Genomic DNA, 144,179 nt, shown 5'->3' with positions numbered 1-144,179 from the left:
ATGTCTACACTGTGGAGTTATTTCGGAATAACTCCCTTTATTTCGAAATAACAAGTCTGTTATTTTGAAGTAATGGGCTTGTTATTTTGAAACTAGCCAATTAGCCCGTCATAAGACCGGATTTTCAGGTCTCTCCTCCATAGAATCATAGAATCATAGAATAATAGGACTGGAAGGGACCTCGAGAGGTCATCGAGTCCAGCCCCCCCACCCTCAAGGCAGGATCAAGCTCCGTCTACACCATCCCTGACAGATGTCTATCTAACCTGTTCTTAAATATCTTCCACCACCTCCCTTGGCAATTTATTCCAATATTTGACCACCCTGACAGTTAGGAATTTTTTCCTAATGTCCAATCTAAACCTCCCCTGCTGCACTTTAAGCCCATTACTCCTTGTCCTGTCCTCAGAAACCAAGAGGAACAAATTTTCGCCTTCCTCCTTGTGACACCCTTTTAGATATTTGAAAACCGCTATCATGTCTCCCCTTAATCTTCTTTTTTCCAAACTAAACAAGCCCATGTTGGTCTTCTCTCCTGAGCCTCCCGTCTCTCACTCCGTCTCTCTCTCTATCTCTATCTCTCTCGCCTCCTCCTATTACCTCACCCGCTTTCTCTCTCAGCTCTCCTCTGCCTCCTGCCTCTCTCTCTGTCTCTCTCTTTCTCTACTCCTCCCCCACCTGCCTCTCACTCGGGGGACCGTGGAGCCCAAATGGCCGTTTGGGCTGCATGGGGAGTGTGGGAGCCCAAACAGTCACTTGTGCCACTTGCTCCCACACAGCTGCCTGGCTGAGCGGTGCAGAAGTCAGCTGAGCACCACGGTGGGAGGCTTAGGGGGGCAGGGTGGTGACGTTCACAGGGAGGGAGCGGGGCCTGGAGCCGCTGTCACACCGCTCATCGCCACCCCGCCCCCCTTCGCCTCCCGCCGTGGCACTCAGCTGGGCCACCACGGAGGAGCAAGTGGAGCAAGCAGCCATTTGGGCTCCCCCGCGGCGGCCCAGCTGAGCGGCGCAAAATTCAGCCGAGCACCGTGGCAGGAGGCGAAGAGGGCGGGGTGCTGATGTACACAGTCAGGCCCCACCCCCTGGCCATGTACGTCACCGCCCCGCCTCCCTTTCCCTCCTCCATGGCACTTGGCTGACTTCTGTGCTGCTCAGCCGGGCTGCCGCGGGAGAGTAAGCAGCAAAAGCAGCTGTTTCTGCCCCGCACTCCCGATGCAGCATGGGCCACCCAGAGGGAGCAGCCAGCATTTCAGGCAACAGCGCTGCCCAGAGGGAACAGCCAACATTGCAGGCAACAGTGCCGCCCAGAGGGAACAGTCAGCATTTCAGCATTACAGAGTCTCAGACATTGGGCTACTATATTTTTGAAATAATAATTCTTGCATGTGAAGAGGAATAAGCTTATTTTGAAATAGTTATTTCTGGAGTTTAGGAGCTGAACACTTACAGCTACATCTGAAGTCAATGGGACATAAAGTCCTGCATAATACTGAGAACTCGGAATAATCAAGTTCTAGGTACACTCATATTGGCCAGCCACAATGGAGCACACTTAATTTCTCTGTGCCTCAGTGATCTGTTAAATAGGGATTAATACCAACTTCTTGCCACTGAGAGACTTTGTGACAATGGATTAATATTCGTGAAGTACAAAGATACTATAGCGATGAGCGCCATACAAAAGACCATTAGGAAATTAAGGCTTTTGTTGCTAGAGCCAGGTCTGATTACTGTCAAATAATTAAAGCCTACAGCCACACATTGAACAATGAGCATAATAAATGTTGTGTATCATTTCATTCCATGAGCACTATCCATTCTGTGCTCTGAATGAGATAGAGGTTCTTTGGGAAAAATAGTATATGATCACATAATTTAAAACTATATCATAATGCACAACACAATTTTTAATGCATAGGTATCAAATTAAGGTCTCCTGGGTGGCCATGATTCTGGAATCTCCTTACTTTTGAATGCTTGATGTAATGCAACTTCAGTGTATATTTTCTGTGTGAATTTTTATACAAGTCAATTATATTAGTAGCAGCTGCTCCCTGGCTGCCTTTATGCTTGAATATTCTCCATACAGTGAGTGACTCAAAGTACTGACAGAGTAAAGGTTCCTGTCTGGCTCCATATAAGACTTTTATAATCCTCCAAAAAGCCAGTGTCATAAAACAACTGCTAGTGTTTAGTTACTTTCTGCACCAGTGGTTTTATCTTTTAGTAATTGAAATTGATTTCCGTCTTCTTGGCATCTCTCATGCCATTTCCTAAGCTGTGCAGAACTTCCAGCAGCAAAGGGTGTGTAGGCAGGTGATTGTAGGGTATCCAAAGTGACAGCATCAAGAGAGTAAACATAAGGAAATTATGCTGAAGAAGTCTTTGTGCATTATACTAAGAGATCGAACTTGATAATTATATGGGGTGCTAAGGACTAAATATGTCCTGGGGTCCAATATAAATGTTCTAGGGCTTTCGACATTGTATGTGGCTGCCTGTCCAGAGTTGCGTTCCTTTCTCTCCAAACAATATTATCACTGAGGCTTTGTCCCAATCTTGGAATGGGTCAGTTGTCAGGTATAGTGTGTACTACAACATGCACAATTTGGAGATGAGGCTGATAGGGTTTGCTGTTGGTCAAAATAATGTGAGACACAACAAAACAGAAAACTGTTCCCTTCCTTGCAAACTATTATAGTATGGACTAAACATGGAACATGGTTCAATGTTCATGGATCCCAGATATTGTCTGGAAGAAAAGAGTTATGAACCTATTTAATGTGGATTTTTAATTAAAATTATGTAGAATGTTCACCACTAAAGTCAGTTAAATTGCATAGAAGTATCAATTGGCAGAATTTGGCCTGTTGTTTTTTTAAATATTCTACTTTATGTCTATGGACATGGATATATTCTCATCTCTGCAGTCTATAGTCTGTATTATTATAGTGAGCTACACTTTTGTAAAAAGGAAGATTTGCAAATTTAATACATGGGTACCAAGTAATTTGACATCAGACAGACACACTATGGCAATAAGCCATCCACAATCCCCAATGGCGGCGAAAGTAAAAACACTTATTGATTATTGCTTTTACAGACCTCTTTTACATTTTGGATTTCCCAAGAGCTCCAGTGAATAGGCTCATTCCCTTTGACATTCTTTTAAAGATGTATTCAAAAAATTCTGGTTTTATATCATTTTTTGCTGCTATGGTCCAGTAAAACATGAAATCATAAACTAAAGTGAACAGCTTTTAAAATACAAGGGATCCGAAATTTCTTCTGACACCAGTATGAAAGATGGATAGTATTTCTTCCTACCTGCCTGATCAGACTCACATTTGAAAGAAGGTTGAAGAAAAGCTTAAAAATAGCTTTTTAAACTAAAATTGTCACTGAAAATTTAAGGATACCATATTGTTTATTTATTCCCTTGAAGCACCATGTAGATCTCTGATAATACTTAATAAGAGCTGAATAACAATTTTACAGTTAAGTGACCAGGGTGTGTGGCACTAGAATCAATGTGTGTTATAATATTATTAGCTGGAAGAGAAGAGAAGAGAAGAGAAGAGAAGAGAAGAGAAGAGAAGAGAAGAGAAGAGAAGAGAAGAGAAGAGATGTTTGGTCACTGATTAAGTGCACAAAGCTATCTTTGCTGAGATTAAGCAAATTGTCACCAGATGTGACAAGATTGCACGGACTATTCAAGAAACCTTACCAGATTAGGTCTAAAGTCAGATAATCATCCCATTTCCTGGCTAGAAATAAGATGCAATGCAAGTTACAAGCTATCTATAAAGACAAAGTAGACTAGAGAGCTACAAAATGAGGACTGGTAACACAATAAATGTTGTGAATTTACACGTCCTCCAATTCTTTGAAATCCTCAAGAAGCATTATTTACACTTGATACAATGTCATTTCTTTCCTATTTCCTTCAAGTTAAGCTGTAGAAGATGAGATGGAACAAGTCTATGAAGATACATCTGTGGAGAAAGATTCCTCCCTCTAATTATTATATGAAATATTAGGTTTTGCTAGTTGGCTTTCCAAAGCAGTAAGTAGGAACTATCAGTACTTTGGAACTTCTGCTATAAATCCAAGTTGTTGAATAGTTTACCACAGCATGCTGACAATATTGAGTTTTCATTAGGTTTTACAGTAGGTAATTTAGAATTAAATGAAGTAAAGATAGACTGACCTCCTACTGTTCACGTTTGCCTCCAGTTTTGTTCATGAACAGTAGGAAAAAATCCTTAGGTTCACATTTGTTTTTGTGATGGTTTGCTATATTATTTCAGCTGTGAAACTGCTATAAGAACAGAGAGGGGTTTCACTGACACAAATACTATGATAGCACTTAACGCTGGCTGTGGGAAGCCAAAATCAAATTTGCAAATGTAAGTTGGTCACATCAACTTTTCATGTTTACACAACTCAAGAAGTGCTGAGCTCAAACTTCTAAGCTTTGTGCACTGAATACATGCCCAGAAGAATATTTATACAATTCATCTTCTGTCCAAAGATAGGCTAACAGCAATTTGCGTGTACCATATAAATACAATTATCATCATCATCATCATCATCATATTGGTACTTTCACCCTAAGTACTTCCAAAGATATTTAAGCACTGAGCTCCTATTGATTGCAGATTATTTCAATGGAAATTAGTTGCCTAAATACATTTGAGGATCTTGCCCTTTATTTTTTAAATACTGCTTTTTAATCAGATGCCTCAATGTTGTTTAAAGAGGTCTGCTAACCCCTCTGACGTATAATTACCCCTATTCTCGGATGAGTAAACCAAGGCATGGAAAACTTATGTGACTCACTAAAGATTGTGTTGTGAATCAGCATCAGAGGTGATAACAGAATTAAAGAGTCTCCTCAACGTAAATATAAATGTATATGTGTGAATGTTATATTTGTGCAAAGAGTTGGCAGAAAGCAGACTGAATCTCCTTACTAAAGAAATGCAAATCTACTCTAGATATTGTAATAGCATTTAAATAAACAGTATTTTATTGTATTATTCTGAACAATATCTACTATACTTTTTCTACTTCTATAATAGCCTATTTTTGTCAGATGACAGGGGAGTTTGCCCAGTTCTTCAAAATCTAGCCACTCTTTTATTTTTTGTCTTTTACCAAACAATTCTAGAATAAGTTTCTATGTTCTTTTGATCCTATAAATTTTTAAAGAAAATGATAAAGTTATCTATATCAATTTTGTGAATGTTATTTATGTATAACCTATAGGCTTGGCACATATTCTGTTGCTGTCTAGCAGTAACTAAGGAATTAAATCAATCTGACTAAGCTTGGAGGACTAAAAGAACCATAGCTACTGACTGTAGACAGCTTCAATGCCTGGCACTTAGAGACACAATAGAGAGATGATAATTCTTTTGAAAGTAATTTCCATGAATCTCTTAATAGCTCAGTCAGCTGGCTTTATAGTTCACACTGTAGAGGCTCCTGCACAGAGGTCTGAGGTTCAAGTCTGCCTGCAGGCAATTACAATAGGGGAGATATTCAATAGGACAAACTTCTGTTAATTCACATTGAGCATTAACTTGGCTGGGATATAGTTGTTGCCAATACCTCCATCATCTTGGCTTCAGTAAAGCATTTGATATGGTCTCGCATACATTTTTATCAATAAACTAGGGAAATATAACATAGATGGGGCTATTGTAAGGTGGGTGCATAACTGGCTGGATAACCATTCTCAGAGAATAGTTATTAATTGTCCAGAGTAATGCTGAAGGAACATAACAAGCCGGATTCCTCAGGGATCTTTTTGGGACTGGTTCTTTTCAATATCTTCATCAACAATTTAGATATTGGCATAGAGCCGTGGTCACCAACCGGTCAATTGCGAGGCCTCGACTAGTCGATCACAAGGCATTCGGTCCCCCCCCTTCAATTTTCCCCCTCCCCTGAGAAGCCCCATTACCTACCTCCAGCGACAATGGAGGTAGTGCTGGCCTCCTGCAGAGTGGACAGAAGTCCTGCAGCTTCACGCCACTTCCGGGGGTTCTAGAAGTGTGCTGGCTGCTCCCTTCCCACAGGTGCACTGCAGGACGGGGCATTGTCCCCAGAGGAGGAGTGCAGCAGCTTCCTGTGCCGCAGAGGGGGGTGAGTCATCCCCAGGGGAGGTGCACATGGGGGTTTTCCTGTGCCATGGGATGGGGGGTCGGCCCCTGGGAAGGCATGCACAGGGGTTTCCCTGTACCACAGGAGGGGGGATTCAGCCCCGGAGGAGGTGCACGCCAGCTTCCCTCTGGGGAATACTGGGAGGAGGCAGGTGCAGGAGACTCCCTGCTCCCACTGACACCCCTACCCCCTCAGCCCTCTGCCCCCTGTTCCATGCACCCCCTGTTCCCTCTTCCCTCCCTGCCCCTGTTCCCTCTTCTCTGCCCCCTGTTTCCTATCCCCTGCCCCCTCTTCCCACTCCTCAGCTACAGAACTCTGTCCCCACTCTCGTCCCCAGCCACAGAACTCTGTCCCCACTCCTCTGTTTCCAGCCACAGAACTCTATCCCCAGTGGCACCCTGTCCCCAGCTGCAGAAATCTGTCCCCACTAGCACTCTGTCCCCTGCTGCTGACCCCTGTCCTCTCCCTTCCCAGCACCCTGTTCCCTCTCCCCTGCCCCCAGCCACAGAACTCTGTCCCCTGCCCCAGCACCCACTAGCACCTTTCCCCAGTACTATGTCCCCCGCTGCTGCACTCCTCCTCTGGGGACAGTTGGGGCCACATTAGTGAAGCTTGGAGGGGAGGCGTTGGAGGAGGGTTTTTTTGCATCTCACTTGTGTGGTCCCAACTGACTTTTCTTGGGTCAGTGATCCCTGACTCAAAACAGGTTCCTGCCCTTCTCAGAAATAAAGACAACACAGAAACTTTTTGTGTTTGACATAGTATTTTATTTAAAAATGAAGCCTGGCCAACAAACCCCCAATTGGGGCCAAGCCCCCATCTGGCCAGAGCATCATAACACTCCTGCACTCCCCTTGCCCTCAGACCCTACATCCGAGCCTGGAACTCCCTGCCCTGAGCCCCTCACATACCCCAACCCAAATTCTTGAACCCTCACATCCAGAAGTCTGTGGCTTGCTTAGTACCCTAATCCTACATCTGACCCCAACATTGCCCAGCCTGGAGCTCCCTCCCCGAGACAGCGTCCCCTTATCCACCTCCTCCTGCATCCAGATTTCCTCCCAGAGCTTGCACCTCTCACCTCTTCCCACACCCAAATTCCTCATTCCCACCCCAGAGCCTACACATCCTGTCTCAACCCAGAGAGGGTACGGCTAGAATGCAGGAGTTTTTCAGGATTCCGGAGATATCCCAGAAAAATTCTTCTACATCCAGGGATGCATTTGTTCTTCTGCTTCTTTTAGTGGAAGAGCAAACATGATCTTTCGGTCACTCCGATAATCCTCTTTCCATGAGGAATAAGGGGGTTTCCAAAAGAAGGGGTTTTTCTGACATTTGGTCCTGTCTAGACAGGCCAAATGTTGGAAAAACCTCTTCCTACAGAAGAATTGGGGGGAAAGTATAAGGGTTGGGGATAGCAAGTGATGGAGAAGAGGAGAATAGAGAGGGTGGGGCTTCAAGGAAGGGAAGAGGATTCAAGGAAGGGGCGGGGCAATAGATCTTGGCTTGTTCTGTCATTTAAAAAGTGATCTTGGGTGTAAAAAGGTTGAAGACCACTGGCACAGAGAGTACATTTATTAAGTTTGCAGATGTTACGAAGCTGGGAGGGGTTGCAAGTGCTTTGTAGGATAGGGTCATAATTCAAAATGGTCTAACTGGATAAATGGTTTGAGATAAATAGGATGAAGTTTAATAAGGACAAATGCAAAGGAATGATCGGTTTCATGCATATAGAAAGGAAAGTGACTGTCTAGGAGGGAGTACTGCAGAAAGGGATCTAGGGGTCATAAAAATATGCTTTAATTCAACAGCAATTAAGATAGATGTAGGACTTTTTACTTGCTGAGTTAAAGTCCATGCCTGCATTATGCATGACATCAAACCAAGGCTACAAAAGGGTAGCCGAGTTGTCTGTAACAGGAAAAACTTTAAAAACAACAAATAGACTAGTAGCACCTTAAAGACTAACAATACATATAGATGGTATCATTCCAAGGGATCATAACCGTCATCACCAGATTTAAAGTCTGTGTATCTATAAGATGGCATCTGAAAGGAAAACCAACCTTGTGGCTCAGAAAGGGAAACTTTATTGTACATCTTATTTTTTTTTTCAAATGACCACTATTTTGAATATAACGTATAAAATGACTCAAACTCCTTGTCTACCACTTCTCTCCAAATAGACAGCCAAATAGTTCCATATATTGGAGTGGGATTATTCCTAATTAATGTTTGGTATCAAGGAAGAATCAGGCGTACAACGTTTATATACAATTTAAAATAGTCCTCTCTTTTTTTAAAAAAAGTGTAAAGAATGAAGAGCTTATACATATCACCAGAGAGCCCTGAGAAGCAGACAGAAGAAAATTAATGTAATAGAGATCTAATGGATTAAATGTATTACATTTCTTCTGATGGCCAATATAATTTTGTCTTTACTGATGATCTTAAGTTAAATATAAAAGTTATTCACATGCAAAGCATAAAGAGATTGGTATTAATTGCTTGAACGTTGATCCTAATTTATTCCTGGAATAATAATGAAAAAAGCATGCTATGTTAAATATTTTGAGTGACATCCTTTAAGATATGATTGTATTGGAAGGCTTACCAAAAAAACCCCTCTCTTGATTTAGCTATTTTTGAAAATTCAGTAAAAATGACAGCTTATTTGGCCTCAATGGCTATAGCAAATGAGGTAGATGTAGTATAGTGAGAGTTCACTATCGACTTTGATTTAGCACCTCACAAAACCTTTGGTAATGTATTTAAAATTTCAGTCCAAGCTTCCAAACTGTCACACTAATATCTTTTACTTGTACAAGATGTCAAGGAGACTACTTGTGTGAGTGAGGGTAACTCACGTGAGTAAAGATGTGTGGAACTCTGCTTTTAGTTGTATATGGACAGTTCCCCATGTACTCAAACCTAGATTCCAAAGGGATTGTTGCTATGCCTGCTTTTACTAAATAGATTCATTTATATTCTTGAAATGAAGTAAACAACACCTTAGCAAGTGAGTAGATGAAACTAAACACTATGATATGCAGAGAGATAATAAACAAGGGGATCTAAAGAGAAGAGAAAAAGCATTGCAGCAGATAAAATGAAATTCATCCTGGACAAATGCTGCAGTGTAACCTATCTGAGACAAAAGTATACCAAACCACTTGTATTTTGAATGAGATACTTGAAAAACAAGTAAACTAAAAATGAGTGATAGCCAACAGGTTAGATATTACTGAATACAATATGGTGGTAAAACTGCTTTTGGCAAACAATGCATAGAGGTAAAAACAACTAGAAGTCCTGTGGCACCTTAGGGTGCATCTATACAGCAGGACTTTAACATGAAATAAGCTACGTAAATTAAACTACATCAATTGTGTAGCTTATTTCAAAATAGTTTATTTTGAAATTGGGATCATCTACACAACACTTATTTCAAAATGAAGCACTCTTCCTCTGACGTCCCTTTCTTCTCATACAATGAGGGTTACAGAGTCAGAGTAAGAAGTCCTCCAGCTTGACAGTATTTTGACATTATTTTGAAATAACTTCCTGCTGTGTAGATGCAGACTAAATTATTTTGAAATAACAGTAGTTATTTCAAAATTATGTTGCTGTGTAGACTTACCTTTAGAGGCTAACATGTATATTAGATCATGAGCTTTCATGGGTAAAACCCATTTCATTAGAATGGAGAGGAAATTACAGAATCTAGGAGACAGATAGATAGAGAGACAGACAGATAGACAGATAGATAGATATAACAGCGAAAGCAATTACCTGTCAAATGTAGGACCAGTGCTAATTAAGCTTAGTAAGTCAAGTTGGATGTGTCCCAGTCATAGCATTTGATGTGGAATTGTGAATATCACAGGTGGGAAAAATTGACTTTCTAGTGCATTAGACAGTTAAGATCTTTAAACGGATTCAATCAAACCCAAATTGATAGTGTCAAACTTGTAAATGAACTCCAGTTCAACAGTCTCCCTCTGTAATAAAATCATAGAATCATAGAATGCTAGAACTGGAAGGGACCTTGAGAGATCATGTAGTCCAGTTCCCTGCCCTCATGGCCGGACCAAACACTGTCTAGATCATCCCTGATAGTTGTCTGTCTAACTTGCTCTTAAATATCTCCAGTGATGGAGATTCCACAACCTCCCTAGGCAATTTATTCCAGTATTTAACCACCCTGACAGTTAGGAAGTTCTTCCTAATGTCCAACCTAAACCTCCCTTGCCACAATTTAAGTCCATTGCTTCTTGACGTAGGGTAAAAGAGTGATAAAATTCCTTTGTAGAAGAATGGCTACCTTTATATTCATTATTGAATGTTCAGAGAGGTTAAAGTGTTCCCCTAAGGTTTACGTGTGTTACCATTCCTGATGTCTGATTCGTATCTGTTTAATCCTTTGTCACAGAGACTGTTTGGTTTGGCCAATGGCAGAGGGGCATTGCTGGCACTTGATGGCATAGATTACATTAGTGGATGCACAGTTGTATGAACCCCTGATGTTGTGGCTTATGTGGTTAGATCCTGGGATGGTGCTATTGTATAGATATAATACATTAGGAAGATGTTTCTACTATGTTATGCACCACAAGTGAGGCTGCACCTATAATGTTGCATAGAGTTCTATGTACTTTCATACCATAAATGTTGAGAAAGTGGAGGTCCCATAAAAAAGTGACATAAAAAAAGAAGAAAACTTCTAAATATGTACAGTATGTATGATAGCATTCCAGTCAGTTCTGCCCAATGCTGAAGTTAATGGGAGAAATTTTGCATGTGATTTGAGTCCATACTACACCTGGATATAGTAAAATCAAATTGAAAAGAACTGGGTGCATTGCTTCTTAATATAGCTAACCTTCAAAAGGGCAAATCACCATCTTTCCGCAATCGAGCAAAAGATGGGCCCAAGCTCAGGTAGCTGTCTTTTGACATTGACACTGTATCATTTACCATGTGCCTGACTCTTTCCGTGTTAGCAGATACCACTATAGTACCATATATCAATGCAAAGTGCCTTGAAGACACAATCTCTTGATCCCAAAGGATGTCAGTCTTTACCCGTTTGTCATTAGATTGACTAAGCTGTTGCAATGGTACAGTGGTGTCAGCTAGAAGCCTCAGATTCCTTTGTTCTCTTGTTGAATAGCAATATAATATAGAGAGTCCATTCATTGCACTACAGATGATCTCTAAGACAAAATTGTGAAGACTTTCTCTGACTGGTGAGAAGTTATTCACCTGCATAGTCCTACTGAAGTAAAGAATAAAAGGGGACATGACAAAGATATACAATATAAAGAACAACACAAAGAAAGTGAAGTGCATACCCCTGTAGATCTCCTCACATTCAAGAACAAGGGAATATTCACTGGATTTCAAAGGCAATAAATGTGAAGGTAATAAAAAATTATCTTTTTATGCAGCACATAATTATCTTGTGAAAGTCATTGGCACAAGACATCATTGAGGTTCAGAACTTTGCAGCATATAATCATGGAGTAGACATCATTATGGATAATGAGAACATTCACAGATAGATTTGATAGGTTAAAAATGGTTTCCCTCTGTATTAAGATTACATTCATAAATAATTTATAAATGGCTAATAAATGATTAACAGATGTTTTAATAAATGGTTATAATCAATTGTTAAGAGTCAATAGGTTTCTCATAACCCATCTGGGATATGTGATACTGAATTCTATAGCATATGTGTAAGATCTATATACTAACAAAAGTAATGGATGTTTCTGCTTCGACACATAAGACAATCATTTACTGATTGGGAGGAGCGGGATCTAGAAATGTCCCCAAGATTTCCTATTGTGGGTTTTGACCTGGGCAAGTCAAACAAAAAGACAAGATACAAAGGAACCTTGTTAACAGAAGAGTAAATGTTTTATTAATCATAAGCTGGTTAGAACTGAGGGGAACTGAAAGGAACTCTTTTCACCTCCACCTCATTCCCTGCCTCTTCCCAATATCTGCCAAGGCAAGCTCAAGAAGCTTGCTCCTAACCTACTGTTTCTAAATTAATCCTGCATTATATTCCACTTTACCTTTTCCTCATATGAGGGATGAGAGGTAGTGTAAAGTTGTCTCTTTCTGGACCAGACTTTGAAGATTTCCTCATCTTTCAGTGCATAGGCATCAGTTTTCTCTCTACCTGGGGGATGTTCGATGCCCTCTCCACCTGATGCCTGCTCCCCTCCACTCCTTTCTCCAACCACCCACTCACTCCTCCTCTTCCGGGTCCCAGAACAGAAATGGTGAAGTTCCATAATTTGAATCAATTCAAAACTAGACTGGACAAAATGCACAAGAATATTCTGTAGAGAATGATCCCCTGTTGGCAGAAGGAAATGGATAAGATGACCAAATAGGCCATTGTAATTTCTATGATTGTATATAGCACATTTAGTTCATTAATTCATTAGAGGGCAACCTGCAACCTATGAGCCACAGAAGGCCCATCTGGGTTCTATACATATCCCACAAGACATCTTGTTCACCTTTGCCCATGTGCAGGTTTGCCAGCTTTTGCTAATTTCTGTTTATGTTTTTCCCAGTGGTGTTACTAAAATGACATCCATGTAAAGCATGGACACATGAAGTGAGGTGTGTGCTGATTATACACGACACTGATTGTGATAGACATGGGCTCCCTCTGCATCCAATCAAAGAACTGCAATGGTTCAGTTGATATCACCCCATAAATTATAGGTAGACAAACATCTAGTTAGCAAAACTACTCTATCCCAGGAGACTGTCTTGGTTATGACAATCTAGCAGCTTGTTGAGATGAAGCAGAGCCACTCATGTGCCCACTCACTAGTCTGGTTTGCCCATCACTGCTTTAAATTGTGAACTGTGCATTTTTTCTTGGGATTAAAAGTAAGATCCTGAATTCTCCAGTATAACCAATTGATAGTTGGCTACATGATGCCACACAGATAAATTAAGGGTGTTCTTAAATTAAGGAAAACTATTTGTAGTGAAGTCCATTAGTAACATTTTCAATCTTATGCCACAAAAAGTTGCCTTTTAAAAAGAATATATGAACAGGGTTGTCTCATACTGTTTAACTTACTGAAAGCTGTGCAAGTTATTTTATGTAACCTTCTTTAAAGTATTGTTGATTGAGTTAAAATTGGATTTTTGCTCAGATTGATTATCTAATGTGATAGAAAAATATACAGTTCAGGAAGAGTTTTACATTTCTGTAGGAAATTAAACTGTTATATGGAGCTAACCACTGAAGCATTAAATGTATACCATATATAATTGCATCTGTAGATGACAGCTGCGATATCACTGTCACTTCAGCTGCTTTCCTGGGAGGACTTACAACAAACACGTACACAAATCACTGATATTTCCTTTGAAAGCATTCAGATAGAATTGGGGAGGCTAATTGATTTCCACTATGTCCTTTTCATTAAAAACTGTTTTGAGCAGGATTTCTGAACAAATATTTTCAATCTGAAAGTCCATAGCACTGAATCAGAGAAACACAGAATCAAATTAATCCCCTGTATAACTGCATTTTTAGAAAATGACCAAACAGCCCATTTAGCTGAACAAAAAGGGGAGGAGGGCACTGAATGGCCTGTTAGAGAAAAACATGCACACTTTTTAAGATGTTAAGAGAAGCATGGAATTACTTTTAGGGCAGCTCAGATCAGTGTAGGGATGCTGACCTCCACTCCTGCCAGGTGACCAGAAGGGAGAGAGTACACTACAGGTCCATGTTGTGCAAGAAAAGCCCTGTTTTACCTGGACCAGGCAGAGGAAGTGGTGAAATACTAGCTTGTCAGGATCTGCTTTCTCAGGGGTTGGAATGTAATTTTTCTCTGATTGCCAGATCTTCCAAGGTAAAGTTGGGGGCTTTGTGCCTTCCACACAGCGGGTTGAGGGGCTTAATTAGGGCAAGCAAGGAAAGGGAGATTTGCTAGGTCAAAACTCATTATCTAAACGTGGGACAGATCGGGGGGGGGGTACTCTGTGGGGACAGAATACAGTGATGATAAGTCATCAGTTAAAATGGATTGGTGAGACTTTAAAGGAGGTATCCATCAAAAGAGAGGAAAAGGGGAGTTGAGGGTGCCTATGTTTGGCATGGCAAGAAGCCAGAGCTACACCACTTTAGAACTTCCCCAGACCAAAGGGCAGAAAGAGGTCCCAGCAGCAGGTTGGCTGGGATTCAAGATGATTAGGGGAGAGGGCTCACAGAAACTCTGCCAGGAATATATTAAAATGATCGTGAAAATATCTGCACTGTACAATTTTATCTGCCGGTCACTTAAGAATAAAGTCACAGTCTCATTAAATCACATTCAGGCCCCCTCTCTTTCATCTGGCATACCTGGTTAAGGAGAAGTTTACCAAACTGTCAGGAATGATTTTTTGTTGTTTTAAAATGTAAACCTGATAACAAACAAATGCTTTTAAAGGGATTAATTAAACTCTCAGTTTTGCTTTCACTCCAATACTTTCTATTGACAGCCAAATGTTTATCTTAATTATATGAGAAATAGATATTTTTAAGCAGAATGAATATTGCAACTTAACTATTGGAACATTAGTTTGGATTGTTCATGCAAAAGATTGGGTATATTTTATTAGATAAAATAAGTTGTTAGACATTTTCTGTGAAAATTTGATTCTCTTTTGGTAAAAAATAAGTTCATGAAAAATTAGACCTCATTTTCCATAATTTTTTAAATACCAAATCTACTCTGAAGGCCAAGAATCAGTTGCCTCAGCTCATTGTTGCAAGAGTTACCATTTTGAATTTCTATCTTCACAAACCTGCTGATGAGGCTTAGGTCTAGAATAAGTCTCCTCCTTCCATTCTCTTTTGGAACCTGAAAGAACCTGGGGAATAAAATCATTTCTTTCTGTTATTCCCTGAGAAAGGAATTGACATACTTATGAAATCACTTTACATATCATCTTGCTAAAATTCAAGTGTTACCCTAGGTCTACACTGAAAAGATAAATCAGGAAAAGAAACACAATTTGCGGTACACAAATTGCATGATCTTTTTCTACTTTACTGTCGAAAGAGGCTTTTCCAAAATTTGGCAAGTCTACATATTGCCAAACTTCAGGGAAAACTGCTCTTTTGATACATCCCTTTTTCCTCATAAAATGAGGTTTACTGGAATGGCGAAAGAGCGCATCCATTTTTTTGATTTTTTTTCCGAAAAAGCAGACGCGTTCCTTGGAAGCGGCATTACTTTTCCAGGATACCTCCAGTATCCCAGAAAAGCACTGCAGTCTATACATAGCCTTATTGTATGCCATTGTTTGAGGCAAATAAATGTAGATCATATCAGACAATATGTCATGTAAGGAAGAGTAAGATCATCCTTACTGTGCTTCAAAACAGTGATTGGTTGAGAAGCAGTCAACTAGATGAGGATTTGACTATGTCAGAATCACCATAATAGCTTTGGCCTTGTGTTTCCTTAGCTTTATCAACACCTTGCATATTTGAAGAACTGGAGGAAATGCATGCAACAGAGATGATGTCCAGTGAAGGAGAAAGGCATCTCCCAAAGAGTGATGGCCTTGTCTCCCTCAAGCAGAACTGGAAGTATTTCCTGATTCTGGCCATGATGAACAAATATATCTGCAGAATGCCCCAGCAGTGAAATACAACTTTTTCGTCTTCTGGACATCAATTTGTTGAACATCAATTCCTTTGTTGGACATCAATTTCTAAGCAAAGACTTTCCAGATGGAGCTCAGTCTGCATTGCCTTTTGTTATCAGTAAAAATTCCATCTAGCATTCTAACTTATTCAATGAGATTTCTTTTTACTACTGGGCTATGTCTACACTGGCCCCTTCTTTGGTAGGGGCATGCTAATTTTGAAAGTGGGAATAGGGAAATCTGCGGGGGATTTCAATATCCCCCACGGGATTTAAATAAACATGTCCGCCGCTTTGAAGTAGGAATAAGAGATCCTCCGGAATAGGGCTTTATTCCGGAGGATTGGGCCAGTCTAGACGCTTTTTTCCGGCTTTTCCCCAAGCCGGAAAAAAAGCGGCGGACATGTTTATTTAAATCCCACGGGGGATATTTAAATCCCCCGCGGATTTCCCTATTCCCACTTTCAAAATTAGCATGCCCCTTCCGAAGAAGGGGCCAGTGTAGACGTAGCCCTGTAGTCTTTCTTAAAAATGTTTCCATTGTGAGATATATCCCAGTGCCTGCTGCAGAGTTTTGGTCGCAGCGAGCACCAGGAGCATAGCCATGAATGCATAGCTATCCACAGTGCATCGCTCTCCAAATCAATTGTAGGCTCCCTAATGGGGATGTACTACTTCGGACAATATCTGAATCTTTCCCACAGTGAGGACACAAATCTTTGACTTTGCAAAACTGGGTGCCCAGAAATCAATTATATTAGATTCAACCATACTTTGTAGTGCAGACATGGCCTAAGAAGATCTCTGTGTTGGACAGTCAAGGTTGGGGGGAGGGTTTGAGAATGCCTATCCCCATCCCTCTTTGTCTCTCTCCTTCCCAGTAGTCCATTTTGGATCTTTAATGATTCGCAGACGTGTTGGTTACTGTTTGCTGTCAGTGAAAAAGGTCAAACCAGAAAATTTACCTATATGGTTATTGAGAAGGAATAATACCAGCAGTAAAAAAGTTTGTATCAAGTACATAGCTCCTATGTTATACATAGCAGTAAGCTACAAACTATAACTACAAACCCTACGTTCCCTTCACAAACATACATAGACAGTTCCTGTGGTGGCCCCGCACAGTGAGGAAACAGGAAAGGTGGTTACTAACCTATATATGGCTCCTCCTCTCCGCAACTGTTCCTCTCTTGTTTGGTCTGTTCCTCGTGAAAGCCCTGGGTGTCTTGAAAGCCCTCTGGTTGACAGTTCCATAATACACAAAATAAAGCATCATTGGCTTCTTCAGGTCCTAGAATTAATCTCCACCACCAAGTAAGCTAAATTGTTTGATTCTTCATTCTTACACTACCTTTTCCCAAAGGAGTCACATGTCTCAAAAACCTTCCTAGTGAGTGTTGTTATTAATCTTTACCTAACTGGTATTTTTGGAAGTGACTAGGAGAAGTGGTATCCAAAATCATCCCACATCCATGCATATATCCATGATTCACTCTGGCTTTTGTGTTACATGTCTGCTATTAGGTTATGGTGACTGGTTGAGAGGGTTCCAGGCTGGAAATTTCTGTATATGATATTTACTTTTGCATGAGCCCATATTAATTGTCCAATAGGTCCAGTATTGATTGTACACATGGTCCAGTTCACAATCTTTGCCACTTTGACTCATCAAGTTTACTTGAGTTCATCTCTGCTTAGAGAGCTCCTTGCTTCCAGAGTCCTCTGTTATTCAGCCATGTTTAAGTCATGTCAAGTCACATTTACAGCTTGTGACAGGACGTTTGCCCTGCACCACCATGGATGTGGAAGCTCTATATACCAACATCCCACATGAAGACGGATTACAAGCAATTAGAAACACTATCCCAGAGGACACTACTGCCAACCTGATAGCAGACCTATGTAACTTTGTTCTCACCCACAATTATTTCCAGTTTGAGAACAACTTATACCTCCAGATCAGCGGCACAGCCATGGGTACACGCATGGCCCCACAGTATGCTAACATCTTTATGGCTGACCTAGAACAATGTTTCCTCAACTCCCGTCCCCTTTCACCCCTCCTCTACCTACGGTACATCGATGACATCTTTATGATCTGGACACATGGCCAAGAAACACTGGAGATATTCCACAGAGATTTCAACAACCTACACCCCACCATCAACCTCAGCCTGGACCATTCCACACGAGAGATCCACTTCCTGGACACCACCGTACAAATCAACAATGGAAAATTAGACACCACTCTCTACAGAAAACCCACCGACTCATACAGTTACCTACATGCATCCAGCTCCCATCCAGAACACACCACACGATCCATCGTCTATAGCCAAGCCCTTCGATACAACCGCATCTGCTCTAACCCCACTGACAGAGACCAGAAGCTTCAGGATCTCTACCAAGCATTTATAAATCTCAACTACCCACCCAGAGAAATAAAAAAGCAAATTGAAAGAGCCAGACGAATACCTAGAAACCATCTACTTCAAGACAGACCCAAGAAAACCAACAATAGAACACCACTTGTCATCACCTACAACCCCCAACTTAAACCTGTCCAACACATTATCAATAAACTACAGCCTATATTGGAACAGGATACCATACTCAAAGAGGCTCTGAGAGACAGACCCATAGTCTCCTATAGACAACCACCTAACCTCAAGATGATTCTTACCAACCACCACAGGACATACCACACTAATACCAACCCTGGTACCTTCCCTTGCAACAAACCCCGTTGCCAGCTTTGTCCACATATTCATTCTGCTGATACCATTATTGGACCTAACCAAGTGAGTTATAAGATCAAGAACACATATTCCTGCGCATCCAGAAATATAATCTATGCTATCATGTGCCGAAAGTGTCCGTCTGCTATGTACATTGGACAAACATCTCAGACACTTCGCCAAAGGATTAATGCCCACAAAACAGATATCAGACAAGATCACAAAGAGAAAACAGTTTCCTGCCACTTTAACCAGAAAGGACACTCTCTAAATGACTTAGCCACCTGCATTCTGCTACAAAGACCTTTTACATCTGCACTTGAAAGGGAATCCTCTGAACTGTCATTCATGTTAAAATTCGACACTTGCCAACAAGGACTTAACAAGTCTTTGAACTTTCTCACCCATTACCAAGACAGTTTCCCCAATTATCACCTGTAATACCATTAACTCACAAACATCCCACTCTCCCTACCTTTAATATCAGCAATTCACAGACACTTACCTTCCTTCCTCCCCCTTCCCACCCCTCCCTCCCCCCCGCATTCCCCTTCTGTTCTGCAATGTGATTTGTCCTTTTCATATTTGTTCATTTTTTTAATTGTATCCTTTGGAATATATATTGTTGTGACTACTTTCTTCCACTATTTGATCTGAGGAAGTGGGTCTGGCCCACGAAAGCTCATCATCTAATAAACCATCTTGTTAGTCTTTAAAGTGCTACATTGTCCTGCATTTTGCTTCAACTACCCCAGACTAACACGGCTACATTTCTATCACTGCCCTGCACTGGCCCTTTAAGGGCAAAATCCCAGCCCTGAGTGAGGACTGAGAGCGAAGCCCCAGCTGAGGCAGTTCTTGCTAATGAGGGCCCCTGGGGGTCTATATAAAGAAGGACTCCGGGAGGAAGAGGGAGAACTGATTCTTGTTCTGGCTAGAGAGCAGGAGAGACCTGGCTGCTGGGGAACCAGGAGGCTTCCTGGAAGTAGAGCAGTGCTGGGGAAGCTCTGACCAAGCAAGCCCCCAGGCTGCAAGGCCTGAAGCTACTGGGGCTGCAAGAGGCAACCATGGTAGGCAAAGGCAGCAGGTTCACACCCCTTTGCCAGTAATAAGTGGTCATTACAGACTGCAGTTCTGCACCCAGGTTTCAGAGAAACCAAATTGAATTGGAACCCCAAATGAATTATTTAGTAAAGTCCCCTCTAACAACGAAAGGAGGATGTACACACTGATTACTCCCCCAGGTAACAATTATTTATACTGGTCTGGATAGTAAATAAAAGTGATAGTAAATACAACTCAGGTAGCTAGAAAAGGGGTTGGCTTGGAGAACCAATCAGATAGAGGGTTGAAATTTGAATTGGGTATAAAGTCCTTGTCTGCTTTCATTGTGTGGGAGAGAAAAACCAGCAGTAGAGAGACACAGAATGATTTAAACTCTGGCAGGATTACCATGTCTCTAAGGGTATGTCTACACTACAAAGTTAGTTCGAACTAACGGACGTTTGTTCGAACTAACTTTCATAGGTGCTACACTAGCGCTCCGTTAGTTCGAACTTAATTCGAACTAACGGAGCGCTTAGTTCGAACTAGGTAATCCTCATTCCACGAGGATTAAACCTAGTTCGAATTTACTAGTTCGAATTAAGGGCTGTGTAGACCCTTAATTCGAACTAGTGGGAGGCTAGCCCTCCCCAGCTTTCCCTGGTGGCCACTCTGGCCAAAACCAGGGAAACTCGTCTGCCCCCCTCCCAGCCCTGGAGCCCTTAAAGGGGCACGGGCTGCCTACAGTGCCCGTGCCAGGTGCAACCCTGCCAGCACCCAGCCAGCAGACCCTGCACCTGGCATGGATCGAGCCACCCACCCGATGCCCCCCAGCCCTCCCCCTCTTCCCGGGACCAGGCTGGGGTTAGGGTTAGAGGCGGGCACCCACCTGGGCTAGTGTGGACATCGTGGCCCTCTTCCACGATCTCCGCACTAGGCACAGGAAAGTGGCCAGCTAGGGCAGGAGAGCTGCCAGCCTGGCCACCCAGGAGCAGGTGTGCAAGAGAATCAAGGGGGTCCACTGAGACCCCCGACCCTGAGCCCTGAGCTTACAATGGCCATCCTGGGTCAGACCAAAGGTGCATCTAGCCCAGTAGCCTGTCTGCCGACAGCGGCCAACCCCAGGGACCCTGGAGGGGATGGACTGAAGACAGTGACCAAGCCATTTGTCTCGTGCCATCCCTCTCCAGCCTTCCACAAACCTTGGGCAGGGACACCACTCCTACCCCCTGGCTAATAGCACTCCATGGACCCAACCTCCATGACTTGATCTCACATCCCTTTAAACTCTGTTCTAGTTCTAGCCTTCACAGCCTCCTGCAGCAAGGAGTTCCACAGGCTGACTTTTTGCTTTGTGAATAACAACATTCTGTTACTAGTTTGAAGCCTGCTACCCATTCCTTTCCTTCCCTTTGGTGTCCTCTAGTCCTTCTTTATGGGAACTAATGAAGAACTTTTCTGTATGCACCCTCTCCACCCAACTCCTGCTTTTAGAGACCTCTATCCTGTCCCCCCTCCGTCTCCTCTTTTCTAAGCTGAAAAGTCCCGGTCTCTTTAGACTTTCTTCATATGGGACCTGTTCCCAACCCCTGATCATTGTAGTTGCCCTCCCCTCTCCCAGCCTCTCTCTTCCCCTCTCCCACCTCCTTTTCCCAGTCTCCCCCAGTTTTGTTCAATAAAGACAGATTCCATTTTTGAACACAATTGTCCTTTATTTTGTACATCAAGAAAAGGGGCTAGGGAAGGGTAAGTGGAAGGAGGTGAGGGAGGAATGGGGTACGAGCCCCCGATGGGGAGGACTGGGCTGGCTCTGCAGGCTTCTGGGGGTGGAAGCTCTCCTGCAGCCCCCCAATTGTGCCCTCTCCCCAGATGGCAGCCTGCGGCAAGTGCAGCCAGGCTGATGGCCGAGTGGTGTGATGTGCCCAGTGTGGGTAGTCCGGGCACTCCAAGCCAGGACTGCTTTGCAAGTGGGGCACCCCTGAGAACTGTCTGTCCAGGGTGGGGGTCAGGACCCTTTAAGCGCAGCCCTCGGCTAGTCTGAGACAGCATCTCCATGCTCTAAGTCCTCCTCTGATGCCTGCCAGCACTGCTTCCGGCCATCCTTAAGCCTGGTTCAGGGTCCACTTAATGTGGACATGCTAGTTCGAATTAGCAAAACGCTAATTCGAACTAGTTTTTAGTTCTAGACGCGTTAGTTCGAATTAGCTTAGTTCGAATTAACTAATTCGAACTAAGTTAGATCGAATTAGCGCTGTAGTGTAGACGTACCCTAAGGAATTTGGGGCATGGGAGTGGACTGAACAAAGAGAAAATTAGAAGCAAGTAAAAGGAAAAGTGGACCCAGTCACAATCATATTTGCATCCGTGAGTCTATTTCATAAAGCGTGGGGGACATCACAATTATATTGAGTCACATTATGTGAAACAATATGAAGGAATTGCTTGGAAAGCTTTAGGTAGGAACATAGTTTGCTCAAAACAACCATGAAAAAAACAATCACGTGAATGTGAAGCTTAGATGAAAGGAAGTAGCTGAGGCTAATATGATATTGAGATATTAAGAGCATAAATAGGGAACAGAGAGCTTGCTAATATATTCGCTATCCAGCCTGTCTCTTATCTGAGCATGAAACAGCAGATGTGTAATAACACGTGTAGAAGCTAATAGTGACAAGGAGAATGCAAATCAAATCATCACCCCAAGCAAGATGTAAATTAGACTGTGACAGCAGGGAGATCAGCAGGCCTATACACTTTGACCTATGCCCTCTCAAGACACCACATTTGCAAATGAGAGATCTTCTGTAGAGGTTCTAACTAGCCAGAGGTGGGAGGTCATCTAGTAACACTGTAAATAGCTCTTTTGATAAATAAAAACATTAGCCAGAATTTTGGGTCTGAAGTTGATTCTAAGGCAGGATTTTCATGGTTTTTGTTTTAACCTTTAAAATTAGTATTGTGAAGTAAGTAAAAGAGTATGATGAATGTTTTGTTTCAATTGTAATTTGGTGTCCCATACCATAAAATGGGATGACAACAGAAGCGTTATAAGGACTTCCTGAAGGATAACTTAAAGAAGTGTAACATTGACACTTGGGAGACGCCCACCCAGGATAACTCAAAATGGAGAAAAGTACTACAATATGACCCCCTGAATTTTGAATTTGCCTGCCAAAGAGCTGAGGATGAGTAGAGGTGCAGGAATAAGGGGAGACTGGCTTCTAGTCATGGTGTTGTCTGTGTAACCAAGAAATCAATTCTTCTTTGTGTGTGTGAATGAGGAATGTGTATTAGAAGATAAGTGTGAGGGCAATTACCAAACCAGATGCTCTAGGTAGAAGCTGAGGATAGATGTAAAAGCACCAGTAGATTGCTGAATATCCCAGTCAAGATGTGGATGAAGGGCAGATTGACAACTCTAAAAGATAAGGCAAGCAGCTATCAATTGGGACAAGATAGCTGTGATACGAAAAAAAAACAACTTAAGAAAATAAGCACTCATCAAACAGTGATACCTTGTGGTGATACCTCACAAGGACTTTCAAGTAATTGATGATGGGTGATCACTCATTGCTGAGTATGATCATCTTCCAAGGGAGGTGTGGATGCTCAGATGGCTGATAAGGCCAGTCCTTGAACCACAATTTCTATTACAATGAGGACAGATGTTTCCAGTTACAAAAAGAAGCTGTTGACCATGACTAGAAGCCAGTCTCCCCTTACTCCTGCACCTCTACTCGTCCTCAGCTCTTTGGCAGGCAAATTCAAAATTCAGGGGGTCATTATGTAGGACTTTTCTCCATTTTGAGTAATCCTGGGTGGGCGTCTCCCAAGTGTCAATGTTACACTTCTTTAAGTTATCCTTCAGGAAGTCCTTATAACGCTTCTGTTGTCTTCCCATTTTATGGTATTTTTTTTCAGTTGAGAAAACAGGACGTTTTGGGAGGCAATGGTCTGCAATCCAAACAATGTGACCTGTCCAGCAAAGTTGCTGACAGATTATCATCATCTCAGTTCTGGTGGTCTTTGCCTCTTTCAGAACACCGATGTTAGTGTTTCTGTCTTCCCATTTGATCTTCAAGATCTTGTGGATGCAGTGTTGGTGATACCTCACAAGGACTTTCAAGTAATGTCTGTAGGTTGTCCAGATTTCAGACACATACAATAGTGTTGGGAATATGACAACTTGATAGACAAGAAGCTTGGTGTCTATTCAAATATCATGATCTTCAAAAACCCTGTGCTATAAATGAGTAAAGGCTGCACTGACACAGCTCAGACAATGTTGGATTTCTACATCAATATCTGCCTTGGATGAAAGTCAACTTCCAAGGTAGAGAGAATGAGTGACATTCTCCAGTGCCTCTCCATTTATTTTAATATTTGTGCATATTGTACCTCATTTGGAGAGGGCTGATGGAGCACTTTGGTCTTCTTGGTGTTGAGGATGAGACCAAGACATGTGCAAGTATCAGCAAACATGGTCAAGATAGTTTGAAGATCTTTTTCAGAATGGGCAAAAACTTCATTGTCATCAGCTTACTAAAGTTCCACGATAGATGGGGTGGAAATCTTACTCTTAGCTTTCAGCCTGCTAAGCCTAAATACCTTTCCTTCCATTCTGTTGATGATTTCAATGCCAGCTAGGAGCTTCCTAGCAATTAGGTAAAAAATTACCGCAATAAAGACCGTGAACATTGTGGACTGATGATACAGCCCTGTTTAACTGCTGTTACAGTATGAAGGAATGAAGAAAAACTGTTACAAAAAGTAGCCACTTTGCCATAATTTTGGGGTATGTCCTGCCAAGATTGGAGCATCCATACCGACAAATATAGCCCTACTCCTTCCTATCCATGATCAATCTGGTTGGGCACTAGAGAGATATGGATCATGGACTGCTAAATATAACATCGATAGATTGGACTGTGTGTGTGTGTGTGTTTATGTAAGCAAATGCTAGCTCCTATATTATTATATTCTTAATAAACGTGGTGTATTGCCTTTAAAGATCCCGTGTGCTTCTTATAAGCATAACATCGTCCCATTTTTTGCCATATCAAAGAATGCAATAGAAAGCAAGTCCTTGCACATATTAATATTAACCTTGTGATAGAAGTCATAAAGGAATCAGATAACACTAAGTAACTAAGGGCCAATATTTAGTCTCTTTACAGGTTTTCAAGGACACAATCTGTGTTGAAGTGACACAATGTCTATGAAAGATTATAGGTGAAATCCCAGCTTCAATTAAGTCAATGGGAGTTAGTAACAAAATTTGACCCTGTGAATTCATAACAGCAGGGGTTATTTGACTGTACAGCTTCCAGTATATAGATTGTGTTGTCATTATATAAACTTTTCTATATATTTTTAAAAGTTTTTCCTGTGGAATGACAGAGTGATGTTATACGTCACTGTACGTCACCACTCTCCCAACTCCAAGCCCAGAACATGTCTCCCCCGACCCAGAAATGATCTCTTACCACGCTACCAGCTCTGCTGGCTTTCCTGTTGACCAGCCTCTTCACCTGCAGCTCAACCATATTCAGACCCTCCAGGCTTGTATGCAGAGTGGAAGGAGTGTGAATACCTCCCAAGTAAGTGGGAGGCTAGGGCAGCACTTTGCCCCAGCCTCCCTCCCCAGTGCTCTAGCTGGGCAGGTGGAAGACACAAGCCATGTGGCCCCGGCAGATGCAGCCACTCCTCAGGGCAGGGCAGGGAAGACAGAAGCTGGGATCCACATGGCCCTGGGAGCATCAAAGCCACTCCTCTGCCCCATACCCGGTGTTCCAGAAGAGCAGGGTGGAAGCCCTGAGCCCCCCCAGTTCCCTTCACACACCTCCTAGGTTGGGGGAGAGTGGTGGCTGGGGGGGCAAGAAAGAGCTGGAACAGGCTTGTGGGGGGAGAAGGGGCAAGAATGGGCTGGGAAGGCAGAAGGAGCCAGAGATGGGGGGGGACAGAAAGATCTGGGTGGCCATGGTGTGTCAGAGGGGCCAGAAAGAGCCAGCGGGACTGGGGCAGAGCTGGGGGGCAGAAAAAACATGGGTCAGGACTTTCCCAGCAACCGGAGAGGAGGGGCGGGCAAAGCAGCATGGCCTTTCATTTCCCCTCTCCCTAGTGTTTGAGGTGTTGGAGCTGCATGGCTTCCTCCTTCCCTGGTGCTCAAGAGCAGTGCGGTCTCCCCACTCTCTGGTGCTGCTTGGGGGTGGAGCCACGTGGCCTTCCCCTTCCCCGGTGCTTTAGGGGGAAGAATGGGAGCTGCGCGGCCTCCCCCCTTTCCAGTGCTCTGGGGAGGTGGGATGGAGGTTGGTGAGCGTAGTGAGCAGGGGGTAAAGCCCCCTAGTAATATATGAATAATAATTTTCCATGTGTTACTAGCCTACTACTAATTTTTAGTTATTAATCAGAGGAGTATAAATTGTTCAGTTTGTCTAAGAGATCTATGCTAAGAAAAGGCAAAGAAGCAAGGCTGAATGAAGCTTAAAGCCTTTGAAGCATCTTGATATGCCAAGTACTTTCCAGGACATCACTGCTGTAGCCCGATGTATTTAGGGCATCATGACATTCCATTTAGAACTGCTACCAAGACCTATGACAGCTGTGAATTGAATAAAAACCAAAGGCTATAATGGCAAGCACAAAACTGGTCATTTCAGGCTGAAATTTAACAGGGAATAAAAATTGTAGCTTATTTTGCAGCAATAAATGAGATAAAGTTGATAGCTCATGGAACTTTAATATAATGGCCCAGAATTTCAACTGGTATAAATTGGCATAGCTTCATTGAAATCAAATGGAGCTAGGTCAATTTATACCAGCTGAGGATGCCTTACCATCAAATGCTTTACAAGATTAAGTAACACAAACCAACAGAAAGGGCAGTATATAATATGCAATGCAGGAAATGGTAACATAAAGACATAGAATGATGAACGAACAGAGGAGTTCAATCATAGAGACACAAATAAAGAGTCATAAGCATGTCAGTAACAGAATTATGCATTAATGATTTGAAAAGAAGTGAAAAGTCAGGAAGGCATCTCAAGTCACATCTAAGAGGGAGGAATTGGGGAAGAATATGATGTAAGGAAATTTATTTCTGGATTATCATGATTGTACATATGAATGAAATAAGCGAATTATCTTATATTTGCCATGGAAATAAGGCTAGAATGGGCAGGGGCGGTACAGTGAAGAGATGTAGGGACTGATTCTGCTCCCTCTTGAATCAACTAGAATTGTCTTTTGATTTCAAGAGAGCAGAATCAGGAATGTTCTTTTGAAGACACTGTAATAGTCTGTGCCTTTAAAAAAACTAGCAAACTAGAATCAATAGGATTTTCATCATGGAAAGATTTCCATCATGGTTACTCCAATAGAGAATGAAATCCTGACCTCATTGAAGTCAATAGGAGTTATGTCTTTGACTTCAATTGGATCAGCATTTCAACAAGAGACTATCATCACTCCTGGTTTTGGGTTTTTTTGGTCTGCAGTGTTGTTTCCCAATTTCAATTATGTGAATAAGCCTTATCAGTCTTGCCATACCACTTGCCAGTCACTGATCTTTTATTGACTTTATTATATCATTTGTAAGCGTTTCTGTAAGCGCTTCATTTAGACAAGATTTTCTTAAATAATTATCTAAATTCTGCCCCTATGTAAGTAGTCACAGTTCCTTTTGACTTAAGTTCAGTTGCAGTTGTATCATTTGAGGGGGGAAACTGACCTTGTATTTGCAGAAGAAATGTGGAAAGAATAAATTATTCTATTGCTTTGTTTTTAGATGAATAGAAAATAGCTTCATGTCCTATATATATGCAAACAATCCTTGTTATTGGCATAAGAATGACCATTGGAATCACTTGGCTTCATTGACTGTGATTATTTAGTTGCCCTGTAGCATTAATCTATTTTAGTACTCTTAACTGATATTAAAATCCAACCATTTAAAGCATAATGTGTTACACCAGAGCAGAATGGCTTAAGGAAGAAAACCCAGTGCTATTCATGGTTGCTCTGTGCTTATTTTGATGAAAACATGTCACTGGCAGGCAAGAATAACCTTTCTGAATTGCATCCTAGTGGTTTATCCACTTCCCATGAAAGAGAAGATTACTTTAGGTAATCGCAGAGTAGCAAACTGTTCTAACTATTCAATTCACCATAAATGCCCATATTCTATCCTTATGAGAGAAATACCTCACAGTATTAATTGTAATTTTCTTTCATTACATTTTAACCAACAGCATATATGTTTGATATGCTGCTATTGTCTTGTTTTTCATGCCTGGCCTTGAGTATGTGTCTTATGCTAGTTTTAACCTATTATTTCAAGCATCTGCTGAGTGTCTTAAGTACTCTGCAAAATCCTGCAAAGTGCCCAGGTAACTAAATGCTGTACAATGCCTTTGGAATAGATATAAAATGCAGGACAATGTAGCACTTTAAAGACTAACAAGATGGTTTATTAGATGATGAGCTTTCGTGGGCCAGACCCACTTCCTCAGATCATTGGAATAGATATGTCTGTATGTAATAGAGGTTCTGAAAGCCATTTAACTGAACTGTAAACCATGTGTATGATGAAAACTGCTGTATGCCAGGGAGTGCTGGTTCCAGAATCTATGCACTAATGTCAAGTAGAGCTGTGCCATTGACTTCAGAGAATGTTGGACTGAACGAGTTTGAAGATGAGTTATGTACTATCAGGGTTTAGGGCAGAGGCATAACAGTCTAAAGGGTTGTTGGGAAAGTTCTAAGGACCTAGTGGTAAACTTTTTTTATAAGAGCCGTGATCCTGTGCAGTCATATTGAAAGCAAGGGTATAAGTCAGGACAGAACCCTTGGTTCCAAAAAAGTAACAGAAGCTGCTGTAATGTGCTAGATCTATATGTCTTCTAAGGCTAACCCAGATGAAGGCCTGAGGAGTTCTTGCTTATGTTTAGAAATATTTATTTCTAAATATAAGCAAGAACTTCTCAGGCCTTCGTCTGGGTTAGCCTTAAAGGACATACAGATGTCCCTCAGCATTCAAGCAGCACAGAAATAACCCTTTCTTCTTAGCAAGGATTTTTATTCCCTTTCCCCGGGGTTCAAGCTGATGGATTAGTCCTTGTGCAAGTCTCCTCTTTTTGGATGTAGAGGAAGCAATCAAAAAAGCATTTTTCTTTTGCTATTTCACAATGGTTTGTTTGGTTTCAATGGGTGTTCTAGTATGCAGGACCTAACACCTTGTTTGGGAAGCCAGCCTTTTCATTACTTAATGTTTCTTACACTGACCAAAAAATGAAACATGGTGGGACTCATTGCTGTGGCACCTCATGCTAGTCACTTGGGAAATAGTTCTTCAGCCTGGAATTCCCTCTTTTAGCTGCTGTCACAACTGCTGTTACCTTTTATTCTCAACTGCTGTGTATTAGGACCCACATCCCTCCCAGACTGTGGCCTCCTCCTCTGGGATCCTTCCCTTCAGGGAACCCCCTGCACACACCTTGCCTCAGTGACACACTGCCAGTCATTATCTACCCCTTTACTCAGGGGTAAACTGCAGTCTGAAATGACCACTCATCATTGGCAAGGGGGGTATGGACCTGCAGCTTTTTGCTATTCTGGCTGTGTCCCCCAATACCCTAAGGCCTTGCTTCATGTAAGGGGACTGTTAGCGCCTTACTAAAACTCTGTGGGAGTTTTTGATTCACCAGCTACCAGTATCAAAAGGGAGATACTGAGAAATCAGGGCCCTGAGACTGACAGACCCCAGAGACAATGGAAAGCAGCCAACACTCCAGCTCGGCCTGATTGACAGGTTGGACAGGCCAGCGAGGAAAGTGAGAGGCCAGGCCCTGTCCTCCCTGTGAGCTGGGATTTTTCTGGGTCTCTCTGAGCAAGGAGAGAGCTGAGAGACAGCTAAGAGGAGCAAGCTGTGTGGAGAAGCAGTCCTGCAGCAACAGAGCCAGGCACATACAGCCCAAGGAGTGCAAGCTGTGCTGAGGGTCAGTTTTGCAGCAACAGAGCCAGGCACACACAGTCCAAGGAGCGCAGACCCTGTGTTGAGCAGCAGACTGGCAGTGCTCAGAAAGCCAAAAGGGGCAGAGAAGCAAAGCAAGGAGCTGGAGACTGGCAAAGCAACTCAGCCTGCAGCTGGGTGTGGTGAGCAGCTGGGACCAGCAAAGTGTGGGGAGAGGCTCTGGGCAGGGAGATATCACCAGCCAAGAGGCCCAGCAGGCCAGACTGGGAGAGGGGTCTGGCCACTTAGAGCTTGAGGCTGTGTGGTCACTGCCAGAGCAAGCGTGTCCAGCCTGCAGCCCCCTGCAGCACATCCAGGGCCTCTAAGAGGCCTATAAGGAAAAGACTGTGAACTGTTCTTACACTCTGCAGACTGCTGTTTTGATGTCCCCGTGCTACAGAGCAGGACTGTGTGTTCTCATTTAACCATTCTCATTTTTTTCTTATTCTTTTCTCTTTAATCAGTTGATGTTTAATAAATTGTATTTGCTTTGAACCTTATGAAATGATCACTGGGCCAAGAAAGCCTGCAGTGTGAAGAGAGCACCTCGGAGTGGGTCAGGGATTAAGCCCCAGGAAACCTAGGCCCAGCCTTGTTGGGGTTTTGAGGACTCTGCTACTCAGGTGAGTGGAGGGGGAGCCCTCAGGATCAGGGAAGCCGTGGGGTAAAGGAAGTGAGAGCGGGGACTCAGATCCTTTTGCTGGTCCATTTCACTGGGATGGTATAGAAGACAGGAAAGTTCCCCACAATAGTGTTTCCGCAAGAACCACTGATTTCTTACATGAGATCATCAGTGTTCTTGCGGAAATTCAAGCAGCCAGTGTAGACAGCTGGCAAGTTTTTCCGCAAAAGCACTTGCTTTTGCGGAAAAACTTGCCAGTCTAGACACAGCCTTAATGTAACATGGGATACAAATATTTAGTACATGCAGCATCCTACAAGCATTTAATAAAATCTAAAACTTGAAACATTTTTATAAACCGAAGAATTAACAATACTAACACACGGGTGAGTCAGATTAGTTTCCAGCTATGCATTCATCAGTTTTCAGTGGGGGACTAGAGTCTTTGATATGAGCTAGGGTTTGCCAGTGTCACAGATATAATTTAGATTAAGCAGCAGACAGCTAGTTTGACTTCTGCATTCCAGAGCTGCCATGGTAAAACTACAACAAACTGTATTTGCTTTGCAGTTTCTGTCTTCTATGCTCTCCAGTTACGTGTGACATAAGGGAAAGATCCATTTCTAAGTTTGCTACCCAGTACTCTATTTCACTTTTAACGCCCCCACCCCACCCCCCAGACCTACAAACTACTCCTTTCTTTTGGATTTAAAGAGTTTTTAATAAGTTGTGGGGTGTACATTCTGTGAATTTAAACCAGGTTGTTGCTTTGTGAGCAATTCATTTGTCAGGCCCCTCAGAAGTTGTGCTCAGCTCTGTTACACGTTTTTGAATGCTAATAATCCAGCTTCATTGTCTCAAACTTTTGGTGCCATCTTGAAGGCTTACCACTTTAATTTTCATGGTTCGACAAATGTTTAAATGTGGTATCCTTTTTCTATCTGTAGAATAATTTCTATTTGCTCCTCGTCATTTGGTGTAGACTGTCCAAACACAAGACTCATTCTTCATTGATTTTGAAAACCTTTTTGTTTCTGGATGGCCAGCTAATATCAGATGACATGATTTCATTGTTCTCTCATAAATACTATGTAGCACACGGAAGAAAAGTTAATTTAATGCTTTAGCTCTTTTCCTATTTTTTTACTCCATTTCTTATTCTATTTTAAAATTTTAACTTCATCCTTCAGTGATCTTTTATTTTGCAGTGTCCAAAATCTTTTTGGAAATGTGGTTAGCATCTTTTGATACATATATCTGTTTCAATTTTCTTTTTCCATTCTAATATCCCTTTTAGCTGTTATACTAGTTTTCATCATTCTTCTCAGCTATCTATTTCATCTCTTTCTGAATTTTTAATATCCTTTTTGTCTTTTTAGCATTTCTATATATTCTTCTCAGAGGTCTTTAATTCACAGTTTTCTTTTTACTGTGAGAGCTCTGAAAGCTGAATCTAATTTTGGTGAATGTTTATTCTTGTTATCTTGATATTTAGATGACATTAACTTATTCAGTAAATTCATCTACTGTAAAATATTTTGAATACTTATCACTTCTTGTTAGCTAATTTACAAAATGCCTTCCAATAGTTCATTCCATTATTCCTAATTCAGTCCTTCAAACTTGACCTACGTGAAATCAAACTTTCATTTTGGTACTTACTGATGCTTGACTTTAAGTGATCTGGTTAAATGTGAATTCAGTGACCACAATGCAATTTAGTGATTCAGCTATTTTCAGTTTTTCCATTACATTCAGAGTTAGAAATGCAACCTGTGGGTATAGCTCTTCTTTTCTGACCTCAAGAGCATATTGTCTCAAAAAAAAATCTCATGTTTTCCATGTCTATCCCAGTAAATGCTGAAGGTTCTAAAATTAGTCAAGACCAAAAGTTAATGTCTCTTCAGACAATCAGTTCTTATCTCATAGTTTCCTTATTTTATATAGTTCTATTCAATAGTCATCTCCATTAATAATTTTTTAATTTATCTCTGGTTTCTGTACCTTCTTTAATATAATTTTTCCCTTTATTTTATACATTTGTATTATTTTTTGTTCTCTAATAGTATGGCATAAAACTTCACAATTATCAACTCATTTTCTTTCCTTTAATTCCAGATTAAAAACTTGAATTGAGAAACCATAAGGGGTTATACCATAATAGCTCTTTTTACAGTCCACATGCAAAAGTTCGTACTCTGAGGTATGAATACCCAACTATGCTTCTTTGCAGCTGTGCTGGCATTATTCTTACCTACCCTTGCATTAAGGAAGTAGGCGCAATTTCCCCCTCTCTACTGAGGTATTACAAGATTGAATGCTTTTCTAAAAGCTAGATTTTAGGAATTAGTTTGGGGAAACACAAGGAAAGATTAGTTAACTACAGTATACAGTATGAAGATAAAATGTATTCTTACAGAAATTATTGATATTATGAGTTAACTGCCATAACTAGTTCATTAGAGGATATTAGCAAATGGTATTGCTCTCAATGTATAATAGAAACTGTGGTAAATTGGCAAGATGTTAACCTCTGTAGACAAATCCCCTTTCCTACTATTCAACACTTGGGGTCAGTGACTTCTTATTCTCATCAAAGCTTATTATTTAAACAATCTTTCTGCCATGTATATTTAATTTATGGTATCAGTATCACTACTGAATCCTAACACAGCAATAATTGATAAATTAGCTACTCTCCATTCAGTAGGTTTCCAGGAAGATAACATCTATAAGGAATGATTGGACAGAAATAATTGTTAAATTAGCTATTATCCATTCAAGAAGGACATATCTACACTGCATATTTATTCCGGAATAAGCTAATTTGGAAGAAAAATTCTGAAATAGCAAATAGCGTGTCTACACAGCAAATGCACATCGAAATAGCACTGAGCTATTTCAGAATAGAGCATCCATACTCGTTGAATACTGTATCTCATTTAAGGCCACTTGGAAGCACTTCAGGCAGGACATCAAGACAGCAGTCACTTTCTGGTGGCTATCTGAGACTCATGCTTAAAGGAGGCCCCCTGTACAGTCGTACCTCAGTCTCTTCTCCTTTGCCTACCTCCTTGAGGGACAGTCTACCTGCTGTGGTTACCCCAGCACTCCTGAGACTCCCATCTGACCATGCTCCTCACCTCTGGGGCTGTGTTGTTCAGCAACATCCATGATCCATCCTTCTGGACTACGGATGTTGCCAGACCAGAGAGTACTGGATTTGGGAAGTTCAACCTGTACAGAGTGGGGCCCTGAGCCACTATTTTATTTATATTAGAATAAAAGGTCTTCAGGTAGACTGAATCTGTCTCTTGTTGTTGAAGTTGACCTATGACAGAAGGAGGTTACATGATATCTGAGAATATAATGTGACCCATCCTGACAATGCTCCTGTGACATCGGTCAATACTATCTTAATGTCTTGGTTAGGGAAACTGAGACAGGGAAGTCAATCATTTGCCAAGGCCATGGATGGAGTGACTATGGGTATGTCTACACTACCCTGCTAGTTCGAACTAGCGGGGTAATGTAGGCATACCGCACTTGCAAATGAAGCCCGGGATTTGAATTTCCTGGGCTTCATTTGCATAAGCGGGGAGCCACCATTTTTAAATCCACGAGGAGTAACGGTAGTTCGAACTAGGAAGCCTAGTTTGAACTACCTAGTTCGTGCCCCGTGTAGCCGCGCTGCATGGGGTTCGAACCAGCGGGGATTTAAAAATGGCGGCTCCCCGCTTATGCAAATGAAGCCTGGGAAATTCAAATCCCGGGCTTCATTTGCAAGTGCGGTATGCCTACATTACCCTCCTAATTCGAATTAGGAGGGTAGTGTAGACATACCCAATGAGAGCAAGAATATGTCCTGAGAAAGGACTAATTTGTCCATTCTGGGGGAAAACATCAGATTAAGTAGCACAAATTGGATGGGCACCTGGCCTATGAATCATACAGGGAAAACAAAGTTCCCCCTGCAGAATGCAAAGTTGGCCAAATCCTGCAGTGATCTGTTCTATTGTTTGTTTGTTTGTAAACACTTCATAATTTTCTAGGCTAGTAATCTGAAACACAATGGTATCCCATCTATATTTAATGTTCAGAACATTATTGTGGTACTTTTTACTGTATATGTTTCTTAAGGAAAGCTCTCAGCTAACAAATCTTAAGACTCCTTTTAATTGATTCCAGTTAATTATGCTGATGTGTTTCATAAATGCAAGCAAGAGTCTTTGCAAAACTGCCCCCTCCCTATGTGCGGCCATCACGGTAGAGATCAAATGTGCCCATAAGGCTTGAATCACTGAGACTACTCAGATGTATAAAGTTAAGTATGTGCCTCAATGATTTGCTGGTCAGGTCAACAGTGCCCAGCCACCCCATCATGGATCAAGCCAGTACTTGCAATCTCTGGGTCTGAGAGCCTGGAAACTAGGCTGTGACATTTTCTCTGGAGGGATTTGCATCTGGGGGAATACTCCATAGCACAGTAATGGCTGAAGCAGATATATTAGAAATGAATATATGTGACCTGTAAAAAATAAGCCCAGAGTAAGTCTGTTTGATTTCTGCTTGATGTGCCTGATGATGCAGGAAGGTTGAGCAAGGTTCCCTCTAAGCTGAGCAGTAACACGGCTCCGCAGCTGCTTAATGAACTCTGCCGAGGGGTTCGGGGGCTGCCACTCACAGAGCTGCCTGGTTGGGGGAGGGTCACTTCTCCTTCAGCTACAGCTGGTATTTACTTGCTCCATTTTTCAGTCAGAGCTCAAATCTGATCTTTGGGGAATGGTATAAAGGCCATTTATTTCATCAGGGTCTTTTGAGAGTGGGTGGTGATAGGCAAGATTTTTGCTTACAATTTGGGGACTGAGACTGTTTATACGGTAATTATTTCACAGTTGCACACAAGAATTGTGATGGGCACATTTTAAAAAATGATATTAGTACCAGAATTTGTATTCAGAAAGTCATGCTAGTGCATCTTTCTAAGCTGGCTGGCAAGCCCTTAGTGGCCTTTCCACTATAAATTGTGTAAATAAATTTCCCTAACACAGTTGCTAGAAAAGAGCTTCCATCTGCACACATCTTCCTAGTGCCTTCCTGAGAAGAATTAAACTCAGATCATTCAAGGAGGAAAGAATAATCACAGCTAATGATGGGATCCATTAAGGAGCCAAAATGAATTATTGTGTGTCAGGAAGTGTTCATGTACTGGCTAGAAAATAAACTGTTCATAGTGTTCATTGTTAATTTCCTCCCATGCACTGCACTATCAAGACAAAACAAAAGAAAAACCTAAATCCAGAATATAACTGAAGTTAACTTATTATTAGATTAGTGTCAAAAATTTCATCTTAAGGATAAAATAGAATAATAGTGGTGCAATAAAATACTCCTGTGTTCACAGGATCTAGTTATTACAGCAGCAGTGTTTGTGTCACTGTAGTGTATGTACATTCTAACCTTGCAGAGCACAGTGCATAGATAATATTGAACGGATCCTGTGGAATAAAATGGGAGATTTCCTGGGCAATTCAATACTGAACCCTTGGTCTTTCTAAAAAACTCTATATATTGATTGCACGGAGGCTTTCTGAAAGAAGAGTGGCTCTGACAAAGCGCAGGTGTCAGTGGACATGTCAGTCTCCCACAAAAGACAAACGGAGGATGTGAGAAGTCCCACAAACATTGTATTTTCCCATGAGTTTGTTTCTGTTTCTCAGTGGGAACACAATTCATTAAACGATCTGTTCTTTTTGTGGGGGGACCTGTTTTTTTTTCCTGGTAGCGGTCTTATGTGTTGGGTTTTTTTTTGTTTTGTTTCGTTTTTGTATTCTATGGATAATTAACCATTACCACTTACGGAACAAATAATAATGAGTATATGTATGTTTTCTATTGTGTTAAGGCTGTTCAGCTAGAGCCTATTTATTGGCAATTATTTTTATTTAAGTTCATGAGGTGGGATAACACAGGACTAGCACCTAGATTCATAGTTTTTAAAAATGTAAATAAATAAATACTCAAAGGTCCATAAGTACACAAAAGACAATCAATTTTCCTATTCGTGCCCTGGTGAAACCATGTTCTTTTAAATCAAAATTATCTATAAAGGTTCTGCTGAAGCTTCAAAAAATGTGAAAATGGAAATTAAAGCTGAAATTAGGGAAGACAAAGTAGGTTCAAAATCTGTTATCAGGCATGCTGGTTTAAAATTGTTGTACCTCTGTTAGTTTCAGCAGAGTTATTCTGCATTTGAACCACTGTAACTGAGAATATAGTCATGCCAAGAGTATTAAGATTTGTGTTTCAGTCAAAAACCCTATGATTTATTTCATTGAAAATCTTTAATTTGCTATATAATAGCCAATTTTGAAAGTAGGTTCCCCAAATACTGAGATCCCTTGGGAACAAAAATGAATGACATATCCAGTCATTTTTAAAAGAGGATTTCCGCCTCAAATCTATCCAGTGCCTTGACTAATTATCCTCACTATTTTCATCAAATGCCTTTGGCATCTGAAGATAAAATGCAAAGTTTGTTCCTAGATGCAAATAGATTTAAATTATAGGAGAATCTGTACCAAGCACTTTCCTGAAATGAAGCCTATTTGATCAGAGTGAACCAGGCCAGGAGCAATTTATAAAGTTGGGTAGTGGATCATAGCCCATTTTCCAAGTTAATAGTGCTTCAGGGATTCAGCAGTCTGAAGTGCACAGCCTAGCATCCTGAGGGGCCTTGCTGTTGTTTTTTTAGAAGTACTCTAAAAGTGAGTATATTTGATGACTCAGAGGTCAGACTTTCCAAAATGAAGCATTAAGCATTTCAGGAAGACAGACTAATCAGGTGTTTATTAACCTCTGCTCTGAGACCATCAGAGCCAAGTGCCTTCCCAGATTTAAGACTAAGACTAAGTGTATTAATCTATTGCACAGACAGAGATTAATTACACTTTTCTGCTGAATTTTCTTGGAAAGAAATAGAAATTGACCATGTCTATAAATGTATCTGTATATTGTAAATGACATAGTCTACTTACAATAAGCTTATACCAGAAGAGGGGAAATATTTTTTCAGTGTCTGAACTCACATATTTTTCATTAATCTGTTTACATGACGCTTTCATCAAAAGCTAATGCTGGATAATTGATGGAAATATAGACCAATAATGCACTGTTTTTCAAAAATCAATTTACAATAAAAACAACTTAATATTCACCCATTTATTCTGTTTTTCACTAACTAATAATAGTGCCCGATCTGGTAAAGTGAAGTGAGCAATCAAGTAGCAGAATTTACAGAGCACAGTATTATTTATATTAGTAAAAACCATGGAGTACTGTCAGCAATTTCAGAGCAACTTAACAATGGTATTTGAATGGGTAACATGATGACAGATAAAATTCAGTATTCGCAAATGTAAGATTATATATATTGGGAAAAATGAATTACTCTCATAGGCGATGTGTATACTATGGGGAAGATTTGAAAGAGGATATGCAAATTACATGAGAATTTGCATATCTTCTTCCAATCTCACTTTCAAAAGTGAAAGTAGTTTAGACGCGGCTTTTTCAGCAAACCTTTTCCTTTGTTGAAAAGCCATGTAAACCTCATTTTTTGAGGAAGAAGATATGCTCCGCTTTCGAAAGTGAGATCAGATGAAGATATGCAAATTCCCACTGAATTTGCCTATCCTCTTTTGAATCTTCCCCGTAGTCTAGACTAGAACCTATATTGCTGGGTTGAAACCATACAAGAAAATGTCATGGGCTTCATATATAGCTCAATCTAAACCTTTCTCTATTGTGACAGTGACTAGAACAAGCAAATTAAAATATAGGATAGATAAGGAATATGCTAAAAATATTATGATGCCATTACATAAATCAGTTCTACACTCATAACTTGAATAATGTATTCATTTCTACCCACTTTATCTCAAAAAGAATAGGGAACTAATAGTGGAACAGTTTAGTTGAGAGAGGCAGTGAATAAGAAGAGACAAAACAATGAAACACAGAGTAATGAATGCTATAGAGAAAGTAAATTAGGAATGTTCATCCTTTTTCTTAACATCAAAAGGACATTCACTGAAAATGAAAGGCAATGAATTTAAAAATTACAGAAAGAAAATACTTCACATAACGCACAATTAGCCTCTGTCAATGTCACAAGTCACCAGAGCAAGATTTGAATATTATGGGTAAAATCCTGGCCCCAAATGAAGTCAATGTCAAAACTCCCTTTGACGTCACTGAACACAATTTCACCCATACCGAATTATAAATTAAAATAATGGAGATTGCCTATCTCCTATAACTGGAAGGGACCTTGAAAGGTTATCAAGTCCAGTCCCCTGCCTTCACAGTAGGACCAAGTACCCTTGCAAACAAATTTTTGCCCCAAATGGCCTCCATAAGGATTGAACTCACAACCCTAGATTTAGCAGGCCAATGCGCAAACCACTGAGCTATCTTTCCTTGGTCACAAAAATGCTACAATAATAGAGATTTTGTTTTTATTTTGGTTTGATTTTTAAAGACAAACCAGAAGGGGTTTAAGAGTCATATAACCTTAGGTCTGATTATATTATATTATATTATATTATATTATATTATATTATATTATATTATATTATATTATATTATATTATGCTTCTCATAAATAATAATCCCAAACTGAAAAATGTCTCTCATAGAAAAAAAGTAGTTTTCTGACATTTCTAATACAACCTCACAGTCTATGTGACATGTTAACTTCTACATGATGTGGGTTAGTGAAAAATTTTCCTGGGCAAGTATTTCCATCATAACTGACCACCTCAAGGTTTTTTTGCACCTACCTTTGAATAACCTGATAACAGCCACTATCAGACAGAGGTTTCTGATTTGGTGGGTCATTGTTCTGGTCTGATACAGTATGGTAGTTCTTAGGATTTAATGTATGGGACATTAAGCATACATTCCAGCCATAAAGTGCTTGCAGGATCCTATATTCATTTTTTCAACAAAAATTATAATATACATCAAGCTTAATTTGGATCGGGTGACCAGGCATCCTTTTTTAAAGGGACAGGCCTGTGTTTAAGATCTCCTGCAGATGTCCTAACTTTTTCTTAAAAATGGGCAAATTGTTCCATAATTTCTGGCAGACCCTTCTGCTGGCTGGAATCCTGCTTGTCAACTGCCTGCCCACCAGAAGTGAGTTGGAGGGTTCAAGTGGTAAGCAATGTGGGTAGGTGTGCAAGGCTGGTGGAGGGATAAAGCTTAAGCACACAGGACTGCCTACTTCCCTTGTTGATCTGTCAGCAAAACCCTTTCTACGTGCTGGCTCTTGGTCATCAAGGTTCCCATCCCCATCCTGTTTCTGTCTGGTGCTGGCTCTGTGCTGCAAGCCATGGTGGGCAGGCACCAGGCAGCAGCCATTATATGTCATCTGTACCACCCATCCATCAGCCCTTTATGTACTCCCCCTTTCACTGTACTTTCCCTGCTTTGTCCCTTAACCTCCCTCCCCGAGCTCCACTGCTTCTCCCTATCCCCCCCAATTTGGAGCGTGTCCTGCTCCCAGTTCTGAGGAGAATCAGCCCCTGGTTGGAGTGTTCATCTCCCAGCACCCTGTCTATCAGGATACTTCCTTCCCTCACAGCCTCTGGCTGAGCTGGCACACTGGGAAAGCCCAAGACCCTTCAGCCCCGGATACTGGCCAGAAGGAGCTAAACCCTGCATGTGCAAATGCCCCACACAGTGCTGGCACAGGGAAGCCTATATGTCTCTTATCTAAGCTGTGGACTTGGAGAAGGGGGCATCACATCCTGCCCCTCTAGGCTCCATGTTGGTTTTACACCCCATTCACCAGAGGTGAAAGTAATTTAAATTTCTTACAGGAGTGTCTTATTGCAACCCATCCCCTCCCCACTTTGAGAGAGGTGTGTATATTCTTAGGAGTCATTTTTAAAATTACTTCCTATTGTAAACTGTGAACCTGGCATGATAAACTAATCTAATAAAGGTGGGGGAAGTTGTTCCAATCTCTGTTTATACACTGAATATAAAATTGCTTTACTTCAGCAAGAGGATCCACATTTACCATCCATGATTGAGGCCCAGACAGTACAGTTACATCACAATGGACCAGAAGTGAATCCATTCCACCTGACAAGAAGTAGAAACTGAAACCTGAAGAGGATTTGTGATGTGACATATTGTGAATGTGAAATATCTGCAATTAAAAGGTTACGGTTAGGGCAAGGTTTACGGTGAGCATGTGCAAAGAACAAGCCAACAAGGGCTGAAAGCCAGCTTTATTCTGAGCAAGTGTGTGGCTCTACGGAAGCAGTTCTCAACCTGCAGATCACAGACCACTTTCAGCCTGGTCTGCACACAACTGCAGAGCATGTAACATCCTCAGTGCCACATGAGTAGTGTGTAGATAGATAGATAGTGCGGGTGTGGCCCACAAAACAGGCAAGAAGGGACAAGCTGCTTCCAGCCACCTGAGTACTAGGGGGACAGGAGAGGGCAGGGAGAAGAGATGAGCTCTTCAAAGATACAAACCAGGTCATCCCTGCTCCCCTCTCCCTTTCACAGCTGCAAGCAGCTCCAGTCCCATTCCTTCCCTCCCACACACTGCCAAAAGGCTGCTACTAGTCACAGTCTATTCTGTTTTAAAAAATTTGTAAGCCACCTTGAATACTTTAAATAGAGAGGTTGGGTAAAAATATTTTTAAATAAATAAAATAAATAAATTCTGATCTGACTCTTCAGGGAAATCAGGGGAGGCGACTTGTGACCATGTGTGTCCCCACATGTGTTGCCTTAGGAAGATACAGGGGAAAGAACCAGAAGGGCTTGTCCAACTGAGAGATCCAGCCAGACTAGGAGGGCAGAGAACACTGGGCACAGAATGTGTGGTTGGTCAGTCACACACACTGAATACAAGTAATTTCACCAGGAGTCCTGCATTCAGAATAGGGAAATATGGTCATTCTAAATACAGAGGACATATATTGATAGAAATATTTGCACAAGGAGAAGTGATTTTATCTGGCTCAAAGTCCACTGTCAACTAAGACATGAGGTTTAGCTTTGAAGCTGAATCACAGTTAGGACCCATATAGAATTTAGCACATCATAGGATTGGGGCTACAGAGACTCAGCATCATATAAACAAATAGAAAAAGATATCTACTGTTATTAAAATGCTGTGGTGCACAGAAGTTCCATTTCACATTGGATTTTGAGAGTTTGCTCCAACAAACCCCAATATTTCAAAATTCTCAAAGTGATTTTTAAATAAATTACTTAGTAAAACACAAAATTAAAAAATCAAAACAAAATCATTTCAACATAAAAAAATCAAGCTGTTTAATTCCAGCAGTGTCTAAATGGATTTTTCAATTCTACAGCATGTTTTTCCAGGTTTTTTTAAGTGAAATTCCAGCATTATCAACTCACTTTTTTAGATTCACATATTCTGAAGCAGAATGGTTTCATCAACATTTCTCAGCTCTAATCATTATGACTTTGTAAATAGCTATAAAGTTGTGGTCTACCAGGAAATCTAGTGTTGTAGCCTGCACAGTAAATGATAAACATCTTTCATTGCTCATTTCAATTAGTAAATTAACAGATCCTGTAATTACTACTCACTTGATGCTCTAATGGATATCAATGGAATTACTGCATATTTTACTATAATAGAACAGATCAGTCGCTGATTTGAACGTAGTATTCTGAGCATCAGACTACAGGACATAGAGAAAATTAAAAATTATATTCCCAATTGAAAAAGAATCTTTTGTTCTTAGATAGTTGCTTAGGGTCTTTTTTTCCCCAGTTGCTGATCTTTCCTATAGATAGCCTTTCTATATCCACATGCATCCAAAGTATTTTGTACATGTTCACAAAGTGCTTCTCCATCCAATTACTGCATGCTAAAGTATCTATAAAATAAAGCAGAAAATAGTTTTCCATCATTACCTATCAAGGTTTTTACATTGGTACATGTCATTGTTGTCATAGGAAAACGAATGACAATAGTTGTATCTTTATATTCCATCAAAGGGTAGACTTTGAAGCTATGTCTAGACTGCAAGCTTCTTTCAGAAGAAACTTTTCCGGAAGAGATTTTCTAGAAAAACTTTTTTTGAAAGAAAGCATCTACATAGCAAAAGCACACTGAAGCACACTTGTTATGCTTAAAAGAAGCACATGGGATCTTTTTCAGGGGGATAAGGCAACATACCGCATTTATTGACAATATAACAAAGTAACATGCATTTACACACACACCCCGCAGATGAAATAGTTACCAGTCTGTTGCTCAGCCCAACCTATTGGCCAGTTAAGTCAGGTGCGACGTAGAAGCCAGGTTCATATCAGTCCAGACTGATGCCCCTCCTGGTCTTGATCTTAGCAGACAGAAAATTGGCATGACCATACATACCATATTCCAATTTTCTTCCACAATTTGATCTGAGAAAGTGGGTCTGGCCCACAAAAGCTCATCACTTAATAAACCATCTTGTTAGTCTTTAAAGTGCTGCATAGTCCTGTCTTTTGTTTAAGCAAGACCAGCCTAACAAGGCTACATCTCTATTACTGAAATAGTGATATTTACCATTACCACTGAATATGTTGAAATTAGTAACCTGACTTACATTTTTTTCTCAATGACTTTTCTCATTTTCATCATTTTCTCCATTGCCAGAAACAGATGTAATGGTAGATTATTTTACAACATACGGCACATCATCTGATCAATCTAAGTTTTAAAAAGTTCAAGTGTATTTCAATGAGTGTTTTGTTTCTGTGACTCACTGGAGCAACATGATTTTATTATAAAAAAAAGTATAATACAGTGTAATTATCCAAGGCTAATATAAGAATTGACTAGTGGTTAGAAGATGACACAACTAATGTAAATATAATGTAAAGAGCAGTATTTTTTTATTCCTTACTTTATATTTGTAAACTATCATTTTTTAAATGTCACTTTAAAAATCAAACTGCTGGCTGGACTCATATTTAAATAGCTTCTCATGCTCAGTTGTGCCACCTCTTAACTTTTGCTTTATCTTTTAGGTTGTTTAAATAGCTTTCTCAATGGAAAGTGACATTTAAAAGCCACATGTAAGCATTATTTGGAGATGCAGCTGAGTAGTTGTTTCATCTTTCAAACCAGTAGCTGGTGAGCAGAGGTGAGCACTAGAGAGCAACTTCAGAAGAGGTCCTGGAAACCATTAAAAAGAATGAACTTATCTGAATTTCTTGCAGAGAATGGAGTTATTACAGTTTATTTAAAAGCTAGAAGCTGTGGTGTAGAATTTACCTATGGCTAATAAAGGTGTGAATCAATCCCTACAAAATTATTCTGAGAAAATGACAAAAGTGAGGGACTTAAAAAACAGCAAATAGTCTGATAGCACTTTAAAGACTAACAAAATATGTAGATGGTATCATGAGCTTTCATGGGTTACATATTTTGTTATTCTTTAAAGTGCTACCAGACTATTTGTTGTTTCTTAAGTTTTTCATGTTACAGACTGCGGGTATGTCTACACTTGCAACCTAATTCAAGTTAGGGCTGCAAATGTAAAAATGCTCAGTGAGGAGGGAGAAGCAGTAACAGGAAACTTGGAAATGGCGGAGATGCTCAATGACTTCTTTGTTTCGGTCTTCACCGAGAAGTCTGGAGGTGTGCCTAACGTAGTGAATACAAGCAGAGAGAGGGTAAGTTTAGAAGATAGGATACACAAAGAACAAGTTAAAAATCACTTAGGAAAGTTAGATGTCAGCAAGTCACCAGGTCCTGATAAAATGCATCCCAGGATACCCAAGGAGCTGATAGAGGAGGCATCTGAGCCTTTAGCTATGATCTTTGAAAAATCATGGAAGACAGGGGAGATTCCAGAAGACTGAAAAAGGGCAAATATTGTGCCCATCTATAAAAAGGGAAATAAGAACAACCCAGGAAACTACAGACCAGTCAGTTTAACGTCTGTCCCAGGGAAGATAATGGAGTAGGTAATTAAGGAAATCATATGCAAACACTTGGAAGGTAATAAAGTGATAGGGAATAGCCAGCATGGGTTTGTGAAGAACAAGACATGGCAAACTAATCTGATAGCTTTCTTTGATAGCATAACGAGCCTTGTGGATAAGGGAGAAGCGGTGGATGTCATATACCTAGACTTTAGTAAGGTATTTGATACGGTCTCGCATGATATTCTTATTGATAAACTAGGCAAATATAACTTAGATAGGGCCACGATAAGGTGGGTGCATAATTTGCTGGATAACAGTAGTCAGAGAGGAGTTGTTAACGGTGCTAAATCCTGCTGGAAAGGGATAACAAGTGGAATTCTGCAAGGGTCTGTTTTGGGACCCGTACTGTTCGATATCTTCATCAATGATGTAGATATTGGGATAGAGAGTACGCTTATTAAGTTTGCAGATGATACCAAACTGGGTGGGGTTGCAACTTCTTTGGAGGATAGGGACATAATTCAAAATGACCTTAGCAAGTTAGAGAAATGTTCAGAGGTAAACAGGATGAAGTTTAATAAAGAGAAATGTAAAGTGCTCCACTTAGGAAGGAACAATCAGTTCCATACATACAAGATGGGAAGCGACTGTCTAGGAAGGAGCATAGTGGAAAGGGATCTAGGGGTCGTAGTGGACCACAAGTTGAATATGAGTCAACAGTGTGATGCTGTTGCAAAAAAAGCAAATATGATTCTAGGTTGTATCAACAGGTGTTTTGTAAGCAAAACTCGTGAAGTCATTCTGCCGCTCTACTCTGTACTAGTTAGGCCTCAGCTGGAGTACTGTGTCCAGTTCTGGGCACCACATTTCAAGAAAGATGTGGAGAAATTGGAAAGGGTACAGAGAAGAGCGACAAGAATGATTAAAGGTCTAGAGAACATGACCTATGAAGCCAGGCTTCATGAACTGGGCTTGTTTAGTTTGGAAAAAAGAAGATTAAGGGGGGACATGATAGTGGTTTTCAAATATCTAAAAGGGTGTCACAAGGAGGAAGGAGAAAATTTGTTCCTCTTGGTTTCTGAGGACAGGACAAGGAGTAATGGGCTTAAAGTGCTGCAAGGGAGGTTTAGATTGGACATTAGGAAAAAATTCCTAACTGTCAGGGTGGTCAAATATTAGAATAAATTGCCAAGGGAGGTGGTGGAATCTCTCTCTCTGGAGATATTTAAGAACAGGTTGGATAGACATCTGTCAGAGATGGTGTAGGTGGAGCTTGGTCCTGCCTTGAGGGCGGGGGGCTGGACTCTATGACCTCTCGAGGTCCCTTCCAGTCCTATGATTCTAGGATTCTAGCATTCTATGATTCTATGTAGGCATTTGGAATTGCAAATCAAGCCCGGGATTTAAATATTCCAAGCTTGATTTGCATGTTCCCGGCCAGACACCATTTTTTGAAATTTACAAGCCCAAACTAACTGCCCACGTCTACACACAGCAGGAAACGGGCATTCAAAATAAAGACCTATTTTGAACTACCTGTTATTCCTCCTGCAATGAGGTTTAACAGGTAGTTCAAAATAGGGCGTTATTTCAAACACCTGTTTCCCTGCCACGTGTAGACACGGGCAGTTAGTCCGAGCTTGTAAATTTCAAAAATGGTACCCATCCGGGAACATACAAATCAAGCACGGGATATTTAAATCCCAGGCTTGATTTGCAATTCCAAATGCCTACATTTGTAGCCCTAGTTTGAATTAGGCTGCAAGTGTAGACATACCCTAACTCCGCTACCCCTCTGTAAAAAGTAAGGGAGACATTTGTAGTCCAAATTCTCATGTCCTATAAACTGATGTAACTCCATAATATAACTTCAAAACAGTTATATTAATTTACTGCAACAAACTCTTTGACCTATTTGTCTAATACTAGTTCAGAATTTATTAGTTAACTATATTCCACTTGTGACCGTCATATGGATAATCTGGATTTAAAAAATATGTATGTTAAATGGATTCTATTTTCCTTCACCTGGAATGAGGTGTAACAGGTAATTCAAACTAAGGACTTAGTGGGACTGCAGGAAACTTGGCCACACCTATGAAAAGTGGACATCGGACTAACTAAAATCATTCAGGACGACAGATGTTTCTAGCAGAGAGAGTTTTGGATTACAGAGGTTCAACCTGTAGTAATAAATATTATTAGAAAATAGCTTACTTTTCCTGCACTGATCTGAAATCGTTTTCACCCACTTAAATAATGCAGCATTTTATTTTCAATTGAAATAAACTATAGAGAGCATCATAACACAAATGTAAATGCAATAACTCATTTGTTAGAGGGCTTTCCCATCACCTTCTACTCTGGTTCTTATCATGTAGACAGAAAGTAGAAGATTAGAAGTCCAAACTATAGGCAATGCAATATGTATTGGGATTTAGTTCAAAGCAAGGAATATTCCAAGTTTCTTCACACCAGTCAGGCTTAACTCTATATACTGACAGGCTGTATCTACATTGGCAAGATTTTGCGCAAAAGCAGTTGCTTTTGCACAAAAACTTGCCGCCTGTCTACACTGGCCGCGAGTTCTGCGCAAGAACACTGACGTTCTGATGTGAGAAATCAGTGCTTCTTGCGCAAGAACTATGACGCTCCCACTCAGGAATAAGCCCTCTTGCGCAAGTGTTCTTGCGCAAGAGGCCAGTGTAGACAGGCAGCCAAGACATTTTGAGCAAAAGCACTCTCAACGGAAAAAAGCCCTAGTGGCCGCTTGGACACTCCGTACCTGCAGGCAGCTCCCGAACTTCCTGGTAACCCGAGCCCCCTTAAAGGCAGACGCAGCCTGCAGAGGCCACGAGGCAGAAGCCTTTCTGCTGCCTCTGCATTGAGCTCTGCCACGAGGCTGTGCTGCCTTCCCCAACAGCCACCAGAGCAGGATGGCCGCTCCAGGGGGGGAACAGCCACCCGCACCCCCAGCGCAGGAGGCCCCAAGGGGCAGAAAGCGAAGAGCCCCATCCTGGTCCCCAAGGGAGCTCGAGGCCCTCCTGGACCTGTTGGAGGAGGAGGAGGAGGCCCTCCACGACACCCGGGGCACCCGTCGCCGCAATGCGGAGATCTTCTGCCGCATAGCCCGGGCGCTCTCGCACCAGGGACATCCAGCCCGGACCCTTGAGCAGGTCCAGGCTAAGGTGAAAGAGCTGCACCTGGGCTATGTCTGGGCCAGTGAGGGCCAGGGGGTAGGAGCTGACAGCTGCCCCCACTACCAGCAGCTCCACCAGATCCTGGGCCAGGCAGCACCGCATGGCCCGTCAGTCCCTGTGGACACGAGCAGGCGCCCCCCCATCACCAGGCCCAGCAAGGCAAGGGAGAAAGATGAGCCAGCCAGCGGGTCAGAGGATGAGGGCAGCACTGTCACCCTGCAAATGGAGGTCCTCTCTGGCAGCCTCGACTTCTCCCGTGCGTCCTTGGATGCCAGGGAAGGATCCAGTGGTGAGTGTTGCACTTTGTCCTCACAAGGGCGAGGGGTAGCCAGGTGCCCGGGAGGGCTGGAGGGGGGGGAAGGAGAGGGAGTGTCACTTAGGCAGCGTGAGCTGCACACTGTGTAGCATTAGAAGTATGCAGCACATGCAGCCACATGCAGCCTGGTGACCAAGTGGCACATGGCCGCGGCAGACAGCTCCAGGGCATGCCTGGGACCATGCTGCTCACTCACGTCCAGACCAGGGGGGAAGGGTGGATGCCGGCTGGAACCAGCCAGGGCCCCAGAGGCTCAGGCCAGAGCCCACAGCTCCGCAAGAGTGCAGCACACAGAACAGCACACTGTTCCATGCCTGGCTGTGAGGCACAGCCAGCTGTTGCTGGGAAAACCGCAGCATCACAGCCCTGTGAACATGGCCCCCACTGAGCCCCTCGCCTGCTCCCGGTGCCTTGGCTGGCCCCATGAGGGAAGTCCCCACTGCAGCCACACAGTCCCTGGGCTACCGTATTGTGAGGGCTAGCGGGAGGGGAAGGGGGGAAACACTCAGGCCGGCCCTAGGGCCACCTGAGTTTCGCTGCAAGGATGGTACACCCCAGTCACCCCTGGTTCCATCCAGGAGACAGCCACATGATGGGGAATCTGAGAGCCCAGACCACGTCTGCCATATGTGCTTCCAGGGCACTGTGTGGGGATTCATTTTGCTCCCTGTCAAACACCATTGATTAGTCCAAAGCCTCACAACCTCCCCCGGCAGGGTTCCACAGCTTAACCCAACACACGTGTCCTCCTACCCACCAAGGGGCCAGGACACAGACCGGTGGTTACAATACATGGAGGAGTACTCTTCTCGGGGGGCAGTGCTGTATGCAAACATACAACATGGGGGGGGGGGAGATGAGTGGGCCCAAGCCACAGTACCGTGTTGTCAGCTGGCCTCAGGGGTGGAGGGCATGGGGTGCGGGGACGGTGGCTGGGCTGCCTGACTGACCCATCCTTTTCTGTTCTCTGCAGTGGGACCAAGCAGGACCGGGGAACTCTCCAGCCCTGCAGCAGTGGCAGCACCCCCAACCACCCAGGCCCCAAGCTGGCGGGTCCGGCAGCGGGACCACCTGCTTCGGTGGCATGTGCAAGCCATTGAGCGAATAGAAGCAGCCATCACCCGGCGGATGGAGGCGAAAGTTGAGTGGTGCCAGCAGGCCTGGGGCCACTTCCAGGCCCGGGGCCACTTCCAGGCCCACTGTGATCGAGTGGCAGATGCAATCACTGCCCTCACAGCTCACATTGGCCATGCTGTACACTATGGCATGGCAATGCCCCATCTACCCGCCATCCCTCCCTTCCAAATGCCCATCTCCCCTCCTCCTCCTGCCCCTCCTGCCAACCTCCCCGTGCTGCCTGCCCCAACGCGGCCTGACCCCCATGTCCAGTTCAGCCCCCACAGAGGCAGTTGCAGGGATCACTCCTCCCAGCAGTAGCTCCCCCCTCCCAGTTGAGAGCCTCCTCCCCCTCCCACCCTACATCCCCCCCATCCATTGTAAATATAATAAAGTTCAAAACGTTGTGTTCCAAAAAAACCTGTGTTGGTTGTTTATTGGGAGGTAAGGAGAGGGGAGGAGGGAAGGGTAGGGGATGTGAGGGAGATGTCATGGGAGACAGAGGCGACCCTACTATAGGGCCTGGGAGAACATCTCCATCAGGGCCTCCCGGATGCACACCCCATCGTGGTGCACCTGGCGGTGGCAGCAGTGCGGGGCTGTTCGAAGGCCTAGCCCTTGCCTGCCATCCATGCCGGGAGGAAAGCCTCCCCCCTCCGCTCCATGAGATTGTGGAGAACACAGCATGTAGCCACTACCTCCGAGACATTCCGCTCACCCATCTCCAGACGGTGAGCAAACAACAGAACCGGGCTTTCAGACGCCCAAAGGTGCACTCCACTTGGTTGTGGGCCCGGTTGAGGTGGTCATTGAACCGGGCCCAGTTGTGGTCCGGCTGCCCCATGTAAGGCTGCATTAGCCAGGGCAGCAGGGGGTAGGCCGTATCTCCCACAATATGTGTGGGCATTGGCACATCCCCGACAGTAAATCTCCACTGGGGGAAGAAAGTTGCCCGCCTCCAGCCCCCATCTCTCCAGGAGTGAGATTATGCTCTGGCCAAGGCCAGGCTATATTCTGGCTTTTTGGGTTGCTTATCCCCACCTCCCCATACCGTTTGCACCTCCTAGTTGGTTGCTTGACCTTGGCTTGAGAGAGAGAAGTCAATCAGCTGTTCAGTATATACTCATTATATTCCCACCATTCCCTGTAGCACTTCAGCTTTATCTCTTATTTCGTCCCACAATACTAACAAATCCACCTGGCCAGGCACAAGCACACACAATATCCATATGCCCACACATAATTAAGGACAATGTCAGGCCAGCAAACAGGACTGTCCACTTACATTTGTTCACTACTTACAAGAAATTGATATAATCCTCCACCCATTAAATCAGTGGGAGTATTGCTATTAGTTTAAATGAAATCAAGATCAAGCCTCAGTACCTTTCTGAATCATTATTTTAATTGAAATTGTTGCCATGACACATGGTCATTTAGACTTTTCCACTGATAATGGTTTGATAGCCTATGTAAAATGAGTCATTGGCCTCAGACTAAAGTAGAAAAATGCTCATGTGACAAAAACATCCACCACAATTGGACCTGTTTCAATCAGTTTCAGCAAGAAGCATCAAGCATTTGATGGTGTGTAAGATTGCACTTCATCAAGAGGGCTGTGTCTAGACTGGCCAGTTTTTCCAGAAAATCAGCAGCTTTTCTGGAAAAACTTGCCAGCTATCTACACTGGCCGCTTGAATTTCCGCAAAAGCACTGACTTCCTACTGTATGAAATCTGTGCTTTTTGCGGAAATACTATGCTGCTCCCGTTCGGGCAAAAGTCTTTTTCCGAAAGACTTTTGCGCAAAAGGGCCAGTGTAGACAGCAGAGATTTCTTTTCCGCAAAAAAGCCCCGATCGCTTTTTTTGCGGAAAAGCGCGTCTAGATTGGCCACAGACTCTTTTCCGCAAAAAGTGCAACATCATAAGGGAGAAAGCAGAGCAACAAAGCAGAGCAACATCATAAGGGAGAAATTATAACACAAATGTGACATTTTGCATTGTCATAAAATACCCTCAGACACTCATACAGAAATAAGCCTGACATTACTAATATGCAGGAAAACATAATATCCAAGCATTGAACAGGTCACCTACGTTTCCATGGAGGAAGTGGGATGGGAAGATGACTTGCTCAAAGCACATCTTGTGGCACATTCCATGCTTGGATATGCTATTATTTTTTTAGTGAATCTATCACATCACCTTTTTTCCACTGAAGCCTACTACATAACATAATCCTTAAGCATGTGATCCTGTTAAACTGAAAAAAAAAAAGGCAACTTTGGTACCTTATATTGACATTTACTAGACTGGAGCTGAATACAGGCAGTCCCCGGATTATGTACAAGATAGGGACTGTAGGTTTGTTCTTAAGTTGAATTTGTACGTAAGTCGGAACTGGCGTCCAGATTCAGCCGCTGCTGAAACTGATCAGCGGCTGACTACAGGAAGCCCGAGGTAGAGTTTCTCTGCCCTGGGCTTCCTGGAATCAGCCGCTGATCAGTTTCAGCAGCGGCTGAATCTGGACGCCTGAGACAGAGCAGCTGGGGCGCTGCTGGGTAGCAACCCGGCAGCGCCCCAGCTGCTCTGCCCCAGGTTTCCCCAAGTCAGCTGCTGCTGAAACTGATCATCGGCTGATTCCAGGAACCCCGGGGCAGAGCAACTCTGCCTCGGGCTTCCTGTAGTCAGCCGCTGGTCAGTTTCAGCAGCGGCTGACTTGGGGACGCCTGGGGCAGAGCAGCTGGGATGCTGCTGGGTTGGTCCAGTAGCGCTGCTCCTCGGCGCTACTGGACCAACCCAGCAGCACCCCAGCTGCTCTGCCCCAGGCGTCCTGATTCAGCCGCTGCTGAAACTGACCAGCAGCGGCTGAATCAGGACTCCTGGGGCAGAGCAGCTGGGGTGCTGCCGGGTTGGTCCAGTAGCACCCAGGAGCGGCGCTGCAGGACCAACCAGGCAGTGCCGCAGCTGCTCTACCACAGGCGTTGGCGAGAAAAGCCTGGTCTGTGCCCTCCCCACTAGCTGCGCTTCCCCCAGCAGACCAGGGAGACGCGGAGCAAAGCTGCGGAGGACATGGGCGGCGGGACCATGGCGCGTCTGGGCGGTCCCGCCGCCCGCGTCCTCCGTGGCTTTGCTCCACGTCTCCCTAGTCTGCTGAGGGGTCCCCCCAAGCAGACCAGGGAGACGCGGAGCAGCATTTCTCGCCCCGGAGGATGCAGGCGGCAGGACGTGGCACGTCTGGGCGGTCCCACCACCCGCGTCCTCCGGGGCGAGAAAAGCCCCGTTTGTAAGTAGGGATCCAACATAAGTCAGAAAAGCCATAACCCGGGGACTGCCTATATATAAAATACCATTTTTATGCTAGTATCTGTAAATGTGTCAACAATATATATAAAAATAATTACAAATCTCTGGAACGATATTGTTTAAGTACTCCAGTCTGTCACAAAGTGTTCACAATCAATAATTGGTGCACAAATTTTAATCTGAATTCATATGTTGCATTCTCAGCAATTTTGTTTAAATGCCTTTTGGCCGAATTGGTCTTCCAAAATATATTGGCTCCCATTACAAACGTGTCAGAGTACTGCATTATCAAGAGAAAAGTCATAATAAAAATAGCTTTTTCCTCAGTCACACAAAAATAAATGAAATAAAATAAATCTCAAAAGTCAATACACAACTTAAGTTTGACATTATACATAACAGAGAAATTAATTAACTGGCCATCTTACAGGGTGTCCAGTTCAAAGTGGTGAATGTGTGAAACTTTACAACAATTATAAGACAATACCGGTAGTAATTAGTCAAAATTGAAAATATCTGTTATTGGGTTGGAAATTCTAGACCATTGCCCTGCATCCATGCAGTCATTTATACCAATGCCAAGTGTGTGTAAAGTGCAGCCATTCTGATCTGACAATGTCTTACAGGCATTTTCCATTCACTTTCTTCTTGTGAAAATGTGTACAAAAGGTGTACAGCAATGAAGACTGTGGTCCACTGACTTTTAATGGTAACCACCACAGATAGCTCTGCCTTTGGTTAGTCATCCTTAGCTTTGACAGCTTTGGACAGATGCTTCAGCTTGCTTCCCTATAAAAACCCAGTGGAGCTGGAAAAAAGGACCATGACTAAGTCTGTGGGCTAAGAAAATAAAAATTGTTTGTACATCAGAAATTTCTTTCCCTCACATACCCTGGCTTTCCCCTCACATACCCTGGCTCCCCCTTCATTACGCCAGCCCATTACATATATTGCATCCCTCTTCTTCATAAGAACATAAGAATGGCCATACTGGGTCAGACCAATGGTCCATCAAGCCCAGTATCCGGTCTGCCAACTATGGCCGATATCAGATGCCCCAGAGGGAGGGAACACAACAGGTAATCCTCACATGATTCCTCCCCTATCACCCAGTCACCCAAAGCATTAGGATTATATTTCCTAATCTTTCAAAAACAGTCCATTAAAACAACCCTGTCAGATATGGCCCCAACTATTCAATCATAGCAAACATCAGTATAAACTATAAAACATCAGTAGAGGTTGAACCTCTCTAAATTTGGCACCCTCAGGCCCTGACCTATGCAGGACTAGAGAAGTTTCTAGACCAGGAGAGGTCAATGCTTAGTGTCAGTAGGGCTCCATAGGTGTGGGCAGAAAAGGTGCCCATCTTTTTGTCCAGCATGTCCCAGCAACCAGGGTTCCCACTGCCACTCAGAGTCACCACAGCCAGTCCCCACCTGGAGTCCTAACTGTCAACTGCAGCTCCTCGCTGCTGGCCCTCTATTGCCATCTGGGATCCTAGAAGCTAGCCCCAGCTCCCAGCTGCCGGCCCCTCTTCTGCAACTTGGGGTCCCAACTACTAGTGTCAGGTCCCAGCCTTCAGTTTCTTTGCAATTGGGTTCCTGGCCACTGGCTGCAGATCCCAGCCACTGGCCCCACTTCTGCCACCTGAGATCTCAGCCCTTGCCCCATCAATGTCTCTCAGGGTATGTCTACACTACAGCACTAATTCGAACTAACTTAGTTCGAATTAGTTAATTTGAACTAAGCTAATTCGAACTTGTGCATCTAGACTAAAAACTAGAACTAGCATGTCCACACTGAGTGGACCCTGAACTGAGGTTACGGATGGCTGGAAGCAGTGCCAGCAGGGCATCAGATTAGGACTTAGAGCGTGGAGCTGCTGCCTCAGGCTAGCTGAGGGCTGTGCTTAAAGGGACCCGACCCCCACCCTGGACAGACAGTTCTCAGGGGTTCCCCGCTTGCAAAGTAGTCCTGGCTTGGAGTGCCCTGAGTGCCCACACTCGGCACATCACAGCACTCGGCCATCAGCCTGGCTGCACTTGCCGCAGGCTGCCATCCGGAGGGCAGGTCAATCAAGGGGCTTCAGGAGAGCTTCAACCCCGAGAAGCCCGCAGAGCCAGCCCAGTCCTCCCCATCGGGGGCTCGTACCCCATTCCTCCCTCACCTCCTTCCACTTACCCCTCTCTAGCCCCCCTTCCTGATGTACAAAATAAAGGACACGTGTGTTCAAAAATAGAAACTCTCTTTATTGAACAAAACTCGGGGAGACTGGGAAAAGGAGGTCGGAGAGGGGAAGAGAGAGGGGTTTGGAACAGGTCCCATATGAAGAGAGGCTAAAGAGACTGGGACTTTTCAGTTTAGAAAAGAGGAGACTGAGGGGGGATATGATAGAGGTCTATAAAAGCATGAATGGTGTGGAGAGGGTGCATAAAGAAAAGTTCTTCATTAGTTCCCATAATAGAAGGACTAGAGGACACCAAATGAAATGAATGGGTAGCAGGCTTCAAACTAATAACAGAAAGTTCTTCTTCACAAAGCAAATAGTCAACCTGTGGAACTCCTTGCCACAGGAGGCTGTGAAGGCTAGAACTATAACAGAGTTTAAAGAGAAGTTAGATAAAGTCATGGAGGTTGGGTCCATGGAGTGCTATTAGCCAGGGGGTAGAAATGGTGTCCCTGGCCTCTGTTTGTGGAAGGCTGGAGATGGATGGCACGAGACAAATGGCTTGGTCATTGTCTTTGGTCCATCCCCTCCAGGGTCCCTAGTGTTGGCCACTGTTGACAGACAGGCTACTGGGCTAGATGGACCTTTGGTCTGACCCAGTATGGCCATTCTAAGCTCAGGGCTCATGGTCGGGGGTCTTAGTAGACCACCTTGATTTTCATGCAAACCTGCTCCCGGGTGGCTAGGCTGGCAGTTATCCTCCCCTAAACGGTCACTTTCCTGTGCCTACTGTGGAGGTTGTGGATGAGGTCCCTGATCTCTGCACTAGACCAGGCGGGTGCCCGCCTCTTGCAGACCTGGGCAGGCTCCCGGGAGCCGCCTGCCTGGTCCCGGGAAGAGGCGGAGGGCTGGGTGGCAGCGGGTGGTTGGCTCGAGCCGTGCCAGGTACAGGGTATGCTGGCTGGGTGCTGGCAGGCTTGCACCTGGCACGGGCACCGTTGCCAGCCCGTGCCCCTTTAAGGGCTCCGGGGCCGGGAGGGGGGCAGACGAGTTTCCCTGGTGGTGCCCAGAGTGGCCACCAGGGAAAGCTGGGGAGGGCTAGCCTCCCACTAGTTCGAATTAAGTGGCTACACAGCCTTTAATTCAAACTAGCTAATTCGAACTAGGCGTTAGTCCTCATAAAATGAGGTTTACCTAGTTCGAATTAAGCGCTCCGCTAGTTCGAATTAAGTTCGAACTAGCGGAGCGCTAGTGTAGCGCCTATCAAAGTTAATTTGAACTAACGTCTGTTAGTTCGAATTAACTTTGTAGTGTAGACATACCCTCCCTGCCCGACTCTGGGAATAGGACTCAGGGTGGCTGTGAAGCCCTAACTGGGGCCAGGAGCAGAACCCCATGACCACAGGTGAGAGCTGGCAACTGGGGTTGGTGGCTGGGACCCTGGCTGCAGGGGAACTGTGGCTGGGACTACCTGTCAGTGGTGATTGGAATCCCAGGCATCAGCAGAAGGACTGGCAGCTGGGATCCTGGACACAAAGCGTAGGGCAGCTACATCACGTGTTAGTTCTGATGCCTGTGTGTCTCTTGTTATTTTTATCTCAGCATAGGCAAAAGAAACTGGACAACCCTTGAAATGCAAAGTGCTAGTGTTGTTGCAGAGTTTTATTATATTGACACAAGGAAATAAGTAGACAAAGCATGAAAACAGAAAATAATATGAAAAATTAAATAGATAATAATATAGTACAGGAAAATCTATAATTCACGTACATAAATGATGCCTGAATTAGACTTCCTAAGTGATGTGTCAATAACTGATAAGTCATGTTACACTGGCGTCTCTGCTGTAGGAGTAGATGAAATGGAGGCACAATTTCTGACTGTAGATTGCTGCTCACTACTCTTTTTACTACTTTTAACCAATCTTCCAGGTTGGCTTTGTCCAATATAGTTTGTTTTTTCTTTAATGAGTTTATTCTACTGTCACATAGAGAGACATAATCTCTTGCTCTGAGACGAAATGTCATTTCTCCAGTCCTTCTGTTAAGTTTGTTGCCAACTGAATGCATTCATTGATAGACATTTTTTCTACTACAGCCTCCTCATTTTCTTCATCATCACTGGCTTCTTCACTATATATTTGTGTTTTCTCTGCTTTATTGTTTGCACAATTTCTTCTTCCATTATTTGATTAGCAATTGGTGCATCTTTGTCAATTTCTATCCAGTCTAGCAAATTTTCTCTCCAAGATCCTTTCACAGCTCAAGCCATTCAGGGTGAGACATACCACTGGTATACTCCATTACCTCATTAGCAATTTTTTGGTTTTCAGACATTTCAAATATAGTGAACTTGAAATCATCATTGATGTCAGGTCTGTCCTTAAACTTTAGAGCTGTCCACTATTTGTGCCATCCATTCTTTGGAGCAGATGAAGTTAGTATGTCCTAGGCTCTGGCTAGTGTCCAGTTTGTACCCGTGAGGTTAAATTCTTTCCTACATGTTGTCAAACTCTTCCCATCATTGAGCAATACTCATAATTGGTGCATAAACTCTGAACTGTACAAACATTTCAGAGATCATAAAATACCCTGATCACAAGCCAGAATAAGGGTATGTCTACACTACAGCACTAATTCGAACTAACTTAATTCGAATTAGTTAATTCAAACTAAGCTAATTCGAACTAGTGCATCTAGACCTAACAACTAATTCGAATTAGCATTTTGCTAATTCAAACTAGTATGTCCACATTGAGTGGACCCTGAACCAAAGTGAAGGCTGGCCAGAACAGGTGACGGCAGGGCATCAGGTTAGGACTTAGAGCATGAAGCTGCTGTCTCAGGCTAGCCGAGGGCTGTGCTTAAAGGGACCCAACCGCCACCCCGGACAGACAGTTCTCAGGGGTTCCCCGCTTGCTTGTCTAACTCGATGAGGAACAGCAAAGCAGTCCTGGCTTGGAGTGCCCTGAATGCCCACACTCTGCACATCACAGCACTTGGCCATCAGCCCGGCTGCACTTGCGGCAGGCTGCCATCCGGGGAGGGGTCAATCAGGGGGCTGTTAGGATCCTGGAGACCCTGCAGGAGAGCTTCCACCCCAAGGAGCCCACAGAGCCACCCCAGTCCTCCCCACTGGGGGCTCGTACCCCATTCCTCCCTCACCTCCTGCTACTTATCCCTCTCTAGCCCCCCTTCCTGATGTAAAAAATAAAGGACACGTGTGGTCAAAAATAGAAACTCTTTATTTAGCAAAACTCCGGGGTGGGGATTAACCTCTGGGGAGACTGAGAAAAGCAGGTGGGAGAGGGGAAGAGAGAGGGTGGGAGAGGGGAGGGAGAAACCTGTGAGGTGGGAGCTGGAAGGGGAAAGCCAGGGGAAGAAGGAGGAGGAGAAGTATCAAACTATGGTACGCCATATCTTCAGTACTGTGTACAGATGTGGTCTCCTCACCTCAAAAGAGATATTTTGGCCTTGGAAAGGGTTCAGAAAAGGGCAATTAAAATGATTAGGGGTTTGAAACAGGTCCCATATGAAGAGAGGCTAAAAAGACTGGGACTTTTCAGCTTAGAAAAGAGGAGACTGAGGGGGGATATGATAGAGGTCTATAAAATCATGAGTGGTGTGGAGAGGGTGCATAAAGAAAAGTTCTTCATTAGTTCCCATAATAGAAGGACTAGAGGACATGAAATGAAATGAATGGGTAACTGGCTTCAAACTAATAACAGAAAGTTCTTCTTCACAAAGCAAATAGTCAACCTGTGGAACTCCTTGCCACAGGAGGCTGTGAAGGCTAGAACTATAACAGAGTTTAAAGAGAAGTTAGATAAAGTCATGGAGGTTGGGTCCATGGAGTGCTATTAGCCAGGGGGTGGGAACGGTATCCCTGGCCTCTATTTGTGGAAGGCTGGAGATGGATGGCACGAGACAAATGGCTTGGTCATTGTCTTCGGTCCATCTCCTCAGGGGTAGCTGGTGTTGGCCGCTGTCGGGAGACAGGCTACTGGACTAGATGGACCTTTGGTCTGACCCAGTACGGCCGTTCTTATGTTCTTATGTTCTTATGTTCTAAGTTCAGGGCTCAGGGTCAGGGGTCTCACTGGACCACCTTGATTTTCATGCAAACCTGGTCCTGGGTTTGCATGTGGCCTTTGGTGGCCAGGCTGGCAGCTATCCTGCCCTAGACAGCCACTTTCCTGTGCCTAGTGCAGAGGTCGTGGACGTTCGAGACCTCCCCCCAAACCTCGATGAGGTCCGTGATCTCCGCACTAGACCAGGTGGGCACCTGCTTCTTGCGGCCCCGGGCAGGCTCCTGGAAGCTGCTAGCTTGGTCCCGAGAAGAGGGGGAGGGCTGGGTGGCAGCGGGTAGCTGGCTCATGCTGTGCCAGATACAGGGTCTGCTGGCTGGGTGCTGGCAGGCTTGCACCTGGCACAAGCACCGTAGGCAGACCGTAGCCCTTTAAGGGCTCTGGGGCCAGCAGGGGGGCAGAAGAGTTTCCCTGGTTTGGCCCAGAGTGGCCACCAGGGCAAGCTGGGAAGAGCTAGCCTCCCACTAGTTCGAATTAAGTGGCTACACAGTCCTTAATTCGAACTACTTAATTCGAATTAGGCATTAGTCCTCATAGAATGAGGTTTACCTAGTTCGAATTAAGCACTCCGCTAGTTCGAATTAAGTTCAAACTAGCGGTTTGTATGTGTAGCGCCTATGAAAGTTAATTCGAACTAACGGCTGTTAGTTCAAATTAACTTTGTGGTGTAGACATACCCTCAGGGTATGTCTACACTATCCTCCTAGTTCGAACTAGGAGAGTAATGTAGGCATACCGCACTTGCAAATGAAGCCCGGGATTTGAATTTCCCAGGCTTCATTTGCATAAGCGGGGAGCCGCCATTTTTAAAACCCCGCTCGTTCGAACCCCGTGCAGCGTGGCTACACGGGGCTCGAACTAGGTAGTTCGGACTTGGCTTCCTATTCCGAACTACCGGTACACCTCGTGGAATAGGAAGCCTAGTCCGAACTACCTAGTTTAAGGCCCGGTTAGCTGCGCTGCACGGGGTTCAAACGAGTGGGGTTTTAAAAATGGCGGCTCCCCACTTATGCAAATGAAGCCCGGGAAATTCAAATCCTGGGCTTCATTTGCAAGTGCGGTATGCCTACATTACCCTCCTAGTTCGAACTAGGAGGGTAGTGTAGACATACCCTCAGTGAGTTACCGTTTGGGGTTAAATAGAGTCCCACTGCTTTATCTCTGACCAGCAGCTCTGTTTTAGGTTGAGTAGAACACTTGTTGAGGATCAGCACAATTTTGCACTTTGGATCCATACATACCAAGTGTAACTGCGTGTTGGGGTTCCCCCTGATCCTGCACCTCCATAGCAGCCAGAACAGACTCCGCCAACCAGTAGAATAGAGAGGATTTATTGCTTCTCCAGGATACAGCACAGCATAGATGTGATGTGATTACAGGAGTCAGGGCCAGGGTGCCTCAGACCCCTTAGGTTAGGGGATCCATCACTCCTTCAACCCTCAGGACTCAGCTTAGTCTCTTCCTTTCATGTTTCCCAGCCACAAACTGCCTCCCTCCCAGATCCTGCTCCTCAGCAAGGTGGCCGTCTCCGCCTCCCTTCCTTTGTCTCTCCCTCTGGGAAGAGACTTGTTATCTGCTCAAGCTGGCACTAGGTGTCTGGGCCAATACACATGTAGGTGAATCAGTGGGAACCACACATCACAGAGCAGGGGAACCCCAGGTTACAGAGCAGACGGCACCCCTACTACGTCACGCCAAGGTACAGTGGGCTCTTGCCTCTGGTACAAAATATTTTTCAAACCACTCAAAACCATAGATTCGTCATTATCCAAAGTTTTTTGTTGCCACAATATATCACTGGCAACGTTTTCACCCTTTTGCATACTCTTGGGTGTCATGTACATTGTGTGCCTGCTTTGGGGATAACTTCCCATTTTAAAATAATTGTGCACATTCATCAACATACATAGTGGCAGCTTTTGTATCTGCATTTCTTTTTTCACTGTACATGCACTGTAGATTTATGCTATGCCTGTTTTAAAATTTCTGAAGCCATCCTTGTGAATAGCCATACTCATGCCTCAAGTTCAGTTCTTTATAGAATACTTTATAGAATACTTTATAGAATACCTTAGAATCTAAGGAGTAAACAGAAAGAACATGGTGGGAAGGAGAGCAGATGTACAAAGAAGTCATTAGTCTAAAGTCACACAGCTAGTAAAATCACCACTTGAAAAATATTTGCAAATAGCTGTTTTTCCCTTCCTTTGGTGTCAGATGAACACTCACACATTTTTTACTCTCACTTTGGGCTAAAAACTTAAGAATTTGATTATTTTGCTTCTTCAAATCATATACTATACATGACCCTACACTGTAATACTTGTACAAGGCATGAACTGATGTGCCCTTTTCCAATTTCTGCAACAATGCCACCATTTGATATTGACACATGCTTACAATTAGCAGCAACTAGTGATGTTAAATTCTTGGGAATAAACTTTCGGAGAATATTCTTGAGAATGTTCTTGAGAATATTCTCTTATGCGAGAATTTTTTAGAACTTTTTCTTAAATACTTGTTAAATAGTTTTTAAAGAATTTTACTATTTATAATAATGTCTTTCTTTAATAAAACTTCAAGCAGGGGCAGATGACTGTTTTGCAGGGCCCCAGGCAGCATAACTCCGCGGGGCCCCCTTTGCCACGGCGCATGCGCGGGGCTTTTTTAAGCGTGGGGCCCAGGGCGGCCGCCCCGTTCGCCCTGCCCTATATCCGCCCCTGACTTCAAGAATCATGAAAGTTTACAATTGTTAAAATGAAAATTCAGGAAAGTAAAGAAAAAAAGACACAGGTTTAAATTACTAGAACTTTTATTACAAATCTTCTGTTGCAGGATACAAATATTTTTAACTTTCTGGATTGAATACAAGTCTAATCAGAATCTGCACTTTCTGAATATGACCCATATATTTCTATCTCTTCTTCTTCCTCATACATATCCTCTTCTTCAACTTGTTCTTCTTTCTCTTCAGCATCATCAGTTTCTTCTTCCTCATTTCTCTGGTTCTGTTTCCTTTTTTCTCTTGGGGATTTCAATGGAGCATTATTTGGGTTTTTAAGAAACTTTATATTATGGGCTATGAATGTCAGCTTGCCTGCCCTTTCTTGTATTAACTTGTTTCTTTTTGCATTATGAATGATACTGTAAATACTGAAACTTCTTTCAGTTGCTGCCATTGTTGGTGGCATATTCAATATGCTGATCGCTGCTTTCCCTAATTTTGATCCATAGCAAATACCTTTCCACCATGTTACTGCTGAGCCAGCTGATTATGTTACATATGATTTTTTCCTAGTATTTGTTCATTTCTAATAAGGCACTCACCATTGAATTTTGGATCTAGAATATTTACAGCCAAGAGTGACCCGAGGCCGGCTATGGCAGATGACGCCCCAAGCGGGAGGCACAATCGGTGCCCCCCGCTTGCACGGCCATCAATGGCCGTGACATCATCATTGGGCACCCAGGCCAGCAGGGCTCTAGGAAACTGCCTAGTTCGCGTAGGCTCATGGGCCGCCCCTGTTTGCAGCATAGTGAATATCTTTTAGAGCCATATCTTTTCTTTTTTCAAAACTTTTCATCATATTCTGTTTTTCTTGTTTGGTAAGTGGACTTTCAGGAAGTAGCCTATCAAAATGATTGCTTAATTCCCTGAAACATTCAGGAACTTTGCTCATTTTTTGCTGGTCAGATTCAAGCAGCGTAATCCATTTAACAACAGGACTTATCAGTGCATGCAGTTTTTGGACCCATACCCAAAATACATCTTCATCCAGGATTGAATTCCTGGTACGTTTGCTCAGTGTAGTCTGTAAATCTTCAGGGACAGCAAGGCATTTTAAGACTTTTTTTTATTTCAATAAGCTTTTCAAACAATATAAAATGAAACCCTACCTAGTTTTAACTGACAATTTAAGTGCACAAGTTTGATTTTTCTCTTTTTGAAATGCAGTAAAATGAGCTCATAAAACTTACGATTTGTTAATTTCCTTCACAATAGTTTACAGGTAGCTTCAGTTTCTTGAAAAGATTTTAAGTTACTGACGTCACCAATTAACAAATTTAGTGTATGAGCAGCACAAGTGTACATAGCAATGTGATTGTATTTTTCATTAAGCATTGATAAGGATTTCACCATTGCTGCAGCATTATTAGTGACAATGGTACCAAATTTTCAGTGCCTATTTCTGTCAGTATTTCTTCCATACAGAGTGCCATATACTCAGCAATATGGCATTCAACATCTGTTTCCACTGTCTTGTAAAACACTGGTTGGGGTGTTGATATAATAAAATTTATGACAGATTTATTTCTTTGGTTGCTCCACGCATCACACTGCAGTGCAAAAGAAGAGGCTTCAGCAATGTTTGTTTTTATGAGAGCATCAACACATTGATATTCAGCTTCCAAAAGTTTGTTAGAAAGTATGTACCTGGATGGCATCTTGTAAGATGGTCTTAATTTTTGCATGAAAGTAATCCAATCTTTGTTTATAACCAGTGAAAGAGGCGATCCTGATGAGAATATAGCTCGTGCAAAAAATTCATCCAAAACTTTGTTTTCAGTTTCATTCATAGAATCAAAGTAACGACTTATAGAGTGACACACCTTGGATGAACTAGATGTGGAAGGTGGTGATGTAAATTCACTAGCACTATCACAGTGTTCTATAGATGTTGATGGTTGAGGTGATCTGCTTCTGGACTCTGAGAATTTTGTTGCCTTTTTCTTGATGTAAGCAGGAGTCTTCAAACAATTGGAAATATGCTTTCTCATCCTTGTCGCATTTCTGATGTATTCAGCCATGCAGTACTTACATTCATATAACCCTTTGTCTTTAACTATTTTATGAAGGAAATAAACCCACGCATCACTTTTAGGCTTAGTTCTTCTTTTCATACTGATGAAATCACAATTACACCTTTCACAAAAGGGAATAAATGTGTAATTGTCTCTTTATATACTTTTTGTGATGCTTCCAGAAAGTTCCATAACAGTCAGAATTCCTGACTCATGAATGTTCTAGAAAGTTCCATAACATTCTGGAACGTTCTATAATGTTCTCAAACTATCTTGAATGATCAAGAAAGCTCTTTAAAATTCAGGGTGTTCTAAAAGTTGAATACAATAGAGCATGGATGCTCTCTCGAAAGAAAGCCCTGTTTGCTATTCACAGAATGGCCACCAGGGCACCTGTGCTTTTTTCGATTACCTCTTCTTTCAAAAAATGTCCCTGTTCTGCATCCACACGAGCTCTTTTGAAAAAGGTGTTTTTCCTCATAATGTGATGTTTACCAATGTTGAAAAAATCCCTGCATTCTTTTGATTTAATGTCAAAAGACCATGATTGCAGTGCAGATGCAGGTGAAGTTTTTTTGAAAAAAAGGGAAGTTTTTTCAAAAAACCAATGTAATCCAGACATACCCTTAGAAACATACTTGGGGGGTAAATCACAGCTAAATACAGCACAGAACTCTGAGATCCAGTACTAGTGGGACTTTGCCTGACCACAGAAAACTTGGCCCTACTCACAACTGCTTATCTTCGGTGAAGCCCTCTCCATTCTAGGCCCTACTCTCATTCCACTCCTTCCTCCATGTCTCCATCTCTACCCCACCTCTTCAACGCCTCTTCCTGCAAGTGCTTCCTCTTTCCACTCCTTCCCCTCACTCCATGAACTTGAATGTTGAAAACCAACTGATTTGCAATACTCTGGAAGCTCTAGAACCATGGTGTCCAACACACTAGCCACTAACCACATGTGGCTATTTGGCTGGTTGAGTGTGGCTGATTAGCTTGAACAATTTGGCTATTTGGCCAATAGAATGTGGGTAGTTTGCTATAGCAGTAACCACTACAGTGGCTACTGCTTCAGAACTGGTTGGACACGATGGCCTAGAAATGTTGGGAAGGAATTGGTGTGGGGCTTCTTGTTCATGGTGGAGAGAAGGCAGAGATGGGAGCTTGGTGCCAATTTTCCCTAGAATTGCCACAGATGCAGCACCACAGATTTTACTGGATGATGGAATCCTGGATTTCTACAGCTTCCCTGACTTGTGAAATAGAGTGAATGAAGAAATATTTATAAGGCGAAGCACGCTAAGTATGACTGTAAAATACAGCTTTCAAAATTTCCTAGAAAAAGCTCCTTGTTCAGAGCAGTGTTTGGTAACAATGAGCTTTGTCATATCAAACCATGATCCCAAGACATATATCTGTGTTTAAAAGGACTCTTACAGCATTTATTTAGTCAGATTATGTGCAGGTATCTGTCAGGAGGAAGATTTATTGAATTTTTAACTGTCATGTAAAAAGATATATTGAACTTTCTATTTCTGTATCCTATTCTTCCAAGGTCAATCCTGTTTTATTTTAATCAGTCAATGAAGTCTGGAAGTGTCTTTCACTTGTCAGCATCAGCTGATACTCATAATCCAAACAATTCTTGCCAGGCAACAGAATAGAAGAAATAAGTCACCTCTGATTCCCTGATAAAAAATGAGACTCTTCACTGGAAAAGAAATTACCATAGAAAATGCAGCATCCACTAAGATTAAAAACAGTATAAATGGGTACTTACTGTGTAATGAAATAAGCAATGGTTTTGATTTAGGGTTATGTTAACATAATATTTCATATGTTTTTTCTGGAAAAAGTTTCCATTTAATTACAGTTAGATAAGGATTAATTAAAATGCTTTTTTTATTTGCTTGAGCTTCCAGAGAAAGCAGGTCATTGTTACAAAACACTAAAATATGGAACAGTTAGATCCATCCCCTGAACACTACCATAAGTGCTTCATTCAGTTAGGAAAAGTGCAAATGATTTCACAAAGTACAAAATATGGCCCGGGGTTGGAGACAGCCCACCAAATATTTGGCTCTGGCCCACCACGAATCTCCGGTTCACTAATGGCCCATGGCCCAGAGGGTGCTCAAGCAGGTTGCCTACCATGGCCCCACACATCGTCAAGCAAGCAGGGGGCAAGCATCTCTCTGCATGCCCATTGGGGGAGAAGAAAAGCGAGTTTCTCCCTAGCACCATCCTCACATCTCCCATTGACTAGAAACCAGCCAATTGGAGCTCGTAGGCATGGGCAATATACAGAAGTCCTCTCTCCCCCTCCTCCCTGGGATTTACAGAGACATGCTTGCCTGCTTTCCTAAGAAAGGACAAACTGAGAATAGTAGCTTCAGAGGGGTAGCCGAGTTAGTCTGTAACAGGAAAAACTTAAAAAACAACTACAGGCAGTCCCCGGGTTACGTACAATATAGGGACTGTAGGTTTGTTCTTAAGTTGAATCTGTATGTAAGTCGGAACTGGCGTCCAGATTCAGCCGCTGTTGAAACTGACCGCCAGTTCTGACTTACATACAGATTCAACATAAGAACCCCAAGTTCCCCAAGTCAGCTGCTGCTGAAACTGATCAGCGGCTGATTCCAGGAAGCCTGGGGCAGAGCAACTCTGTCTTGGGCTTCCTGTAGTCAGCGCTGGTCAGTTTCAGCAGCGGCTGACTTGGGGACGCCTGGGGAAGAGCAGCTGGGGTGCTGCTGGGTTGCTCCAGTAGCACTGCTCCTCATTCCTTGGCGCTACTGGACCAACCCAGCAGCACCCCAGCTGCTCTGCCCCAGGCGTCCTGATTCAGCCACTGCTGAAACTGACCAGCAACGGCTGAATCAGGACCTGGGGCAGAGCAGCTGGGGTGCTGCAAGGTTGGTCCAGTAGTGCCCAGAGCGGCGCTGCAGGACCAATCGGCAGCGCCCCAGCTGCTCTGCCCCAGGGTCCACAAAAGCCTGGTCTGCTGGGGGGGGGCACACTAGCTGCGCCCCCCCCCCCCAGCAGACCAGGGACATGGGGAGCAGAGCCACAGCGGCAGCGGGGTGCCGCGCCTCTGAGGCTTTGCTCTGGCAAAGCCTCAGAAGCCCGGGAACCCGCTGCTGCTGCGGCTTCAGTCCCGGTGCCCCTGGTCTGCTGGAGACGGTCTCCAGCAGACCAGGGGCACCGGGAGCAGCTTATGAATGGGGCTTTCTCGCCCCGGAGCTCGCAGGCAGCAATCCGCCACCTCGACCTCCGGGGCGAGAAAGCCCCGTTCGTAAGTGCGGATCTGACATAAGTTGAATCCGTGTAAGTCGGGGACTGCCTGTAATAGTCTAGTAGCGCCTTAAAGACTAAATAGTTACAAGAGGCTGATAAGAACCATTAGTTTGCACTTGGAAAGGAAGATGATCAGCACCAGATTCTACAGATACATCAAGAACCATTAGGACCTTCATTGTTTGGTTGGTTGGCTAAGTCATTAAGATGTGGAAGATAATGTGCGAGCCATCCTATATCCCGATTCATATAATTTGCATAAGATTTAAATTTGTGAATGAAGTTAAGTTCCAACCCTTCTCTGTGTATTTGGCTTATAGATTTGGTCTGAAAGAAAACGGCGACTTGGAGATCCATTAATGAGTGTCTAGGAAGATTAAAGTGTTCTCCAACAGGTTTTTGTGTGTTGCCTTTTTGGATATCTGATTTGTGTCCATTAATTCTTTCGCGTAAAGATTGTCCAGTTTGTTTTTAAGGTTTTTCCTGAAAATAGTAGGACAATGGAAAACAAACTGCCTAGAGAAACTGTGGAAGCTCCTTCACTGGGGGTTTCAGAAATAGCCTAGATAATAATCTGTCTTGCAACCCCCACTAGCTCTGTGTTATCGCATATTTGATCAGCATGTCATCTATTCTTATACCCAAGTCATTACTATAGATGTTGAATAACACCAGACCCAGAACAGGTCCCTATGGAATCTCACTTGAGATCTCCTTCTAATCTGCCATCAGTCCATACATAGTTACACTTTGAGTTTGTTTAACCAATAATGGATGCTTAATGGAAGTTCTACCAAGCCTGCATTTCTTCAGCTTCCTTATGAGAAACTCATGTGGGACTGTGTCCAAAACCTTGTTAAAGTCCAGGTATATTATATTCCCTGCATTCTCCTTATCCCCCAAACCAGTTACCATGTCAAAGAAGAAATCAAGCTGTTTGACATGTTCTTAGTAACTCTGTACCGGCTGCAAGTGATGGCCTCCTTCATCTTCAGGGTATTGGCAAATGAAATGTTTTGGACATTGTTCTAGTGATTTCCAAATTATTTAGGACAGGCTGAATGGTCCATGGTTTTCTGGCTCCTTCTTTTCCCCTTTTAAAGATGTTAGCCCTCCTTTTGTCTGTGTGATGGGACGCCGGGCTCCGGGCGCGCGGAGTCCCCAGCTCCCTGCACTCCTGGGCCAACTGTGGACGCGTTGGGTGGCGACGGGGCTGCCGAGAGCCCGATAGAGGAGACAGGAGGCACAGGGCACTGGAGACCTCAGGTTGTCCACACGGACCCGCGGCGTTCCTGTCCGGGCTGCTCAGGAGGGGCCCGGCACCGAGCAAAGGCTGGCAGAGGAGAGACGTCAGCTGATGCCAGGAGGAATGGGGCAGGGCCATGGGCGGTGGGCGGTTTAAACGGTGCCCCGCCTTGGAGGAGGGGAGATGGTTGGAACCCGACTAGTGGGGCTGACGAAACAGAGCTGACAGGACCGGAGAGGCAGACGAGGGCAGGAGGAAGAAGCCCAGGATGGGGACAAGCGACAGAGTTTCTTCCTATCCCATGGATTGGTGAGTTACGGGCAATCCCCACCAACCAGACAGCATCCTCACCCTGCTGCCATTAGGATCCTGGGTCAGGACCCAGAGAGGGGGCGGGCCTGAGTCCTCCTCTTACCTCGCAGCGGATTGAGCCACACTGGCCTGCCCGGCCGGAACAAGATCATTTAAATCCAAAAACCGGACAACTGGTGGGCTGGGACCAAAGAGCACGGGTGGTGGGAGGTGATATCGGGCAAGCGACCCCGATGATGACAGAGCTGTAAGCCTGAGGGGTAGTCAGCCCTAAAACAGTCTGCTGGGACCTCTCTTGTTATCCAGGAGTTAGCAAATTTTATTGCCAGAGGCTCTGATATTTCTTCACCTAACTCCTTCAGGATCTTTCAGTGAACAAAATCTTACTGACTTGAATTCATTGAAATTAATCAGAAGATCCCTAAAGTGTTCTGTATTTATCCTGATCTGCGTTCCTTCCTTGTATTATCTATGATAACTGTGTTCGTTTTCCAGGCACATTATTTTTCTAGGAAGACTGAAGCAAAGTATGTGTTGAGCGGCTCTGCCTTCTTATCATCATTCATTACCACTTCACCTTCTAGTAGCAGACCCACATCATTCCTTATGTTTCTTTTGTGTCTGACATATTTGTAGAATACTTCTTTGTTGTTGCTAACATTTCTTGCCAGTTATAACTCACTGCTTGTCCAGGCTTTCCTGATTTTGTCACTATACGTTTGTACTATTCCCCTGTATGTCCCTTGTGGTGGAGAAGACCCCACTTTCTGTGTCCTGCATGTATCCCTTTTGGTTTTTAGAAAGCTAAAAAGCAACTTGTGCATCTATATTGCTCTCCTTCTTATCTTCTTATTTTTCCTCTGCATCAAAAAAGCTTGATGTTGAACTTCTAGACATGTATCTAATGTATTTCAATTGGTATTCTATTGTTCAACAATGCAATTAAAACAGTAATTAATCTCGATTAATATTTTTAGTTAATTGCATTAATTAACTATGATTAATTAACAGCCCTAATTTAAAATAAAGCTTCATTTAACATTTTAGCATAGAAATGCTATAATAGGAGACATGTTGCCATTAAATCCACAGCTTCAAGAATACAAATTAAGAAGTTCCAAGTGCATTCATTTCTATCAGTTCTCAAGTAGAACTAAATAGAATATGGTTATGTGTTTAAACATGGAGATTAAAATAACAAACATTAGGAGGTCAGAATTATATTGCTAGCTTTGATATCAATTCATTATTTGAGTTTAGTCAGGGATTTCTCCCCAGTTTCCCAATCTGTAAAGTGGGGATAATAAGATCCCCCTCTGTCACACAGTTCTGTGAGGCTAAATCTTCTTACCTCTATTGTAAATACATTCTTGAGTACAAATAATAGATACACCATGGTTTACATCTTCACAAGTGAGTAGAGGAAACCCCTCACCATTTGTAGTGGTCTTCCCATGGGTCCCAAACTCACAGAAGGGGCAGAGAGTGGTGGAGAACTCACCACAGTTGCCAGTAGTTACAGGGAACTCAATGTGTTCCTGGCATCTGCAGGGAACTCACTGCAGCTTCAGGGAGATGCAGGGAACTCACTATGGCTCCCGGAAGCTGTGCTGAATCACAAGGGTCTACTGTAGTATGACCTAGGGGATAGAATTCTGTCCGTACACTTGGGCAACAAGAGTTCTCTTACCTCTTCCTCTTTTAGCCTTCTGGGTGATCTTGGATGAGTCACATGCCTTTGCTGTGCTGCAGTTTCCCCATCTGTACAATGGGGTTAATGACATGTACCTGCTTTTACACCACTTGTGGAAAAGTGTTGTATAAGAGCCAGTTATTATTAGTGGTGATTTTTGATGCCTCCATTTTTGAATGCAAAAATGGAAGGAGCTGATTTTAAGAAAATGGCAGCTCAGAACTCTCTGAAGAGCTCACCCCTTCAGCAGGAGCCTCCAAAACTGCTAAGTACTTTCAAAACCATAGGCCTATATGTTTCGTAATTAACTTTAGTATGATAATAATGCATATACTAAGCAAGTAATAAAGGTCGTAAAAACAGCAACATAGTGTGCAAAGGCAATCACCTTAAAGACAGACTATCCATCAATACTATCCAGAATTTAAATACAACCAGTTACACTAATATTAAAAAATAAGAATGTCTAATAAGAACACTAATGCACTTGCAAAAATACATGTAGCAAAGGAATCCCTGTATTGAGAATCCAGGTGTTATTCTGCAATTCAGGAGTTCATTGTTTTTTCATTCCATTCATGTAAACATTTTACTAAATCTAAGAAAAAATGTAAAATTCATTACTAAATCTACCACTTCTACCATCAGTATCAGAGCCAGCAATAAGCATTGTGATTCATATAATCATCTATAGTATATATATATATATATATATATATATATATATATATATATATATATATATATATATATAATTTATTTTTGTCCAAATGCTGTGTCATCCTGCAAGTGAGATTAGGATTGTTGCTGCCCATCTTTGCTAAATGGAAATGTGGCTGTCAAAAAAATCACATTCTTTAAACTTATAGACAATAACACTGATGCTCTTGACCATGTACCCTTTTTCAGATAGATATGTTGGAATAGCCCGTGTTACATTTACTGTCTGTGACTCAGTTCTGGAACAACTTAAAACCATGTGTACATTGAACTTGAAAACAATTGCCATTTTCTGTACCAGTCAGCTTAGCAACGCTGTGTGCGAGCCACCATATAAAAGGATTTTCAGAAAAATTACTATCTAGCAAAAAGTTGCTTGTATTATCAAACTAAAATGGTTTGTAATTCAACAGAGGAAGATGAAACATAGAATAAGAATCAGTTATATAAGTCTAAATTCCTAGTTCTTCTGCACATGAAACTATAGATTTATCCTCAGAGGGGTAGCTGAGTTAGTCTGTACTGTATCTGCAAAAACAATGAGAAGCCCTATGGCACCATAGATATTTAACAGGTTTATTAAGGCATAAGCTTTTGTGGGTACAACCCACTTCATCAGAGGAATTAAAGTGGAAGTTACAGAAGCAGAAGTATATACAGTAAAACTCTGATAGTCCGACATCCAACTGTTCAGCACTCCTGATACTCTGGCAACAAAATGCCAAGCGCTCCTGACCAGCTGATTAAAAAGCCTGCCACTCAGCACACATGCTGGCTGTAACCAGATGGAGCATAAGGCTGGGGGGAGAGGGGGAGTGTGATAGTGTTACAGTATGGAGAAGAGCATTTTGCTTCAGCAAAGGGGAAAGGGGAGGGGAGGGGACGGGGAGGAGGATCTGGTTACAGCACGGAGGAGATGAGAAGAGGAAGCAGGAGGGTAGAGGGAGGGAGGGACATTGTTTCCTGGCCAGCTGTTAAGCCATTCAGCTATATCGGACCTCCTGATTCTCCAGCAAATCTGATAATCCGGCACTTAGGTCCAAAAGGTGCCGGATTATCGGAAGTCTACTGTATAGAGAAGAAGTTGCTTGTGTTAATTAAGCTAATCAAGTTAGGGTGGAAGTGGGTCATTCATAGCATTTGGACATCTCCATGGATGTTTGAGGGAAACATATGGAGCAGAGCTATTGGCTGAGGTAACACCCTCTTGTTTGGTGCCATGTACAACCAAAGGTGAGCAAACACCTCTCTGCTAAGGGGAATTAAATTAGTGTGGTGGTTTTGGTGTAGACTGCACCATTATATCAGGAATTCAGAAACTTTCAGGTTCTCTGACTGATGTGCACTAAATGAAAAGATAGAGTTCTTGATTAGTGGGAGAAAGTTTCCTTTCAATATATCCAATGCAACTATATCTTTTGTCCCTGCCTCAGTCTGGACATATGAAGTACAGTCATAATATGCTGTTCACCCCATCATACTCGAGTGACTCTCTATTACTCAGTAGTTAATATTTGTCACTGAATTAATGTATATGCTATGTAAAACAATACTGTTATCTTCATACATCAGATCATGCCTAAGGCCTTATGTATCAAGAGTTGTTCAAACATAATTTTCCAGTCATTTATTTATAAAAATTATGAAGAACGTCTCTTCCTTGAAAAATTACACATATATTATTGGACTGCTATGTTTCCTCAGCCAGTAGTGGAAAACTTCTCTCATATGTAAAGTGGGGGAATTAGTATCTCTGGAAAGTAGCAAATGTATTTTCATCCATTAGATGCACAAAGAGGGGATTCCACATCTCATCTGAAAGGCAGATTCAGATGCATACACAGCATGAACCACTGATAGGTCCTCATGGAGGTTACTCTGATGATTTAGCTAGGGAGTTGGACCCTCTCCAATACGTCCACATCCTTTTTGTAGTGGGGGGCTCAGAACTGGACACAATACTCCAGATGTGGTCTCACCAGAGCCGAATAAAGGGGAATAATCACATCTCTGGATCTGCTGACAATGCTCCTCTTAATGCAACCTAATATGCCATTACCCTTCTTGGCTACAAGGGCACACTGTTGACTCATATCCAGCTTCTCATCCACTGTAACTCCCCAGGTCCTTTTCTGCAGAACTACTACTTAGCTGGTTGGTCCCCTGCCTGTAACAATGCTTGGGATTCTTCCATCCCAAGTGCAGGACTCTGCACTTGTCCTTGTTGAACCTCATCAGATTTCTTGTGGCCCAATCCTCCAATTTGTCTAAGTCACCCTGGACCCTATCTCTGCCTTTCAGTGTATCTACCTCTCCCCCTAGCTTAGTGTCATGCGCAAGCTTGCTGAGGGTGCAATCCATCCCCTCATCCAGGTCATTAATAAAGATATTGAACAAAACCGGTCCTAGAACTGAACCTTTGGGCACTCCGCTAGAAACTGACCGCCATCCTGACATCGAGCCGTTGATCACTACCCTCTGGGCCCGGCCTTCTAGCCAGCTTTCTATCCATCTTATCGTCCATATATCCAATCCACATTCCCTTAAGTTGCTGGCAAGAATATTGTGGGAGACCGTACCAAAAGCCTTGCTAAAGTCAAGGTATATCACATCCACTGACTTCCCCATGCCTACAGAGTCAGTTACCTCATCATAGAAGCTAATCAGATTGGTCAGGCACGACTTGCCCTTTGTGAATTCATGCTGACTATTCCTAATCAGTTTCCCTCTTCCAAGTGCCTCAAAATAGATTCCTTAAGGATCCCTTCCATGATTTTTCCAGGAACCTATGTAAGACTGACTGGCCTATAGTTCCCTGGATTATCCTTCTTTCCCTTTTTGAAGATGGGCACTACATTTGACTTTCTCCAATCATCCGGGATCTCTCCCGATCTCCACAACTTTTCAAAGATAATGGCCAAAGGCTCCTCAATGACATTTGCCAACTCCCTCAGTACCCTCGGATGCATTAAGTTCAGACCCATGGATTTGTGTACGTTTAGCTTTTCGAAATAGTTCCTAACCTGTTCTTTACCCACCAAGGGCTGTCCAACTTCATCCCATCTTGCGTCACTTAGTGCATTAGTCCGGGAGCCCATCTCATCCGTGAATACAGAGGCAAAGAAAGCACTGAGTACTTCAGCTTTCCCCACATCATCTGTCACTAGGTTACCTCCTTCATCCAGTAGGGGCCCCACACCCTCTCTGATCACCTTCTTCTCGCTAACATGCCTGCAGAAACCTTTCTTGTTATCCTTCACATCCTTTGCCAGTCGCAATTCCATTTGTGCTTTCGCCTTGCTGATAACCCCCCGGCATTCTCGAGCTATACATTTAAACCCCTCCCTGGTCATTTGTCCAAGTATCCACTTTTTGTAAACTTCCTTTTTGTGCTTAAGTTCACCAATGATTTCCCCTGTAAGCCAATCCAGTCTCCTACCATGTTTGCCACTCTTGCTACGCATCAGGATGGTTTCTTTCGGTGCCTTCAATAAGTCTTCTTTAAAATACTGCCAGCTGTACTGAACTCCTTTTCCCTTCATGTTAGCATCCCAGGGGATTCTCAGGTGCCTGACGGAGTCAAAATCTGCTTTTCTGATGTCCAAGGTGTTTATTTTACTACTCTCTTTTCTTCCTTTTGTCAGGATCCTGAAATCTACCGTCTCATGATCTCTACTTCCCAGGTTGTCACCCACCTCTGCTTCCCCTGTTAGTTCCTCCCTGTTTGTGAGTAGAAGGTCAAGCAGAAGGTCAAGCTCTTGTACCAAGAAGTTATCCCCAACATTCTCCAAAAACTTCCTAGATTGCCTGTGTACTGTCGTATTGGTTTCCCAACAGATGTCAGGGTGATTAAAGTCCCCCACGAGAACCAGGGCCTGCAATCTGGAAGCTTCTCTCAGTTGTCCGAAGAAAGCCTCATCTACCTCATCCACCTGATTTGGTGGCCTGTAGTAGACACCAACCACAACATCACTGCTGTTCTTTGCACCTCTAAACTTAGCTCATAGACTCTCAATGGATTTTTCTCCCTCTATATACTGGAGTTCAGAGCAATCATAATACTCTCTTATGTATAGTGCAACTCCTCCTCCTTTTCTCCTCTGCCTGTTCTTCCTGAACAGTCTATACCCTTCCATGACAGCGCTCCAGTAATGCAAGTCATTCCACCAAGTCTCTTGTATCCCAATTAAATCATATTTCTTGGACTGGGCCAGGGCCTCCAGTTCTTCCTGTTTGTTGCCCAGGCTTCTCACATTAGTGTACAAACACGACAGATAACCAGTTGATCGCCCTATCTTCTCCATTTGTATCAAGGGTCCTCCTTTCTTGCTCGTTCCTCTTTGCATTTCTTCCCGGTATCCGACTTTCCCATTCCCCTCAGGATTTTGGTCACCATCCCTCAATGAACCTAATTTAAAGCCCTCCTCACTAGGTTTGCAAGCCTGCCCGCAAAGATGCTCCTTCCTCTCTTGTTTAAGTGGATCCCATCTCTTTCTAACAATCCTTGTGCCCAGAACAGAGTCCCATGGTCAAAGAAACCAAAGCCTTCTCTGCAACACCACCTGCGCAACCACGCATTTACTTCCTCAATTCGACGATCTCTGCCCAGTCCTTTCCCTTCAACAGGGAGGATATATGAGGACACCACTTGCGCTGCGAATTCTTGGATCCTTCTTCCCAGCACTACATAATCTGCAATAACCTGCTCAAAGTCATTCTTGGCTATATCGTTAGTTCCCACGTGGAGAAGCAGGAAGGGGTAGCGATCCAAAGGTTTGATCAGTTTGGTAAGCTTCTCAGTCACATCCTGAATTCGAGCTCCTGGTATGCAGCACACCTCTCGAGATTCCAGGTTGAGATGGCAGATGGATGGCTCAGACCCTCTTAGGAAGGAGTCCCCAACCACCACCACACGTCGTCGTCTTTTGGGGTTGGTGGTTGTGGAACAGCCATCCCTAGGACTACACATCTCATACCTTCCAGTAGATGGTGTTCCCCTGCAGTTTCTTCCTTGTGAGGTCCCTTTCAAAGGATTCACCACTGCAGAGCTTGTGGAGAGATCCTGAAAGCGATTACTTACCTCTATAGCATTGGAGGATTCCTGTGCTGGCCTTTTTCCCCTTCTAGAAGTTACATGCTGCCAGTTCTCTTCTTGGTCCCGTACTGCCCTCTCCGGCTCTTCAACCTGCCGCACTTGCAGGATTAAATGCTGCCTTCTATCGAGGAAGTCTTCATCCTCTCTGATTCAGTGTAGGGTCGACACTTGGGCCTCCAGTCCTCTAATTTTTTCTTCCAAAATGGCGACTAGCTTGCACTTAGTGCAGATGAAATCCGTTCTTTCTTCTGGGAGGAAGACAAACATGGCACACGCTGTGCTGGTAACAACAGCAGACCTTTCACCATCCATCCCTGCTGTCCTGTTTGCTAGCCCCTTGGTCGCTTGCTCACTGCTTTATAAAGCTCTGGACTGCCTGAAAGCCCCCCCCCCACACACACACACCAAGGCTCAGCCAATCAGCAGAGGCTTCTGTTTGCAAGCTCCTTGGTCACTTGTTCGAAGAGATAAGTGTGAAGGCCATCACCAGACCAGATGTTCTAGGGAGGACTTGGGCATAGATATAAAGGCACCGGAGATTCCTATATATCCCCATCAAGATGTGAAAAGAGGGCAGATTGATTACTCTAAAAGGAGTCAAGCATCTATCAGTTGGAACAAGATAGCTGTAATCGAAACCATAAAGATCCTGCCTATTTCTTTATGACAGTCTTGCACATGCACAACATTTTTTCATAACACATACATTCCCTAAAATAGGATTTTTCTACTATATTAACCTCAATGATGATAAACACATAAACATTGTGTTGGTTCAGGGCAAGTGGCCTCTACTTCCACTTCTCTCACATTAGAACTCAGTTCACCCCACTAGGTCACCAGACTAAAACACGTTACATTCTGACAGATACAAGGTGGGCTGTGTCCTAGATCCCTTCTCAGAGTGCACTTCTCAGGGCACAGGTGTTCTATCTTCACTTCTTTTTAGGTAGAATCCTGTGGTTCTGCCACTCTCAGATTCAATCCCCCCTTTTTTAACTGGTTAAACATGACAGTACCCACTGCATTTGGCACCTATGAAAACTTCCTTCCATAAGCTTGTGATCAATGGCTAATTAAAATGGCTAAAAACAGCACCTTCCATGCAGACAAGAAGGATCCAGTAGATATAGTATACTTAGATTTTCAGAAAGCCTTTGACAAGATCCCTCACCAAAGACTCTTGTGTAAATTACATTGCCATGGGATAAGAGGGAAGGTCCTTTCTTGGATTGAGAACTGGTTAAAAGACAGGAATCAAAGGGTAGGAATAAATGGTAAATTTTCAGAATGGAGAGGGATAACTAGTGGTGTCCCCCAGGAGTCAGTCCTGGGACCAATCCTGTTCAATTTATTCATAAATTATCTGGAGAAAGGGGTAAGCAGTGAGGTGGTAAAGTTTGTGGATGATACCAAACTGTTTAGGATAGTCAAGACAGAAGCAGACTGTGAGGGACTCCAAAAAGATCTCACCAAACTGAGTGATTGGGCAACAAAATGGCAAATGAAATTTAATGTGGATAAGTGTAAAGTAATGCACATCGGGAAAAATAACCCCAACTATACGTACAGTATAATGGGGGCTAATTTGGCTATGACAAATCAGGAAAGAGATCTTGACGTTATCGTGGATAGTTCTCTGAAAACTTCCACACAGTGTGCAGTGGCAGTCAAAAAGGCAAATAGGATGCTAGGAATTATTAAGAAAGGGATAGAAAATAAGACCCAGAATATCTTACTGCCCCTGTATAAAACTGTGGTACTCCCACATCTTGAATACTGTGTACAGATGTGGTCTCCTCACCTCAATAAAGATATTTTGGCCTTGGAGAGGGTTCAGAAAAGGGCAACTAAAATTATTAGGGTTTGGAACGGGTCCCATATGAAGAGAAGTTAAAGCGACTGGGGCTTTTCAGTTTAGAAAAGAGGAGACTGAGGGGGGATATGTTAAAGGTATATAAAATCATGAGTGCTGTGGAGAGGGCTGATAAAGAAAAGTTATTTATTAGTTCCCATAATAGAAGAACTAGAGGACACCAAATGAAATTAATGGGTAGCAGGTTTAAAACTAGTAAAAGAAAGTTCTTCTTCACACAGCGCGTAGTCATCCTCTGGAACTCCTTGCCAGAGGAGGCTGTGAAGGCTAGGACTATAACAGAGTTTAAAGAGAAGCAAGATAATTTCATGGAGGTTAGGTCGATAAAAGGCTATTAGCCAGGGGATAGAAATGGTGTCCCTGGCCTCTGTTTGTCAGAGGCTGGAGAAGGATGGCAGGAGACAAATCGCTTGATCATTGTCTTTGGTCCACCCTCTCTGGGGCACCTGGTGCTGGCCACTGTCAGCAGACAGGATACTGGGCTAGATGGACCTTTGGTCTTACCCAGTACAGCCATTCTTATGTTCTTATGTTCCAATCACAGACATTGTTTAGTCCCTCTGGGGTACGCAGCAAACAGGAGAAAGTACAAAAACACAAAAGATCTGCTTGCCTGACCCCATGAAGCTTATCATGTCTCTCAAAGCTTTGGCAAGACCAGCTCCCCCTTTCCTTTCTGGAGGAAAAAATGTAATTGTTTAGTGCCCTTTTGATATTGGAATCTCATGCAAGGTAAACCAGGTTGTGTAATATTGCTGGTTGTCTGGCCCAGCCACTGTTTCCTTAAGTCCTTTGAAGTTGTTTACCCAGCAATGTCTCATCTCTTAACATCACTATGTTTACTTTTACTTTTACTTTTCCTAACAGTGCTTTTTTGTTTAGCTCGCTTTAGTCAGACCACCCAATAAACTGAGATATACAATATTCATAAAAATAACACCAATCTCCCATGTTCTCCACACACATCATGAAGTATTATTGCTTACAGAAAGACAGCCCTTTATTCTTATCTTCCATGGACAGTTAACTCTGGAATCCAAAAAGAAATCACAATCCATTTGTTACTTTAAAAATGTACACTTTGAATGGCCAGTACTGTAAGTACCAAACTGCAGCTGGATAAACATGTCTGACATTCCTGACATGAGCACTGTTGTGGGCCTGCTCAAGAGCTGTAAATCCCTGCCTAGCATAAATAATGCAGGTGTGAATGAGACCCTGCAGAGCTTCTATTTGACAGTCTTGCACATGCTAGCCAGGCTCACTCAGTATCAGTGAAAGGTTAATTAATATTTGCACTATTGACCATATTATAGGTGCAAATCAGATGTCTGCTTTCAGACTTTGGAGAAACACTTATCTGTAGTGGCACCTGTTAAAGCTATTGCACAGGCATCCAGACATTAGACAATGCCATTCTTTTGAGAATGGTGGTTCTTTGGGATTCAGTTATGACTGGTATACTACTCTGCTAACTCATCCTTTTTAGATCTTGTTTACATGCTATGCCCCATTCCTACAATGCAATGCCAGAAAATTATAAAATTCATTTCATCGTGGTGTGCTATCTGATGGTTTCAGTTCAGCATGTGAAGATTTATCACCTAGAAATGTAGGTTTCTAGCAAGTCATTTCAGAGCTATTATATTTAGAAGCTAACTTTGAAATCCGGCTTTTAACATTCTTGTATCAGAATGGGAAACAAATAGCAATGATCACATCAACTGTGGGCTTCCCAGAAGACTTTGGAACACAGACAACTACAGATGAGTTTTGTAATGTGACAATGCACTTGGAAAATAACACAGCTCTAAAGAATTTTAATGAAAAAAGTAATTTTGAATGATTATGTTGGATCAATTCTGGCCTTGTTTTTTATGCTGTATTCATGAAAGGGTTTCCAACCACCATTCTTTGTCCCCTGCCGCAGGGCAATCACAGGAGCTGCCCTCAGCCTATATTCATCAAGCCAGTATGATTCTGTAAATATGCAATACCTTTCCTGTGCTACAAAGGGATGGCAGTTCTCCAAGGCATGTTGACAGACAGCCACAGAGGCTATGGCTAGATTACAGGGGGGGCTTAGAAAAGAGTGGTCTTTTTTCGAAAAAACGTCACCTGCATCTAGACTGCACTGTGTTCTTTTAAAATTAAATTGAAAGGACACGGCTTTTTTTTACAGAGGTAAACCTCATTTTATGAGGAAGAATGCCTTTTTTCGAAAGAGCTCTTTCGAAAAAAGGTGTTCTTGACTGCAAACAGGGCTTTTTCGAAAGAGAGCATCCAGATTGCCTGGGTATTCTCTTTCAAAAAAGCAGATCGCTTTTTCAAAAAAAGGTGTGGCTGTCTAGACGATTTCTTTTGAAAGAAGATTTTTTTGAAAGATTCTTTCGAAAAAGCTTCTTTCGAAAGAAGCGTGTAGTCTAGACATACCCAGAGACATGGAATATAGGGCAGCGCTTGGAGGAGAGGGACTGCAAAGAGCAAACTTACATTGACTTCTTGCTCTCCCAGAGTTACTTCAAATCGTCTGTCCATGCTGCTGCTCTGCACCCTGCCTCACCAATTTTTGGTCAGCCATGCACATAGCTGGTTCATTCAGTCATCAATAATGTATGAACACCGTACTCCTGTGGAACCACAATCCATGAGCTCTTGCCTCTCTGCCATCACATGCAGTAATGTTGTTGTTTTGATTCACCCTCTTTCAGTAGGGTAATTTGCTATGGTTGTTAGTGCTTAACCTACCAGCCAAAATAAACCCACTTTTTTCATGGTTAGAAAGAGCTCAAAGACAAACCGACATGTGTTTTTTTCCTGTGCCAAAATCTTTGCATTAATACAAAAGCTCAATGGTTCTTTACACCGTATTTAGCTGATACTAAAAGACATTTGCCCTTCCAAAGCTAAAGTGTTCCATTGTGCTCTTCTTCAGGGATCATCCTGAACTTGTCCGTGTAGCTTCAGGGGAGGAAAAAGGAGCTTCCTCCCACTCTCTAGAAGCACCCGTGCAGGCTCAGTCTCTCTATGCATGAACACGAGGCCTCAAAACCACACTGCTACCATGTTGTCCCAGACCATTTTCCTTCAATTTCTTTCCCTGCACCTCTAAACTTTCACTCTTCAGTGCAGGACAGCAGAACTGTCTCTGACTCCATTAAGTACCCTGTTCTCCCTTGGGCTTCTTTCTCTCCTTCCTATTCAGACATTGAATAGGAAACACTTAACTTTAACAGGTTAAACATCCCATAGGTTTCCTGCTTCTCCACAGTTACTTTTTTGGTAGCCACTCAGCAGAGCATCCCAGTCAAGCTCATAGCTCATCATTGGCCACACCAGATTGAGCAAAATGCTTGATTTATACAGGCTTCCCTTTTGCGTCATTCTTTGCTGTCCTAAACCTCATCCTGAGTTGAAGGTAGGAACTGTCTCTCCTGCACTAAAGAAAACCAGAATGAGTCATTACAAGCACTATATTAGAAAGCTGCTTCTGTACAATTTACATGTATATGACCAATTCTGGAAGCCTATTCTAAATCTATTTTATATTCTGAGACTTAATGTGAGATTATGACTCAGCAGGTTTTGTGAAAACTATGTATGGCCCAGTATTGAGCTTATCAATTGCAGCTACTTCTCTGGAAGTGGACATGCTTCATGATATGTTCCTGTAATTTCACCATCACTCTTCCTCTCTGTCTAGTATCCCCTTCCATTCTGCATTTGAATCTTTCAATTTCTCAGCTTTCAATTTTGTACACTTTCTGTTATGGCCACCCATCACAGAAATATGTCAAAGTGATATCTTTGTAACAGAGAAGTGTTCGCCATGCCTCATGCAGCTGATGTTGCTGTGTATTGACATGGAGTGTGGTTGCAGAGACTAAAGATTATCCTCCACTTTGGATAGCATGGGTCTGGACAGCAGGTTTGGTTTTTGCTGTGTGAGACCTATGTAATGTTTTAATAAAATTAATTGTTCTAAATACAATCTGTGCCTCAATAATGACACACAGATCATAGAAATTGCCATGCAGAATTAAACAAGTGGTCCATTGTGGCTACTTCCTTATCTCTGACATTAACCAGCACCTTAGATACCATTCTATTTTTCCTAACTTTAAGGGAAAGTTTTTTTTTTAATCTGAGGCAGTTAAAAGTTCATTATGAACATGGAGGAATTATATCCATAAAAATTGTATAACATCTCGTGTTATTGCAGATGTTACTCTCCATAGAAATATTTTATCAATTAGGCATTCTTTTAGGCTCTTAGACTAGTTATATGTTGCAGCAGCAAGTTCCAGAGGTTCATTATATATTATAATAAGGGGTATTTTCTTTCTTCATTTCTAAAAATGCTATCCTTCAATTTAATTGATGTTACCTTGCCTCTTGTACTATGAGGAAGAACGGAAGCATCTGTTTTACTTTCTCTTTCCTATTCATTATTTATATGCCTTTATCATAGCTCCTCTTACATATCTTTGCTAAGAACTTATATTCAGATGTGTACCTATCTTTATACTTTATATTCCACTTATATTGATGGTTGTTAAGATTGTGAGTATTTAAAAAGCAGTAATTTTTATTTTAGAGAAAATTAAATATGAAAAAAATCTTCTCCGACAATTAAGGTGCTCATGTATCAAGGAAGTTATGACTACCTTTGTTGTATTTTTGCCAGCAGTGTATGGCTGATAGACAAATAAGAAAAACACACAGTATAATTAGAGATTAGCTTACCAGAATGTAAACTATGAACTAACTAAAAGAGTATAAATCTGTTCTTTTTTTTTTTGTTCTGTATCAAATTTTATGGTAGACTAACTACATCATTCTGCAATATATGAAACCCAGTGTTCTAAGTAAACTTTTAATTTTATATTATTAGCAAAAAATCAGCCATGCTTTTTTCTTATTTTTAAAAACTTTTTTCCCCTTTTTAATAAATGGAGATTTATGAGTGTGCCCCATTGGGAATTGAAAAGACATAAAAAATAACCTGACCTCTCCAAACAGAGAATACCTCATAAATACTTTTTACTACACTAATATAAGAGTTGAGTTCCTTTTATTGTACAAACTAAAAACCAAACTAAAACCTGTTTAGTTCAATTGTAATGTCTTTAATATCTGATTCATTGTTTGTGTCTCTCAAACAAATCATTAAGCTCTAGACATACTTTCACCTTCACTATGGTTAATTCCTTTTATTCTATGTTAAACAGTTGTATTCATGATCATTTTGAATGTTCGTGTTTTACTCCCTACTCATATTGATGTATGCACTCAATAGGAAACCTGTTGACTGCCTTATTGTATATTTTAAAGCTAGGTGAGGCTGTCCAGAGCCCTCAGCACTGCTTTTTTTTAAGTTTGGAATAAATTGATAATAAATATTGGCCTCAATTTTTAAAATTTTACTCTTAATTTTGAAGGCAACAAATGGCCAAATGAATTTAAATGTTTGATTATTCACCAGTATTCTTACTCTTAAGAAATGAAAGATTTCTCTCAAATAACATTTTTAACTCTTAACATATCATGACAGAAGTGCCACCTCTTCCTTATTTAAATTCAGTGAAACATTAGGCTATGGTCTCAGGCTATGTCTATACTGCAGGCTTTTGCCAACAGAGAGTATGCTAATGAAGTGCTTATTAGCATTTGTCATGCTGTCATTTGCATATCTCTGCCAGTGCTTTCTGTGCAAGAGGTTTTTGCACAAAAACAAGCAGTGTAGATGGGTCTGTTTTGCACAAAAAAAACCCTTTTGTGCAAGATCCTGTAAACCTCCTTTTTTGAGGCATAAGGGATCTTGCACAAAAGGAGGGTTTTGTGTAAAATGGACCCACCTACACTGCTTGTTTTTGCACAAAAACCTTTTACGCAAAAAGAATCAGCAGAGATATACAAATGACAGCACAACAATTGATAATGAGCACTTCATTAGCGTACTCTCTGCTGGCAAAAGCCTGCAGTATAGACGTAGCCTCAGTGGTAAAACTGGGGGCAGAATATGGTCTAGTTAGTATATTTATAACCTGATTGAACTTGATGCAGGTAGTGAAGAACCTTACCAGCCTCAGAAGAAGTTTCTGGAATCATTGTACCCAAAGCCCAATGTTTTTCAGAACTTTCTTAAGCAGAAAGACTGGCACCAAGAAAATGGAAAAAATCAAGAACAATAATAAACAATGTTCAATAGCCCTGACTTGCACTAACAAAAGCAAGGCTATTCCGTACTAATAATTAGTTTAGTTTCATAGTTTAATCTCAAAAGACTGCGAAATAGATGAGACTGTGCACAAGTACAATTGGACTAGCTGATGATGAAGTGTCAGCCATAAGTTTTAACACAATGTCTGAGTTTTTATGCTATTCATGGTTGAAGCTGTACATTTTAATTGCTCAGAAATGGATGAGTTGATTAATAAGTATACTTTGGAGCAATTACAGTGATATGTCCTTTTTTAAAACAAAGCCCTCTGGAGAGGTTGTTGTCTTTATACTGATGATTAATATTGGTTACATTTTTGTTGTTCAAGGAAAAACAAAGCACATTTCTTTAAAAAACAAAACAAACAAACAAAAGAAACCCTAGCAAACTTTGATGGGGTGTCGACTAAAAAATGCATTGTTACAGATTCTGTAGTTTATACAGACAGAATCTAAAGGAAAATTTACTAACTATTAATGTCTATGATTTTCAAAAGCAATTTTCAGAACATGGAGAGCATGTACCCTCTGAAAACCAGGCTCCTTTATAGTGTCTCAGATTGGGCACTCCGATCTCCAAAATTAAAACACAAGATCAGTAGTTGCTTTTGAATATCTTGGCTGTAATATATCAAAACATAAGAAAGATCACGATGGTCGGACAAATGGTCTGTCCAGTCTTCTGATAGTGGCTGGTGCCTGTTGTTTCCCAGAGAATGAACACAATAGAGCAAATATCAAATGATTCTTCTCCTGTAATCCAGTACTAGCTTCTAGTAATACGACGTTTAGGGATACCCAGAACATGTGTTGGTGTCTCTGGCCATCTTCACTAACAGCCATTGATGCACCTGTCTTCCATGAAATTACCTAATTCTTTTTTGATCCCTGCGATAATTTTGTCCTTCATGATTTCCTCCTATAACCAGTCCTGGAGGTTTTAGAGTTTACATTAATTTGAGCTTCTATAGCAACTTTTTAATATTATTATTTCCATGTAGCTTTCAGGGATTTCAATTTGTAACTGTTCCTTCTAATCTCTGTTTAACCAGAGTCCTCATTTTTGTGTAGTTCTCCTTTTGAAGGTAAATGCAGCTGCATTTCTTTGGTACTGTGCCCCCTCCAGGGATTCTAAATTTAATTACATGTGATTACTGTTAACAAGAGGTACAGAAATATTCACCTCTTGGACCAGATCATGTTTGCCACTTAAGACTAAATCAAGTATCACCTGTCCCCTTTGGGTTTCTGGGACTTGCTGCTCTAAGAAGCAGTCATTAATGATACCCAGAAATTTTATCTCTGCATACTGTCCTGACATGACACAAATCCAATCAAGATGGGAATAGTTTGAATCTTTCATTATTATTGGGTTTTCTGGTTTTCTGAGTATTGCACAGTGACCATCACCATATTGGTGAGGTGATTGATATTATAGTCTTGCTGTTATGATCTTGTTATTCAAGCATAGAGGGTTTTTCACATAATGATTATATGGTACTATTTGATTCATATAAGATGTTTGCTATATTTGACTCTATGTTTTTCATATATAGTGCCACTTTCTCACTAGTCTGACCTATTCTATCATTCATATATATTTTGTATCCTGGTAATACCATTGCCCTACCAAGTCTCTGTGATGCCTAATAAATCACAATCCTTATTTAATACCTGGCACCCAGTTTCATCCATCTTAATATTTAGGGGTACATCTACACAGTTCACGACTCCACTGTAAATACTTATTTCAACATAATATCAAAATGATGTTGAGCTGGAGGACTTCTTACTCCAACTCCTGTAACCCTCATTTTACGAGAAGTAAGGGAAGTTGGAGGAAGAGTGCTCTACCTTGGACTTCCTGCTGTGTAGACAGCGCCAAAAGCTGAATTAAGCTATTTCAACTTAAGCTACGCAATTGACGTATCTCAAGTTGTGTAGCTTATTTTGGCTTTAGCTTTGCAGTGTAGACATGCTCTAGATGTCTAGAATGTGTATACAAGTATTACTATAATTTGTCAATATTTAGTTGCAAAGATAATTGCAAAGAAAATCACCATGTTTTTCTTGTTCTTAATTAACAGAATTTTTAAAAGAAAAGAAACCTTTGGTCTCTCAGACAGAAACTGATCTGGCAAACTCAGACAGAACAATATTTTTTTTTTCTTCTCAGCTATCGGTAATTAGGTTTTTTTCATCTCTTTTTGGCAGTAGTGTTGATTTCCAAATATGAAAAATATTTTTAGGAAACATCAACAGTCTTCAGAGCTCAAACATTCCATGTTTCTATTCCTCAGTAGGCAAAACAAACAATTGCTTCATCTCAAGAATTCTCACTGATCTTTGCTCTTGTGTTTTAACATAACACATTCCTAATTAAGTTTTTCTCATCTTCATTTCAGTTTTTCATAGAAAAGTCTTTAAGACAAAGTAAAATATATTTTAAAAAAAATCTCCTATCTTGAGCTTGGGGAGGATGCAGATGTAATTAATTAGCATAAGTAACTTTGGATCAAATGAGAGTTTGGCACCAGGACGGCATGGGTTTGATAGCACTTGAGTGTTAAAGACTACATTGTTTAAGGATTGTTGAACTACCTTATACAATAATATAGTAGGAATATTATTTTTATTAAATTGTAATCCTCTTTGAGAGGTGAATATTATCTTTATAGTAGTCTGAAATACAGTGGGCCTGATTCATCACCCACTCATGCAACTATAAATCCAGAATAGGGCCACTGCAGTCAGTGTAAAGCTATTAAGTGATATGAGAATCAAACACAGTATTTCAGAACAGCTGTGGAACATCACTGTCACTAGAAACAATTTATGGTAGAGAAAAAGGCACCTTTATCTGTGAGCAAAGCTGGTATGAGAATGGGGAGGGAAGGTAGCATTTCCAGCCTTCGCTTTTGTCTCGTTCTGGACTGCAATAAATATAACAACCATGGTCAATTTTCTTCATCTTTGCATAGGAGCAGTAGCTTAAATAAGACTGCTTGGATGTTGTCACGTGGCTGGATCTTGACAGATCACTGATGCACCCATAGGTGGGGGTGTTGGCCCCAAAAATGGTATAGGAGGGGGCCATGTGAGGTATTGAATAGAAGCTTATTATCTGATAATCCTATGTATGCTGTTCTGGTGTTTGTATAATGTCTGTGTGTGCAATTATTAGCATGTACTTGTATGGGCACTGAAGATTTCCCTGCATGTGGTTAAGCATTGGGCAGGGCCGAGCCTGTGGACATGCTAATTACCGGGGCCCTGTGGAACAATGGCTCTCAATGGGCTATGGACACACCTAAAGAATGGGGGCTGTCACCTGAGAGCAGCCAGCAGGAAACACAGAGATTGGCCTCTGTCCAGGTGACCTGCTACATACTAGAAGAGGCCAGAAAGGAGGTATAAAGAGGCCATGCGGTCGATGCCATTTTGTTCTCAGCTCAGCACTTCATCTCAGAGGCAGCACTGCAGGGATCGAAGAGCCTGGAAGACCTGTGAACCCATCCTGATGATAGAATGTGCAACAAGAACTTTTAAACCAGCAGCTGTAACATCTCTGCTAGAGCCTGCATCGAGGACTGGGAGATTCGGTGCATGTAACATACTATTCTTTAACAACCTGACTCTCAGGCTTTTCTTTCTTGTGATAATAAACCTTTAGTTTTAGATTCTAAAGGATTGGCCCAGCGTGATTTGTGGGTAAGATCCAGAGGGTAAATTGACCAGGGATCTGTGGCTGGTTTCTTGGAACCTGACAGAACTTGTTCAGGGTAGGTGGGATTGGGTGCTAGGACCCCCTACCTGTTTATGAGGCCCGGGGCCATCTGGGGCACGGATATTGCTGGGGTGTCGGAGGGGTTTTGCTCGTGAGGCTTCAGGCAGGCTGCTGAAGTGCTCTGTGGGACTGGTTTGTGGCCTGTTTGGAGAGGTCACCAGACTGGGGGCTGTAAGGAGCTCCGGATTTGAGCAATTCTCCCTGAGCAGGCACCCTCAGCTGTGCCCAGACACGGCGCGGTCCGTCACAGATGTGGTTAAGCAGATACAAAGAAGGAATGACAGGTGGATGCTGTATATGTAGCAGCTGTGGGATTCCTGAAAGGGTATGAGCATTGCAATGCCGAGCATCACAACTCTTAACTTGTAGATACTTACAAAATCATTACAATAATTCCAAAAAGCCCAGTTAGATTTCTAGGCTCTTTATAAAATTAATGGAGAGATACAGGTATCTTCGAATGAGATCCAAAAAAGCCAACATGGAAGGCAAAGCCATAACTAGCCAATAGGAGAGACTCACAAGAGGGTTGTGTACTAAATCCCATTCCTGTCTCAGAGATAGGCACCAAATGCACCATTTATGGGGAGCTAGGGGGAGCAGTAGTCCCCCTCCCCAAGTTTGAAACATCTGGAATTCATACTTGAGGTCTGCTTAAAGCTGCATGCCCTGATTCCAGAGGCAGTTCTTAAATGCCACAGAGTTTGAGCTGCTCCCAGTTTTGACTTTGGGGCAGGGAGTTTGTAATAAAAAAGAGGGAGGCAGGTGATTAAGAAAAACAAAAGGCAAGGCATTCAGGCAATTGAAGGATTGTTAGAATACCTTGAAAATATTTCCAGGTTCTCCACTTAAAGGGGCAGAGGGGAGAAGAGTAGGCATGAGTGTTGTGCTGTTGGGATTTGTATTTGGATCACTGTGTTAAAACTTACAAATGTTCATGAAAAAGGAGTGAAAAGGGACTAATTCAAAGCTAACTGCAAAGAAATACAAAGGGATCTCACAAAACGGGGTGACTAGGCAATACAAGAGCAGATGGAATTCAGTGTTGATAACTTCAAAGTAATGCACATGAAAAAATATAATCCTAACTGTAGATACAAAATATGTTTCCACTCAAGAAAGAGATTTTGTGGATAGTTCCCTGAAAACATCCGTTCAATGTACAGTGGCAGTGTAAAAACTAAAAAGTTAATAAAATATTGGGAATCATTAGGAAAGGAATAGATAATAAGACAAAATACCATATTTCCTGTACATAATATCGTATTATGCCCACTTCTTGAATACTATATGCAGATCTTGTCAACACATCTAAAGAAAGATAAATTGCATTTGGAAAAGGTACAGAAAGGGCAACAGAAATGATTAGGAGTAAAGAACATCTACCATATGAGGAGACAGTAACAAGACAGAGACTTTTCATCTTGGAAAATAAATGACTGAAGGGTGGCAGGATAGGTTAGATGTCTAGAAAAGCATGAACAAAGTGGAAAAATTGAATGAGGAAATGTTGTTTATTCCTTCATTTACATAATACAAGGAGCTGATCCAATTGAATGTATAGGCAGCAGATTAAAACAAAATAAACTATTTTTTCACAATCAACTTGTGGAACTCTTTGCCAGAAGATGGTAGGAAAGCCCAAACCATAACAGGGTTCCAATAAGAACAAAATAATTTCAGTGAGGATAGGTCTATCTATGGCTACTAGCCAGAATGGTCAGGGATGGTGTCCCTAGCTTCTGTTTGCCAGAAGCTGGGAATGGGCACCAGGGAATGGATCATGGTGATTGCCTCTTATGTCTATTCCTTCTGAAGCACCTGAAATTGGCCACGGTTGGAAGACAGGATACAGGGCTAGAAGGACCTTTGGTCTGATCCTGTATGGCCATTCTGATGTTCTTATATTGAGCTGAAATGTATCTTCCTCCTTGTTGTAACCCACTAGACCTTACTCCCCTTCCAGAGCTGAGATAGAGCCCAAGGATCCCCAAAACAAATAGACTAGTAGCACTTTAAAGACTAAGAAAACATGTAAATGGTATCATGAGCTTTCGTGGGCACAACCCACATCTCCAGATGAAACATTTCTTCGTGCTTTCACTCTTCCCTCCCTTCCCCACATCACAGCATGCCGAGCTCAGCCTCCACCTACCGAAATCTGAAATGGCACCCCCTTTAGGCACCTATGTCTGGCACCTCTCACTACTAAATAATCTATGAATAGAACCAAACACTGGAAGTCAGACCACTTAGGTGGCAAGTTTCTTAATGAATTAGATGACTGCCTCACTCCACACAAAATAGCTGGTGGGGGAGAGTGATGGTAGCCATCTTAAAGTTTTGAGCCCAAAGAGCTGTGATGTTCAAGGTTCAATTACTTCTTCTTTGCTAGAGATGGGGAAAAGGATTTGAACATGGGGTTTGTTAGCCGGTGGCTGGGGTAGTGCGAGGTCTGTGAGCCCTATCACACCCAAGTCTTTGACTACTAGGACAGAGTCCCTTCACAGCGGGCAGCCAGGGAGGCTGACAGGCACCCCAAAGATACACCTGAGTCTTTAACTGCTAAGACAAAGTCCCTTCGCAGCAGGCAGCCAGGGTGGCTGACAGGTGCCCCAAGATGGTGTAGAGAGAACTTGTTACACCCGAGACTTCGACTGCTAGGACAAAAGTCCCTTCGCAGTGGGCAGCCAGGGAAGCTGACTGGTGCCCCAAGAGTCTGCCCCGTGAAGGCGGCATGTCTCAATGCTCAGCTCTTACTACGTTTACCCCTGACCAGCTATGGTTCTTTTTTATTGTGGATAGGAGGAGTCGGGTTAAAGCTTAAACAGTTACTATTTTATTGTTACAAGGCAAGCTTAGCTGTTAAATGTTACTAATGTGCTACAGATAACACAGTCACTACAAAGACAATACAATAACAGTCACTTAAAGGTACCATGGAACCCTTTTGGTTCCCTGAGCTTTTATTGAATGCGCACAAACAGACACCTAGCAGTATGTTCTCACCCCTGCGATCCTTACTCCGGTGAAGCCAGCATTTCTCTCAATCCCAATGGGAAGCAGTCAATACGAGATGAAGGCATCCCTAAAGTCTCGGAGGTCCAAGACCACCTGACCAGCAGATATATGGGTGGATCTCCAATTAGAGTGGGGCACAGAGCCCCACTTTATACCCCTGTGGTCACGTAGACGCTTCTCTTGTCATTAAAATGCCAATAATGTTGGAACATCTTTGTAACACCCATTCCCACAGGGGGGGCCAAAGCTTAATTTGCACCTGTGAGGTGGAGGTAACTAAATCATTAGGACCGGATATTCTTTTTCTGATGGGGCGGCAGATTCCTCTTCTGGGATGGTGTGTGTAGGCGTATCAATTACTGGTACCAGCCAAGGGCAGCTTGAGGCCCCGATCGCCTGCTGGCCCAATTGCCGCTGTTATCTGGTTCCTGTCTAGCTTCCAGGCCATTGTTATTCCAGTACCTCTGGAGGCCCTGGAGCCTTTGAAGACAGAGTTTCACTCTCAAGGATTCTCTTTCCCAAGGATGTCAGAGGGAGGAGGGGAGAGAGAGGGTGTGAGGGGGTCCTGTCTGGCTACAGGGTTTTCCACCTCACAGGTGAGTCTAACCATTGTGATAAAAATTTGACCAAATCACTGGACCACAGAATCCAATCTCTCTCATTTTCTCCTCACCCCACTCACTGTTAAGCAGTGCTTTTGGCTGAAGGCTACTCCCAACCAGGTCTCAGGGATTAGACAGGGTGGCTCTTATCTTGGGAAGGCCTGAATGATTATGTTGAGGTTATGATGATTATCACCATGCCTCTGTCAACGTGTCTCTCCTTCCTCCTGCCTGTGCTTTCCACTGGTTCTTTAATGCCAAATTACTATAGGACATAAATTTCACCCAGAGATTTGCTGTGGTTTTGGAGTGTTGGTGGCAACACGCACTCCTGTATGAGCCCTTGAGACAGTCGTGGGTTGTGGAAAAGGTCCAGCTCCAACTGTTCCGATAGCACTATACTCAGGTTGCCACAAGGTACTTTCATCAGGTCATGGGTGCCTTAGGTCAGTACATCTTGGGCAATGTTCCTACTAATCTTTTCCATCTTCACACAATTTTTTCCCCATACATGTGTGGAAAAAATTATATGTGCACCATTGCATGTGTGAATGTGCACTACCAGGAGAAACAAAAAACCTAGCTGTGGGTGCTCTACTAATCAGCTGGACAGCATTTGAATCTCTCCTGAGCAGCCACAAAAGCACACCACTCATAGGGTACGTCTAGACTGCAAGCCTTTCGAAAGAGGCTTTTTCGAAAGATACTTTCAAAAGATACTTTCGAAAAAGCCTCTTTTTGAAAAAAAGCATCTAGACTACAATCAGTATTTTCAAAAAAGCAAGCCGCTTTTTTGAAAGAGAGCACCCAGGCAGTCTGGATGCTCTCTTTTGAAAAAGCACAGTTTACATTACATAGCGCCTTTTTTCAAAAGAGCACTTTCAAAAAAAGGCATTTTCCACAGACGAAAAAACTGCCGTGTTCTTTCTATTTACTTTCAAAAGAATGCAGCAGCAGTCTAGACACAGGGGAAGTTTTTTCGAAAAAACCACAGGGTTTCGACACACCCATAGGGAACATTGACCTTGGGCCTTCATGGCAACATTGCTGTGAGAAACCTCATGCAGATTCACCAAACTTTAACTGATAAATACCAGCTCCTGCAATGCTTGATGGAAGAGAGGGTTTGATTCAGTTCCATGAAACTGACACTTCCACAAGTTTCTTTTTTTGGGATTGACAAAAAGGCAACAATAAGTAGTCCTATAGCACCTTAGAGGCTAACAAAATTATATCTAGCATCATGAGCTTACATGGACAAAACCCACTTCTTCAGATGAGCTGGAAGACAACAGGCTGTCTGCAGATTTTTTGTCAATTGCTGCTAGATGTCCATCTGTTGGCTGACCCCAATGAGACCTGGAAAGCAGCTGTTTCTTTTTATAGAATTCTGTATCTGAAGCCTTTGATGTGTTGGCAGTGGAGGAGCTTGCTCCAGGGGTTAGCCAGTCTGACTTGTGAGGAACAGTGGTGTCAGGACACACTTCTATCACTGCAGGAATCTCTATTGCAGTCTTGCAGCTGTCTACAGGCATGGCCCAGGCTTGGCTGCCATCTGCAATTTACAAGTATTTCTGACATCTTATAGGTCCTGACCTTTTGTTTTTAATTGTTGATGTTTTTACTGTTATTAACCTTTGTAATCTGGATGCAGGGCTTATTTCAATGTACCAGGAGAAGGCTTTTGAGAGTTAGCCATAATTACTAGCTTTTAATATTGGCTTGTGTTTTCTTCATACATTTCTTTCTTGGACCAAAATGGTTTTGTAGTTACAATTAATGGGGGTCTTGTCATTTCTTCCTAATTCACAGATATTTGTTAGAGGTGTCCTTTGTGATGCTGAGTGCTTTTAGTTTGGAAACATTTCTGTTCCTCCTTAGAAGCCATCTAGCTGATTTTTCTGTGGCATGCAAGTTGCTCTCTCTGATGGTATCTAATTTTTTATCATGTGTAACAGTGATACGCAGCCACTTTAAATTTCTGTATGTGTGTGTGACTGATATCCTCTGCCCACATTAACTGGGCTAAGAGCACTACAAACATTTTGGATTATTTGCAGTGTAATGATTCCTTCCCCCTTTTGTTGCCTAGCAATTACAATGGATTTAGATGTGTGTGGGGGGGGAAGAGGGAGAGTCTTTTTCAGATTTGAACAATAATCTATGCTAAGAGACTATTGGGGGGAGAAGGTACAAGGCTGTCTACAGAAATGGCATGGACTCTTTCCTGGACTCTCTTTTTGGAGATAAGTTTTGATTGGCAACCGCTTAGGGTATATTTAGACTACAGGGATTTTTCAAAAAAAGTGGCCTTTTTTCAAAAATTTTTTACCTGTGTCTAGACTGCAGCCACGTTCTTTCAAAAGTAAATCAAAAGAATGTGGCAGTTTTTTCCATTGCTGTAAACCTCATTTTACAAGGAATAACGCCTTTTTTCAAAAGTACTCTTTCAAAAAAAGGCGCTATTGAATGCAAACTGTGCTTCAAGAGACTCTCTTTTGAAAAAGGGGCTTGCTTTTTTGAAAAATCTTCTTGCAGTCTAGACACTCTCTTTCGAAAGAGGCTTTTTCAAAAGATTCTTTCGCAAAAGTCTCTTTTGAAAGAGGCTTGTAGTCTAGACGTAGCCTTAGTGGCCTCAATGTTGTGGTACTGGCTAGTGTGTCTGAACACTTCCTTGGGCTTCTTGCACCAAATTCAGAGGCATGTTAACATTTTTTGGACTAGTGGCTTGCACCTCTTTTTCTCTTCTTGTGATTAGATGGAGGGGACCAGGGGGTCACCGATCTAGTGAGCAATGTGATGGACTTTCACCTCAGATCTCTTCAATATTTGCTTGAAAGGAATTGGTGAATGTTCCTTTTGCAGCCTCGGGCAAGAAACACGTGTCAAGATATGGCAGTTCTCAATGTGTGATATTATGGCACCTACTCTGATCTCCCTGATACAACCTAGAGGATTCCCTGATTCCCTGTCTCTCAATGACTCTATGTCACTGACTTTGTGGAAGTTGTACAAACTCTTTTTCCTAAGCACTCCAGTGAATTGCAGTGTGGGGTCCTGCAGAGCATTGTAGCAATTAATTGTTTCGAGAGTTTGGGATTGGTTTTCTCCAAGCCATTCTTTGTTCTTTGAGTGAGATACAGTGTTTCCATTTGGCCTGCCTGACTAACTTTTTGCTAGATCAGGCAAAACTACCTGTTTGAAATCTCACTAAAACAGAATGGCTGGGGCAGAGTGGCATAATTTGCTTGGGCTGTTCCATGCATTGATGCTGACATGGCTGCAGATAGATTGGACCTCTTATAAATTGACTTGTAACCTGCACACTTTTCGGTTGACTTGGTGTGCTACCAGTATTTTGAGTGAACTTGCTGATGATGGCTTACTGATCCATGTTTAATGTTTGCTTAAGATGTGTGTTGCTTTTTTCATTCATTTTTGAGTTTATATTGTATTTCATTACTTCTTTTTAATGTGATTTTATGTGAATAGTGTTGTTTTCACCTCTTTCTCTTTCTCTTCCCCATTAGAATAATAGTTTGTAACTGAATTAATTTTGATTGTATGCCCTTGAATTAATTTTGATTGTATGCCCTTTGATTGTATTATGGAGTTTTGACTCAGCTGCCAATTATATGACTTTTTTTTTTTTTTTTTACATTTTGTTGTGAACATATTTTATCAATGATAAAATTGGAGGCCTGCGGATACAGTGATTGATTATAATTATTGAGACTGTAAAAGCACTTTATCTTTGATTAATGGCTTTTGACACATTCAGCACTTGAAGCCATCACCTAGTTTCTTTCTTTTGGCCTTTAAATTGCTGTTTATAGCAATTACTATCATACTTTACCTTTTTGGAATTAATCATCAGGAAGATGACTATAAGGGCAATTATAATTAAATCTTTCCTTTAGAAACAGGTGGACAAATGTTATTTATCCAAGGATTTATTTACTTCTGTAGTTAAATTAAACAATGAATTTATATGCTTCTATAGATTTGAAACATATAGACAGTGATTCTTTTGTTACATCTACACTGAAATGCTATTTTAGGATACTGCAGTATTCCAAAATAGCTATCCCGTGTCTTCACAGCAAGCCTCTTATTTTGGGCTCGCTAAACCAACGTCTCTGTAAATCTAATTCTACAAGGAATATGGGACATTTTAGAATAGCGCTTCGTTTTGAAAGAGCATTGAAATACGATACACAATTTGTGTAGCTCAAATTGCATATCTTATTTCATGTTACGGTGTAGTGTAGATGCACCATTTTTGTTTATAGTCAACCTAAAAATCCCAGTTTATCTTCATATTGCCACTTTTTGGATTCTGAGCTGGATGGCTTTTTGCTGCATGTTTTTATTACTTCCTTAAAATGAACTCTGGCTTTACCTGAAATGCCTTTTATTTATACTCTGTACCTTTGTTCTTTTCTACTAATGAGCAAACTCAGTTCACTGGCGAAATAAAGTGAGCTCATAAAGTATTTTCACTAAATTCTCTGTTGAAAATCTATTTGCCAGTCAATAGATCTGCATCAAATTTCATCAGTCCATTATTTTTTAGAAAATGTAAGACAGAAGAGGATATATTAATTTTCTGTCTCCTGGCAATTATTGGCATTATGTGGCAATTCCTACCACAGATTTCCTATATGAATGAAGGCAACTCATTTCACTTCTCTGCACATTAGCTTCCTTTTCCTAAAGGTGAAAATGAAAATACTTAGCTACTTAATACGATATTTCAATAAAATTCCTTAAGATCTTTAGATGGAGGCACTATATAAGTGCAAAGTAAAGGTATTTTACATTAAAATATTTTTGCTCCAGGTCTAAACATTGCTAATTTGAACCCAAGAGTAGAGAGATTTTTAAATCCCAGTTTTTACTGATGTGTATGTACGGAGAAATAGTTTAAAATTTTTGTAGGTCCTCAGAGGTAAAAGTTTAAATGCTACTCAAAGTTTGGAAGGGTCATTTAGGCAATACGAGGTAGAATTGCATTTGTCTTCTCTCTCAAATATAGGCATCTTTTGTATGTATGTTAGTTATATTAAAATTTGGAAATAAGCATTTAAAGAGAGAATTACAGCTTGAAATCTATTTTTCTGAAAGATGGTTTGGGGTATAATACCTGCTTCTCAGACACCTGCTGCCTATTATTGTGAAATTGTCCATCACATTTCCTATTTAAAATAAATTCTTTTTTTCCCTCTGCTACAGAGGAAAAGGGAAAAGGACCAAGGACTCAATCCTGTAATCCTGTCCAATGGAAAGATCCCATACATGTCCAAAGCCCTGCAGGAGTGATAGGTCATTACTAAACTTCAGCAATTTAATTAGAAAATCTGATTGCCGATTCACAGCCTAACTGACTGACTATACAGGGAGTTTAAGAATATGTCAATTTCCTTGAAATGACTCATGTACAAACTGCTGTCAAATTCTCAAGATAAATACAATGAAAAAATAAAGAATTATCTAATCTTTTTCAGTGATAGTGCTCTTGAGTGTTATTTATAATGACAGTAAGGTGATGATTATTCATTTAATATTATTTAACTAACAGCAACCCCTAGAAGTCCAAGCTGAATAGTCCCTATTTTAGCACTAACAGACAAATCCTGCCCTGATGAGCTTACACTATAAATAGACAAAACAGCTGGTAATCTCTTAGGATACATCTACACAGCAACATTATTTCGAAATAACTAGCCTTATTTTGAAATAACGTAGTCCACGTCTACACAGCAGGTAGTTACTTTGAAATAAAGTTGAAAAACTGTCAAGCTGGAGGACTTCTTCCTTTGACTCCTGTAATCCTCATTGTACGAGGAGTAAGGAAGTCAGAGGAAGAGTGCTCTATTTTGAAATAAGTGCTGTGTAGATGCTCCCAATTTCAAAATAAGCTATTTCAAAATAAACTACGCAATTGACATAGCTCAATTTGCATAGCTTATTTTGAGTTAAGCCCTCCTGAGTAGACACACTCTTACTGCCTTCACTGGGTAGGTATTTTTGACTTGACAGAAGGGGATGATAGAAGTCCAAAATGAGTTCCCTACTTCATTTCCCTGTTTAGCTACGGACTGAACTAAGGAGGAGAGGCCCAGCTGATTGGCTGTGGTGCCCCTCTGCCATGTATTTAAATTAAACCTGGGATATTCAAAAGCCTCTTAGAGTATATCTATGCTGCAATTAGCACCAATGGGTGGCAGCTCTTGCCAGTTTAGGGGATATTTAATTGCAGTGTTAGATGTTTTAGGTTTGTGGGGGGAGTTCTCAAAGGTTCCAGAGCTCAGGTTCCAGCCCATGACCAGACATGTACACTGCAGTTAAACAGCCCTTTACCCTGAGCTCCATGAGCCCAAATCAGGTGGTACAGGCCAGCCTCAAGTTATTAATTAGAGTACAAGACATACCCTACTGTCCAGTTAGCTGTCCCCTTAGTAGTAGGCTAGGAGCTATGCTGCTTATGAAGCGGTGGGATTGAACAATACTTGTTTTAGGGATCAGGAAGAAAATTTTTCACATTTGGCCAAATTTGCATGCCGTGTGGGTTTTTACATCTTCTTTGCAGCCTCCTAGAGGCACAATTGGGTGGAAAACAATAATATTAAGGGTTCATAGAATGCTGTTACGACTACTGATTCATTGCAACTTATGGCCAGTATCCAATGTGGGTAAAAGCAAAATATGCCAGCTCCCTAAGGTAAAATGGGATCTGACATTGTGCAGTTAGACCGTGAAACTTTTGAGGACAGAGATTCCCGTCCACCCAGTCTTGTGGCCTCTGTCATGCCACTCTCTTATGCTGAAGGCTACCAGAGCAGGAGAAGAGGTTTCATAACTGAGGTGAGTTCATGGAATAGACCAGGAAGACTCTACCCCAATTTATTGTTTGGTTCATGGTTCAAGTATTATAACCTGCACTGGAACCAATTAAATGCCTGGTATGTTACAGCTGGAAGAATCCAATATAGGGCCCCTCCTAAAGGCATAATTTGTAAAGCTGCAGCCTTTCCTTAAACCAATTTCATGCCTCTGTCAATCATTCACCTGCTTATCCAAGACAAAGGGGGTAAAGGGAAAAAGGCACAATGGTGCACAAATTCAGTAAAGGTTACACAGCAGGTCTATGGCAGGTAAAACAGTGCAGACAGACACATGATCTTTAAGTTGATAGCATCACTTTTTGGTTTTAGTTTAAGGGAAAGTCCCAGCAGAGATAGATCAGAAAGCAGAATGCAGATAATTTGTCCAAAGGTGCAGAAAATATTAAGTTTATTGCATGCTCCTATAACTCTTCTGCCAGGTGTGAGTGTTCATTTTTCCTCCCCAAATGCCACTTTTGTGCCATCTTCTGCCTGGAAGCCACCTCAGGTATCAATGATCTACAAGGGTATGTCTACACTACCCCGCTAGTTTGAATTAGCGGGGTAATGTATGCATACTGAACTTGCTAATGAAGCCCGGGATTTGAATTTCCTGGGCTTCATTAACATAAAGCCGGTGCCGACATTTTTAAAAGCCGGCTAGTGCGAACCCCGTGCCGCGTGTAGCCGCGCGGCACGGGCTAGATAGTTTGAACTAGCCGGCTTTTAAAAATGGCGGCGCGGCTTTATGCTAATGAAGCCCAGGAAATTCAAATCCCGGGCTTCATTAGCAAGTTCGGTATGCATACATTACCCCGCTAGTTCGAACTAGCAGGGTAGTGTAGACATACCCTAAGACCCTTTACAGAGTCTTTTCCACCAGAGAAACTTTCCTAGAAGAAGGAAGTGTAGTATCCACTGGCTTTTATAAAAATTGTTATGATGAAAGATCCTAATAATTTTATTATTTGTAAACCAACCATGTCTGAAATTTGTTATCAACTGCATTGACCTCAATTTACAACAAAGCCATCTATTAACTTGAAGGATCTGAAGGATTTGTTAGATGTTGACAACTATTAGTTTTAAAAAAGAGCCAGTTTTAATCCTCTGCACCTCCAAAACACATCAGCATTTACTTGTGGCTTAATAGAAAGTTTTGCAAGTATAATGATAATCCACAAAACCTTTTTAAAATCAGACTCAGAAGCTACACCATGCTGACTGTGCCTTTTCATCCGATGGCCTTCCATTCTGCCTCAATGTATTCAGAAAGCCTGGGGTGTCCAGCAGTAGTAAGGCCAACCTATGCAAATCCTCCACCCTGACCTAATAGCAGGGCAGATATCCCATGGGAGGCAACAATAGGATAATTTCATCATCTATGGATAATGCTCAAAGCAAACACTGGTTTGGATTAAATGAGCTGGTTGCCTGGGTTGCCCATGATTTCCCTGTAGATATTCCTCCTTCTCTAATATACCCAAATAGAATGAGCTACTGAAGCAATTTATGTCTTGCAAAAGTACAGTTTTGCAATGGTACAGATTAGCAGTTCAACTTTGTATTCAACCCCAGAACAGAGGGAACAAAGGATTTGAAAGTTCTTCTTTTTTCAAACACACAAAAACAAGCTTCTTTTCTTTTTCCAGGGAACATCACTGCTTCTCTTGTGGGTTCTATTTCAAAATCAATAGGAGCAATATAACAACCTCTCCGCACGCAGAGGTTGTTAGAAGTGCAATTAAAATAGTGTTCCTGATAAAAGAAGAAGACAGTTTGGACACATATAGGAAGATCACTATATGAAAAGGAAGCCGCCTTTGTGGCACTGTGATTTAATTAAATTAAGGCCACCAAACTGGCTAATTTGAGCAAAAAATAAAGCAGCTACCACACATACAGTTAATAATTTAATTCACATTTTACAGGGAAAATAACACTAGTTATTACCGTGTTACATGCCAACATATTGCAATCCACCCATCACAGTTGGCTACTCTACTTCCAGTGATGGGATCTATTTGGTTCTCTGCATAAAATTCCTCCATCATTTGATGTTCTCTTACCTCTCTAACTGTTGTGTCCTTCCTCTCTTCTGCCTGCAAACTCCTTGCACTGCAGTGTGTTCTTACTCCTACAGCTCACATCCTCATGTGTGATTTCAATGCAAGACTGGCAACATGCCAAACTCTAGGGAGGCGCCAGTGTCAAGGAAGGGCCGAGGAAAATTAACGGTAATGGCATTCTTCAAGCAAATATGTGGAACATGATTTGCTTGTCACAAATGCCATCTTTAGGCAGAGCGCCGAGTATAACGCTATTTGGAAACACCCACATCACAAACACTGACATATTGACTAAAGAAGGGTTAAATTCAGCCCTAGGAGAGGGATGGGGCTGTGGAACCAGCAGCTTCAGCAGATACAGAAAATTAGGGCCCAGCTGGAGCTGTGGAGTTAGAAGGACCTAGCTGCCAGGGAAGCTAGAAGCTTCCTGAGACAGAGCAATACAGGGGAGAGGCAGGCAGGGCTGGGGAGGGCTTGCTCTGGCCAGGCAAACTCCCAGGCTGCAGAGCCTGAAGCAAGGCCTGAGGGTACCAAGGCCACAGGGCTGCAGCCAGGACAGCAGAAAACAGCAGGTCCACACCCCTTGCCAATGATGAGTGGCCATTTCAGACCACAGTTTGCTCCTGAGACAGGGGCTAGATGATGACTGGGAGTAGAGTCACTGAGACAAGGAGAAAATGCAAGGTTCCTAGGAGGGGCACATAGGGCAGTATTCAGAGGGGAAGATGCCATGGTCTGGGAGGAATGTGGATCCTAACACAAAGTGGTGGAGAGTAAAAGATAACAGCAAGTCTACACATGATCTATTTCTCCAGAAATCAGACAGGATTGGTTAGAATTTTCATTTCTTTTTTTCTTTTTATGTTTCTTCTTGCATTTCTCTCCAATTTTGAGAGCAAATAAATTAGTAGGGTTTTTTTTTTGGTTTGGTTTGGTTTGGTTTGGTTTGCATGTGTGTTCATGTGGTATGAGTGAATGTGGAATGAGTGTTCATGTTTGCATGTGTGTTCATGTGGTATGAGTGAATGAGGGTAATAATAGCAAGAGAAGCAATAATCATCTATGAGGATTGTATTTCAGTTCCTCATCACTCAGTCCTGCAAAATGCTAAGCCCTTTGACCCAACAGAACTCCTAAACATGTGCCTAACATTAAGATCATCCTAGGCAAACTAGAATGTGACCTAGTTGGGGCATAAGACTTTAGACTCATTTATATTGTCTTAAATGATCCTCTTGTCCACTGGCATTCAATAATACATTATATATTCATAGACTCCATTTTAAAATGAGAATATCAACAATTATTAGTGCAAGTCTTAAGATATTCTTTGTCTGTTCTTTAATTGCTTGATTTTGTTTGATTTTATTCACCAAATAATTAGCCTGCTAAGCATCTAATTATTGCTACAGAATGTATAATCCCCATTGTGTAAACATTATATTAGTGAACATTGAAATGTTCAGTGCCAAACTACTAAATGTAATAATTTTTTGAGTTTAGTTATTTCTTTTTACTAACTACATATTTAATTTGCCTTGATCCACAATATTTTCATATTATTTTGGCTGGCCTACAATTCTCATTGAAAGACAAACAGACATGCCAATTGAAAGATGGATGTAAAAGTTAAACTTCCAGATAATCTTTGAAGGCTCGCAATCAAAGCTATCTTTTAACTCCAAGTAAGTATGACCAGCTGTTAACCCATTTTCCTCAGAGATGTAAAACTTCCCCTGAAGTTCCTGGAAATTAGAAAGAGACAGAGTGTCACATAATGGAAAATATTAGTAAGAATAATAATGTATTGATCCTAAGCTCATTTATTTATTTACTGAAAGTAGCAGTTTTATACTCATTTTAAGAATTGTTTCCTTGTTAAATTATTTCTCTTTGCAATTATTATATAGAATTTGGATTATCTGGTATTAGTCTATTTTTATGTGTCTCCTTATTTCAAAATAAGATCACAAATCCACTCATACAAGCAAAATTGTTTGTATCTTTATTCATTTCTGAACACTACACTTCCTCACATATCTTTTGCAAAAGCCAGGATAGATAGAAAAATGCTGCAGAGACTTCATTTAGGGACTGCTGAGAAAATGTATCATATTATAAATTGTACCAAATGGAATTCCTGTCAGCAAATCAGCTTGCTGGATCCTTGACTGTTATTCCCTGATAAAAATCCCCAAATGTAAAAATATAAATCAATGTTCAATCCAATCTCTAGACCAACTAGAACAGGACTTGCTATAGAAAGGAAAAGAATGTTCAGTCCCACAGGGAAGATGTGTCTTCTATCACTCAACAGTGACCCCTCTGGCAGATGAAAGTGAGGCATTGTTAGAGTCTGAAGGGAGTCCCATTCTTTCTTTGTTAGCTGGAGAGATGGTGATGATGACAGGTGACATATAATCAGACATGTGTGCATGGGGCGGGGGGATGACAGAGCAAGAGAGAGACAAAGTCCTCAGAGGTAAAGCCTCATATAAATAAGCAATAAATTTAAAATTCCCCATGTAAGAAACCTTATATAGGCAAGTGTCTGCTATAGGTACATACTATTAAATCACGACTTGATTCCACTTGCTCCTATTCTCACAATAGAAAATTCACACTATAGTCAGCTAATGATAAATTTCAGTGTGGATTTATTAAATTATTCAGAAGTGAGTGCCTACGTTATCTGGCAAAAAATCTGCTTCAGATGTTTTTATGACCACTCTATTGCACTAATAAGAAAGTGCAGCATGCTTGTTTAGTGGAAGATTGAGTCTGTTTTGGTGTGTCCATTACTGTCATCTGTCATTGGCACGAGACATATTTTACTTTATGATGAGTACTATTTGCATTAAAAATAAATTGCCTATATCTATGTAAGAGTAGAAACATTTAGAAGTCCTTATAAAATAATACATTTTGTAAATAAGACTGTTTTCTTATTCAGGTTAAAATGAGACATAGTGCTGTAGTGAACAATAATATTTGCTGGCTGTTTTTGGACATCTGTGCCATAAAGTTGCATCCAAAATGGGCATGCTATAGATTGCAGAATTTTAATTATCTTTTAGATGGCTTTGCTTGATATTGATTGCTGAGCATAGTTCGCACACATAATAGTGATTTAACAGGATAATTCCTGATTAGGTCTGTGAAATATTTATCTTCACTCTTATTACCCTGCTTGGTATAATTAAATGACATGATGTTAGATTTGCATACAAAAGCACATCAATAGAAAGCATAAAATGGGTATTTATAGAATGCCACTGCATAGTTACTGCTCTGAAATGGAATTGGCTTAAATATTTGTGGGTCCTGATACATTTTTCTTAGTGCAGCTAATGCAGTCTTGAAATTTTGGGGTCTTCAATGGGAGTAGGATTGGGCCCTAAATGTTGTAAAAAATTAATTCAAAACCTCAAATTATGCCTGCTCATGTAACACAGAACCATATGGGGGAGAGAATTTTCCACCCCACCCACAATGAGTGAAATCAGCCAGAGGACAACCAGTTTAGTTGCCGGCTATGTGGATTTGTGTTCTGCTGGAAGGGTGATACCATAGTCATCAATATAGATGGAGAACAGAGGAGCCATCACCCTGCTCTCTAAAAGCTAGACTGGTTGTGCTGGGAACAGGCTTGAAGATGGTAGGGGAGATGAAAGGGGCAGTTGCCTCTAGGTCGGGTGATTCCAGCAGTTGTGGCTGGAGCCCCAGACCCCTTAAATTACCACTGGAGAACCATGCAGCATGCTCCAGGCGGCACAGAGGGCTGCTAGTGGGGGCTGTGGCACAGCATGTTCTAGGTTGCTCTGAGGGCTGGGGGGCCAGTGTGTCATTCTCTGAGTAGCACTGAGGGCTGGCTGCCCCCAGCCCTGCTCCTTCTAGAAGCACAGAGTCACCTCCCCATCTTGCCTAGGGGCCCAGAAAGTCTGTCAGTCCCCCTGTCTGGGAAAATACAATCTATACATATTTAAAGCTGTAGGCAGAACTGATCATTCTCTCACTCTTCACAACACATCTGGATTATGTTTATTGGACTAATTTCTGAAGGCACTGCCACTCACAGTGCATGTCCTCCCTTTCACCAACACAAATCACTGCTTATAAATAGCCGTTAATTGGAATCTATCTATCTGTCTGTCTGTCTGTCTGTCTTTTTAGAATGACTCCCATCCCTGTGATATTTTTGCACATTCTACAAAAAAGAAAATGTAAAAAAGTCTGGCCCTATGGTTAAAAGAAAATAATGGTCTAGATTCTTGCATTTGGCACTGACTTAATACAAACTGTTTTTCTACTGTAAATGTGGTAGTTCTAAGTCTTTGTTTTCACTCCACTGTCACATTTTTCAGATGCTAAAAGGGTTAGATTACTTTATGCTTTAAAGGCTGTAAATATAAGTTGCCATTCTAATTTCTTCCTTCATCAGTGTAATCATGTCCTCTTTTTTTTTCCTTTTCTATCCGTAGAGGTGTCTTTGGTAAAACAGACTAATAGGTCTTGAAAGAGATCATCTAGCTTTATGTTGCTTGCCAGAAGAATTCATGAGGAGTTACTTCATTACCTATGAATGACCATTCAGCTGCACAGTTGTTCAAGGTCACTAATCAATGTCTTAATGAGGCAAGAGAGAAGTTACTTAATATTTCATTCTCATTGATTGCTTCTCTGGGTACCTCTAGACTGTGGAGGTTTTCCGGGATACCAGAGGAACCACATGTGTTCTTCCGCTTTTTTGGGGAGAAGAGCAAATGCGCTCTTTTGGGAAGCCCTGTATACCTCGTTCTACGAGGAATAAGGGCTCCTCTGAAAGAGGAGGCTTTTTCACCATTTGGCTCCATCTAGATGGGGCTAAATGGCAGAAAAGCCTCTTCCAGAAAAGCAATCGTAAAAAGCTACACAAATTGCAGTGCGCAATTTGCGTAGCTTTTTTTTTTAAAAAAAGGCTATAGTATAGACCTAGCCTCAAGGACAAACAGATGATTCTCCGGATCCATACAGGAGAGGAACCTAAGCTCTCAGATCTTCACTGGGAATGTGGATGGTAGGAATGCTGCCTTCCGCTGCAGTTCCTTCATGGAGCTTAGGCAAAGTTCCAGCTCTGTGAATTTGGAGGGGGTTGAGAAGATGGATCTGCTGGTGTCTCTTACTACTCTTTCCAATCTATAAACTAAATCACTATGTATGGTGGCAAAATCAGCAGTAACTTGCATTGCTGTCCTTCCCCTGTAGTGTGGAATCCTGTCCCCCTTTGCCAAGGTTTCAGAACAGCTGGTAGTTGAGAGACCTGGCAACAGCTTGGCTCCTACACAGAGATGCTGTCCAGGTGCTGCCTGAGCAGGTAATAGAGAGAAATGGAAGTGGCTTACATGTAGAATCCCTTGGCCTCCAGGAGACCATCTGAAATACCGGACCTCATGTGGATGTAAATTATCTACACATTCTCAGAAACTGCTGAGCTACAGTTCATCTTTAAGTTTGATATAATCAACTCTGGATTAAACAAAGACTGTGAATGGCTCGCTAACTACAAAAGCAGCTTCTGCTCTCTTGGAATTCACACCTTCAGATCAGCTGCTAGAAGTGGGCCTCATCCTCCTTGATTGGATCCACCTCGTCATCTCCAGCCTGATCCTGGCCTGCATATTTATACCTGCCTCTGGAAATTTCCACTACATGCATCTGATGAAGTGGGTCTTTGCCCACAAAAGCTTATGCTCCAACACTTCAGTTAGTCTATAAGGTGCCACAGGACTCCTCGTCGCTTCTACAGATTCTAAAAAGTAAAACCACAAGTCTTTTGTAGTTACAGAAGACTTGGGGCACAGTGAAGATCCAATCATTTTCAGTGTAGTTGTCTCAGAATTATCTAGTTTTTCTTCTTTAACTTCTCAACTTTTTTTTTTAATTTCAACCCTGGTTTCATTCTGGCTCTTTGTCACCTTATCTTTGCTTCCTTTCTAGCTATCTTGTTTGTGGCCCTTATCCTAGTACAGGTTGATATCAGTGATACTCTATACTTCAAACACTACCATGAAAACCAGGTGTAAAAGCCACATCGTCCTCTTCCCCTCAACAATTCCTAAGTCAGAGAATGTCACTTTCAAAAATATTTTTTTCCAACTACTTTGGAAACAAAATTCCCAAATTTAGGTATATTTAGGCAGCCTTCTAAATAAAAGTAGCCTGAGTTTCTGAAATGCTGAGTACCTATAGCTCCTTCTGAGGAAGGGCAAGTATGGACACATCAAACAAAGAGTGTTTGGCATTCTGTCTTCAATGTTTTCACACATAGTGTGCCAATGGAAGATTTGAAAGCTGCAAACCAAAAGTGTTCCAGTCTTAAGTCCTATAAAGATGAGCCCTGGAGGAGTCACCCTGCTATCTACTAAACATAGCACCCACTGTGAGCAACAGTATTAAACAAAGAGACTACAAAACACAGTGATTTCGTAAAACAGATTGACCTTTGGCAGCATTACAACAAAACACAAAGTCTCAGCCATCAGCAATACAGAATTCACTAAATGATTGAAATCTGCTGAACTATTAGTATAAAAAGTTTTTCACTAGAGCAGAGAGAATGATTCTAAGCAATATATGTGCTTTCTCTGTATTGGCTAACAGTTTTAAATCACAATGCTATTGAAGGAATTAATTATTTAAAATTATTCAGTGAAAACTTGTGAATAATCTTGATCTGTACTTTATTCTCAAGCAATTTATTCAAAGTGTTTGATATTCAAAATTTCAGTGTTTAGACATGATGGTTACAGTAAATGACATGGTGCATTTGGGCTCCTTGGCTAAGCATAATGCAGAGTTCCTTTTTCAGGAAACCATTTAAGCACATGCTAGAGTCCATTCGTATACGGCAAGAGACACAATATTTTCCTCAATTATAAATTCATAATCTCTTCCCTAACAGATAACTGGGGTGAGAAAAGACTTCAGGATCCAACTCTATTTACATGAACACATGCCTATGTATCGAGGAACAGAGCTATGTTGCCAAAATTATCTTTGGATGGTGAATTTTGGCTGATATTGAGTTATGGATCATAATAGTACTGAATACAGGGGTAGTGAAATGTTGTTATCCTCCTTGTGTGAGTTAGGGGCAGCAAAACTGTACTTAGACTTCCCTCACAGAAGAGGTCAATTTCCACTGAACCAAACTTGCTCAGCAAGGGGCTCAGATGCCAGACCCCTGTGAGAGTAAGAGGGAGTGGGGATGTGTGGTCTCTGCCTAAGAGTCCTAGATATGGTTTAAATATAGAGGTAATTAAGACTCCATCAGGAGTACTTTTGTTTTGTTAAGTGATCACTAGAGCTGAAATGAGTCCACTACTTACTTTTTCCCACCATACAGCTGAGAGGTAATCTCATGCAGATGCACTTCTGAATGGTAGATCTTTACTGCCCAAACACAACTGTGAATGGGGTGTGGTGAAGAAAAAAGGAAGGGGAACATTAAAGGCACTTTTGGTTGTTGGACTGAGGAACCTGAGGCACAAGACACTGCTCAACATACTATAGGAGGTGGTGGTTGCTCATAGTTTTATGTTTATGAATGCTGCTTGCTTGCTAACAGGTCAGGCCAGGTCTACACTAAAGGGGAAGATCAAATCAAGATATGCAACTCCAGCTATAACTTGATTCGAGTTTTCCCACCATCTCCAGAGCAGGAGGCCGATGAGAGCAGATGCTCCTTATGGCTTCTCTTACTCCTCAGGAATAGGAGTACTGACTGCTGATGGGGGCACCCTCTGAGTTTGATTTAGCAAGTCTTAATGAGACCTGCTAAATCAAACTCTGAAAGATTGATCATGGTAGTGTCGATCTTCCCCAGAGTGAAGACCTATCCTCTGACTCTGTGCTTGCACAAGAAGTGTTGTCTCTAAGACATAATCAGAGGGTGGCATGCAATTTTACCAGATCAGTGGGTGGGGCATCAAGCTGGTTCTGTATTGTATTGTTAAAATAGACCCCTAGATATTGAACCTGGATCTTGTTGCTGGTAACTCCACCTGGTAGAAGGGTTACAATCACATTTTAACAAAATACAGGACTATGTAGCACTTTAAAGACTAACAAGATGGTTTATTAGATGATGAGCTTTTGTGGTCCAGACCCACTTCCTCATCTAATAAACCATCTTGTTAGTCTTTAAAGTGCTACATAGTCCTGTATTTTGTTTCAGCTACACCAGACTAACACGGCTACATTTCTATCACTAGTCACATTTTAATGATTTTAGATTTAAATGTTAATTCTCTGTTAATTTTGTGGTTGATAATTGTAAGAAATGCAGGTATGAAGAAGAAAACAAGTTTTAAACCAGAATGGGAGGAAAATTTTGTTTTCACTGTTAAAGATGACAAACCTTTGTACCTTATTTGCAATGCATTGCTGACTCTCTACAAAGGAAGTAATGTCACTACAAAATTAATCACACTAACTTTTCACCTAAATACCCTCCTGAACCAGAAGACAGCCCATCCCTCTGAGGATCCTTGGGCGGCACTTAGCTGTTGCTTACTCACACTGCCTCACTGGGGCCAGGAGCAGGGCCTTGTCTTTAGGATGGGGGGACCCAGACAGGGCTGGGAGCTGAGGCTGGGGGCAGGCACAGGGCCAGTAATGGAGCCCTGAGTGAGGGCTCATGGTGCAACACCACCTGACAGCCAGCACCCCAGGTTTGGGCCCAACAGCAGAGCCCCAAGTGGAAGCCAGGACCCTTGGCATGGGGCCAACAGTGGTGCACTGGGCAGCAGCTGGGGCTCCAAAAATGCGGCTTGCAGTGAAGCCCTGGGCTTCAGCCAGGACCCTTGTCATGGAAACAATGGCAGGGCTCTGGGCACAGGGCCAAGAGCAGCCTTGACTTTAGGTGTGGGGCAGGCAGCAAAACCTAGGGTGGCAGCCAAGGTCCCAAGCATGGGGCTAACAGCAGAGCCCTGGAAGCAGCTGAGACTACAGACACGGGACCAACAGCAGCCGGGAACCTGAATAAAATGAGGGGATGCTACAGAACCTCTCATTTCCCACACCTATGCCTCCTTGTCCTATTCCTGCCCTTGTAGCCCAGAATGCAGTCCCTTCTTCCTACAGAGCAGCCACTCTCCCCATCCCTCAAGTAGGGCACAAGAAACCATATGTATGGCCCTGGATAAACCATGACTGGGGATATTTGTTCGTTATGTTTCTGCAGAAGTAATTCTGAAACAAAAAATGTTGGACTTAATGTCATTAAAAGAAACAGCCAATGGTGTTGACACACATAACAAAATGTTTTCCAATGCTGATGTGCTCCTGGATAAATTTGTTATGAAAATGTCCTAGAAATTGTTTTTACAAAAAGTATCTGCCTTTGAGATGTCCATGATGAAGCATGAAATGAACAGGGAGAAACTCCGTAAATTTGGAGGCATATTGCAAGGAGTGCTTGATGACTTTCCAGGCCAGGTTTGAAGACCTGCAGAAATTGAGATCCTGCTTTGTCCTTCTTGTAAACCCATTCATGGCTGATGTGACGGATGGTTGTCCAATTCCCCAAACAATAGCTATGGAAACAGCTAGTGTAGAAATGGAATTATTGGAATACCAGGAGGATCAAATTCTAAAGATGATGAATAAATCACAGTCTACAATAAAGTTCTTGAAGCAAGTGCCATGAACAAAATACCCTCAACTCAAGAAGTCTAGACGATGAAACATTTTAACTTTCAGCACAATATACTGTTGTGAATCATCACACTCTATGACAAAGTTTTTATAATTGAAACATTCTGTAAACCAATGTCTGACCACACTCCTCTGTATTCCCTGGACAAAATAGTAACTGGATTTCCAAAGACTTATGACCAGGATGGAGACTCATATGGCCTCTAGCTCTAATTAGCTATGATATAGCAAGTAGGATGTTCATGTTTTTTAATAAAAATGTATGTGGAAAGGTTGTGTATGTCTTGAGTTTCTCAAAATCCTGAAGATTATAAGATATATGTGGCTTGGAGGGTCAATAAGTACACCAACTGCCAAATGTCAGTAAAGTTTAAAACAAAAGTTTCCAGTTTTCAGCAATCTTTCATCGTAAGTCAAGCAGAGGCATATATACTTTCTCACAGGCCTAATCACTGATCAGAAACAAGTGGAGAAAAACTGACATAGGCATAGTATACACTTCAAAATTAGATCAACCTAGGTACATTTTTTAGGGCAGCGAAAAATTTCACACCCGGTGTGATGTAGTTAGGTCCACCTAGCCCACACTGTAGATGCACCTAGGCTGATGCACAAATTCTTCTATTGACCTAAACTACCACATCTGGAAAAGCTGGATTAACTACACAGATGGAAAACCCCTTTCTGTCAATCTAGGAAGCATCTATGCTACAGTGGCACAGGTGCAGCACCATAGTTGTGCTGTTGTAATGCAGATATGACCATAGTAGTGAAATTAAAACCCTTGCCAGAGGATGAAATGCATCCTAATTGTCATCCTTCAGTTTATCTGATTAATTCAATGCAGACATTTCAGGTGTCTGACTCTCTGCAAGACCCCCTTGTTCAAATCCCTTAAGTAAAAGAAAACCCGATTGTGGGCCACAGGAATTATTCTAGAAGCTTCCATCTTGTCAAAGAACTTTGGGGCACTAAGCTGAGCTTTTTGTATTTTAGTTCTGTTGTAACACACTATATGCACACAAATACACACAAATACACACACACACACACACACACACACAAATAAGCCCCTGGGATAGGCTTCTTTGTCCCCTTCCCTACTTTTTATGAAGTGAAGGTCAAATAAAATTGTCAGAGATTAATCAAATACCTTCACCCTCATATTTTTCTTCTCTCACATCTGACTTCCTGGGGCCCTATTCTTACCTTACCAGCTGACAGGTGGATCTTTCATTGAAGTCATATGGAGTTACTCCTAACCTGCATGGGGAGAATAGACTCCCTAGAGTGGTTAAAACTAAAAGGAAGAAATGAAAAACAAATGAAGCCTTTTCTTGTTTCACTTGAACTGATGCTTGCCATGTAATGTGCTTGGAGAATTCATTCTCTCTTTCACTCTCAAGCTGTGAAAGAGGGAAAGAAATACAGACAAAGATATTTAACATACTAATTTATTTATTAACACCTTTCTCATATTCTTTTAACAATGGAATTGTACTGTTCAGAAATAGATATCTCATGGGGGATCTACTCAAAAGAAAAAAGAAAGTGATTTAAATCTCTGATATGAGACACTATCTTACTTTTATAGAACAAAACTGACATTACAGATTACAGTCCCAGAAGTAATAACTTTCAGTCTTATTTTACAAAACTTGTAGTTATTTAAAGTATGTATGCATTTATATTTTTTAACCAAGACACCAAAGAACTCATTTATAATAAATACTTGCCACAGATACAGATGACAATGGTAGAAGCTAATAATAATAATAAATACAGTCCACTAAGGTTAAATGAATAATCAGATCATTTGTCTGCTACTTATAATGAGATTTCATTTAATTTTTGAAATAATTTCCATTTTTGAAGGGATTTAAGAAGTGGCACAACTAACTGAATTAATTCTAAGTGGGATTTATGTCATAAATCAGGGATATCTGAGGTGCCTATCTAATTCCTGCTTAATTTCCTTAATCAATACATTATCACAGAAATGGATGCGCATTCAGCATAAAATAATAGTTCCACTGAATAAAATAGCTCTATGATAAAATTAACACTTTTGAGACTAAGCCTCCAGCCAATATTGTCAAACTTTGGTTCCTAAAGTTAGCCAATTGAGCCCATATTTAGTCATTTAATTTCAAATGGGATGACTTCAGTGATCCTGCTTTCAATCTCCCAGGTTTAATCGAATTTAGCAGAAGTTGGATGTGTTTAAAACCCATGATAATCAGGCCACCTCTATTTGTTTGTTGAAAAACTGGAGTTAGATGTTGAGTTTTAGTCATCCACGATACAAAATTTTGGTATAACATGGTGTAGCCAGACAGGAACCCCCACCTGTAACATCCATCTTGCTTGCCTGGAGCACACAGGGCACACACAGAGCAGTAAAATCAGCATAATCTTTGAAGCCTTGACAGAAGGCCCGGATATGCTGGCTGCTGTGACCCTGGATGGCTGTAAACAGACCCTGGATGGCCAATTGTTGACCTCGAGGCTGCGAGAACTGCCTTGTCTGGCACCTATATTGATACAAACACACAGCCGTCCATGGGGGGAGGAATCTCCAGTCCAGTAAAGAATGTCCAGTACTTACAATTTAGTTATCTCTCTTGCAAGTGTAAATTAAGTTGAAACTCCCTTGTAAGAACTGGCATCACAAAGACGGACCAGCACAATTTGGCATCTTAGATAAGAAAGAGGATACAGGCCCCTATGGGTATAACGATGTGTCCAGCAGCACACTTACTCTGAGCATCAATCTACCATCTATCTGCCGGTCAGGTTAGGTGATTGGCCTCCCGAGGTTCCACGGGAACGCCCACCTCGTATTTGTCTTTCCTAGAAATTGAGGGACCAGCCCTGGCCTGATACGCTGGAGTCAAGAGGCACAGAAGGGGGTAAAAATTGTACCTGGATGTGTCCTTTGTCTTAAGTGTACACATAGACTTAGAGCTCTTTAAAGATTAAGCTGTCACTTGGTACCATTATTTCTATTTTCTATCTTTATTTTCTTTGTCACCATTTTTTAAGATCTATATTTGCTAGCAGTTAAGAAATAGAGCAATAGCCATTGTAACCATATGATTTATAAGCTTTTTAATAAACCTGTAACTGTTTAAGCTTTAACATGATTCCTTCAGTTGCTGTAACAGAACCAAGCACAATTTAAAAAAACTCCAGCCGGTCATAGGGAGCAGACGCAGGCAGAGCTGGGCATTTGGATCGTGTCGCCTCCAGGGGACAGATCCGTAGGGGCATCCGTCAGCCTTCCCTAGGCTGCCCTCTGTGATGGGACCTCGGTCCTAGCAGCTAAAGACACGGGTGTAATAAGCTCTCCCTGCAAACTCTGGGGTGTCTGTCAGCCTGTTGGCTGCCCGCCGCGAAGGGACCCCAGTCCTAGCGGTCAAAGACACGGATGTTAAACTTTCTGGGGTGCCTGTCAGCCTTCCCTAGGCTGCCCGCTGCGATGGGACCTTGCATCCCAGCAGTTGAAGACTCGGGTGTAACACACACACACTGACCATAGGCTGACACATGGATATACAGGAGTCATCCCCACAGTGGTTGACTATGCCTGGAGAACTTCAGTATGCAGATACAATGTTGATTAGTATATTATAAATTCTTAGATAGACAGATAGAACATAAAATGATACCACGGTAGTGAATTACATTGGATAGGGCCCTGATCCTACCAACAGAATACTTACCTCTATTCACAAGACTTGGCTTCAGTGGGACTACTCGTGTGTAAAGTTATGTTGGGAAGTGTTTCCAGGGCCTTGGTGTGTATCCAGTTTGGCATAGAATAAAGGAAGTCACCTTCCATTATCATTATCATTAATCATTTATACTACACTCAAAGGTGTACTATTCTCTTCTGGCCAAATCCTCAAACTAATATATGCAACAGTAAGATGGGCCATAAGCCCACAGACTGTATAAACCAGATGTGCAGCACTCCAACAGAGCCTGATTATGGTTGAATCTTATCTGGAAGGCACAGAGCTGACCTACAGTAGCTTTAAGTCACAGAGTTGCAAGCCATATGGAAATGGGCACATGACATGTTCACAAGCCCTTCTGTGTGGATCTCTAAGAATATATCTTCCCTGGTTGGGACACAGATATGGGGAATACTGCAGCTTTGTATGGCTCTGACAGGGGAGAACTAAGAGGAAGAATATGTAGGGATAGGAGTTTGCCAGGGTTTGTGATTATACAATGCCCAGTGCAAAGTGGATTGGGGCCTTTAGGTGCTGCTGCAATACAAGTAATAAATAGTAATAATCTCCTGTTGAGAATATATGGCTGGCTTTCTTTCTGTTATCCGGAAGGAACTTGCATACCACTAGAATGTCAGAAAGCTGCTATGCATGGTGATTATTTCCTCATATTTTATTACATAGCCCCTAACTCACATCAGGAAGTCTGGGTTAGCAGAATCATGGAGGTAAGAATTGAGTGGACATTTTAGTATTGCATGGTATTTTTTGGTGGGTTTGCTTTCTCTGCAAGTTTGACCCAAAGATCTTAAAGATTCTAATTCAACTACAGCAACATGGGAGAGAACAAAGTCTGTCTCTCCTTTTAACTATCTGTACTAACTGTTATGTCTACATGGGTATGTCTACACTACAAAGTTAATTCGAACTAAAAGACGTTAGTTCGAATTAACTTTGATAGGTGCTACACAGGCAAACCGCTAGTTCGAACTTAATGTGAACTAGTGGAGCGTTTAATTCGAACTAGGTAAACCTCATTCTACGAGGACTAACGCCTAGTTTGAATTAAGTAGTTCGAATTAAGGGCTGTGTAGCCACTTAATTCGAACTAGTGGGAGGATAGCCCTCCCCAGCTTTCCCTGGTGGCCACTCTGGGCACCACCAGGGAAACTCGTCTGCCCCCCTCCCGGCCCCGGAGCCCTTAAAGGGGCACAGTCTGGCTACGGTGCCCATGCCAGGTGCAAGCCTGCCAGCACCCAGCCAGCAGACCCTGCACCTGGCACGGCATGAACCAGCCACCCGCTGCCACCCAGCCCTCTGCCTCTTCCCGGGACCAGGCTAGCGGACCTAAACAATGACCAAGCCATTTGTCTCGTGCCATCCATCTCCAGCCTTCCACAAACAGAGGTGAGGGACACCATTTCTACCCCCTGGCTAATAGCACTCCATGGACCCAACCTCCATGACTTTATCTAACTTCTCTTTAAACTCTGTTATAGTTCTAGCCTTCACAGCCTGCTGCAGCAAGGAGTTCCACGGGTTGACTATTTGCTTTGTGAAGAAAAACTTTCTGTTATTAGTTTGAAACCTGCTACCCATTCATTTCATTTCATGTCCTCTAGTCCTTCTATTATGGGAACTAATGAAGAACTTTTCTGTATGCACCCTCTCCACACCATTCATGCTTTTATAGACCTCAATCATATTCCCCCTCGGTCTTCTCTTTTCTAAGCTGAGAAGTCCCAGTCTCTTTAGCCTCTCTTCATATGGGACCTGTTCCAAACCCCTGATCATTTTAGTTGCCCTCCCCTCTCCCATCCTCTCTCTCTTTCCCTCTCCCACCTCCTTTTCCCAGTCTCCCGTAGTTTTGTTCAATAAAGAGAGTTTCTATTTTTGAACACACATGTCCTTTATTTTGTACATGAGGAAGGGGGGCTAGGGAGGGGTAAGTGGAAGGAGGTGAGGGAGGAATGGGGTACGAGCCCCCGATGCCGAGGACTGAGGTGGCTCTGCGGGCTCCTCAGGATGGAAGCTCTCCTGTAGCCCCCCGATTTAACCCTCCCGGATGGCAGCCTGCGGCAAGTGCAGCCGGGCTGATGGCCGAGTCCTGTGATATGCCGAGTGTGGGCATTCAGGGCACTCCAAGTCAGGACTGCTTTGTTGTCACTCATCAAGTTAGACAAGTGAGCAGGGAACCCCTGAGAACTGTCTGTCCGGGGTGGGGGTCAGGTCCCTTTAAGCACAGCCCTCGGCTAGCCTGAGACAGCAGCTCCACACTCTAAGTCCTAATCTGATGCCCTGCCGGCACTGCTTCCGGCCATCCTTAACCTCGGTTCAGGGTCCACTCAATGTGGACATGCTAGTTTGAATTAGCAAAACGCTAATTCGAACTAGTTTTTAGGTCTAGATGCACTAATTCGAGTTCGCTTAGTTCAAATTAACTAATTCGAATTGTTAGTTTGAATTAGTGCTGTAGTGTAGACATACTCCATGAGTGTAGTTTTTATTTACTATTCAATTAATACTTTCAGATGCTATACCATATACGATTGCAAATTCTCTATTTTAAATTACATAGTTAAATTCTGCCAACCAATATTAATAAGCATTTTGATGCAAAGTATATTCAAAAATTAAAACATCCTTAAACCTGACCTTAACAAATAAAGTTATTCAAATAGGCTTTGTTCAATCAAGATTTTGGAAGTTTGTAAGGGAAAGAAAACTGGATCTTTTGTTGGTGTAAAGATACACGATAAACAGCAAGAACCACAAGTTTATGTGCTTTTATGGTAAGATTTAATTTCAGAATGATTCTTTCTGAATTATTATGGCTTCAGTAATCAGAAGTGCAAATTTTCACAGTTATTACTTTATCAAGTATTTGATACTAACATATGCATGACTGAGTCTCAGATACATATATTTTATTTAACTTACTACAGATGTCCACAGATCTTTCCTTTACAATAGTATGTGTGATAAGTTATTTAAAACAGTCATTTATTTATTAAAATATATATCATGTTAATAACATATTTCTTGATGTGCACTGTGTTTGGAAAACTAATAATTATAAAAGAGACAGTCAAAGGTCACACGTCTTCTCTTTATTTATACAGCTCAATTCTGTCCTTGATAATCCTGTCAGTAAATTCATCATAGTTTTATTGACTTCAGTGCAAATACTTTGGATTTACATACACATAAAATTCTGAAAGTAGAATTTAATATAGACCCAAGAAGCCGCATTCTGAATTCCTCCTTTACATAACACCATGAGTAGTCTCTCAGGGTATGTCTACACTATGGAGAAGATTGACCCTCCAGAAGTTCATCTTCAAGTGTTCGATTTAGCAGGTCTAGTGCAGACCCTCAAATCAAACACTGAGGGCATATCCCACTGGCATCTTGGACTCCTCATTCTGTAAAGAGTAAAGGAAGCCAATGGGAGCATGTGCTCCCGTTAGTCTCCAATTGTGTAGATGCTGCAGTGGATTAAGGTAAGCTGAATCCAGCTACATATTTTGTGTAGCCGTATGGTGTACCTTAAGATGACCTGGTCTGGTCTAGTGTAGATCTAGGCTCAGAAATCAGACTGAAAAATAGTCTTAGAATCTGGCTCTGAGGTCATGTGAGTGATATATGTTGCTTCATTTGGCTACCATTGTGCCATGAAGTACTTTCATTCATACCTGAGTAGTCTACTAACTCCAATGGGAATACTCACAGGCAGATTTTGCCATGTTTACTCATGCTGAGTAATAGCTTACTCCACAGGCAGAAATAAGCAAAACTGGCAGAATCAAGTCCACAGTGAAATACTACAATATTCCATGTGGCATAGTTAAGTTTTTCATGAAAAATGAAATTATTATTTGAAACTAAAAAAATGCTATTTAAGTTCAAGAATGAATAACCTAGAGCATACCTGACCTGTGAAAACTGAATATTTGTTTGCTTCAGTACATATGGCAATATAAGTACCCATTAAAATGCAATATTTTCAAAGTGGCAACCCATTGCACTTCCCTCTGCACACTAAGTGCTGCTCTCTGAAGCAGCAGGATCTCATATAGGCTAAATAAGTGCATGCAGTGTATCTATGGACGTCACTTCATCTCCAATGCAAATACCTTTTTAAAGGAAGAGTGGGAAAGCAGATAAACTGTCCACCCACTTACAAATGGCATTTTCTGCCACCTGAAGGAAGATTTTCTTCATCAGATTATGGGGGAAAGTCTTATTTTAAATGTTTCAATAAGCAGCAATGCATGCTGATCATATCTATTGCAAAAAACCATATCTTGCACAAAAAAATAAAAAAACCCTATAAACTTACTTCACCGAGCCCATTTGTGATACGAATAAGAAAGAGAAGAGATTAAGAAAATTATATTTATATTATCATTCATACCACCCTAAAGAGAACCCATGGAAAATCTAGTGTCAACTCAAGGAATTGCACTAGAATCACCTAATTTTGGGGTGGGATTCACTCCCATTCCTCCTTTGAAATAGGTGCAGTACATAGCTCTCTTGTCCTCTGCATGCTCCAAGATACTCACGGAACTTTCACAGATCCTGGGACAGCTTGCAAATGGATGTTATATTAACATGGATGCTAGTGCATCCATGATACTGACCAGGCTTCTCAACACCTATGACATCACAACTCCTTAATGCTCTGTAAATCCATGGCTCCACACCCACATCTGGATAAAAACCTTTCCTTGGGGAGATCTAGCATCTATATGAGATAATGCTGTCAGGTTTGAAGTGGAATGATGTTGCTGACAGCTATGATCTCTTGACACTGTCAGTCTCCCTCTTCTCCCCTAACCCCGACCCATCATCATGTGTGCAGATGTCACACATAAGAGGCTTTTATGATTACAGAGGAGAGGAACTAATCTGCCCGGTTTGATACCACTATCCTGTAACAAAAAATGCCTTTTTTTTAAATTTAGGCGCCTACAGTAAGTATATAATGAAGTTGAAAATGTAGGTGAATAGTATTACTCATGGAATTAGTACTGGTTTGAAATCAGCTAACACCAGAGATTAGAGAATATTTAGATAAAAAAATCAGCAAAAGCAGACGATTATATTTTGTTAAATGAAATCCTGAATTCTCTTTTCATGCACTTAGTTCCAGAGACTTCAATGATATTACATGAATAAGGAAAGAAAGAGTTGACTACTGATTTACAAAAGCAAAGATTTTACTAACAATACTTAGTTCTTATTTAATATAGATCTCAAAATGCTTTATCAAGAAGATCAACATTTCTGTCATGGGGCACTGGGTGAAATAGCATAGAAGTAGGCATAACAAAAATAGTTAAGCTCCTTTCTGGAACCAGACAGCTGAATATTAGGTTCCTAAACACAGTTATATAAAGGCAGTCCCCGAGTTACGCGGCACTTACAAACCGGGTTTTTCTCGCCCCGGAGGATGCGGGCGGCGGGATTGCCCAGACGCGCCGAGGTCCTGCCACCCTTGTCCTCTGGGGCGAGAAAAGCTGTTCCGCGTCTCCCTGACTTGGGGACACCTGGGGTAGAGCACCTGGGGTGCTGCTGGGTTGGTCCCCGCAGCGCTGAGGTGCGGCGCTGCGGAGACCTACCCAGTAGCGCCGCAGCTGCTCTATCCCAGGCGTCCAGATTCAGCTGCTGTTGAAACTGATCAGCAGCTGATTCCAGGAACCCCGGGGCAGAGAAACTCTGCCTCGGGCTTCCTGTAGTCAGCTGCTGGTCAGTTTCAGCAGCGGCTGAATCTGGATGCCAGTTCCGACTTAAGTACAAATTCAACTTAAGTACAAACCTACAGTCCCTATCTTGTACGTAACCCGGGGACTGCCTGTACAACATGGGTTAGAAAGGGAGCTATTTGTGTTTTTGCATGGCAGTGTCTGGTATGCATATGTCTGTGGGCTGAAGCAACTGGAGATCTGGTAGTCAGAGCTTCAAGAGCAGTCAGAATAAGCAATGGGAGTGTGGGCCCAAGAAAATATGCAGAGAGAGATATTTGGGAAGAAAGAGCTGGCTGAAAGATGCTTTGAACTATCAGCAAAGAAATGGTCTCCTGTTGTTTGATTCCTACCGTGTCCAGGGAAATAGTACATTCTTTGTAAATAAACAGAATTGCATCAAAGGAAAACCTGATTCCATCATCGATTTCTCATCCAAACAAAAACAACCATAAAGACTCTGTAAACTGGCTAACTATTTGTGTCATAGGGGATGACAGTATCATTGTCCCCATTTTATAGATGGGGGAACAACTTACCCAAGGTCACCCAGAAGATTAGTAGCAGAGTAGAAATAAAAGCCAATTCTCCTGAGTTCTAGTGCAGTGCGATAACCATATGGCACCACTCCCTCCTTGTTGAGAAGCTATAAATGCTTTATCTTTATTTTAACTTCTCATATGGGTAATAGTTCCCCAAAAAGTATGTTACCAAAGTAAAGAGGCAGCAGTATTTTTTCCTTCCTAAACATTCTTTACATTTCAAAGTCTCAATTTCTTTCTTTTTCAATTGCTCTCAGACATCCCTTTGAAAACACAAAAGCAAAATTTTTTTTTGCATTGAAATTTTGTGAAGTCAATGTTTATTTAGCTTGGAAACATCATTTTCCAGTTTTCAGACAAACTATTAGCATAAAAGGAATAAGTGGCATATGTGACAATTTTACTGAATGCTCAGCTGGTATACCTAGATAAACACAAACAGAACATCTGAAGGAAATCTACATTTTCTGATTGTTTGTCTTGTATTTTGAAGGTCAAAATAAGAGGGAATAACACTTTGGTTGTGCCTCTACTGCAATTACTGATTACATGAAATTAATATCCTCACATTAGTTATTGGAAATATATTCCCTTTTTCTAGATATGAAGTAAAGAGGGCTGTCATGTAAGAGATTTAATTAATTCTCATTACCAGCTTCTAGCAGCTAGACAGGCTAGTCAAATTTGGAATTACCAAAGGAAACACAGACTTAGATCTGTTGTGTGTCTGGGTTAATTACAACTCAAGATTGTCAAATAGCCAGCTCAATTGGAATTATTTAATCAAAGATTATCAATCAGAGATTAGTATAGCATGATACACAATACAGAAAGAATAGATACATTGCTACCCTTTCTTGTCAGAACAAGAGCTGGCTCTATGTCTCTTTTCCCCCTTTATCTGGAGGGATGTGGTGGATTTAATTCCCCAACTAAATTCTCACACTAGTGTCATTGGGTTTTCAAAGAAAGAAAATCTTCGTTGCCAAAAGATATGTGTTTTGTTGTCATTTCTATACATTTACAATTTATCTACTCTGTGTGAAGCCAGTTATTTACAGCTGAGTACTAACAAGATAATATATTTTAGAGGGTCTTTCTTCCCCATAATTATTCTTTACTGTCTGCTACAATGATTCTCCCTTATCAGTTTCCTAGATTTACATATGCTTATGGAAAGACTCTCTCTCTCTCTCGCGATAGATAGATAGATAGATAGATAGATAGATAGATAGATAGATAGATAGATAGATAGATAGATAGATAGATAGATAGATTATTAAGCAAATGATTTCCCAGATGAGTTCTGTGGTTATAGAGGCACCCAAGATTATTAAACGCAATTTAACAAATACAATTCGTAAATAGGTTTATTATTCAGTGTTTAAGGCCTTAGCATTCAGTATGTTTTTTATTAATATCCTGAGGACTCTCAAGAATATTTGATATATAAAATAAATATACAGAAAGTAAATGACTAAAGGGGATAATATTTCCTAACAGTTACTAACAGATTCGTGTCTGTTGGCATTGATGATCTTGGTCCAAAATAAGTGGGCTTTTCTATTTATTTCAGTGCAGTTGCACCCATTTACACCAACTCTGAATTTGGCCTTGATGTCTGAAATATTTGGATATAAATTAATGTTCTGATGCAAAATGTGACCAAATAGGGTCTGAAATTCAGGAACCCAGCTTATTAAATATTAATTACCATTTCCTCATTTTCCTTTCCTGATATCAGTTCAGTGGAAATATCAGACACTTCTTATAACAACAATGCTGCCTGTACTCATCATGTTGTTAATTCGATGCAGTGACATTTGTAAAACTACCACACTATCGCTCAGTGAAAAGATTCAAAATAATAATATAATAATATATGGAGATATACCTAGCTCATAAATACTGGAAAAAGGGGGCTCTCAAACCGGGGGGGGGGGGTGGAATGGAGGGGTGGCTCTCCCTGCTTTCAGTGCCTCACCTGCAGGACAGCGCCTGGCTCCCTTGCCCTTCCCCCCAGCTTCCTGCCCCACTCCAGCCAGGGAAGCTCCTCCACCCACCACTCCCCCAGCACTGGGCAGCTCCCAGGCTCTCAGCACACACACGCACTCTGAGCAGGGCACCTCCCAGATCCCCCAGCCATATTTTCCCCTGCAGCTGGGGACAATGCTGGCTCAGGTTTGCCCAGTGCCCTGGCCAAGCAACCAGAGACAGGAAACCAACTCCATCTCCCACCCCAGGCTGATGCCACTGAGGCAGAGCTCTGCTTACAGAGCAGGGACCCCTGAACGGCAGCTCCATTGTCTGTAACAGGGTTTATTTATTGTAACAGTCACTCCCATGTGGCAACCAGATGCTGCTCCCAACAGGGAATAAGTTAGCAGCCCATGGGCAGAGTGTGGAACGGAGGCCATACTTCTCCAGAAGTGCAGGGAGTCCAGCCAGTGGGTCCAGGCAGGCTGGCCAGGATCCTGCCCATCAGCACCTGGATGATGGACTCCAGTGGCTTCACAGTGCTCTCTGGTGGGTATGAGTACACAGCACGAGCAGACAGCGTGCGGTGGGGGTGGAGCAGCTAGGATATGGCCATGACAGCAGCAAGTCCTTCACAGATAAGATGGTGGCCAGGTCTGCTTTTGCCTCCTGTGTGTATGTCTACTGTCACAACGGGATGGGTAATGCTAGTATTCTATAAGTCTATATTCCATTGAGTGATAAAAAGGGATCCCACTAAAGGAGATGGCAACAGATAAAAGAAGGGCTCTGGGGTCAATGGAGAATTAAATCAAAGTCTGTTAGTCTCATAATAGCACATTTCACAGAGCTCCTGCTTAATTGCTTAAGTATCCATTAGAAAGTCAAGTGTCCTGAAACCATGCAAACTTCTGTGTCATTCCTGGAAGCTTGTGCAAATCTATACCAGCAGGTTTGACACAGTGCTAATTAATATTCCTTTTCTGCCATCATATAATGACAGATCTCAATGACAATGAATTCCTTTTATTTATGTCAATTGTCTGACCTCATTGCAGTTTTGACCCTGGAACAGGGGGTTGGTAGGAAGACACACATTGTACAGCAAGGGCCTAAATTAATTGTACTATTATCAAAAGAAAATGCAAGAGTGAGTGAAGACTTTGTTGCTGGGTTACTTTGTAACACATGCATTGTTAGTGCAAGAAGTGTATATAGGTAACTGTACAATGAACTCGTGTAACCAGCGATGAAAAGATTAAGCTAAATATGAATATTAATATAAAAGAGAAAGCAATGTAAAAATACTGTCTCAAAAAGTGGAGACTATGGACCTGAAATTGCTCACTCACTCTATACAGCAGACTCAGTAAAAAGCAAAGTAACTTTTCATGATCACCAATTCATACTCAGTCTGATCAACTCCAGAATGATTATTCCACAGATCCCACAAAGTAGCTATTTTGTTCTCTGCATTAATATTCATCTTCTTCTCACACTATGACATGAGAACAATTAGAGCCTACAGCCTCTCTGCATCTGTGCAAATCCAGCAATAGTGAGCTGCTTTCGTTCACTTCAGTTTTCTGTTTGGATTGTACTTTAGCAGATAGCATGACTGTCACGGGGTGCGACCCCAGTCCGCCGCCCCCACTGTTTTGTTTGCAGTCAGGTGGTGCCCAATGCACCGCTTGCTCGCACACCTCCTTGGCGGAGTGGGGGGTCCGGGCCCGCCCTCACTCCGGACCCCGACCCAGGGCCCTGACACCGAGAGCGTGCCTCTCGGTGGTAGCAGGGGGGTAGTACCCCAAACGCACCTGCTCCCGGGATACACGACCCGCCCTGGGTCCTACTCCACTCCGCCGGCCGTTGCCCCGCTTACCGGGTTGCTCCGTTCCCTGCCTTCCCGTCCGGGACCGCTCCGCTCGTGGCTCCTCTGCCCGTGGCTCGCCTTCCCTCCTCCTGGCTTTCCCCCTGCCGCTCTCGTTCCGGCCCCTTTTTGCTCCTCTCCACTTCCGGGTTCCCCCCCCCCTCCTCCGTTGTCGCGCTCGTGACGTCACCCGCCACGCTCCCGGGCGCGCCGTGATGACGCGCCGCGGCCTCCCCGTCCCCGTTCCCTGCGTCCTCCGGCGCTGAGGCGTCTGCGTCCCTCTCTCCCGCGGCCCCCGCTGCCGCTTGCGAGTGGCGGGGCGGTTCTGCCCCGTCACAATGACATATTAAAACAAAAAAGTAACAGAACAGTACTCCATTGCTTGCTGTCATATTTTAAGCTCAGGTACAACAGACTCGTTAAATTATGTAGTGCCCAGAATTCATGACAATGCGATTCCAAAACAAAAACAAGAAAAAGACCAGGTCAAGTTGAGATACTGAATTTACTCTGATCTATGATGTTTCCCAGATGGACAGATAGATGGATAGACAGACAGATTATCTCAAATTTATAGTAGATTATGTTTTATAATAGGTAAAGAGTCAGTTTTCAACCTACCATCTCAGACTGTGCCTGTTTTCAGCAAGCTGAGTTTTCCATTAATCTAAATTCACTGAGGGTTAGAAGTTTGCGAGGGGAAAGGCAAATAAAAGCCAAAGAAGTGAATTTTCTGGCCAGTTCCACCTCAGCATTACAGCACAGGTGGGGAGCCAATATGTAGCTTGAATATGAATTTCTATTATATTTGGTGTCTACACATGAATAGTACTTGGGTGGTTCATGTTGCTAAGCAGCCCAAATTATGTCTACCATTGGGAATTTGGCTTGTTGTATTAAAAATATGCTCAGCCCATCCACAGAAGTTGCATCAATTAAACTTCCAAATCACCAGCTGCATAGTAGTTTGCAATTAGTATTAAAGTATATGAAAAAGGAGTACATACAATTAAAGAGCCGTGGTGTGTAACCGATGTCAACCTCGTATCAGTGTATGTGGAATCACACTGCTTGTCTGTGAAAGAAAGACAGAAAAAGAAAAATAGGAGAAACACAAATATTGCCATTTTGCTGTCTAACTCAACAGTTTCTGTTCACTTCTACTTCTGCTTTTGTAAATTTCATGTAATATTAGTCCATCGCTACTGCTATATTAGCCTTTGTAGGCATTCTAGCTGATGTCAATCTGACACACTATCACAATGGCCTTTCAGGAATAAGTGTATTCATGATACCTTGCAGGGGGCAGTTGCTTATTTTATGGAGAGTCAGACTGCAGTTCACTTAGAGCAAAATATAATTCTGCTGCTGACAGGTTGACATCATTCAGAGTGAATCTAACTACATTGTGACTACCAGTGTTAATTAAAAACAAATTCCATCCCTTCTCCCTCCCTGCAAGCCATGCAGTCTTGTTAATCATTCTTGGCTAAAAAGAGTAAGTCAGGAATCTTCACAACTTGCAGCTTGTGTATAGTACATCTATAGGCGAAGGGGGGCCAGCTCCCAGAGGTAAATGAGACCCATCTTGTGCACTCATGGAATGGAAAGCTGGAAATCTTCACAAACTGACGGTGTCTCTACTCTGCCTTGTAATCTCTATCATTTCCCACTTGCCAGAGAGCAGAGCTACTCAACACGGGGCTCATGCAGACCGCAGGTGGGAACCAAAACAAAATAGTCAGTATAATGGTCTTCTGTTGCTATGCATTTTAGTAGTTAAATTCTGGACTGTCATTGCTCATTAAAAGTGTTGTCATATGGGTGGAAATCAGGTAAATATTGCATTTTATCAATATCAGCACAACTGATTTAAATGGGGCCTGCATATTGTGTAGTCTTGCCTTGATCTTTGTATTCATGATCGTCAGTATGAAAGAAGCTATCTTCATATATTTGCATGTACATGCAATCACACTTAAGTTGTGGCCCTTGGCATGTGCTGTCAGTACCATTTTGGCCCTCGGGGCTTCCAAAGTTGAGTAGCCCTGCCACAGAGGGAAATCAGTACAAGAGTTTCACAATTTAAATGAATAAGGAAAAGGTCTACCTCTAGTTGTTTGATTCATGACTAACATCCTGGTACATGAGAGCTGAAGATTGGCATTTAGTACCCTCTCCAAGGTATAATAAATAAAGTTGTGGCCTGCCATTTAAACCTGTCCCATATATCTGTTAAACATTTTACTGTTTGTTCTGTTCAAAAAGAGCCAGGTAGGAATATGATAACCTCTAACCCCAACTGATCAGCAGGACCCATAGTGCAATTTGGTTAAATTTTCTTTCAATAGAAGATAAAAAAGGTTTGTTTCACCAAAGCATAAGGACTGTCATGGTTAGATCCTATTCCCCACTTATTGTACTTTAAATACTTTAAGTACTTTAAATCAGTTTCCAAAAAGTGGTGCAGTAGGAAAGAGTGAATGATCACATTAATTTATGGATTTTAACACAGGTGCTCAGACAAAATGTGTTCCTTGGGCAAGTTTAATGTACAACACTGGTACACTTACACTGTATCCGAGAGAATGGATGAGAAAAGAGAAATAAAATGAAACTTAAAATATCCTTTAAAATAAGCTTAAACATCCACAGAATTCAGGATCTCTTATTTTGTTTTATTCCTGTTGTTTGATCTCAGTGAAAATAATTTTAGAGAGCTTCAATATTTTCTTTGTTTCTTCAACTTTAATTAAGCTCATCTGAAAGCTGGGAAACTAGTGCTTCTAGCAAATGCCTGGCTTTTTTTTTTTTTTTTTTTTTTTTTTGTAATGAGCTCTCTCACACCCAGAGAGAATTTTCCAAGTCCTCTCAGCTGTCTCTGTCACAAAGTAATGTGATACTCTCATTTGAATCAATGTTGTCAAGCTGTTTACACTAAGACATCCTGAACCACCCCTTAATAGAGAGAATAGGATAAATTCATCACTGGTATAAATGGTGCAATTCTATTGATTTAACTTGAATAATGTCCTCTTATACCTGAAATGAATTTGGTATAGTCATTTATCTCTGGACAGAATTAGTGACTTGGGAGGCAGACTGAGTAGTTGGAAATGAAAACATGTTTCTACATAACCGTGGGCTCTGTACTACAAAATACTTACAGCTGGGCATAGTGCTTACTCGCGTTGCTGTGAGTACACTTTACTGAGCTGCTCTGCTTCAGAGAAGGTCCACATAGAACCAAGGCAAAATCTAAGAATAATTTGGCCCCTAATGGAAATGTGCTACAAATGCCCATTATGGGCTATACACCAGTTGTTCTCACGGGATACATGTGTTTATATATTCTGGGTGGAGGCTTTGCTTGCAGTAGAAGCAAGAGTAGATTTCATGGTGTTAATTTTACCTGTTGGAGCACATGCTGTAGTTTTGAGTGTCAGATCTTTGAAAAGAGAACATCTCTAATTTTCAAGGAAAAGATTGTGGTAAGAGAAATTTAGATCATACATTCTTCTGTAAAGCATTTGAAAATCAGTGGTCTGGAATGATAATTGATTCTTGAAATTCAAAAACATTTAAATGCTTTTGGGGTAGCTAGATTGACCCCACTTTAGCCTAGTATGTTATGTGATTTCTGTCTTACACAGTAACAATTTGGTGAGTATTGTATATTAAATACAGCACAACAGGAGTCATTCTCCCAGTGAAATAAATAGAAGCTTACACTCAGTGCTATCAAGACTGAATCAATGGTTAATCAACTAAACAACAGTTGAACATAGTTTGATTTGGTAGAGCAATTTCTCCTGTTAATCCTTCAAGCCTGCTTCAAATTTTCTTCTAGACTATTAGGTATGTTAGACTCATAAATCAATTTGATCTTCTGAAATGGCTCCTTCACAGGAAGGAACCTGACTGTATGGTACTTGTTCCGGTAGGGAGAGCTCCGCCCCTGCTTTCATCCCACTGTCCATAGAGATAAAAAATAGTATCTCCAAAGGTGGAGGAGAATAAGTCTGTGTGCTGAGGTTGTGTTTGGCTGTTTGGTGGGGGGGTTGTGTTTTTTTTCTCCTTTCCCTTCCCCCTTCCTCGCCCCCTCACGGAGTGTGTGCTGTGGCTGGCAGGTGGAAGCTAGGAGCTTCTAATTAGGGTTTGAAATCTAGAAGCCTCTGCTCACTGGTTGAGCCTTAATCAGGGGAAGGGGCTATCAGGCAGTTCAGGGCTTTATAAAGAAGTGAGTCAGCGACCAGAGAGCTTGTGAACAGGGGCTGTTAACAGGGAGTTTGGAGAGGGAGTTGGGAAGGGGGTGAGATACACTCACCATTCTTTAAAATCTTTTCTGTACACTTCTGCCCTTCAAGGAGGCATTTAATCTCTCAGAAGGAAGGCAGGTGTGGATGGTGATAGGTCTGCTGTCATTACCTGCACAGCATGTGCCATGTTTGTCTTCCTCCCAGAAGAAAGAAGGGATTTCATCTGCACTAACTGCAAGCTGGTCACCATTTTGGAAGAAAAAATTAGAGGACTTGAGGCCCAAGTATCAACCATACATTCTATCAAAGAGGATGAAGACTTCCTTGAGAGAAGGCAGCGTTTAATCCTGCAGGCACAGCAGGCTGGCAAGCCAGTCAGGGCAGTTCAGGTCAAGGAATAAAACTGGCAGCATGTAACCTCTAGAAGGAGAAGAAGGCCAACTCAGGTATCCGCATTCCTGTAGAGGTAATTAACTGCTATCAGACTCTCTCCACAGGCACTGCAGTGAAGAATGCTTTGGACCTTTCAGGGAAGAAATCAGAAGGGAACACCATCTACCAGAAGGCGTGGGATGCGTAGTCCTAGGGATGGAGGTCCCACAACCAATACCCACAAAAGAAGAAGATGGGTGGAGGTGGTGGGGACTCCCTCCTAAGAGGGACTGAGTAATCCATCTTCCATCCAGACCTGCAATCTTGAGAAGTGTGCTGCTTACCAAAAGCTCACATTCAGGATGTGACCAAGAGTCTTCCAAAAGTGATTAAACCTTTGAATTGCTACCTCTTCCTGCTTCTCCATGTAGGAACTAATGATATGGCCAAGAATGAACTTGAGCAGGTCACAGCAGATTATGTAGCGCTGGGAAGAAGGATCAAGGAATTTGAAATGTCAGTGGTATTCTTATCCATCCTTCCATTTGAAGGAAAAGGTCCGGGTAGGGATTGTCAAATTAAGGAAGTATATGTGTGGTTGTGCAGGTGGTGTCAGAGAGAGGGCTTCGGTTTCTTTGACCATGGGACTCTGTTCCGGATACAAGGATTGTTAGGAAGAGATGGGATCCACCTAACCAAGAGAGGAAAGAACATCTTCATGGGCAGGCTTGCAAACCTAATGAGGAGGGCTTTAAACTAGGTTTGTTGGGGGACAATGAGCAAAGCCCTGAGGTAAGTGAGGAAGTCGGACACTGGGAAGAATCACAAGGAGCAATGAGCAACAAAGAAGGACCCCTAATTCGGATGGAGAAGGTAGGGCAATTGACTGATTATCTAAGGTGTTTGTACACAAATGCGAGAAGCCTGGGAAACAAACAGGAAGAATTAGAAGCCCTGGACCAGTCAAAGAACTATGATTTGATTGGAATAACAGAGACTTGGTGGGATGACTTGCATGACTGGAACACTGTCAAGGAAGGATATAAACTGTTCAGGAAGAACAAGTGGGGGAGAAAAGGAGGAGGAGTTGCATTGTATGTAAGAGAGCAGTATGATTGCTCAGAGTTCCAGTGTTTAGAGAGAGACAAGACTGTTGAGAGTCCATGGGTCAAGTTTATAGGTGGAAGCCACAGGGGTGATGTTGTAGTTGGTGTCTGCTATAGACCACCAGATCAGGTGGATGAGTTAGACAAAGCTTTCTTTGGACAACTGAGAAAAACTTCCAGATTGCAGGCCCTGGTTCTCATGGGTGACTTTAATCACCCTGATACATGTTGGGAAACCAATACAGCAGTAGACACACAATCCAGGAAGTTTTTGGAGAATGTTGGTTGATACAAGTGCTAAAGAAACCAACCAGGGGCCATGCACAGCTTGACTTGCTGCTCACATACAGTGAGGAACTAGTAGGGGAAGTAGATGTGGGTGACAACCTGCGAAGCAATGATCATGAGATGGTAGATTTCAGGATCCTGACTAAAGGAAGAAAGGAGAGTAGCAAAATACACACCTTGGACTTCAGAAGAGCAGACTTTGACTCCCTCAGAGAACTGATGGGCAGGATTCCCAGTGATGCTTACATGAAGGAGAAAGGAGTCCAGGAGAGCTGGCAGTATTTTAAAGAAACCTTATTAAAGGCACAGGAAGAAACCATCTTGATGTGCAGAAAGAAAAACAAATATGGTAGGCAACCAGATTGCCTTACTGGGGACATCCTTGTGGTGAGCTTAAACACAAAAAGGAAGCTTACAAGAAATGGAAACTTGGACAGATGATTAGGAAGGAGTATAAATATATCGCTTGAGAATGCAGAGGAATTATCAGGAAGGTGAAAGCACAATTGGAATTGCAGCTAGCAAGGGATGTGAAGGATAACAAGAAAGGTTTTTACAGGCATGTTAGCAATAAGAAGGTCATCAGAAAGGGATGATGATGTGGGAAAAGCTGAAGTACTCGATACTTTCTTTGCCTCTGTCTTCACAGACAAGGTCAGCTCCCAGACAAATGCACTAGGTGACACAGTATGGGAAGGAGGTGGACAGCCCTTGGTGGGGAAAGAAGAAGTTAGGAACTATTTAGAAAAGCTAAACATACACAAATCCATGGGCCCAGATTTAATGCATTCAAGGATACTGAGGGAGTTGGCAAAAGTCATTGCGGAGATTTTAGCCATTATCTTTGAAAACTCATGGAGATCGGGAAAGATCCCAGATGACTGGAAAAAGGCAAATGTAGTGCCCATCCCTAAAAAAGGGAAGAAGGACAATCGAGGGAACTACAGACCAGTCAGCCTTACCTCAGTCCCCGGAAAAATAATGGAGGGGATCCTCAAAGAATCCATTTTGAAGCACTTGGAAGAGGGGAAAATGATCATAGAATAATAGAATACTAGGACTGGAAGAGACCTCGAGAGGTCATCGAGTCTAGTCCCCTGCCCTTATGGCAGGACCAAGTACTGTCTAGACCATCCCTGATAGACATTTATCTAACCTACTCTTAAATATCTTCACAGATGGAGATTCCATAACCTCCCTGGGCAATTTATTTCAGTGTTTAACCACCCTAACAGTTAGGAACTTTTTCCTAACGTCCAACCTAAACCTCCCTCGCTGCAGTTTAAGCCCATTGTTTCTTGTTCTATCCTCAGAGGCCAAGATGAACAAGTTTTCTCCCTCCTCCTTTCTCCCTTTTAGACACCTGAAAACTGCTATCATGTTCCCCCTCAATCTTCTCTTTTCCAAACTAATCAAACCCAATTCTTTCAGACTTCCTTCATAGGTCATGTTCTCTAGACCGTTAATCATTCCTGTTGCTCTTCTCTGGATCCTCTCCTATTTCTCCGCATATTTCTTGAAATGCGGTGCCCAGAACTGGACACAGTACTCCAAGTGAGGCCTAACCAGCACAGAGTAGAGCGGAAGAATGACTTCTCGTGTCTTGCTCACAACACGCCTGTTAATGCGTCCCAGAATCATGTTTGCTTTTTTTGCAACAGCATCACACTGTTGGCTCATATTCAGGAATAGTCAACATGGATTCAAAAAGGGCAAGTCATGCCTGACCAATCTGATTAACTTCTATGATGAGGTAACTGGCTCTGTGGATATGGCAAAGTCGGTGGATGTGATATGCCTTGACTTTAGCAAAGTTTTTGATACGGTCTCCCACAATATTCTTGCCACCAAATTAGGGGAATATGGACTGGATAAATGGACAGTAAAATGGATAGAAAGCTGGCTAGACTGTCAGGCACAACTGGTAGTGATCAATGGGTCAGTGTCAGGTTGGCGATCAGTTTCTAGCGGAGTGCCCCAAGGATCTGTTCTTGGACCTGGATGAGGGGATGGATTGCACCCTCAGAAAATTTGCAGATGACACTAAGCTAGAAGGAGAGGTAAATATGGTGGAAGGCAGGGATAGGGTCCAGAGTGACCTGGACAGATTAAAGGATTGGATCAAAAGAAATCTGATGAGGTTCAACAAGGAAAAGGGTAGAGTCCTGCACTTGGGATGGAAGAATCCCAAGCACTGTTACTGGCTGGGGACTGAATGGCTAAGTATCAGTTCTGCAGAAAAGGACCTGGGATTACAGTGAATGAGAAGCTAGATATGAGCCAAGAGTGTGCCCTTGTCACCAAGAAGGCTAACGGCATATTAGGGTGCATTAGGAGGAGCAGCAGATCCAGAGAAGTGATTATTCTCATTTATTCGGCTCTGGTGAGGCCACATCTGGAGTATTGTGTCCAATTCTGGGGCCCCCACTATAGTAGATGCATTGAAGAGAGTCCAGCAGAGGGCAACCAAAACGATTAGAGGATTGGAGCGCATGACCTATGAGCAGAGACTGAGGGATTTGGGTTTGTTTAGTCTGCAGAAAAGAAGAGTGAGGGGGGATTTGATAGCAGCCTTTAACTTCCATAGGGAGGTTCCAAAGAGGATGGAGAAAGGCTGTTCACAGTAGTGATGGATAGCAGAACAAGGAGCAATGGTCTCAAGATACAGTGGGAGAGGTCTAGGTTGGATATTAGGGGAAAATATTTCACTAGGAGGGTGGAGAAGCACTGGAATGGGTTACCTAGGGAGGTGGTGGAATATCCATCCCTAGAGGTTTTTAAGTCTCAGCTTGACAAAGCCCTGGCTGGGTTGATTTAGATGGGATTGGCCCTGCCTTGGGTAGGGGGGCTGGACTTAATGACCTCCTGAGGTCTCTTCCAGCTCTATGATTCTAAGTCATGTACTCCCAAGGCTGAGAGCATCCTGACCTCCATTCCCAACAGGAAACAAAGGATGGTAGTGGTCACTGACTCCCTCTGAACAGGGACAGATGCATCCATCCACTGGCCTAACCTACAATTCTGGAATGTGTGCTACCTGTCAGTGGTTTCCATCCAAGAGACTGTGGAATGACTGCTGAGGATCATTCACCACTTTCACTACTAGCCCATGATGCTCATCCATCTGGGCACTAGTGAACCTGAGCAGATTAGAAATGACTACAAAGCTCTAGGGTTATGTCTAGACTGCAAGCCTCTTTCGAAAGAGGCTTTTTCGAAAGATATTTTTGAAAAAGCCTCTTTCAAAAAAGAGCATCTAGACTACAACCAGTACTTTCAAAAAAGCAAGCTGCTTTTACAAAAGAGAACACCTATGCAGTCTGGATGCTCTCTTTCGAAAAAGCACAGTTTGCATTACATAGCACCTTTTTTCGAAAGAGCACTTTCGAAAAAAGGCGTTATTCAACAAGGTTTTCCACGGTCGAAAAAGCTGCCATGTTCTTTCTAAAGTAAATTCTTTTGAAAGAAAAAACTGCCGTGGTCTTTTGATTTACTTTTGAAAGAATGCAGCAGCAGTTTAGACGCAGGGGAAGTTTTTTCGAAAAAAGGCTACATCTTTGAAAAAACCTTGTAGTCTTGACACACCCTGGGAGTGAAAGTGAAGAAGCTGAGGGTGAAGGTGATGGTCTCACTGATCTCTCCAGTCAAACATAGGGACCAGGGCACAGATAGACACATTCCATAGATAAACGCATAAGACTTCCTGAATGGTGTACACAGAAAGGTTCAGTTTCTTTGACTATAGAATCCTGTTCTGAGAGAGACTACTGTTCAAAGATAGGGTCCACCTCTTAAGGAAGGAGAAGAGTATCTTCAGCTACAGGTTGGCTAATAGAGGGAGGCAGCAAAAGACAAAAGCCCACTGGTTAATTTCAAAACATGAACAACTGGATGAAGGGTCAGTATAAGGGGGAGGGAAAGGAAATTACAATAAGAGCAAAAGAGAGAGAAGAGGGAATACAGAGGGAAAATTTCATGAATATTTTAGATGTCTGTATGTTTATGCAAGAAATATAGAGAATAAACAAGAAGAAAATGACCTAGTAGTGAATAATCTCAATTATGACAATTGGGATTACAGAAATTTTGTGGGATAATTCTCATGACTGCAACATTGGTATAGAAGGGAATGGTTTGGTCAGGAAGGACAGACAGAGGGAAAAGAGGGTGAGAAGTTACCTTGTGTATCAAAAACAAACACACCTGGATTTACATTAAGACAGAAATGGGAAGCTGACCTACTGAAAATCCCTGGGTAAAGAAAAAAGAGGCTAAAATAAGGTTGATGTCATGGTAGGTGTCTATTATAGATGACCTAACCAGAAAGATAAATTAAATGAGGCTTTTTTAAAGAACTAGCAAAATTATCCAAAAACAGAAGCTCTCAACCTTTTTAGACTACTGTACTCCTTTTAGGAATCTGATTTGTCTTGCATACCCATAAGTTACTCCTTACTTGGGGAATAAAGAGTAGTTTAAATAAGTCATTGTCTGTATAAAATTGTAGTTTGTACTGACTGCGCTAGTGTTTTTTACATAGCCTGTTGCAAAAATAGACTAATATCTAGATAAACCGATATATCCCTTTGAAGAATTCTGTACACCCCAGTGGTCTTGGCACACTTAGGGGTGTGTCTAGACTACAGGTTTTTTTCGAAAAAAAGTTGCCTTTTTTTGAAAAAATTTTACCTGCATCTAGACTACTGCCGCATTCTCTCAAAATTAAATTGAAAGAATGCAGCAGTTTTTTCGATGGTGGTAAACCTAGTTTTACAAGGAAGAATGCCTTTTTCGACAGAGATCTGTTGAAAAAGGAGTGTGTGGATGCAGGGAGCCAGTTTTTTTCGAAAAAAAGAAAAAAAAAGGCCTCCAAGAAAAGCCGTGATGGACAGTCCATCTGCATGCCTTCCACCTCTATTGTTCCTGTCTGCAGCCATGTTTTAAAGAGATAGACACCCGGCCAGCCATTTGTGGCAGGAAGCCAGCCAGATCACACAGCTCTTCCTGTCCCACAGTATCCCAGCCATGTCTCAGCCCCAAGACCCCCTGGCCCTTCCAGGGAGACATCTGAAGACCCACCCAGGGGTTCTAAATGCCAGGCACTGGCATGGTCAGAGCCAGAGATCAAGACTTTCCTTGAGTTCTGGTCTGAGGAGGAATCCTTGCAAGCCCTCCACTCCAGGAATGCGGAAATTTATGGCCGCATGGCCAAGGGATTGGCCAGGAGAGGGCACCACTCCGCATCCAGAATCAAGTGCAGGTCAAAGTTAAAGAATTGTGCCAGGTGTATGCCAAGGCCCAAGATGAGAGCTCCCACTCTGGGGCAGCCCCACACTACTGTCTGTACTACGCGGACCTGGCACACATTCTCAGTGTTGAGGAAGCCTGGACTCCATTGCATCTGGTGCAGTCTGGGTTATCAGACCCTGTCGTGGAGGAACCTGAGCAGGAGCACAAGCAGTCCGGGGAATCTGGAAAGCGAGACCTAGTGCTGGAGGAGAAGGACGATGACACTGTGACCCTCACCCAAGAGCTGGTCATCCAGACCCCAGAAGCCTCCCAGGTGTCTTCGGACATCAGGGAAGAACCATCAGGTGAGTGCTGTGAGGTTGTGCCACATACAGGGTGGGGGAGGTGGGTTCACCATGGCTGATGCACAAGGGAAATGTGTAATGCTCAGCCTGGACATCGTGCAGCTGGACGTGCATGTGCAAACATGTGCAGCGGTAGCCACGTGGTGCCAGGAACCATTTCTAGAATACACACAGGCGGGCTGGCAATGTGGGGGAGCAGTGGTCCCATTGGCACTTTGTGGCCCTTGTGATGCTCAGGCTGCTGCCCAGATCACATATGGTGTTACTTTCAGAACCCCTGAGTCCCCTGTCTGAAGGACAGTCCCTTACAGCGAAGGCATGCCCTTGTGGACAGCTTTTGCATGCATGACTGATTGTCTCTTCTTTTACTCCACAGCCAGACCACCCATGCAAGAAGGTCGCAGCACACCAGCCCCACCTCCATCCCAGGTACATGGGAGCCGCAGGCACTGGCGTTTATACACAGACTTTGAAGCAGAATGTGGTGGCCCTGCAGGATCTGAACAAGACTCTGCAAGAGAGGATGCAGGCAGTGGCTCTGTGGCATCCCCCATCTCCGCCAGCCCTCCTGTCTCCCTGGCCCGCCTCTCCCCCAGCCCTCCCAGGCCCAATTGCGCACACACACCCTCCTGTCCAGCACACTGGCTGTCGCCCCACCTGACCCCGAGGCCATGGTGGCCCCCGGATGTGAGGCGGCAGGAGCCTGCAATCAGGGAAGCACCATCTGACCTGATGCCCGTCCCGGTTCCAGGTTTTAAGCCCCCTACCTCATCCAGGTTTTCAGCACCCCACCACCCCACTTATAGATAATTTTGCTTATTTAAGAAAATGTTTATTTTTGACTCAAACTATGCTGTAAGGAAAAACTCTTCACAATGAACATAAGAATTTATATTTTATCAACATTTCTAGATGCTTTCAGTTATTGATATTGATTACAATAAAACAGAAATTTATGTTTTCAAACAAAACCTGGTGTTTCTCTATTATTTCTAGAAAGAGGGTCATGGTGAGGGTTATGGAGGGAAGGTTGTATTGGTTCAGGGCCAAGCCCCCATAGAGGAGGCCCTGCGAAGGATCAGTGGGCTCCTTCAGAGAATTGCTCCCACAAGGCCTCCCAGATGCAAACACCAGACAGGTGAGCCTGGCAGATGGCAGCTGTCTGGGGCTGCTCAAATTGCCTCTGCTCACCATCAGCACCTGTACCCCATCCTTGGAGGAAAGCTTCCCCTTTTCTCTCCACGAGGTTATGGAGAATGCAATACGTGACCACCACCTCAGGGATATTGCATTCCCGCATTTCTAGTCATGTGAGCAAGCAATAGAACCTCCCTTTTAAAAAAGCTTCTTTCGAAAAAAGAGAGTAGTCTAGACATAGCCTTAAAAATCACTGATACAAAACACAGGACTTGGTAATGATGGTGCCCTTCAACTACACTTTACCAGACATCTCAGCATTCAGTATGGCTATGTCTACACAGCAGCAAATAACATAGCCTCTGTAGACAGCAGGGCACACAAACATGCACTCATGAAGCCATTGATGGGCTATACATGCTGCACAAGGGAACTGCACCAATTCTGCTGAAATATGATACCTACTTGTCTACAACATAAAGAAAGATGTTCAGCTAATATACACAGCTTAGTAGTGTGGAGCCACTGGACTATATATGCCTTTTGTCATAGAATATCCAAATCATGCATATATTGATACATGAACTTTTGTCATGGAGTGGGTTATTGTTTACAAAATGAATAGCTGTCTGGAATAACTGTGAATCCACTTTATGTGCAATATACATGCCAGAGCTGGAGCTATTAGTTACTCCTAGATTATGGATGGATAAATTCAGTGTTGTGACCAGCATTCTGGGCAATTCTAATTGTGTTTTCTGGTAGCTAAAATTTAACTGCAAAATCTGTAGGTTTTCACTATTGCGAGACTGAATCTTCTACAGTTGTTATTTCAGGCTTCTACTTAATTAATGCTCAGTCCTTTTAGTTTCTAGGGCCTTGTCTCTACTACGACAGTAATTTGACTTAAGTTGCACTACTCTAGTTACGTGAATAATGTAACTGAGGTCAATGTAACTTAGATCAACCTACTGCAATGCCTACACTGTGCTGGGTCAACAGGAGATGTTCATTCTTCCACCAACTCCCCTTCTTCTTCTCAGGGACATGGACTACTGGAGTTGACTGGAGAGCACTCTCTCATTGATTCACTACTCCCACTAAATTAATACCCACTGCATCAACTGCAGCAACACTGATCCACCGATAAGTGTAGACATGGTCTAACTGGTTGCTATTGATTGCACTGAGATAAAGATTACTCAATCACTTGTGGAACCAGATCCTTGGGCAATACTGCATCCTGAGAACTGATGACTAATTTCCGTTCCTCAGAGGATCTTCTAAAGATTTCCTCACTTTTTTAAAAAGCCAAAAACCCTAGGTTGTCCACGATGTGAAAAGGAGTCCTGGATAGAATGACCCTTATCATGTATAGTATCTCATAGACCACTAATTGTTAGTAATTGATATCTGATCCTTTACATACATATACAGTAATTCCTCATTTAACATGGTAAATACATTTCAGAAAATGATCGTGCGAAGTGAAAACGTGTTATGCGGGGTCAATTTTCCCATTGAAAATAATGAAAAAGGTAAGGGTTGTGTTTCAAGCACACGTGTGCTTGCAGCTCCAGCCTGCATTTGTTAGCAGCTGGGACCGGGACATAACGTTGGGGGAGAAAGGAGACTGGGTTATAGCATGGAGGGGAGGTGCTTGGCTCTGGGGAAGGGAAGGAAAGAGAAGGACAGAGGAGGGGGCTTGCAGCCGATGGCTGGTTTTCTCCAGCTAGCCAGTCACCGGCAGCTGCGAGAGGCTTACACTGCCTCCGGAGGTTCACTGCTCACTGTGCCATTCCCCGGCGAACCCCTCTGGCCAGATGCCTTGCTCCCTCCCCTCTGCCCAGTGCTTGCAGCTGGAAGCTGGGTTTTCAGATCTGGCCAGAGGGGGTCACTGGGGAACTGCACGATGAGTGGAGAACCTCCGCCGCTTTGTAAGGAGGCAGACAAAACACCGCGCAGCTGCCGGTGACCAGCGAGCTGGGAAAACCCAGCCACCAAATGCAAGCGGGGGGCGGAGGAGAGGGAGAGAAGCATCCAGCCACAGGGGGTCACCAGGGAATGGCATGGTGAGTGGAGAACCTCTGCCGCTTTGCAGGGAAATCCTCACACAGGTGCCGGCCACCGGCCAGCCCTAGGAGAAATCGTGTTAATGCAGGGATGGGTCGTGTTGTTCAAAAAATGTTCCCCCCAAAAAATTGTGCTATCATGAAAATGTGTTAAGCGGGCACGTGTTAAGCAAGGAATTACTGTACTAAGAAACATTCACTTAGCATAGTCAGTCAATGGCAACATCTTAGAAACAAGTCTCACTCACGCCCAACCTAGCCCTTCCCAGGACTCACATGGAGGGCTGGAGCTGCCTTTGGCCTATCCCTCTCCTTCCCTTCCCAGTAGCCAGGGGGGAAAGATGGGCCCAGCCTCTCCCAGGTCCTGGGGGAAAGCTGACACCAGTCTGGCTTCAGCCTGGCCCCACTCAACAACTGGGGGGGAGGTCCCAGCCCAGCACAGCTTTGGCCCACCCCTACCTGGTGGTCAGGGAAAGGGGGAATGAAAAGATCCAGGGCCAGGAGAGTCAATGTGCTGAGGGGGTAACCCAAGAGCCAGGGCGGCCTTGGGGCCAGGCCCTCCCTTGCATACAGATCCTCCCCAGTGGCAGGGGGGGAGAGGAGATATCCTTGGCTCTGCCCCTCCCAGTGGCTGGGAAGGTAGTCCAGCATGGCTTTAGCCTGGCCCCTCCCAGTGGCCAGGGGAAAAACCAGGCTCAGTGCAGCCTTGGCTCAGCACCTCCCAGCAGTTGTGGAGGACAAAGAGCCAGGGCCAGCTGGGGCGGCCTCAGGGCTGGGGTGGCCTCTGGGCTGGGGTTGCCTTTGAGTGGAGCCCTCCCCAGCAACCAGAGGCAGGTGGGAAGATCCGGGGTTGGGGCTGCCTCATACCCTCCCCAGAGGTAAGGGGGGAGAAAAAGAAGGGAAGAGCCTGGGCTGGGTGGCCCACCCCAGCCCTCCCCCCCAACCCCAAGAAGGGGGATGGTGAAAATAGTGAGCAGAGGGCACAGCCCCTTAGTAGATATATATTAGCATTTACCCATTAGACTGAAGAGGCAACTTCATCATAGTATTTGGTCTCACACACAAATCTATGAAAATATGATGTGCTCAAACTCAAATTGGTTGACGTAACTTTCTATTAGAGGGTGAAAAAAATCATGAGCCCTACAGGCAGAATAATTTTAATAGCCAAATTAAAATACACACTGAAGCAAAGGGATTTGAAATGTAAAAATGGGCAGACACTTTGCTATAGAATTGTAATTGGTGACACTCTAATAAGACAGTGGCGGTCCTTCATAATCATATTTCATTCTTCAAACAAGAATATACTGCAAATGAAATGTAATGACAGTGAAGCCTACTTCAACATAAATCAATAAACTAATAAGCTTGTTAAAGGAAAATAATTACTTGGCTGCTGTCTTTGAAGAGCATCTATTTATTCTGAAATCCTCTGAAATGAAATAACCGAAAAAGGGATAAATCCTGGCACAGCCAACTCCCCCTCCCCCCTTGGATCTAATGATAAATTTATGATTACCAGGACTGTTTATCTGAATTACTCTGTTAAACACACAAATCTGTTCTATGCTAATTTATGTCAATGCCACTAAAGGTGACATAGAATGAGAACACTATGCTATGAGAACAATGAAAGTGCATGGTTAAGTGCTCAGAAGACAAGAAATGCCAGAGGCATGCAACATTAACTCTTCCCCCTTGTACTCATGCAATGCAAGACAATTTTTAATTTCATTATCACCTAATAAGTGAAAAAGTACCTCAGTGTCTATTTAGAAGTTCCACCTTTCTTGATTGCTACAGCTATTATTCCATCAGAACATGTCATAGACAAGGATGGCATTTCAGGAGAATGTCCGTGTGTGTGTGGGGGGGGGGGGGAACAGCCATTCAAACCTAGATGCAACTTGCTTTTCTTCCCATTCCTCTGATGGTAAGGGAGTAGGGAGAAAGTATTTGGATTACATGTATGCCCCTCACTCCTGGTTGGTGAGGAGAGAAGACAGAGGAGTAATTCACAGAACCAAACTACTTTCCCCTCACTCCCTTATTATCAGGGGACTGGGAAGAAAATCAAGCAATCTCCTGGTAAGCATGGCTGCTGCCCCCCACTCTCCCAAAACTCCGCCCTTGGTCATAGAGTTTCAGTTCCCTTTGCTTGGCCACAGAAAGTATTAATATGAAATTATTCATTGAAACATACAAACATAGGACTGAAAAGGAATTCAGTAGGTCACCTTACTCAAGTGTTTTGCACCAACGTAAAACTAAGTATTATCTAGACCATCCCTGATGGGTGTTTGTCTAATTTATTATTAATCGCCAATGACAGAGATTCCAACCCTCCCCCCCCCCCCAAGGCAATTTGTTCCAGTTTTTAACAACCCTACAGTTAAGATTTTTTCCTTATGTCTAATTTAAATCTCCCTTGCTATAGTTTAAGCCCATTGCTTCTTGTCTTGTCCTCAGCTGTTAAGAACAAATTATCACCCAGTGTATCACAATATATTACATTCTTGAAGACTATTATCATATTTCCCCCAAGTCTTCTTTTCTCCAGACTAAACAAACCCATTTTTTAAATACAGATTTATAAGTCATGTTTTCAGACCTTTAATCATTTATGTTGCTCTCCTCTGATCTCCCTCTAATTTGTTCACATCTTTTCCAAAGTGTGGGGCCCAGAACTGGACACAAAACTTCAGTTCAGGCCTTACCAATGCTGAGCAGAATATAAGAATCAATTTTGGTGTCTTGCTTATAGCACTCCGGCTAATACATCCCAGAATGTTTGGTGGGTTTTGTCCGAACAATATTTTATTGTTAACCTATATTTAATTTGTGGTCTACTATAATTCTCAGACCCTTTTCTGTGGTACTCCTTCCTCAGCAGTCATTTCCCATTTTGTATTTCTGAAACTGATTATTCCTTCCTAAGAGTAGCACATTGCACCTGTCCTTATTGCATTTCATCCTAATTTTTTCAGACCATTTTTTCAGTTTGTAAAGATAATTTTTAATTCTAATCTTATTCTCCAAAGTGCATGCAATCCGTTCCAATTTAGTATCATCTGCAAACTTTGTAAGTGTACTCTATATGCCATTATCTAAATCATTTATGAAGATGTGGAATGAAACTAGACCTAAGAAACGATCCTGTGGGACCCCTATCTATGTGCCCTTCAAGTTTGATTATAAACCACTGCTAACTACTCTCTCAGTTCACTGTTTCAACCAGTTGTGCAGCCATGTTATTTATTGTAAGTTCATCTAGGCTATATTTCTCTAGTTTTGCTTATGAGACGATCATATGTGATAGTATCAAAAGTCTTACAGTAGCTGAAATATATCACATCTCCTACTTCCCCCTCACACACCAATCTTCTTACCCTACCAAAAATGATATTAGATTGGTTGGACATAGTTTCTTCTGAAGAAATCCATTTTGGGTGTTACATATTTTCTTATTTTCTACTAGGTGCTTACAAATTGATTTTTTCATTATTTGTTCCACTATCTTTCTGGGTATCAAAGTTACACTGACTAGTTTATACTTCGTTGCCCACATTCCATTTTTCCAGTCCTCTGGTATCTTTCCCATACTCCATACATTCTGAAAGACTCATGACTCAGAAATCTCTTCAGACAGTTTCTTAAGTATTCTAGAATGCCTTTTATCAGGTCCTGCTGACTTGAAGACATCCAACCTTTCTTAGTAATTCTTAACTTGTTTTCCAATTTTAGCCTAAGATCCTGCCCTGTTTACACTAATGTTCACTGTTATTTGTCCAATCAGTACTAACGCTTATGTTGAAAACTAAACCAAAAAAGCGCATTTAACACATCTGTCATTGGTGAATTTTCTGTTATTGTCTTTCTCTCCTTTACTGAGTAGTGGGCCCAGCTTGTCCTTGATCTTTCTCTTGCATCTCATGTATTTGTAAAATGTTTTCTCTATTCTCTATGGGTATGTCTACACTACAGCGCTAATTCGAACTAACTTAGTTCGAATTAGTTAATTCGAACTAAGCTAATTCGAACTAACGCGTCTAGAACTAAAAACTAGTTCAAATTAGCGTTTTGCTAATTCGAACTAGCAAGTCCACATTGAGTGGATCCTGAACAGGGCTTAAGGATGGCCGGAAGCAGTGCCGGCAGGGCATCAAAGGAGGAATTAGAGCGTGGAGATGCTGTCTCAGGCTAGCCGAGGGCTGCGCTTAAAGGGTCCCGACCCCCACCCCGGACAGACAGTTCTCAGGGGTGCCCCGCTTGCAAAGCAGTCCTGGCTTGGAGTGCCCGGACTACCCACACTGGGCACATCACACCACTCGGCCATCAGCCCAGCTGCACTTGCCGCAGGCTGCCATCTGGGAAGAGGGGGTAATTGGGGGGCTGCAGGAGATCTTCCACCCCCAGAAGCCCACAGAGCCAGCCCAGTCCTCCCCATCGGGGGCTCGTACCCCATTCCTCCCTCACCTCCTTCCACTTACCCTTCCCTAGCCCCTTTTCTTGATGTACAAAATAAAGGACAATTGTGTTCAAAAATGGAATCTGTCTTTATTGAAAAAAACTGGGGGAGACTGGGAAAAGGAGGTGGGAGAGGGGAAGAGAGAGGGTGGAAGAGGGGTGGATAATTAAAATGACGAGAGGTTGGGAACAGGTCCCATATGAAGAGAGGCTAAAGAATCTGGGAATTTTCAGCTTAGAAAAGAGGAGACGGAGGGGGGACAGGATAGAGGTCTCTAAAAGCAGGAGTTGGGTGGAGAGGGGGCATACAGAAAAGTTCTTCATTAATTCCCATAAAGAAGGACTAGAGGACACCAAAGGAAAGGAATGGGTAGCAGGCTTCAAACTAGTAACAGAAAGTTGTTCTTCACAAAGCAAAGAGTCAACCTGTGGAACTCCTTGCTGCAGGAGGATGTGATGGATACAACTAGAACAGAGTTTAAAGGGAAGTGAGATCAAGTCATGGAGGCTGGGTCCATGGAGTGCTATTAGCCAGGGGGTAGGAGTGGTGTCCCTGCCCAAAGTTTGTGGAAGGCTGGAGAGGGATGGCACGAGACAAATGGCTTGGTCACTGTCTTCGGTCCATCCCCTCCAAGGTCCGTGGGGTTGGCCGCTGTCGGCAGACAGGCTACTGGGCTAGATGGACCTTTGGTCTGACCCAGGACGGCCATTGTAAGCTCAGGGCTCAGGGTTGGGGGTCTCAGTGGACCCCCTTGATTTTCATGCACAACTGCTCCTGGGTGGCCAGGCTGGCAGCTCTCCTGCCCTAGCTGGCCACTTTCCTGTGCCTAGTGCGGAGGTCGTGGACGAGGTCCACGATGTCTGCACTAGCCCAGGTGGGTGCCCGCCTCTTGCAGTCCCGGGCAAGCTCCCGGGAGCCGCCAGCCTGGTCCCGGGAAGAGGCGGAGGGCTGGGGGGCATCGGGTGGGTGGCTCGATCCGTGCCAGGTGCAGGGTCTGCTGGCTGGGTGCTGGCAGGCTTGCACCTGGCACGGGCACTGTAGCCAGCCCGTGCCCCTTTAAGGGCTCCGGGGTTGGGAGGGGGGCATATGAGTTTCCCTGGTGTTGGCCAGAGTGGCCACCAGGGAAAGCTGGGGAGGGCTAGCCTCCCACTAGTTCGAATTAAGGGTCTACACAGCCCTTAATTCGAACTAGTAAATTCGAACTAGGCTTAATCCTCGTGGA

Source organism: Pelodiscus sinensis, chromosome 1, assembly GCF_052426305.1.
Source record: "Pelodiscus sinensis isolate ZL-2025 chromosome 1, ASM5242630v1, whole genome shotgun sequence".
NCBI lineage: Eukaryota > Metazoa > Chordata > Testudines > Trionychidae > Pelodiscus > Pelodiscus sinensis.
The sequence above is the reverse complement of the archived record's forward strand: the minus strand, read 5'-3'. Positions refer to the sequence as shown.